Raw genomic sequence first — 101,095 nt, 5'->3', positions numbered from 1 at the left:
CTCTCTCTCTGTAACTCTGCCTTTCAAATAAATAAATAGGCCTTTAAAAAAAGCTCATGGGAAATGTAATTAAAACGTAAGTTTACACAATGGCATAATACTCAACCATAAAGAAGAATGAAACTGACATTTGCAACAACATGGATGCAATTAGAGATCCTTATGTAATAAACCAGACCCAAAAAGACAAATATCATGTTTTCTCTTATTTGTGTTAGTTAATATATATAATTACAGTTATAAATATTGTTTAACTGAATCAGACCATGTAAATGACAATATACTCTCTTAAGATTGACTTAAATAGTATTAGAGGCAGAGGGAGAGAGAGTCTTCCATCTGCTGGTTCACTCCTTAGATGGCAGAAATGGCCAGAGCTGCGCCAATCTGAAACAAGAGCCAGAAGCCTCTTCAAGATCTTCCACACGGGTGCAGGGGCCCAAGACTTGAGCCATCTTCTGCTTTCCCAGGCCATAGCAGAGAGCTGGATTAGAAGTGGAGCAGCTGGGACTCGAACTGGCGCCCATATGGGATGCCGGCACTGCAGGCGGCGGCTTTACCCACTATGCCACTGTGCTAGCCCTGACAATATACTCATTTTTTTCCCCCACACTAAAAAGTAATGGAAGGGGGCCAGCGCTGTGGCTGGCATTGTGGTACAGTGGATTAAAGCCCTGGTCTGCAGTGCTGGCATCCCATGAGGGCACCAGTTCAAATCCTGGATGCTCCACTTCTGATCCAGCTCTCTGCTATGGCCTGGGAAGGCAGTAGAAGATAGCCCAAGCCCCACCCACGTGGGAGACTGGGAAGAAGCTCCTGGCTCCTGGTTTCAAATCAGCGCAGCTCCAGCCGTTGCTGCCAGTTGGGAAGTGAACCAGTGGATGGAAGACCTCTCTCTCCACCTCTCCTTCTCTCTTTCTGCATAACTCTGACTTTCAAGTAAATAAATAAATCTTTTAAAAAAAAAAAAGTAATGGAGGGGGAATAGTGAGGACTGTTGGGATATTAGTATTATTTTTTCTTTTTTTCTTTTCTTTTTTTTTTTTTTTTTTTGACAGGGAGAGTCAGACAGTGAGAGAGAGACAGAGAGACAGAGAGAAAAGTCTTCCTTCTGTTGGTTCACTCCCCAAATGGCCGCCACAGCCAGTGCGCTGCGCTGATCCGAAGCCAGGAGCCAGGTGCTTCCTCTTGGTCTCCCATGCGGGTGCAGGGCCCAAACACTTGGGCCATCCTCCACTGCCCTCTGGGCCACAGCAGAGAGCTGGACTGGAAGAGGAACAACTGGGACTAGAACTGGGACTAGAACCCGGCACCCATATGGGATGCTGGCGCTGCAGGCGGAGGATTAACCAAGTGAGCCACAGTGCCAGCCCCACATTTATGTGCATTTTTGGTATGCCTACTGCATTTCAGTAAAATGTTTTAAAAACATACATTTGTTTTGGTGCAAAAAGTTTTGAAATCCATGCATCCTCATATATACACATATTACAAGGGTACTTCAAATTGAATTAAAAGATTAGTTTATTTTGGTGCAAAAAATCTTGAAACCCTTGTATGGTTTTTGCATAATATGCACTTCCATGAACATTTTGCAAACCTATGTGTGCATAAAATGTGAATGTATTCTAGTTTTTTTTCAGTATACCATTTTTTTTCCCCTGAAGATCAAGGAAAAGCAGAGTCCTGAGATGGCTTAGAAGCTGAGGTGGGAGATTGCCTGAAAAGACCAGTCTCCCAAAGGCACAGTGCCGACAGGAAAGGTTGCTCAATGGAACTCTTGAGAAATGGCTGTGCTCCAGTGAGTGCTTTAAAAAACACCATCTGAGCCGGTCCCTGCCCTAAAACTTTCACTGAGTTTCCATTAGCCTGAAGGTAAGACCCCAATTATTTTTAAATGTTTTATTTATTTTATTTGAAAAGCAGACAGAGAAAAATCTTGCATCTGCTGGTTCACTCACCCCTATGCCCACAACAGCCAGGGCTAGTCTTCAGCTGAAGCCAGGAGTCCAGATCGCAACCCAGGTCTCCCCACATGGGTGGCAAGGACCCAACTGCTTGAGCCATCTACTCGCTGCTTCCCAGTGTGGGCATTAGTAGAAATCTGGAATGAGAAGCGAAGCAGGGACTTTTCCAGGCACTCTGACATGCGATGCAGTCATTAACCTTGGCACCAATGCACACCTCCTCATTGCTTCAGTCCCGACGCACTTAACCCATTTTATACCTTGTCCCCATATCTTCTCTCTTGTCCCAGTTCGAGCCTTTGAATTCCAGTCAACCTGATCTAACCAACAACACCCAGAACACCACACGCATGATCACACTTCAGAGCCTCCAGCCACCACCTATGGCTGCACAGTCTGTGTCGCCCCAAGGCAGCCCGCGGAGGGGAGGGACAAGAGGCGATCAAACCTAGGACAGGTTCTGCTAGGCAGTCAGCCTGGAGCTGCGTCCTGGGAGGAAAACGGGGCTGTCCGTGATTCCTCGGCTCAGGAGGGTGCCCTTTTGCCAACATGCACAAAACAACCCCCAGCGCTTGCTTCTCTGTGCCCTTCCCAGCCTCTAACGACCTCCTTACAAGTCCAAACCCCTACCAAACTTGGAGCTTCTGCATAAAAGCTTCCCAAGCCACGACAATTCCTTCCACACAGTTTCCTTCCCATCTCAAATCCAGACGGGTCACTGGCCACGTAAGCAAAAGTTCCTGATTTTGTGCTGTATGAGATTGTTTTTGATTGCTGTTTAATTTGTATTATTTAACTTTATGTGAGTACTCCCCATGCTTCAACTGGTTTGAAAGCTCATTGAAGACAGGACGAACAAAGTGTTTCTGGGGGTCCTTCCTAAATTCTCTAGATAACAGCATATCTACAGCAGGTGGTCAGTAGATATTCATAGAACAAATGATACAAAAATGGAACATTCTACGGAAGAACCAAGATATAGCAAGCAAGAGAAAGCAGGAAGGAAAGGCCATTTCAAGACCTAGCATGAAAGTTAATGTAGGGGCCGGCACTGGCACAGCGGGTTAACACCCTGGCCTTGAAGCGCCGGCATCCCATATGGGCACTGGTTTGAGACCTGGCTGCTCCACTTCCAATCTAGCTCTCTGCTATGGGCTGGGAAAGCAGTGGAAGATGGCCCAAGTCCTTGGGCCCTGCACCCGCATGGGAGACCCGGAAGAAGCTCCTGGCTCCTGGCTTCGGATCGGCGCTGCTCCAGCCATTGTGGCCAACTGGGGAGTGAACCAGCAGATGGAAGACCTCTCTCTCTCTCTCTCTGCCTCTCCTCTCTCTGTGTAACTCTTTCAAATACATAAATAAATCTTTTTTTTTTTTAAAGAAAGTTAATGTAAATTAGGGTCTTAAGAGACCACCAAGACCACATGAGTTTTAGCATCTTTCCTCATCTAGCACTTAAATATGTTGTTAAAGGTAGGCCTGTGTCAGAACGGGTGGCTAACTGGCTCGGTTATCAGATTGGCTCAGATTTCCCTTTGTCATCCACAGGACACTTGGCTGCATTATCGACAGATGCAGTGCCAGGGTAAGATATCTATCATGAGGTTATTTGGGGGAAGATCCAGCCAAGAGGTTGTTTCACCCTCCCCCCCCCCAACACCCCTGACCTTAAGGACTGTCAAGGGCAGTTCTCGGTGTTCTCTGGTCAGCCTGCTTTTCCCCTCCATGGCCGCCAGGCTGACCGCCTCCCCCTTCTTGAGGTCGCATCTTTGCAGGATTCGCCGACCCCGCGATTACGCTGGGCCATCCACTGCTGCTTCAGCAACAAAAAGCCTGCAGCCTTGATTTTGCTTCTTTCCAGGACACACTCCCCCACCCCCTTAAAGGGATTATGATCCTTTCAAATATTTTGACCAGATGTAAGGAGAAGGCTTTGAATTTGGCAATCCAGCCCAGGAGAAACAAACAATAACAAAATGAAATATCGATAAACTAAATGTCTGGTTTCAAATACACTATCTGCTGAGGAGCCCTTTTAGGCTGAGTAGAATTCAGTTATATATTTCTAAATGCCCCCATTAATCTCACACGCACCCCCACCCCAGTAGTCGCGGGCAGTATGCTGTCTGCCGGCTGTCCTTTCTCCATCAGCTCAGCTTTTCTTGTCCCCTCTCTAAAATGCATCTTTTCGGAGGAAAAGGCCGCCTCAGACCCGGCGTGGACCCCTGCTCAGGACAGTAACGAGGTAAGAATACGAAGCAGGTTCCGCCGCTGCACTGCGGTGTGACCGGAATGAGTAATGGTGGTCCACGCTGCAGAGCATCCCTCCGCCTCATCAGACGGCGAGCCCGGGCCGTGCCCGCGTCGTGCTAGGGGGTGCACCTTGCAGAACGCGCCCACGCCGCCCGCCGCCCCGCGGTGTCCACCCCGCAGCTGCAGCGTCAGACAAAAGACCCCGCTCTGGAATGCACGGGGGAAAATGGTTCCAGCTAACACAGGCACCAAGAGACCCCCCCATCGCCCAAACATCGCATACGCCAGCCCTAAAAAACAAGTCACCGATGGCGCCGCGAGCGATCACCCGGCAGCAACCCGCCGGCTCCGGAGGCAGCGGGGGGCGGGGCTTGGTGCCCGGCCACGCCCTCTGCGTCTAGTCCCAAGGGGCTGCTCCCCACCTCGCGCGCGCGCCCGCCGCGGCGCGAGACAGGTTGCGCCCCCTCCTTGGCCGCGGGAGCGCGGAGGGACAGCTCTCGCGCCTGCGCGCTGCGCCGCTGCGCGCCTCCGCTCGGCCGCCGCCCGCCCCCGCCACCCGCCGGCGGGGCCTGTGTGCGCAGGCGCGCTCGCGCTCCCGCCCTCTGGCTGCGCTCGGTTGAGTCAGTCAGTCTGTCGGAGTCCGTCGTCGGAGCAGGCGTGTGGCAGAGACTTCGCAGAGCCGAGCGCCCGATTCTCCGGTTTCCCCTCCCTGTCTCCCGCCCCGCGTCTCTCGTCGCCCCTCTCCGGCCCTTGCTCTCGCAGCCATGGCAGAGTCGTCGGCGGCCACTCAGTCCCCGTCCGTCTCCTCGTCGTCCTCCGGGGCCGAGCCGTCCGCGCCCGGCGGTGGCGGGAGCCCGGGAGCCTGCCCCGCCCTGGGGGCGAAGAGCTGCGGCTCCTCCTGTGCGGGTGAGGCGCGCGGGGGGCCCCGCCGCAGGGAGGGCGGGCGAGCGGGGCCGGGGCCGGGGGAGGCTGCCGCCCGCCCCCCGGGGACGAGCGTTGGGAAAACGGGCGCAGGGGGAGGGGAGCGCAAGGTCGTGCGGGCGGTGAGGAAATAACGGGGTGTGAGGAAAACAGGTTGGGGGCGGGGAGCGAGTGGGCGTTCACGCCGCGGCCCGGCAGGTGGGGGTGCGCGGCGCGGGGGCGGACGGCGTTCGGGGAGGCCGAGAGCCCCCCGCGGCCCCGGGGTGCCTGCGGGGCGGACGGTTAGCGGGGTCGAGAGGAGCGGGGCGCGGGGAGCAGGGGTCGGTTGGGGTTTTTTGCGGGCGCGGAGGCAAGACGGTTCGCACGGCACGCCCGCAGACAGGTGTTGACAGAAGCGGGCACGCAGGAGGGTCCTCCACATACAGATATTTTCGTTTGCCCGTGGGGAGGATGGGGAAGTGGAACGGGAGCCTTGGAGCCCGCGCCCCGGCGGTCCTCGGCGAGGCCGGGCCTGCGCGGCGTTGTCCGGGGCTGCGGGCTGAGGAGAATGGAGCCGGGAGCGAGCCGCCGAGGGTCCAAGATGGATGCGGGGCCGCCTCTGCATCGCCGCCCGCCCGTCGCTGGCGCGGCGTGGGGGTGGGGACGCGCGGGCGGTCGCTGATATTCCAGAGGATAATAGAGTCGTGCCAAGCCTTGGACGCGTTTTGGTTTGGTGTTTTCTGTGGGCTATTGTTGATGGCCGTATAACAAAGGGGGGCTTACTACAGAAACGGGGAGGGGGAGGACCTGCAGACAAAGCAGGGGCTGGGTGAAGCCCCTTCTCCCGTCCCTGTGAAACACCGGCAGGGAGGCTGCCGGCGGCTCGGTTCCCATTGTACGCGCGCCTGCCTGGCCAGCTCCCCCCGTGCAGGGATCCGCACTGCAGATGCCTTCCTGAGGAACAGTGTGCACCGTGGAGAGGTGCTGGTTCTTAAAGGAACGGAGCCGGCCGGGGGCGGGGGTGGGGTGAGGGTGGGAGGAGGAGGGGATGTGTGTCGTCCAAGGAAGGGCCGTAGGCTTGGGGAGCACGGATAATTTTGCTGTCTTATTTAGTTACGTTACAGGGTTTCGAGAGGTTTTAACATGCTTCATCATCTCCCTCCGTAGATTCTTAGATTGATCATTCTAAAAGCTATATTTCTGATCTTAGCGTTACATCCGTTGTCTGCGTGTTTTTCTAGTGTATTTCCATCTGTCTGAGAGCTTCTGTGCCCTGCTGGGTTTGCCAGCGTGATAGTGGTCATTTCGACAGAGACCCTGTCAGAGGAAGCTTCTGAAGATAAAGGAATGAGGCAGCAAATTTGGAACCCTTGTTGCCTTGAAACCACCAGCGTTTCGCCTCCAAATTTTTGTGTTCTGGGCTAAGGTCCAGAGGAACGGTGTCCTTATAACTTAGAACTCGTTCTTTTAGCTTTAATCACTTGTCGCTGCTTACTGTTTGCTTGTCCTTTTTATGTATACCTTTGCTTTTTTTTTGTTCTTCAGCTATTGATTCAGATCTAAGTTTTAGGAATTGGCCATTTGTGCTCAAGTGTTGGCTAGTGATTCTAGGTGGCAGGCAGTAAAATTTCATTCTAACGTTTATAGCCAAATGGTAGCATGATTTGAGAAGCAGCCTTTCTATTCCTTTAATGTGCTCTTACGAAAGAATTGGCTCCCTGGGTAGGCCAATGAAATCAGACTATTCTGGTCATAGCTATGCCTAACATACCACCAACACCAAGCAGACCCTAAACTGGCAACACAAATTTGATGATATAACATGTACTTCTGTTTGCACGTATTCTGTTATTATTTACTCTTGTTGCAATTTTTATTTCTTATTGACTTTGCCTTTGTTTCTGTTTTTCTCAGAGGAATGCTTTATTTACTTATGACAAGTGAAAGTGGGAAGGCATAGTTCCCTTAAAAAACTGCCTCCCTCCCTTATTTATTTTTTATATTCTTTTTTTAAATTTTTTTTTACTTTTATTTTTGACAGAGTGGACAGTGAGAGAGAGACAGAGAGAAAGGTCTTCCTTTTTGCCGTTGGTTCACCCTCCAATGGCTGCCGCGGCCAACGCGCTGCGGCCAGCGCACCGCGTTGATCCGAAGCCTAGAGCCAGGTGCTTATCCTGGTCTCCCATGGGGTGCAGGACCCAAACACTTGGGCCATCCTCCACTGCACTCCAGGGCCATAGCAGAGAGCTGGCCTGGAAGAGGGGCAACTGGGACAGAATCCGGCGCCCCGAATGGGACTAGAACCTGGTGTGCCGGCGCCACAGGCGGAGGATTAGCCTGTTGAGCCACGGCGTCGGCCTATTTTTTATATTCTTTATGATAGTGGAAAAGATGCTGAAATTGAATGTTTTGCCAAAAGTACTGGAATTTGTATTCTGATGTAGTGTTCCAAGTACATGGGTTGGCATTAGGTTTTCCTAATACTGTTAAATTCCTCAGTATTCATCTATTCATTATTTCTTAGCAAAATTTTTGTCAGAATTTTTTTTTTTAAGATTTACTGGGCCGGCGCCGTGGCTCAACAGGCTAATCCTCCGCCTTACGGCGCCGGCACACCGGGTTCTAGTCCCGGTCGGGGCACCGATCCTGTCCCGGTTGCCCCTTTTCCAGGCCAGCTCTCTGCTGTGGCCAGGGAGTGCAGTGGAGGATGGCCCAAGTGTTTGGGCTCTGCACCCCAGGGGAGACCAGGATAAGCACCTGGCTCCTGCCATCGGAACAGCGCGGTGCGCCGGCCGCAGCGCGCTACCGCGGCGGCCATTGGAGGGTGAACCAACGGCAAAAGGAAGACCTTTCTCTCTGTCTCTCTCTCACTGTCCACTCTGCCTGTCAAAAAAAAAAAAAAATTAAAAAAAAAAAAAAGATTTACTTATTTATTTGAAAGGCAGAGTTATAGGCAAAGGCAGAGAGAGAAGTCTTCCATCCACTGGTTCACTCCCCAAATGGCCACAGCTGCCAGAACTGGGCTGATCCGAAGCCAGGAGCCAGGAGATTCTTCTGGGTCTCCCACATGGGTGCAGGAACCTAAGGACTTGGGCCATCTTCTACTGCTTTCCCAGGCCATAACAGAGAGCTGGATTAGAAGTGGAGCAGCCAGGACTAGAACCAGTGCCCATATGGGATGCCGGTGCTGCAGTCAGCAGCTTTACCTGCTATGCCACAGCACCGGCCCCTAGATTTTGTTTTAAAGACTTATTTATTTATTTTTAAAGATTTATTTATTTATTTGAAAGTCAGAGTTACACACACACATACACACACACACAGAGGTATCCATCTGCTGGTTCACTCCCCAGTTGGCTGCAACAGCCCGAGCTGTGCTGATCCAAAGCCAGGAGCCAGGAGCTTCTTCCTGGTCTCCCTCACAGGTGCAGGGGCCCAAAGCACTTGGGCCATCTTCTACTGCTTCCCCAGGCCACAGCAGAGAGCTAGATTGGAAGTGGAGCAGCCGGGTCTCGAACCAGCGCCCACATGGGATGCTGCCACTTCAGGCCAGGGCGTTAACCCGCTGCGCCACAGCGCCGGCCCTAAGCCCTAGAATTTTTATTTCTTAGATCAGCTGTGGACACTGTCACTATTTGCTCTTAGAACAGCGTTGATATATAGTGATACTTGATAAGTTCTTGTTGAATGAAGCATCAAATTTATGAGCTAGAAAGAAATACCTGGACACTTAAATATTCTGTCTTAAACTGTCCACTGCAAATATGTATTAATATTGTCTAGAAAGCATGCATACAGTTTGGTGGGCCCAGTGCAAGCCTTCGTTGTAAGGTCACTACTTGACTGAACAAGTTCACCTTAAGGCAATGTTTACTATAAGACATTTCATTGCAGAAGCCTTTCCTTCTGACAGAATGGTTTCTCTGTCTCACAAAGGAAGTGTCTCAAGTTTCTGCACCATGCAAACAAGGTGAAGTTTATTCCAAAATTTATCTCAATCTTAAACAGATGCTAGAAAAAGCTACTGTGATCATTTTTGAAAATCCACGAGTGTTGCCATCAGCTTGCAGCTTTGTGTTCTTTCACCAAGCTTTTTTTTCCCCTCCTGGCTTTGGTTAGAGTGACTGATCACTAGGTGTCCCGTGGACAGCAGTTGTATCCTGACCGGCCTTCCCGGGTACTAGTTCCTAAAGACAGGCAGTCAGGAGGGGTGACACATGGTGGGCCAGTGCCTTAGGTACCAGTGCTGCCAGCGGTGTAGTGTGCTGGGAGAAGGTGGTCAGGGCCCACGGTGGCTTCTCAGATCTGTGCCTTTGAAGAAAACCAAAGACTTTTTTAACCTTTAAAGGGTTGAGGTAAAAGAGACCGATATATTTAGTGTTCTTTTCAGAACAAGGATTGCCTGGACTAGACATCAAGTATAGGGACTTGTCTATGGGTATTGTCTGAATTCTTAATTTTAAAAAAATTTTTAAATTTTTATTTATTTGAGGCCGGCGCCGCGGCTCACTAGGCTAATCCTCCACCTTGCGGCGCCGGCACACCGGGTTCTAGTCCCGGTCGGGGCACCGATCCCGTCCCGGTTGCCCCTCTTGCAGGCCAGCTCTCTGCTGTGGCCCGGGAGTGCAGTGGAGGATGGCCCAAGTCCTTGGGCTCTGCACCCCATGGGAGACCAGGATAAGCACCTGGCTCCTGCCATCGGATCAGCGCAGTGCACCGGCCACAGCGCGCCTACCGCGGCGGCCATTGGAGGGTGAACCAACGGCAAAAGGAAGACCTTTCTCTGTCTCTCTCTCACTGTCCACTCTGCCTGTAAAAAATATATATATATATATATATATATATTTATTTATTTATTTATTTATTTGAAAGAGAGAGACAAAGAGGTCTTCATCTGCTGGTTCATTCCCCAAATGGCTGCAACAGCTGGAGCTGAGCTGATCTGAAGCCAGGTGCCAGGAGCTTCTTCCAAGTCTCCTGCATGGATGCAGGGGCCCAAGGACTTGGGCCATCTTCTACTGCTTTCCCAGGCCATAACAGAGAGCTGAATCAGAAGCAGAGCATCTAGGACTTGAACTGGTGCCCTCGTGGGATGCTGGCACTGCAGGCCAGGGCTTTAACCCACTGTGCCAAAACGCCAGCCACTATTGTCTGAATTTTAAAAGTGCTTCAATTTACTGTTTAAATGGCATTGAAATGCTATAAATTGCTAGAGTCTGTTCTTTATTATTGTTTGTTATGAGAATCATAATGCCAAGATAAAGCTACAGTTCATATATCTGCTCGTGGAAACTAGCTTGCATGGTCCCAAGTATGGAGTTTCCCAGGTTGAGTTCCAGGCTTTTAGCTTTTCCCTGGTCCAGTCCTGGCTGTTGCAGCTTGGAAAGTGAAACAGCAATTGAAAGATCTCTTTTGATTGCTCTCTCCCCCACCCCCAGTCACTGTGCCTTTCAAGTAGATAAATCTTTTTTACAAATGGAGTTAGGATACATTGTGAAATGTTTTGTCAACATGGAAACAGGATTGATCATGTCAGTATGGCCTGTGAGTACCTGCTGATTTGGATTGTTTCTAGTCCCCAGAAGAGAAGTAGGAAGTATTTTTCAATACTGTTTTCTTTTGGAGACAAATGCGCAAGTAATTTAACCACTCTGGTCAGATTAAACAGCCAGGCTACATGTATTTAATAAGTGCACCTTAACCCTGAATTGACATCTTTAGGGAGTTGTTTATGAAGTTGCTGGAAGAGCATCAGTGTTTTCAGTATTAGAGATGTTCTGAAAACAGAATAACACTGGTATTACTGTGTTTATTGAATTCTTCCCTGAGGAAATTATATTAGTCTGAATAGGAGTCACCTATATAATCCTGTGCATGTTGCAAGCAGTTTTGTGATGAAGGAACTGGTGACGTGTCTTTAAAGGGAAAAAGAAAGGTTAAGCTTGCTAGGTTTGTTTGAGCCAACAGTTTGTTCTGTAGAAAGTCACTTCACTTTAGCTGTAATCTAGAGTTTACTGTTTTCTTAATTCCGAGCATGATTGCCAAAGCTCTAAGTAATAGCTTTTGTAATATAAGTGCTTGTGCATATTTATTGTGTATTCTTAGCTTATAGTTTGTATTCAGCTATATTGTTAGTGATTAATTTAGCCTCCTAAGATATACAGACTTGAGGGAAAAAATACCAATTTCATTGGAAAACTTTTTAGATGAAAATTATCAACTTGATATTTTGCCCATGTAATTCACTCAGAAGTTGCAAAAAAAGAAAACCGGACTTTCTTTTTATTATGTACATTTCTAGCAGCTGTTAATTCTAGAGTTATTTGTATCATAGGGTATATTATATATGTTTTAAAAGAAATGTGTATGCTAAATACATTTAGTTACAATCTGGATTGCTTGTGATTGCATCATTTTAGTCCTTTACTCCCAAATGTGACTTTTCTAAGGCGTGTTACTCTGTGATAGTGCAACTTAAGAGAGAATCTTTTTGAATACTGTATATGGTTTGCATTTCCATTTTACACCATAGGAGGATTAGTTATCAATAGATGGCCTGTTCTTGTGATGCTTTTTTTTTTTTTTTTTTTTTTAATTTCAAAGAACTGTTTTCTGCAATCAGCTGATTGGTTACTTCCTTTAAGCATATCATGGTAACCTAACCAGGAGAGGACATGTGAGCTTTTTGACATCTTCCTGATTGTCAGCTTGTCCGTCAGGATATGTGGAAGGGTGTTCTGAGCAACTTTTTTCCCATAAAATTAATATAGAGCTCCTTTTGTCCTATTACTTGAAAGCATTTCAACAGTGAGCATTGAATTCATTTACATATGAGATAAAAATATTTGACATTTATGATACCTTAACATTTGTGTATTCCTTTATGGTTTAAGTTGTTTGCCATATGTTGATGTAATTTAACAACTGTTCAAGCAGATGTTCAAGCTCATTGCTAGGTACTGTGGAAGGTAGGTAAATAAAACATAGATCATCCTTCTTGCAGCTGTACGAGTATCCGGTAGGAAAAAGATTTGTATTATGTTTGTCTCTGAGGCAGTCAAGTAGCAATAAAGACATTTTACTGATGGTTACCCAGGCTCAGAGAGATTGCAAGATGCTCCCAAAGGTTTGTGGCTGTCAATTTGAGGGTGGGAATTGAACCAAGGGAATGAAGGTAAAAGTCATTTCTCTTTCAAATGTGTATACCACCTCTCTTTAAAATTTAAAACAACATGTGGTAAAAGTGCTTCAGTCACCCTCTTGATTTTAGTGATCAGTTTAATGTAAAAACCGTGATTCCAGGTTCAGTGGTTCCTAAGCCAGAGGTCTTTTTGCACCACAGAAACTCCTCTGGTCAAGTTCACAAGTTATTTTCCACATTTTTAAATCCAGGGTCACTTTTCAGTCCTCCTCTTGTACGCCTGCCCTGTCAACAGCTGTGGGCATAATCGCCCCCTTTGAAATACCTCTGCGTTTGTTCTGCATCCTCTCATTGGATGCTCCTCCTCTGTTAGTTTTTTGTTTGGTAATTGTGATATAAATCATGTAAAATGAATTGACCATATCTCTCTCTCTCTCTCTCTCTCTTTTTTTTTTTTTAAGTTTTATTTGAAAGAGTTAGAGAGAGGGAGAGACAACACATCTTCCGCTCACTAGTTCACTCCCCAAATGGCCACAACAGTCAGAGCTGGGCCGATCTGAAGCCAGGAGCCAGGAGCTTCTTCCGGGTCTCCCATGTGGGTACAGGGGTCCAAGCACTTGGGCCATCTTCTGCTGTTTTCCCAGGCGCATTAGCGGGGAGCTGGATCAGAAGTGGTGCAGTCGGGACTCAAAACAGCACCCATATGAGATGCCAGCACTGCAGGCAGAAGCTATGCCACAACACCAACCCCTGATCTTTTTAAATCAGTTGTCACAGCCTTCTACATCTCAGTAAATGACCATCTGTCCTTTAGCCCAAATCAAAGAAGCATGGCATTGGGGCTGGCACTGTGGTGTAGTGGGTAAAGCCGCTGCCTGCATGTATGGCATCCCATATGCGCCAGCATCCAATATGGGTGTTGGTTCGAGTCCTGGCTGCTCCACTTCCAGTCCAGCTCTCTGCTATGGTCTGGGAAAGCAATGGAAGGTGGCCCAAGTGCTTGGGCCCCAGCACCTGCGTGGGAGACCCAGAAGAAGCTCCAGACTAGATCGACCCAGCTCCGGCCATTGCGGCCATTTAGGGAATGAACCAGTGGATAGAAGACTCTCTCTTTCTCTGCTGCTTCTCTGTAACTCTGCCTTTCAAATAAATAAATAATTTTTTTTTTTTTTTAAAGCATGGAATCATCCTTGACTCCTTTCTATCTCATACAGCCATCAGCAAATGCTGTTGAATCTGCCTTAAGGATATATCCAGTCTGGCCAAGTCTCTCAACCTCCATTGCTACCACCTTGGTCCAGGCTACAGTCAGAACACTCGTGCCTTCTCTCTTCCCTCTCCTTGGTTTCCACACAGTAGCTGGGGTAGGCCTGTACATAGAAGGTGGATTGCAGCTCATGGACAAAATGCTCCTGTGGCTTCCTATCACACTCGAAATAAGTGCTGAAATCCAGAAAATGCTTATTAAACCCTGTAATATCTGGCCCCAACCTCCCCCTTACTCACCCAGCTTTAGCCACACTGGCCTTCTTGTTTGTCACACCAGAAACACTCCCCACCTCCGAGTTACGTTTGCTGTTCGCTCTGCCTAGAGTGCTCTTCATTGCCATCGACTGCTTGTTTATGTGCTTCCAGAATCTCTTGAAACCTAACTCCCAAGGAACTGGTATTAGGAGATGGGGCTGGTGAGAGGCAAGTGGGTTATGAGGATGGAGCCCTCATGGTTGGGATTAGTGTATCTCCTACCATGGGAGAGCATAGCTAGAAGGCACTACCTGTGAACCAGGAAGAGTGCCCTCGCCAGGCCCTAAATCTTTTTGAGCAGTTCCTTGATCTTTGGCTTTCCAGACTCTAGGACCATGAGAAATAAATTTCTGTTGTATATAAACAACTCAGTTTATGGTATCTTGTTACAGCAGCTGGAATGTACCAAGATACCATATACATATAGCCACGTAATTTGCCCCCTCATCCCCTTTAGGACTTTGGCCTCCCTATCTAAATTGCATAAAGAAAAACAAAAGGCAGTTTATAAGTCTCCCTTTCTTGAATGCTTGCAGTTATGAGGCTAAAATTAGGATCCAGGAAGTCAACTCGGGTTTTTTATGTGGGTGGCAGTTGTTGGAGCTATCACTGCTGCCTCCCAGGTCTGCATTAGCGGGAATCTGGAGTCAGGAACCAGCATCAAACCCATGCAGTCTGATAAAGGATGCCTGTATCTTAACCACTAGACCACACACTCACCCCACAATCTTAGATTTTGACATGATGCATATTGAAATATTTAGAGAAGGGTAAGACATTCTTTGAAATAAATGTAGTTATAATTTTTTTTTTAACATTTGCTAATTTACTTGAAACGTAGCGTGACAGAGAGAGAGGGAGAGACAGAGATCATCTATCTGTTGGTTCACTCCCTAAATGCCCATAACAGCCAGGGCTGGGCCAGGCCAAAGCTAAGAGCCAGAAACTCCATCCAGGCTTCCCTCATGGGTGACAGGAACCTAAGTACTTGAACCATCACCTGCTGCCTCCCAGAGTATTCGTTAGTAGAAAGCTGGATTGGAAGCAGGCTATCTGGGACTTGAACTGACACACTGGCACTCTGCTGTGTGGTGCTGGTGTCCCAGGTGGTGGCTTAATCTGCTGTGCCACAATGCCTGACCCAACAAGAAAAATTTTAATTCTCATAATCCCTCTACTGAGAGAGTATCGTTGTCCCTTTTTCTGTATACATGAATGTATATATTTACCAAAATGAGATCACATTATTTAAATCACTTTTGTAATGCTTTTATTCTGTGTATTATGGACATGTATAAATACATTGTCATCTACAACACAATTTTTAATGAATGGTGTCCCACTGTATAGATACAACAAAACTTAGAGTTACTAGACCAGTTTCTTTTCTTTTCTTTTTTTTTTTAATTTATTTGACAGATAGAGTTAGACAGTGAGAGACAGAAAAGATCCCTCCGTTGGTTCACCCCCAAAATGACCGCTACAGCCAGCGCTGCGCCGATCCAAAGCTAGGAGCCAGGTACTTCTTCCTGGTCTCCGACACGGGTGCAGGTGCCCAAGCACTTGGGCCATCCTTCACTGCCTTCCCGGGCCACAGCAGAGAGCTGGACTGGAAGAGGAGCAACCGGGACTAGAACCTGGTGCCATATGGGATGCCGGCGCTGCAGGCGGAGGATTAGCCAAGTGAGCCACGGTGCCGGCCCCTAGACCAGTTTCGTTTTTAGAAAACAACACTTTTAAAGAAAATTGTGATAAGCAATCTTTTAACCATATTCTTGCTCAGATGACTGTTTTTTTTTTTTAAGAAGTTGATTTCAGCTATTTTTTTTTTTTAAAGATTTATTTGATTTATTTATTTACTTGAGAGGCAGAATTAAGACAGAGAGAGAGAGGTCTTCCATCCACTGGCTCACTCCAAATGGCTGCAACGGCCAGGGCCAATCGAAAGCCAGGAGCCAGCAGCTTCTTCCGGGTCTTCCCACAAGGGTGCAGGAACCCAAGCCCTTGGGCCATCCTTACTGCTTTCCTAGGCCGTCAGCAGGGAGCTGATTGGAAGTGGAGCAGCCATGACTCAAACCTGAGCCCATATGGGATGCCAGTGTCCCAGGCAGATGCTTAACCTTCTATGCCACAGCACCAGCCCCTCAGCTTTTTTAGTAAATATAAATTTCCAAAGTACAGTTTATGGATTACAGTGGCTCCCCCCCCCATAATTTCCCTCCCACTCGCACCCCCCCATCTCCCGCTCCCTCTCCCATTCCATTCACATCAAGATTCATTTTCAATTATCTTTATATACAGAAGATCGATTTAGTATATATTAAGTAAAGATTTCATCAGTTTGCACCCACATAGAAACACAAAGTGTAAAATACTGTTTCAGTACTAGTTACAGCATTACTTCACATTGGACAACACAATAAGGACAGATCCCACATGAGAAGTTAAGTAAGTACACAGTGACTCCTGTTTTTTGTTTGTTTGTTTTTTAAGATTTATTTATTTGAGAGATGGTTATAGACAGAGGGAGAGACAGAAAGGTCTTCCTGCTGATTCACTCCCCAAATGGCCACAATGACTGGAGCTGGGCTGATCTAAAGCCAGAAGCCAGGAGCTTCTTGGTCTCCAATATGAGTGTAGAGGCCCAAGAACTTGGGCCATCTTCCACTGTTTTCCCAGATCATCAGCAGGGAGCTGGATCAGAAGTGGAACAGGACTGCAACCAGCACCCGTATGGGATGATGTCGCCTCAGGTGAAGGCTTAACCTGGGCCGCAGCACCGGCTTGGACTGGCTCTTTATTGGAACTAGATTTTCAGTAGGGCCATTTGTGCTTTTATCCCCTAACTTTGAGCAGCTTCCTGGGCTTTGTTCCAGGGAAGATTGGTTGGTTTTGCCACCTCTGACTATTTCCTTCCAGTGACTCCTTCTTTTCTCTTTGTAAATATGCTTAAGTCACTTTTGCTTTTGAACTTGTCCTTTGCTTGGCATCCATCTCCATCTCCTACCCAGTTTTCAGTCCTTCCCTTTGCCACCCATGCGTCCCACTCAGTCTTCAGTGTTTGTCTCTTGCTTTACTGTTACCATAGAGCAGTCAGTGCCAGGTTGCCTGGTGGAGCCTGATTCCTTTTCCATAGCATTAACATGACAATTCAATGGCGTGGCTCTGTTAACCACTCTCTAAAGTATTCTCCAAGTGGCACCGTTTTTCCTTATCCTAACTCCTCTCAGTCTCCTTCACTGGTTTTTCTTTCTTCCTCCCCTATAAATATTATATCTCAAGACTCTTGTAAAGCTTCATTGGTTCTCCCTGGGTGAATTCATTTACTCCATTGTTACTGATTCTCACATATAACAATCTATAGTCTTTACTTTTAACTAGGCTGTCCAGATTGTTGAACTGCCTGTTTCCACTTATCTGTGCTTTAGAAAACTCATTTTCATTGAAATTTTCACTGAAAATTAATAATATACGGAATTCTTTCTCCTGGGTTCCCCAGTTGGCATTTCATTCTGTCCTCTCAGTAATCTTTGCCTTTTACTTCTCCAGTCTCCACCATCCAGCCAAATGAGTCAAAGGCCAGTCCATTCTGCCTTGTCAAACCTGTCCTTGCCAGGCCGGACTGCACCCCGTATCAGAGTGCCTGGGTCTGAGTCCCAGCTCTGCACCTGACTGCAGCTTCCTGTCACGTGCACCTGGGAGGCAGTGGTGATGCCGCCCTCCGAGGGGACTTGGATTGAGTTCCCAGCTCCCACCTTTGGCCTTGGCCAGACCCAGCCATTAAAAGCATTTGGGGAGTGAATCAGTGGATGGGAACTCTGTCTCTTTGTCTGTCTCTCACATTAAAAAAACAAGCCGGGGAGCATGGGGGCCAGCACTGGGGTGCAGTGGGTTAAAGCCCTAGTCTGCTGGCATCCCATATGATTGCTGGTTTGAGTCCCGGCTGCTCCACTTCTGATCCAGCTCTCTGCTATGGCCTGGGAAAGCAGTAGAAGATGACCCAAGTCCTTGGGCCCCTGCGCCTGTGTGGGAGACCTGGAGGAAGTTTCTGGCCCCTGGCTTTGGATCAGCTCAGCTCTGGGCGTTGCTCACATTTGGGGAGTGAAACAGTGGATGGAAGACCTCTCTCTGTAATTCTCTTTCAAATAAATGAAATAGATCTTTAAAAAAAAAAAAAAAAAAGACAATGGCTGGCCCTGTGGTGTAGCAAGTGAAGCCACTGCCTACGGCACTGGCCTCCTGTATGGGTGCTGGTTCAAGTTCCAGCTGTTCCACTTCCCCTCTAGCTCCCTGCTAGTGTGCCTGGGAAGGCAGTGGAAGATGGACCCAAATACTGGAGCCAGCACCCATGTAAGAGACCCAGAAGAAGCTCTTGAGTTTGGATCAACCCAGCTTCAGCCATTGGGGGGCCATCTGGGGAGTCAACCAGTAGTGGAAGATTTCTCTCTCTGTTTCTGCCTCTCTCTCTCTCTCTCTTTTTCTCTGTAGCTCTGCCTTTTACATAAATAAGTAAATAAAAAAAATAAAACTATCCCCTGATGCCCTTCTTCAATGCCTTAGTTCAAACCATCTTAGCAAGATTATGCTGTACTTTTTAAAAAAAAAAAATTATATATTTGAAAGATAGCCGTAACAGCCAAGGCCAGAAGCCAGGCCAAGGCCTGGAGTCAGGGTTTCTTCTGGGTGTCCCACATGGGTGCAAGGCCTCAAGCACTTGGGCCATCTTCCGCTGCTTTCCCAGATACATTAGCAGGGAGCTGGATTGGAAGTGGAGTCAGTTGGGGCTTGATCCAGCGCATATGTGGGATGCTGGCGCTGTAGGGTAGGGCTTTAACCCGCTGTGCCACAGCGCTGGCATTAGATAACATTCAAAGTCCTTTAGAATCTGGTCGTTCCTTCACTCCAGAACACCTTCTACTGTCTTGTTCACCTGACTGAACATCCTTTAAGACCGAGTTTACCATCTCTTTCAAGGCATTCTCAGTTTACCCTAGGGGCTGCCTCTGCTACACTGTCATAACTCATGGTTTTACTGGTTTGTATTTCTTTTTCAGCTACTTGTGGACACTGAATTTCTAGTGCTAACACAGTGTGACCTAGCTATGTAAAGAACATTATGAGTAGCCTTTGTGGATTCAGACCACCATTCTGGGATTCTACTCTCTGTAGCATAAATAGGGAATGTGCATACAATATGGTGTGGGTTTGTTTTTTTTTTTTTAAGATTTTATTTTTTTAAAAGGTTTGTATTTATTTATTTGAAAGTCAGAGTTACACAAAGAGAAGGAGAGGTAGAGGTAGAGAAAGGAGAGAGAGGTCTTCCATCCGCTGGTTCACTTCCCAATTGGCCGCAACAGCTGGAGCCGCACCGGTCCGAAGCCAGGAGCTTCTTCTGGGTCTCCCGTGTTGGTACAGGGGCCCAAGGACTTGGGTCATTTTCCACTGCTTTCCCAGGCCATAGCAGAGAGCTGGATCAGAAGTGGAGCAGCCAGGACTCAAACCAGCGCCCATATGGGATGCTGGCACTGTAGGTGGCGGCTTTACCCACTACATCACAGCGCTAGCCCCGAAGATTTTATTTTGTTTATTTGAGAGGTAGAGTTATAGACAGAGAGAGGGAGAGACAGAGAGAAGTCTTCCATCCGCTGGTTCACTCCCCATATGGCCGCAATGGATGGAGCTGAGCCATTCTGAAGCCGGGAGCCGGGAGCTTCTTCCAGGTCTCCCACGCTGGTGCAGGGGCCCTACCACTTGGGTCACTTTCCACTGCTTTCCCAGGCCATAGCAGAGAGCTGGATCAGAAGTGAAACAGCAGGAACTTGAACTGGCACCCATATGAGAAGCTGGCAGCAGCTTTACCCACTGGCAACAGTACCAGGTCCCTGCAGTATGGTTTTGTAAGTTAGAAACCTCATGCAATTTTGTTGCAAACTATTAGCATTTTATCTGTGTTCTGTATCAGAACAGATGCTATTCAAATTGCATGTTGAAATTTTCCAGTGGGAGCGGATGTTAGGTGGAGGTAGAACAGCAGACAGCTGGCAAGGTCATGTGATCTTTTTTGGCGTTGAATTAAGTATTTGGCTTTTCAGGTTAGCTGAGACTTAAACTCATCATTTGGCAGAGGTTTAATGTTGATGGTAAATGCATATAGAAATAAACTCATCTGAAAACTTTTAAAGAGATAGGTAAACCTGCTTCCTTTTAAGAAGGAAAGAACTTTTTTATTTTGTAGAAGTAAATGTGATGCTTTGTTTTAAAATAATTTTTAAAAACATTTTTAGAGTTCTTGTTTTGAGTTAGTTAGTGCCTGCTACCCACCAAATCCTGCCTTTGTGTTAATATGCTATTGGTTACTGCAGAACTTTCTCGAATTAGTGCTCACAAATACAGTGTCGCTCAGCGCTTTAGACCATTCTTCTACTTTTAAGGGTGTTCCTGTTATTTATGAAAACATTTGTTGCAAGACAAAAAAGCTAATCTGTAAAGTTTGTTATATTTAAGGGCATTTTTGGAAATTTAGGTTTTTTGCATGCCCATTTTCACTCATTTTTTTACCATTTTTATTGAAAAAACCATTCATATTCAGGTTGTTTTCTAAAGGTCAAAGCTTATAGTGAAAAGCAAATCTCCCTCCCACCCCAGACCTCACAGTCCCCTCTCCTAAGCCCTTCTGTTGCCATTTGACAAATGGGGTCACTGAAAGCACTTGTGCACTTTGCTTTTTAAATTTAACATGTGGGGCACAGCAACACATTGGAACTGCATTTTTTTTTCTCATGGCAGCAAGAACACATATATCATTGCTTGGATGTAACTTTTTAACTAGTCTTCTGCTGGTGGTTATTTAGATGATTCCTAGTTCATTCAGCCAGTGTGCTTTTGACTATTCTCTTATACATGTCTTTCTCCTTCTCTGTCTGTCTTTTAAAGATTTATTTATTTGAAAGTCAGAGTCACAGAGAGAAAGAGAGAAATCTTCCATCCACCTATTCTCTCCCTGGATGGCCCCAATGGCCAGGGCTGAGCCAGGAGCTTCTTCCAGACCTCTCAATGTGGGTGCTGAGGCCTAAACACTTGAGCCATCTTCTGCTGCTTTCTCAGGCTTATTAGCAGGGAGCCAGATTGGAAATGGAACAGCTGGGACTTGAACCAGCACCTTATGAAATGCTGCTGTCGTAGGCAGTGACTTTACCCACTGCACCACAACACTGGTCCCCAAACACATTTTTGTACATGAATGCAAATTTGTATGTAGGATAAATTCCTAGAAATATAACTTCTGAGGAAAAGAGCATGTGCGTAGGGCCAAAGGGGGAGATTTTCTGCATTTCAAATGTTAATATATGTTGCCAAATTAGAGGAGGGTAATTTTAGAAGATGAAAGCATTTTCATGTGGTCTTACAAGGGGGCTTTTTTTTTTTTTTTTTTTTAATTCAGGCTCAACTTTGCATTTTTGCCAATTAGATATTTCTAAATGCTGGTGTTAGTGACTAACTCCCCAGGGATACAGTTGGAAATGGTGCACAGCAGATACCAATTTGTACACAGACTAGCAGAGGAGCACCATCAATTCTTGAGATTTATGGTGGTTATAAAAGACTGAAATTTCCTCTTTTTTTACTTTTAAGGTGAGAATATTTGACTAAAAAAATTGATTTTAAATTTTAGAAATGGATTTTGAAAATGAAATAAGGTTTTGCTGCCCAAAAGTGAAGTTTTGAAAATGAAATAAGGTGAGTGAAAATAATTGAAAACAAAGATTTGGGTTTTCCCACTTGCTAAACCCAATGAAATTATGATACTTGGCTCCACCCCCCCGAAAGTTAAATTTAGAATTCTTGTGAGGTTGTCACATTCTCATGCTGTATATTTTCTTTCAGATTCCTTTGTTTCTTCCTCTTCCTCTCAGCCTGTATCTCTATTTTCGACCTCACAAGGCAAGTCTGTAACTTTTTTTTTGCACATTAATAAAAGAAAAATGTTGAGAAAGAGGCTGTAACTGGGGATAGGAGGCACAAGTCTTCTATTGCCCGCTCCCTCAAGTCCCTTAAAATAAAAACTGGTTGCAAGCCAGTCGTTTCTGTTTAGCAGTTTCCAATGAATTTCCTGTAAAGGGTAATGAAATAGAATGAGGCTAAGTGGACTGTTTAAGATAGCATAAGCATTAGGTATAGTTTTAAGTATTTCTTTAAAATTTAAAATGCCCACAGAATTTGGGGCAGATAAATTTTGTCACTCAGAAAACTCCCCACACCCAGAATACATTTATTGATTTGCACTTATGTAACTGGTTTAGTGTGACTTTGGAAAAAAACAATTAAAAAGTGTGCTTCCACTGAACTGCAAAAATACTAACCTACCCTAAAGCATTTTAATGTGAACTTATCTGAGGTATTTCCAAAGAGCCAGGCTAGTTCCACATTGCCTAGGAACACTGAACAAGTCAGTTGACTTTTGGACAAGTAAGGCTTCTTGTCCTAGAGATTAGGTTGTGGCTTTATGTTCTTTGTGTGTCAACCAGTGGGGAAAGAAATCAGAGTTTGTCGGGGTAGCACTGCCAAGAATCTAAGAAAGCACTATATGCTTCCTTGATTTATGCTACTAATAAAGTGCTACTTAATTTGTGCTATTGTACTAAGCCTCAAATATAGGTCAGTGGAAAACTCTTATTTAAAAAAAGAAAAGTAGTTTAAATCACTAGCTATAGATCAGAGAGTTCCTGTGCAGACAGCTTTCGTTCTCAGATGGGATTCTCTGGCTACAAAGTTTGGATGCTAGTTTCTTAGACTTCGACCTTATAAGAATTAAAAACCTAACATAAAGCCTTATAAGAATAAAAACCTAAAATAAATGTAGTAACAATTCAATAATTTTAATTTAGACTAGTGACATTAGAGCCCTCAACTCCTTCATCATATACCTTGTATGAATTTAGATATCCTGCATTCTAATCATGACCTTTGAAATCAATGTGTTTATGTTAAAAGAAATTTTTGAATGTTACAGGGTCACTCAAATATATAAAATATTTCTATTCTTGACATATGGAATCTTACCAGATTTATATTTTTAAGTGTCCCCTTTTTTCATCATGAGAAATTTAATAATAATAGGCAAATAGGTATTATCCTGCTCTGGAAGAAAAATATCATAACTTAAATAACGAATCATTATATTTCCTCTATTGTAAATATTTCAGATTTTTAAAAATACATTTGGGCTTCAACTTACTTCCTGCAGAAAAGAGAGTGTCACTATCCTAAATAGCAACCATACTCAGCATACCTAATGTATGAAATGTTGGATGCTTTCAAGATTATTTTAATCCCTAGTAGCAAAAATTACACACCAGAAGAGTGGAGGTGAATAGAAAGGATTTTTCTTATTAAAGACTAATGTTTTAATAGGCTACTAGCATTTGTAAAAAAGCACACATTTGCCATTCTTCCTTTTTGCTTGCAAAAATTTTGACCAGTGCAGATTCAGGATACTGTTACTCTAAGAGGCTGTTTCAAAAAGCCATATCCCGGAAAGTATTCCAACGCAGCCTCTGTTAGTAGCATTTTCTGCTACCCAAAGACATATGGAAAGGTGCCAAGAGGGGCTGTAGTTCAGTGGCGGATCTAGAAGTTATTCTGTCGAGTTGTTAGAATGCCTTGGCAGATGCTTGGGTATATTCTAGGGTAGTCAAGACTGTAGCTTCTAATCTGCCTTAATAAAAAATAGGGGAAGAAGAAGTTGGTGGTGTACTTGGTTAACTGTGTTAAAACCCCAGGGAGAGGGTTGAGGTACTAGGAACAGAGTTCAGTCCCATGCAGGCCTTTAAGAGAGACCGCTGCCGTGAGCATACCCCTTGAGTCTATCAGTGGCATGAACCCAAATGATCTCTCTGGCTTCCATACCTCTTTGCCGTCTAGCTTTGAGGGAACTATGCCTTTTTTAAAAATATATTCAAACCATATTAACTGATATGTATTAATAATTAAATAGGATGTTTTTAAATTTAAGAATGACTTGTATTTTTAATTTATATATGTATAAATTAATTTTATATATATATATAGTTTTAGGGAGATGCAGATACCAAAAATGTCATGAATTTAGACTCAGTAAAGGGCAGTTATATTTTCAAAAATAAATTGTACTAAACTGTACTACTCTAACACAGCTATATAACAGTAGAAAGTTAATCTTTGTGATATGAATTGATTTGTAGCTAGAATGTCAATGGAATAATCAGTTCCTTCTTGAATAAATTGTACTCCTAAGTAGGAGCTGGAAGTCTTTTGCTTATGGATTTTTTTTTTCCATCAAGCAGAATTAAATTTCAGCCTACTCTTGGAGAGTTTCAAAATAGGGAAATAAATTATAATGCTATTTTCCTATACTTTTTAATAAAGACATAAAGGTACAGAAGAGGTATAGATGTAATATGTGGCTAATTTTTATTGAGCTTTTACTGTGCTCAGTACTTTATGTGATCATCTCATGAAAACCTCAGCCAGTTCTGTGGAGGAAAAGTGCTAATCTTTTACTAGTTGAAGAAACTGAGGTTTAAATGGTGAAATAACTCGCTCAGTGTCATATATTGAGTGAAAGACAGACTAAAAACTCCAGATTCTGCTTATAACTGCTGTATTTATAATAAAGATCAAGTAAACTAACTGTGTGAGGGTTTAGAGACATTTTTAGAGATGTCCTTTTGAAGTTGTTAAAAACATGAGAGCAGATGTTTTAACTCTATCATTGCTATTAGTGATAGAAATTAGTATCATCTGGGGATGTGCTCCCTCCATCAAATACAAAATCAAACTGAAATTTGGTTTCTATTTTGAAACCTTTGGTAAGAGTAGAGGCTGGAAGACTTTTTCTTTAGAAAACATATTAAGAAAAGTAGGTGAAAATAAGATTGGAAAGAGAAGCCATCCACCATGCAGAATTGGAAGCACATTGCATTAATGAGTGCTGGCATTCAATTGGCTGCTTAGGCATCTGGAATAGGAAGTTAGAACACAGAACTTTGGGACAAGCATTGAGGAAAATAATTTGCCAGTTACAGCCTTTTTTTAAAAAAGACAAAACCAAAACATTTTTCTTTGTACAAAAGAGACTTTTTGTTGAGAATCCAGCTTGGCTGCTAGTGTTTGCTGGCTAACTTCCTATTTTGAGGCTGTGGCTGAAAGTTGCTGATACTGTTTTGCACTGTAGTTTGTCTTTCCTTCTTGTTTTGTGAACCTAAGAAAATTCAAGTGTAGGAGAACCTATGCCTGAATGTTTCAAGTTTCCCTCATGTGAATATGCATAGTGTATGTATGTGGCAGAGTAACGGCTTCTACAAATTGGCACCTTTTCTTCACTGACGTGTATAGTTTTTCCTTGTTACCAAGTTTTTTTTTTTTAATTTTAATTAAAATTAATATGCCACTTGACACCCCTATCCCATATCCAAGTGCCTGGGTCTCAGTTTCAGCTCTGTTTCCTGTTCCTACTAATGTACACACTGGGAGGCAACAGGTGATGGCTCAAGTGGTTGAGTCCCTGACACCCACAAGGGAGACGTAGATTGAGTTTCTGGCTCCTGGCTTTGGCCTGGCCCAGCCCCGGATATTGTGGGCATTTGGGAAGTGAACCAGCTGATGGGAAGTCTCTGTCCATCTATCTGTCTGTCCCCCCGGCCCTCCTGTCTTCCTTCCCTGTGTTTCTGTCACTCTGCCTTTCAAATAAGTAAATATTCTTTAAAAAAGAAAATACCTACATTATAGGTTTCAATATTTTTTTCTGCCAAAATAAACCATCTTTTAATTCCATTTTCTTTTAACTTTTTCAAGTCCCCTTGTGTATGAAGGGTTTTTTTCAATTCAAATGTATACTTGATGTGTGCTTAGAATTTACTTCAAAATTTTTTTCATTTTTAACTCCCCTTCTTGCTCTGCAAGATAAAATACTCTGGGTATAGAGGAGAGAAAATTCTTCCTCAATTCCCATATCAGATTTTCTGTTCAAATGGAGCTTTTGCCTTGTCCCAATCAAAATTTAGAGTTGCTGTATTTTAAAATTAGAATATAGAAATATTTAAAGTACATAGCAGGACCACTCCTGTTCCTTCACTGCTGCCTGCACGTTGTGCTCCCGAGCGTTTGTGGTGAAGAATGACTGAGTGGCTGTCTTCTGTGAGAGTTATTTGAAAGAGTTGCAGACAGAGATCTTCCATCTGCTGATTCATTCCCCAGTTGGCCATGATGGCCAACACTGGGCCAGGCCAAAGCCATGAGGTTCATCTGGGTCTCTCAAATGGGTGGCATAGGTGGGTGACATAGGCCCAAACACTTGGACCATCTTCCGCTGCTTTTCCTAGGTCATCAACAGGAAGCTGGATCAGAAGTGGAACAGCTGGGACATGAACCAGTGTCCATGTAGGATGCCAGTGTCACAGGCAGCAGCTTTACCCTCTATGCCACAGCACTGGCCCCAGGAGTGAGGATTTTTAAAAGACATTTTGTGGGGCCAGTGCCATGGCTCACTTGGTTAATCCTCCGCCTGCAGTGCCGGCATCCCATATAGGCACCAGTTCTAGTCCTGGTTGCTCCTCTTCCAGTCCAGCTTTCTGCTGTGGCCTGGGAGGGCATTGGAGGATGGCCCAAGTGCTTGGGCGCCTGCACCCGCGTGGGAGACCAGGAAGAAGCACCTGGCTCTTGGCTTCGGATCAGCGTAGCTCCGGCTGTAGCAACCATTTGGGGGGTGAACCAACGGAAGGAAGATCTTTTTCTCTCTCTCACTGTCTAATTCTGTCAAATAAATAAAAATAAAATAAAAATTTTAAAAAGACATTTTGTTCGAGGAGCACAGAGAGAGAGCTTACACATGCTTTCATCCATCGGTTCATCCCCAGATGCCAAAATGGCTGGGGCTGGGCCAGGGTCAGAGCCAGGAGAGCTAGAAACTTGACTGGTCTCCCTTGCTGGTGGCAGAAACCCAATCACTTGAACCATTGCTACTACCTTCCAAGGGCTCCATTAGCAGGAAGTGAGTCAGGAGTGGAGCTGTAGGTTGAAGCCAGGCATCCAGCTATGGGAAATGAGCATCCTAACCAGGGTCATAATTGCTAGGCCAAACAGCTGGACCCATAATGAGGTCTTTTGATGAGAATTTGTTTTGAATAATGTTGGAAGTCAAGTGGTGTACAGGTAAAGGAGAAATGAATCGTTTGAAAAAGGAGAGGTAGTAGATGTTTTCCGAGATACGAAATAATCCAGATTAACTTTAAACCCTCAGTTTCCCTGGAGGCTTCTGCCATTTTCCAGGTACTGACTTGGACAAGTGGCCATTAAGTGCCATCCTGACAACTGGAAGAGTCTGTGCTTGTGGAGACTATTCTAAAAGGCTTACTAGATTCTGGTCTTTGTTCTGTTTAATGTTTTCATGCCTTTTTGATTTTTTTATTTCCAGCCCAACTTTTCCCATTGTTTTGGCACAAGTTCGCTCTGTTTAAGTTTGTTTAGATTTCAGCTAGTCATCTTTTCATATGCTGAAATTCTGAACATTTAAAATTAAAGTACAGAAGAAGATGCTGCCTTGTCCAAATACATGTGGGGAAAGCTTGACTGACAGTCATGAGAGCTTTTACTTGCATCTCAGCAGTCACTAAGGAAGCACGCAGCATCAGGCTGTCCACCCTCCAAGCTTGCCCCCAGAAATGACCCACCCCAATCAGTAACTCAACAAAGGTGGAATTCAGGAGCATGATTACAGTTATTTTTGCATATATAATAGTTACATCTTTTTTTAAAGAATCTTTAATAGAATGTTTGAAGTCTGTCAGAGAATCTTGATGCTCAGTAGAGGACCTGTTGCTGTTCTGATAATAGAACTCCTAGTTGTTTTGTTTTTTTTTTTTTATTTAAGATTTATTTATTTATTTGGGGCTGACACTGTGGCATAGCAGGTAAAAGCTGCCACCTGCAGTGCCAGCATCCCATGAGGGCACCAGTTCTAGTCTCGGCTGCTCCACTTCCGATCCAGCTCTCTGCTATGGCATAGGAAAGCACTAAAGGATGGCCCAAGTCCTTCCATCTGCTGGTTCACTCCCCAGATGGCCACAGTGGCCAGAGCTGTGCCAATCTGAAGCCAGGAGCTTCTTCTAGGTCTCCCACGTGGGTGCAAGGGCCCAAGCACTTGGGCATCTTCACTGCTTTCCCAGGCCATAGCAGAGAGCTGGATGGAAGTGGAGCAGCCAGGACTTGAACCAGCACCCATATAGGATGCTGGCACTGCAGGCAGCGGCTTTATCTGCTACGTCACAGTGCTGTCCCCCCAGTCTAGTTTTACTTTAGATTATTCTACACCTCATTCAAAGCTTTTGGTACTAGGAGTTCAAGGAAGTTAGGAGGGAAGCAAGATAGATTGACAGGTTTATATCCTGTCAAAGCATAGCGCATTTTTACCATGACTTTTCTCCTTCCCCAACCAGTAATGTTTGCATTCTTTGATTAGCATTCAATTTAGGTTGCTTTCTTTTTTATTTCATCGAACACCACCACATCTTCATCACTTGTGTGTTGTCTGTCTCCCGCTCTACAATAAGTTCTCCAAAGGCAAGACTTTTTCAATTGTTCACTGTTTTGTTTTGTTTTATTTTAAGATTTATTTATTTGCTTGAGAGGCAGAGTTAGAGAGAGAGGTCGAGACAGAGAGAAAGAGGTCTTTCATCTGCTGGCTCACTCCCCAAATGGCTGCAACAGCCGGAGCCAGGCCAATCTGAAACCAGAAGCCAGGAACTTCCGCCAGGTCTCCCACATGGGTACAGGGGGCCAAGGGCCCGGGCCATCCTGCACTGCTCTCCCAAGCCACCAACAGGGAGCTGGATAGGAAGTGGAGCAACCAGGACCCACTGTGCCACAACGCTGGCCCCTGTTCACTGTTTTAAACACAGTTTCTGGCACATTGTGATATTCAATAAATATTTGTTGACTTATTACTAATTCATTTTGTTGACTTTAGTAAAAAAGTTTTATTTTTACTTATCTGAAAGGCAGAGAGAGAGAGACAAACAGCTCTTCCACCTACCGGTTCACTCCTCAAATGCCTACAACAGTAGGGGCTGGGCCAGGCAAAGGCCAAAAGCCAGGAACTGCACCTGCATCTTCCACGTGGATGGCAGGGAGTCAAGTACTTGAGCCGTCGTCTGCTGTTTCCTGCAGTGTGCATTTGCAGGAAGCTGGATCAGAAACAGAGCCAGGACTCCAACCCAGGCATTCTGATAGGGCATGCAGCTATCCCAAGAGGCATCTTAAATGTGGTGCCAATACCCACTCTGTAAAATTTACAAGCTGAGCCTTCCCTATGGGGTGGAGTCCATTTTGTTCACCTCAGAGTTCCATTCCTGTTTGAAGGGAGGTATTCTGCCCAAACAGATTGTCCTTAATGCCGGTTTATAGGCCATTGGATGTTGTCTGGTAGAAACAGTGACTAGTAAGTTGATTAACAATGCAGAGCTCATATTGTAGACTATTTCTTTTTTAAATGTAGTCAATAGTACTTTTTAAAAATTATTATTTGTTTGTTTACAAGGCAGAGAGAGAAGCAGACCTCCCATCTAGTGGTTCATTTCCCAGATGCCCACAATAGCTGGAGCTGAACCAAAGCTGGCATCTGGAAATTTTGTTCAGGTCTCCCACATGGATGACAGGGACACAGCTACTTTGAGCAGTCACCTGCCACATCCCAAGGCCTGCATTAGCAGGAAGCTGGAATTGGAAGCAGTGCTGGGTCTCCAAACCAGGCATTTCCATGTAGGATACTAACATCCCAAACAGCATCTTAATCACTATGCCAGGTGTCTCCCCCCAGTTTTTTTTCCTCTAACACCAAGATTGTAATTATACTATTTTATTTATTTTTAAAAGATTTATTTATTATTTTATTTGAAAGTCAGAGCTACACAGAGAGAGGAGAGGCAGAGAGAGAGAGAAGTCTTCCATCCAGTGGTTCACTCCCCAATTGGCTGCGATGGCCAGAGCTGTGCCATGCCAAAGCCAGGAGCCAGGAGCTTCTTCTGGGTCCCCCACGTGGGTACAGGGGCCCAAGGACTTGGGCCATCTTCTACTGCTTTCCCAGGCCGTAGCAGAGAGCTGGATCGGAAGTAGAGCAGCCAGGTCTCGAACCTGCGCCTATATGGGATGCCGGCACTTCAGGCCAGGGCATTAACCTGCTGCGCCACAGCGCCGGCCCTGCAGTTATACTATTTTAAAGACACTAGTAGAAGAGGATATAAGCTGAATAAAGGTAATCTCAGGGGAATTTATTTCTCTTTCGTATCCTCCCAGTCATTCATTCATTCTCAAGATGCTGCTAGCCTGAGTTTATTTAGATCTCACCTGATCATGCTAAATCTCTATGATTAATTTATGTGGAACTATTTATTTAAGACCTGCTTTGTTCTAGCTCTAGAATTAAATAACCACATTTTTCCCATTAAAAACTTGCTAGATTGGAAAGCTAGGGAACAGTATGGTGAATTAGTGGCTATTGTGATATTAATAACAGAAAATCTAATTAATGCATTACTCTTAGAAGGATTATTTTCTGTTTTAAGATGAATTCTGGGACTGACTTGGTCTTAACCAAAATATAATTTGCATGATTTAATTTTGATTAAAATGACAAGTTGGTACAAGAGATTTTGGAGTGAGCCAACATTTTTGCTACCTTTTAGTTTAGAACATTGAGACCATTTGTACATGGGACAGATCTCTTGTGAATAGGATAGAATAATTCTAGACTCATTTTCTGGCTCCTGAAGATCACAGAGAACTCTGGCTACTTTTTGCCTCCTCAGATTGTGAGACTATAGAACAGTGGGTTATAGAGGCAGTATGTTCTGCATTGTTCAGCTTGCAGATAACAGTTTATCAGTGCTTCATAGAATCAGGTTGTTTGTTTTATATGGATTATGTTGCTCCTGTTAACCAAAAGAAAAAGATTTTAAGAACTTCCCCAAGTGTCCCAATGCCAATGCCCTTCTTTGTGCTTTACATTTGCAGTGGAAAAAGCAAACTGATTAAAATTATTTGTCATGAAAATTTTTGTCATTTGCAGTTGGTAGCATGATACAGCTTTTCTGTTTCACCAATAGCAATTTTACGCATGTCTTGTTGATTACTGTTCTGTTACATATTTGTGTGTGTATACATCCTGTGTGTGTGTGTGTGTATATATATATATATATATATAATATAATGTAAAAGTCAAAAGCATGCTGCTTGGCCTAACTAGCTAATGTGTAACTCTACCTGGTAAACAAATGTTTTTCTTTCAAATTCTGACCAGAGGGATTGCGCTCTCTTTGCTCTGATGAGCCACCTTCAGAAATTATGAATTCCTCATTTATTTCATCTTCTGAAATATGTAACACTGATCTCACAGCATTACATGGAGAAAAAGGCAAAGTGTTAGGCAGCCATCCTGTTTTAGCCCAAGAAGGAAAGGATCACTTGGCTCTTCTCGATCTGAAAGCGGTGGAAAAGCCTCAGGGGACCAGCAGTGACAGAGCAGACTCCACTGCTGCTCCTTGTGACAGTCCTTCCAGTCCAGTCAGTTTCCCAGAACGTCCTGCTCCTCTCTCAAAGAAAACCGGCCAAGTGGAAGAGCAAGTAAATAGAGATCAAGAGTCTGAGGACGCAAAGGAGGCACCGACTGGGAAGAAGCAAACTGAATCCGGTGCTGGTGGCAGGTTTACTTTGCTAACAGCGCAGAAACCACCCACTGAGCAGTGTAAGGCAGAAGGCATTTGTACGTACTCCTTGTCCCCATCTGAGGTTTCAGGAGGTAGCAATACAGAAAAGGATTCCCCTGAATCACCATTTGAAGTAATTATTGACAAAGCAGCATTCGACAAAAAATTTAAAGACTCCTACAAGGAGAGCATGAAGGAGTTCGGTAGGTGGGCGGTGCACACTGATGGAGAATCATCTGCAGACAGCTTGGAGAGCAATGACAAAGTATTTCCACTGAGAAATAAAGAGGCGGGGCGTTACCCGGCCTCTGCATTGCTCACTAGACAGTTTTCACATACAACTGCAGCACTGGAAGAGGTTTCTCGATGTGTAAATGATATGCATAACTTTACTAATGAAGTATTGACTTGGGATTTGGTTACCCAAGTCAGACAGCAGGCTGATAAATCTTCCGACAACATCACAAAAACTACAGGACCAGACGTGAACGAATATCATCCAGAAATTCCAGTTGTAAATCTTAAAACTAACGTTCACCAGAAAATTCCCGTGTGTTCTATCAATGGGAACACATCCATCACGAAACCAATAGGTGATTGGGCAGAAGCATCATTCCCACAAAAAAATACCATTGTTGAAAAACCTATACCAGATCACCTCAGTTCCACAGAGGAAGTCAGTATGAAAGATGTGCAAGGCAGTGTGCAGAAACAAGGTGGCACACCTTCAGAGTTGCCTCGATCTCCATTTGAGAAATGTGTCTCCCTGGGTTCTGGAGTGGCCACGATGAAAGTGGCTTTGCCTGATGACCACCTGAAAGATGAAGTGGGCTGGCAGAGCTCTGTGTTGGGAGAAATCGCAGAGGCAGACAGCTCTGGTGAGTCTGATGACACGGTAATAGAGGATATCACAGCAGATACACCGTTGGAAAATAACAAAATTCAGGCTGAAAATCCTGTTTCCATGCCAAGTGCTGTTGTGAAAACAAGTCAAAGAGAAATCAAAGCAGTTCCCAGTTGTAAGAGGGAAAAGAAAATACCCGAGAACTTTGAAGAGTGGGTCAGTGACTCTGAGCCACATCAAGGTCAGCCTGGTATTCTTGGCAGAAATCCTGTTGGTGAGGTGGTGTGTTCACAAGTACCTGATGTGAATACCCTGCCAGAAGGTGGGGTGCGTTCAGAAAGCATCAGCAAAGGTGCTCCTAAAAAACCTGTTACCTCTGAGAACCCAAAACTTCCTTCCGCAGCATCTCCAAGTATTCTTAAAGAAACAGAGGTGACAAATCCTGCTTCTTTGGAATCATTATTCGGAAAAGATGTTAAAGACATAGATGATTCCTCCCCAGAGGATCTGATCACAGCCTTTACAGAAACCAGAGAGAAAGGAACAGTAGATAAAGGAGAAAGAAATGCCTTTGAAGCAGCATCACAGAAGATAATAGACTTTAAAACAGCTCTTCCCACAGAAGCCTTACATGAAAGTGAGTGTGGTAGTTCTGAAATTAAAGACATTGAAAGCAAATACAGTGAGCCAAGCAAAGGAACAAATGAGAGTGAGCTTCTGAATGTTTTCCCTACCCAAACTATTCCAGTGGCATCTCTTGACTTAGAACAGGAGCAGCTCACAATCAGAGCCCTTAAAGAATTAGGTGAAAGACAGGTTGAGAAGTCAGATTCTGCACAGAATGGAGTAGAATCTCCTTCCGAAGAGACACTCAAGCAAGCTTTTGCTCCAGAATCTTGGCCACAGAGATCCCGTGACATCGCAGCACACACGGACATCAAAACTGAATCTGATCTTGGGATTTCTAAAAAGCCTACTATTAACAAAGAAGCTAGTAGGGTAGATAATATTTCCAGCCTTAGCAAGACTGAAGTGGTAAACACGCATGCCCTAGCAAGACTTCTGACAAACTTCTCAGGTAACAATCTACATTAGAAATCATGCATGTGGTTCAATCTGTGATTGGTTAGTAGCCATGGTGCTATTTTTTTCAGTCTCTTATTTAAATCAACAGAATTATAGCCAGAGTACAACCTCTGTAAGGTAGAGGAAGGCAAAATCTTATTTTTTAATGATTACTTGATTTGGTTTTTCTATACCAATATTTCCCAAAGCAGTAGGCCACTTCATAAAATTAATCTTCCCCTGAAAAAAATTTTTGTACTTTTCAGCTGTGTTTCATTGTTCCCCTCTCCTTGAAAGTTGGCCCTAGAGAGATTGCTACTTTTAAAAATGTCATTATATTTGTATTTATTTACAGAATTCATTATAATCTCTGTAATAGTCACACTGCTTCTTAGCACTTGGGTTTTTGATAAAGGTCTTGTGAAATCTACTTCGCAATCACAGGTAAAGGGATTCCTACTGGGAAAGATGGTAAATGAAACTTTTAATTAATTTGATCGTATACTACAGAGATTTTAGTGCTCTGAAAGTGGGTAACCTGTATAACAGTACTGCTTTGGAAAGGATACTTAAAGGAACCCATGCATTCTTCTACTTTGGACCTTATTTAGTAAACTTCAAGCCAAAACTCACTGGATAGGACAAGTCCTTCTCTTGTCCACCATTTACTTAAAATAACCATTTCCTGGCAGTTGGCTTTCAAACTACTTAAATGTTGGGCATTCTGGGATCTTGGGAAGTACAAGGGGGAAAAAAAGGATATTTTGGGCTGCCATTGTGGTACAACAATGCCAACATCCTTATGGGAATGCCTGTTCAAGCCCCAGGTGGTCTGCCTCCAATCCAGCTACTTGCTATTGTGCACAGGAAAGCATCAGAAGATGGCCCAAGTAGTTGGGCTCCTAGCTTTGGCCTGGACCAGCCTTGGCTGTTTTGAGCATTTGGGGAATGAACCAACAGATGGAAAATCGATCTCTCTCTCTCTGTGTCTCTCTTTCTTAATTTCTCTTTGTCAGTCTGCCTTTCAAATAAATAAATATTTTTAATAGGATATTTAAAGCCTTCCACAAGGGGCATCCAGCATCTAATCTCATGCCAAGTTCTGTATTTACTGTATGATCAGTGTTGGGTGCTATATGGGGATTAAACCTTTTTTTTTTTTTTTTTTTTTTTCTGATTTGAAAAACAGAGCAAAAAAGAGATTTTCCATCACTGGTTCAAATGCCTACAACAGCTGGGGCTGGCCCAGGCCAAAGCCACAAGCCCAGAACTCAATCCAGGTCTCCCATGTGAGTGGCAGAGACTCAAGTACTTGAGTCATCCTTTACTGCCTCCCAGGGTGTGCATTAAAATCAGGAAGCTGAAATGGAAGCCAAAGAGCTGGGACTTAAACCAGACATACTGTATGGGATGCAAGTATCCCAAGTAGCAACTTAACCCACTGTACCACAATCTCTGTCCCAGCACCAGACTTTTTTGACTTTAGATCTTTTTCAAATAAAACTATACATGGAGTTGTAATACATATAATGATAAAATGATTTTATGTTTATTTATGCCATTTACTTTTTTATTTTTAAGATTTATTTTATTTGAAAGCCAGAGTTACAGAGAGGCAGAGGCAGATTTTTCCATCTGCTGATTCACCCCCCAAAAGGCCGCAAAAGCCAGAGCTGAGCCAATCTGAAGCCAGCAGCTTCCTCTGTTTTGCATGTGGGTGCAGGGGCCCTAACACTTGGGCCATCCTCCACTGCTTTCCCAGGCACATTAACAGGGAGCTGGATCGGAAATAGAGCAACCAGGACTCAAACTGGCTCCCATTTGGGATGCTGATGCTGCAGGCCAGGACTTTAACCCACTGTACCACAGCGCCGGCCCCGCCATTTACTTTTGTGTGTGTGTGTGTGTGACAGGCAGAGTGGACAGTGAGAGAGAGACAGAGAGAAAGGTCTTCCTTTAGCCGTTGGTTCACCCTCCAATGGCTGCCTCGGCCGGCGCGCTGCACTGATCCGAAGGCAGGAGCCAGGTGCTTCTCCTGGTCTCCCATGGGGTGCAGGGCCCAAGCACTTGGGCCATCCTCCACTGCACTCCCGGGCCACAGCAAAGAGCTGGCCTGGAAGAGGGGCAACCGGGACAGAATCCAGTGCCCTACCGGGACTAGAATCCGCTGTGCCGGCGCAGGGTGGAGGATTAGCCTGTTGAGCCACGGTACCAGCTTAAACCCGCCATTTACTTTTTATAATTGTATATCCTTACTGAAGAACCTGCACAGATTACCTAATTTGACTAAATTTTAATCTTCAAAATAGAAATAATTATACTTAGCCTTATATTATTATTGTAATGATTAAGTATGAAAATGCAGTTGATGTAGTGCTTAGTACATAGTAAATATCCAATCAGATTTAGCATCAAGTATAGGGCCTGGCACATAGTAGTACTGAATAATTTGTTGAATGCATGATATGTTGGTAATTGTCAGTGAAAACATAAAGGCTTTTTGATGAACCCAGAGTTTTGCAGTATCAACCAAGGATAACTGTTAATACTCTACTATCGAAGCTCATTGAACTTGGAATGAGGAGTGCTGACTTCTAATTCTTGCTTCTCTGTGCCTAGAAGTATGACTTTAAACAATTCCATAATCTCTGGTGGCTTCAGTTTCCTTATCTGTAAAATAAGGATGTTGCAGTAAATGATCTTCAATAACACGTTTCTTTGGCTTGAGTACATTCTAGATTTCTTCCTGAGTTGTCATAATTCTTACAGGTAGTTACTTTTGAGTGGTGAGGCATACAGGAATTAAGCTACAAAAACTCCAGGGTCTAATTATGGCAAATTCCTGCTGTACTGTGACCTTAAACAAGTAGCCTAACTGGTTCAGCTACTTGTTCATATGGTGATGATAATTATTTTGTCTTCTTTTACAGTGTTGTAGTAAAGCAAAGTACTGAGTAAATACTAATTAACAGTAATTGTTAACTGAGTTATTTAATCTAGTAAGAGCTCTGGAAGTTCAGGATATTTGCCACTGACGAAATTCTGTGATCAGTAGGTATTTTTAGATTATAATTAAAGAAGACTCGTATAATTAGACCATGAAGTTGAAAGGCCTTCCTTTGCATTTTCCAAAATTGAAAACTTTAAAAAATTCTCTTACTTTATGAATAAATCTCTTAAAATGTGAACCATTTCAGTAAAATATGTCCATTTTAAATACATTTGATCTTAGCCCCGAGAAGCGATCACTTTTAAGTAAGTATATCTGAGTCATCTTCCATTCTTAAAATTAATAGCAGTTCTGTAAATATGTTCTCCCTGAAGTAGTTGTGGGAGATACGCAAAAGAGAGACAATGGAGGGAAATGACATTTTATCTTTTGTTGTTTTATGTTATATACCAGTTTGTGGTGAAACCTGTGTGATATTAGGTAATTAGTTGCTCAGTAATTATACGAAATTCTCGAATAGTTTAGGGGAAAAATAAGATTGCATCTCACACTAATTTGGTGAATATAGTTTTTGAGTTTTAGTATTTATGTGGGCAAGAATAGAAGGAAATAGGAATATAGCTTGGTGACAGGTATGCAGATTGTTAAAACTTTTCTGGGGCTGGTGCTGTGGCACAGTGGGTTAAAGCTGTGGTCTGCAGCGCTGGCATCTCATATGGGCACCAGTTCAAGTCCCAGCTGCTTCACTTCCAACCCAGCTCCTTGCTAATGCACCTGGGAAAGCAGCAGAGGATGGCCCAAGTCCTTGGGCTCCTGCACCCACTTGGGAGACCCAGAAGAGACTCCTGGCTCCTAGCTTCGGATCAGCTCAGCTCCAGCCTTCCTGGCCACCTGGGGAGTGAACCAGCATGTAGAAGACCCCTCTCTCCATAATTCTCTCAAATAAATAAAATAAATATTTTTTAAAGATTTATTTATTTATGTATTTGAAAGAGTTACGCAGAGGAGAGGCAGAGAGAGAAAGAGGTCTTCCATCTACTGACTCACTCTCCAGATGGCCACAACAGACAGAGCTGTACCGATCCAAGGCCAGGGCCCCCAGGACTTGGGCCGTCCTCCACTGCCTTCCCAGGCCACAGCAGAGAGCCAGATGGGAAGTAGAGCAGCCAGGATTCAAACCAGTACCCATATGGGGTGCCGGCACTGCAGGCAATAGCCTAACCCACTACACCACAGCGCCAGCCCCAATAAAATAAATCTTTAAAAAAAAAAAAATTCTGAGCTAGTTAGGCAAAATATAATAAAGATTTCAAATTTCCCTTCCAATTTTGTTTCTAGGAATTTATTTTAAGAAAAGAAATTTAATTTTTTAAAAAGATTTTCTATTTGAGAAGTAGAGTTACAGACAGGGGTCTTCCATCCACTAATGGTTCACTCCCCAAATGGCCAAAACAGCCAGAAATGGGCTGATCTAAAGTCAGGAGCCAGGAGCTTCTTCTAGGTTCTCCCACACAAGTGCAGGGGCCCAAGCATTTGGGCCATTATCCACTGCTTTCCCAAGCCATTAGTAGAGAGCTGGATCAGAAGAGGAACAGCCGGGACATGAACTGGCACCTATATGGGATGCTAGTGCCAGAGGTGCAGGCAGAGGCTTAACTTACTATACCACAGCGCCGGCCCCTATGAAAATAAATTTATATCCACCAATAACAACAAAAATGTTCATGTGGTACTGTTTATGATAGTGGCTGATATCTCAGTGTTAGAACAGTTAGGGATTGATTGAGTATGTTATGGCATAACATTACAATAGAATATTACGCAATGAAATTTTGTAGTTAGAGGGTTTTGTGAAGAATGGAAAAACTAGAGAGAAAAGTACAGGGACTTTTTTCTACTTGTATGTACAGAATCAGCATAACAGCTGACAGTATTGGTGGTCATATTTATTTACAGACTAAAGAACCTTTAGATTGGCACCTGATCCACTCCCTTCCCCCCTCCCCAAAGGTAACCACCATCACAGATCTGGTACAGATCCCTCCTTTCCTTCCTCCCGTCTGGGGCTGGGCTGTAACATAGTGGGCTAAGCCTCTGCCTGCGACACCAGCTTGTTCAAGTCTCTGCTGCTCCACTTCCATTCCAGCTCCCTGCTAATGGCCTGGGAAAGGAGTGGAAGATGGCCCAAGTGCTTGGGCCCCTGCACCCACGTGGGAGACCTGAAAGAAGCTCCTGGCTCCTGGCTTCAGATAGGCACAGCTCCAGCCATTGCGGCCATTTGGGAAGTGAACCAACAGATGGAAGACCTCTCTCTCTCTGTCTCTCTCTCTCTTTCTGTGACTTTGCTCTTCAAATAAATAAACAAATCTTTTTTTAAAAAAATTATGCAATAAAGTAAAAGGAAATATGAGTACATTGACTTTAAAAAAAAGGGAAAAATGACCTAGAAATAAAGAGCCTAGTGGAAATTCTAGAACTGTAAAATACAGTAGTTAAAAATTAAAAATCACCAGGTGACCATAACAGCAAAATGGAGATGACAGAGGAAGAAGTTAGTGAATTTGATGATAGATAAAGAAAAAGATAAATCATTTTTAATTAAAAAAAAAAATGTATTAGACACAGAGAGGTGCTCACATCAGCTGGGACCAAAACTGAGCCAGGAGCTCAGTCCAGGTTCCCACATTTGTGACCGGAACCCGATTACGTGCACCATCACTGCTGCTTCCCATGGTCTGCACTATCAGGAAGCAAAGCCAGGGAGGAAGCTCGGGCATTCCAGTGTGGGATGCAGGCATTGTGACTAATCAGCTAAATGCCCACCCCAGGGGACTGGCGCTGTGACTTAGCAGGTAAAGTCACTGCCGGCATCACTGGCATCCTATATGGGTGCTGGCTGGAGTCCCAGTTGCCCCTCTTCCGATCCAGCTCTTTGCTGTGACCTGGGAAAGCAGGAGAAGATGGCCCAAATTCTTTGGCCCCTGCACCCACGTGGGAGACCTGGAAGAAACTCCTGGGTCTTGACTAAGGATCCACTCAGCTCCTGCCATTGTAGCCAGTTGGGGAGTGTACCAGTGGATGGAAGATCTCTCTCTCTCTCTCTGCCTCTCTGTAGCTCTGCCTTTCAGATAAGTAAATCTTGGGCCGACGCTGTGGTTCACATGGTTAATCCTCCGCCCGCAGCGCCGGCATCCCATATGGGCGCCGGGTTCTAGTCCTGGTTGCTCCTCTTCCAGGCCAACTCTCTTCTGTGGCCCGGGAAGGCAGTAGAGGATGGCCCAGGTGCTTGGGCCCCTGCACCCGCATGGGAGACCAGGAGGAAGCACCTGGCTCCTGACTTCGGATGGGGGCAGCGCGCCGGCCGTAGCAGCCATTTGGGGAGTGAACCAACGGAAGGAAGACCTTTCTCTCTGTCTCTCTCTCTCACTGTCTAACTCTGCCTGTCAAATAAAAAAATATATAAAAAAATAAGTAAATCGGCCGGCGCCGTGGCTCAACAGGCTAATCCTCCGCCTTGTGGCGCCGGCACACCGGGTTCTAGTCCCGGTCGGGGCACCGATCCTGTCCCGGTTGCCCCTCTTCCAGGCCAGCTCTCTGCTGTGGCCAGGGAGTGCAGTGGAGGATGGCCCAAGTGTTTGGGCCCTGCACCCCATGGGAGACCAGGATAAGCACCTGGCTCCTGCCATCGGAACAGCGCGGTGCGCCGGCCGCAGCGCGCTACCGCGGCGGCCATTAGAGGGTGAACCAACGGCAAAGGAAGACCTTTCTCTCTGTCTCTCTCTCTCACTGTCCACTCTGCCTGTCAAAAATTAAAAAAAAAAAAAATAAGTAAATCTTTAAAAATAAAATAAATACCTATCCCAGAAAACATATTTCTTTTTTTTTTTAAAGATTTATGTATTTATTTGAAAGTCAGCGTTATGCAGAGAGAGGAGGGGCAGAGAGAAAGAGAGGTCTTCCATCCTCTGGTTCACTCCCCAGTTGGCTGCAGTGGCTGAAGCTGTGCCGATCCAAAGCCAGGAGCCAGGAGCTTCCTCCAGGTCTTCCCACACGGGTACAGGGGCCCAAAGACTTGGGCCATCTTCTATTGCTTTCCCAGGCCATAGCAGAGAGCTGGATTGGAAGTGGCGCAGCCGGGACTAGAACCAGCACTCATTGGAGTGCTGGCACTGCAGGCAGCAGCCTTACTCGCTACACCACAGCACCAGCCCCAGAAAACATATTTCTTAAGAATATCACCAGAGCTTCAGGAACCTGTGGGGCAAAATAAAAACATCCAGTTCTGTAATTTGAATCCCAGAAGATTACTGGAGAGCATATTTGAAGATAAAATGTCCCAAATTTTCAAACTTTATGAAAAGCACATTTACTGATCAAAGAAGACTGGCAAACTCCTGGGATACTTACAAAAAAAAACAAAAAAATTCCATGGGTCAAGTGTCAGAGGACCATAAGACTACCATTAAGCTCAGTGATTTACAGTAGGACTTCAGGATTCAAAAACGATTATACTCACAGTTTACAGCCGAAAGACACAGGTTAGAATTGACAAAGGTCAATTGGAGTCGCCCAAGGATGTACTTAATTCTTGTGCAGAGATGTGTGATAGTGTGTGCTGTGTTGCCAACCAGGGAGCTTCATCCAATCCTTGGTGCCCACGTGACCGTGATAATACTGCATGACTGCTCAGACCCCAGCTCCACAGGCCAAAACAGGTGTTCCCCATAAATGATATTGTTAGGATAAACTGAGTCACAATGGTACAGCATGGCCGAATGCCTCAAGAATACCAAAAAGACTTATCAGGCAGAGTATTCCAAGAGCTCAGAGCCCATCTGCCAGGAGCCAACCAAGGACCAGTCTGAAAAGAGACATTTCCTGTACAAGTACAGTGCTCGCTGAAAACTTGACAATAAGGAGAAAATCTTCAAAGTAACTAGAAAAAAATGACCCATCCAGGGGAATGACAATTGTAGAACTTACTTTTTTTTTTTTTGATAGGCAGAGTGGACAGTGAGAGAGAGAGAGAGACAGAGAGAAAGGTCTTCCTTTTTGCCATTGGTTCACCCTCCAATGGCCGCTGCAGCCGGCACACAGGGCTGATCCGAAGCCAGGAGCCAGGTGCTTCCTCCTGGTCTCCCATGCAGGTGCAGGGCCCAAGCACTTGGGCCATCCTCCACTGCACTCCCGGGCCACAGCAGAGAGCTGGACCTCAAGAGAAGCAACGGGGACAGAATCCAGTGCCCCGACCGGGACTAGAACCCGGGGTGCTGGCGCCGCAGGTGGAGGATTAGCCTATTGAGTCGCAGCGCCGGCCGAACTTACTTCTTTTTTAATATTTATTTGAAAGGCGGAGTTACAGAGAGAGAAAAGATAAAGAGATCTTCCATCTACTAATTCACTCCCCAGATGGCCACAACTGCCAGGGCTGGGCCTGGTCAGAGCCAGGAGCCAGGAGCTTCATCCAGGTCTCCCACATGACTAGCAGGGGCCCAATCACTTGGGTCATCTTCTGCTACTTTCCTAGGCACATTAGCAAGGAGCTATATCAGAATCAGAGCAGCCAGGACTCAAACCAGTGCCCATGTGGGACGCCAGTGTTAGAGGCAACAACTTAACCCACTGCACCACAGCACTAGCCCCATAGAGCCTATTTCTTAACAGAAACCACAGATGACAGAAGACAGTGACAATCAGGGGAAAACTGTCAATCCAGACTTCTATATTCACAAAAGTTCTCTTTGAGAATAAAAGCAGAATAAAGATATTTTTATGTATTTTTAAAATTTATGTTATTTATTTTGATTTATTTGAAGAGTGACAGATCTTCCATCCCCTTATTTATTCCCCAGTTGGCCACAACAGCCAAAGTTGGGCAAGGCTTAAAACCGAGAGCCAGGAACTCCATCCAGGTCTCCCACATGGGTGACAGGGACTCAAGTACTTGAGGCATCTCCTACTGCTTCCCAGGCACATTAGCAGGAAGCTGGATTGGAAGCAGAGTAGCTGGGACTTGAACCATGCTCTCCAGTATGGGATGTGGGTGGGCACCCTAAGCAGCAGCTTAATCCACTGTGCCACAACATCCACCCAAAAATAAGGATATTTTTGTATAAAACTGAATTTGTCATTGGAAGCCCCCATTACAAGAAATGTTAAAGGAAAATGATACTAGATAGAAACTAGAACTTTCAGGAAGAAATGGAGAGCACTGGAAGTGGTAAATACCTGAGTAAATATAGTAGACTTGTTTTTCTCATGATATGTGTGGAGATTATAATGTTTATTTCAGATGATAAGCGTTAACAGAAAAGACAAGATTGTATGAACCCATCATAGGCACCTTTTTTTATGTAGTGATACAGTATTAATTTTAAGTAGGCCGGTGCTGTGGCTTAACAAGCTAATCCTCCGCCTTGCGGCGCCAGCACACCGGGTTCTAGTCCCGGTTGGGGCGCCAGATTCTATCCCGGTTGCCCCTCTTCCAGGCCAGCTCTCTGCTGTGGCCCGGGAGTGCAGTGGAGGATGGCCCAAGTGCTTGGGCCCTGCACCCACATGGGAAACCGGGAAAGGCTCCTGGCTTCGGATCAGTGAGATGCGCCGGCCGCAGCGGCCATTGGAGGGTGAACCAACGGCAAAAAGGAAGACCTTTCTCTCTGTCTCTCTCTCTCTCACTGTCCACCCTGCCTGTCAAAAAAAAGAAAAACAAAATTTTAAGTAAACTACAAAATCAAGGATGTGTGTTGCAGTTAATAGAATGACCACTAAAATAATACACCTAAAAAGGCAATAAATGACACTGGCGCCGTGGCTCAACAGGCTAATCCTCCGCCTAGCGGCGCCGGCACACCCAGTTCTAGTCCCGGTTGGGGCGCCGGATTATGTCCCAGTTGCCCTTCTTCCAGGCCAGCTCTCTGCTATGGCCCAGGAGTGCAGTGGAGGATGGCCCAAGTGCTTGGGCCCTGCACCCCATGGGAGACCAGAAGAAGCACCTGGCTCCTGGCTTCAGATCAGCGCGGTGCGCCGGCCGTAGAGCACTGGCCGCGGCAGCCATTGGAGGGTGAACCAACGGCAAAGGAAGACCTTTCTCTCTGTCTCTCTCTCACTGTCCACTCTGCCTGTCCCAAAAAAAAAAAAAAAAAAAAAAAAAAGTAATAAATGAATCTAAATATTCAAATAATCCAAAAGAGCAGAAAAGGGAAATAAAAAAAATGAAGAAGAAACTGGGAGATTTAATGCAGCTATGTGATAAATGAACTAAACACAACAATCAGTAGATTAAGGTTGGGTCAGGTTTTTGCTACAGCAGTCAGGAAAAATCACATTGTCTCCGTCTCTGAGAGAGCCTAGGTCCAAGTGTGGCTCGGCTCATGATTTCCAGATTCCTACCTGTGGTGCACCCTGGTGGTGGCAGGTGATAGTCCAAGCTTGGGTTCCTGCCACCGTGTGGGAGACCAGGATAGAGTTCCTGACTCCTGGCTCAGCCCAGCCTAGCCCTGGCTGTTGTAAATGTTTGGGGAGTAAGCAAGGCAGTAGGAGACGCTGCTCTATCTCTCTATCTCTGCCTTTCAAATAAATAGACAAATAGAACTTTTAATGAAGATTAGCAGACTGCATAAAAAAATGAAGACCCAACCATTTGCTAATTGTAAAAGATGTACTTTAAAAATACAGGACAATAGGGCTGAGGTTGGGGCATAGCAGGTAAAGCCACCGCTTGCGGTGCTGGCATCCCATATGGGCTGCTCCATTTCCAATACAGCTCTCTGCTATGGCCTGGGAAAGCAGTAGAAGATGGCCCAAGTCCTTGGGTCCCTGCACACACATGGGAGACTTGGAAGAAGCTCCTGGCTCCTGGCTTCAGATCAGCCTAGCTCCGGCTGTTGGGGCCATGTTGGGAGTGAACCAGCAGATGGAAGACCTCTCTCTCTGTCTCTGCCTCTGCCTCTCTATCTCTATAACTCTTTCAAATAAATAAATACATCTTTTTTTAAAAAGTACAGGGACAAGTGTAATGACACAGTGGGTTAAGCCCCTGCTTGGGATACCCACATCCCATATAAGAGTGCCTGGTTTGACTCCTGGCTACTCTATGCTTCCTATCCAGCTTCCTGCTAATGCACCTGGGAGGCAGTGAATGGGAGCCTGGATGGAATTCCAGCCTAGCCCAGTCTTGGATGTTGCTGATTTGTGGGGAGTAAACCCTTGGATGAGAGATCTTTCTGTGTCACTCTGCTTTTCAAACAACTATATTTTCCAAAGCTAACATTTTTAATATATATTTATAATATATAACATTTAAGATATATATATATATATGACAGATAAGTTTGGAAGTAAATAAGTGGGAAAAGATATGCTAAAGATTCATAAACATATGCTATGAATACAGAAAACACTAAAACAAAAGGTTTTACCCAAAATAACAGCATGTTATTAGATAGCCTTGATGGTCAGTAATGTGTATGTACTTAAAAATACACGAAGCAAAAGTTGACAGAATTAAATAGAGAGATAAACAATTCTGTAATCATACTTTGAGGTTTTAGTGCTTCTTTCTCAGCAATTGATAACCAACAAGACACAAATGCAAGCAATATGATCAATCACTTTGACCTAGATGAAATTTATGGAAGGAACACTGTACCCACCAACAGCAGAACACATTCTTTCCCAGGTATATAAGGTATGTATTCACTGATATAGACAATATGTTAGGACATAAAACAACTTTCTAAAGTTCAAAGGATTTAAATAATATAAAATGTGTTCTGGGTCATAATGAGATGTTAAAACTATGAAAATAAGATAGCTAGGAAAATCCCCAAATATTTAGAAATTAAACAAGACATGTGTCTACTCTATAGATCCAAGAAGAAATTGAAAGAAAAATTTTAAATGCTTTAAACTGAATGACAGTGAACATAAGACATTAAACTTGGGGAATACAGTGCTGAGGGAAATTTATAGCTCTAGATGCTTATATTAGATAGGAAAATCTAAAAATCAGTAAACTAAGATTTCAACTTAAATCTAGAAAGAGAGCAAAAACCCAGAGTTAAGTAGAAGGAAAGAAATAACGATAAAAGCAGAAATCAGTGGGATGAAGAAACAAATAGAGAAGATTAGCAAAGCTAAAATTTGGTTCCTGGAAAGATCAACAAAATTATTTCTTGACTGACCCAAGAAAAACAGAACACAAATTACCAATATCAAGCATAAAAAAGAGACTGTCACTTTGGATCCTACTAAAAGAATAATAATGTGAAAAACAGGCCAGGGGCTGGCATTTCATAGTAGGTTAAGCTGCTATTTCCAACACCAACATCCCATATTAGAGTGCTGATTTGAATTCTAGCTGCTTCACTTCTGATCCAGCTTCCTGCTAATACACCTGGGAAGACAGCATACGATGGCTCAAGTGCTTGGTTTCTTGCTACCTGCATGGGAGACCTAGATGGAGTTCCTAGCTCCTGGCTTTAGCCTGGCCTAGACCCAATTGTTGTGGACATCTGCAAAGTGAACCAGAAGATAGAAGATCTCTCTCTATCTGCCCTTCTCTCTCTTGTTCTGCCTTTCAAATAAATAAAAACTAAAACATTAGGCTAACAAATTCATCAACTTAAAGGAAATGGACAAATTCCTTGAAAATTATAATTTACCAAAGCTAATCTGTATTAAGGAAATTAAATTCATTATCAGAAATCTTCCCACAAAGAAAGCTCTAGGCCCAGAGGTTTCATTAGGGGTTTCCTTCAAGCATTTAAGAATTTAAGAAGAAGAAGATAGAGCAAATGTCTCAACTCAGACTAGAGTTAAACACACATGTCATGTATATCTTGTTAGACACACATGACAACACATATATATCCATTAATAAGAAAATGCAACAGAGACATCATGAAAGTGTAGCAAGTTATTTATCATGAAAGTATAGAAATTACTTTATCCTTCACGAATATAGATGAAAAATCCTTCATAAGATATTAAATCAAATTACCAGTTTAAAAGATTAATGCATCGTGACTAAAGGTTTGTTACAGGCATATAAAGTTGTTTTAAGATTGGATAATCAGTGTAATTTGTCACATTAGCATAATAAGGAAGCCTATGTCATTGTTTCAACTGATAGAAGAAAAGCATTTGAAAAAGTCCCAACATCTTCTATTTCTAAAAACTGGAAATAGGAGGGCATCTTTAATAAATGGCAGCAGTTGAAATCTGCAGCTGATAGCGTGCTTTGTGCTGAAATAGTGAATCCTCCTGAGACTGGGGACAAGGCACCATTTATACACCAGATCATACTGGAGGGCCCAGCCACTGATTTACAGCAAAAAATAGAAAAGAAGAAAAGAGAAGAGGCTACGCTGTCTTAATTTAGAGATATGATTATTCACATAGAAGATTCCAGGGAATTTACAAACCACTTACTAGGACTAATAAGCCATTTTAGCGAGATTACAGGAAAGATACTAGATGTAGACCTGTATACTGAAAACTATGGAAGCTAAAGAATTGCTTAAAAGGAGAGATGGTGTTGTCAAGATGTCAGTTCTACCCAGGACCATTTGAATTCAATACCGTTTAATAACCATGGCCCCAGAAGAATTTTTTTGCCAAAATTGAGAGTCAGTTCTGAAATTCCTATGGAATACCCAGAACCTAGCAAATCCAAAGCAGTCTTGGAAAAGAACAAAATTAAAGAACTTGGACTATTTATGTTAAAAGATTGTAAAACTCAGTAATAAAGACAGAGGTACTGGCAGAAGCATCAACAAATAGATCAAAGAAAATAGAAAACACTGAGGTAACAAATTACCACAAACCTGGCAACCTAAAGCAACACGTATATTATCTTACAGTTTCCCTGGGTCAGGACTCCAGCATGCATTAGCTGACTCCTCTGTTCCAGGTTTTGCTGGATCGAAATAGAGTGTAATTCAGAAATCACCAGATCTAAGTCAGGGTTTCAGTCTCGTGAGACCTCTTGCAGGCTCACTGGTTGTTGGTAGAATTCAGTTTCTGGAATTGTATATACTCATATTCATAGTCATTTCGTCCCTAGTAGCACAAAGCTCAGAATCCTGTTGTCCAACAGTTAGAGACTAGATAACCCATGCGAGCGCTATCTGCTAGTACCCCCATCAGGACGGGTGAATCTCAAAAATGATGCCTCGTAAAAGAAGCAGGACCAAATGAATAATTTTGCATGATTACATTTATGTGAAATGTAGAATATGCAGACTGCTTAATGGAGAGAGAAAAATCAACTGTGGTTGCCTCTGGCAAGGAACATGAGGGAGCTTTTTGGGGTAACAATAACACCCTGTGGCCTGATAGACTTGCATAGATGTGTGCATGTGTTCAAACTTAATGTATTATGTGTTTCACTCCATGCCAATTTTGCATCAAAAGAAAAACACTAAACCAGTCGAACTTTAGTGTAATGATTTGGAAGCTGAAGTAGGTTTCCTGATACCTGCAGTGCACTTTGAAGTGCGTGAAGATAGATTGAGGAGTGGATACATACTTAAGCGGTTGTATATCAAAAGTTCCATGGATAGTGGTGATAATATCCATATGATATTATCATTAATTATATCATTAATATCCATATGATATTATAATATGATAGCCTGCATAACAATCTGAATGTAACGAATGCCACTGAACTGGATACATTGTACCACAATAAAAAGTAGAAACAAGGCTTTCATGCTATAATCTAGGTGTGGTTCCTATACATATATATGTAAGCCCATTGTGTCCATGAGAAAAACCCTGTAGAGTTGCTAAGGAAAAAGATTAAGATTTCCAAAACCAAGGATATGTGCATTATCAAACACTTTCTTTGCTTTTCATGTTTTTCTTGCCAATTACTGATAAGGATTTTAGAGACTGTTGGCTTTTTTGGAAGAACATAATCAGTGTGGCAATATATGCTGTTATGATCCTACCTTTGTAGCATAGAATGCTGAATTAGAAATAAGGATGCGCAAAGGGTATTAAATTATTTTTTAAATTTAGTTGAACTTCCATTATCATTAGCAACTAATGTTTTGTTTAAGTTTAGATTGGATCTGATGTCTTCTGGAGGCTTAAATAAGCACTGTTCCTTAATTGATAAAGTTCGTAGTGATCCAGAGCATACAAAAACCCAGCTGGGTCTAGTAGGAAAGAAAAGGATAAAAGAAAAATGAAAGCCAGAGTGTTGTGTGTCTATCCATTTCAGAGTGATTCAGCATTGCATTTGTTGTCTTAATTATATTCTTTAGATAACTAAGGTCAAAAGTTCACACTTTCACAGCCACCCAACTATTCATTTGGGGAATGGTAATCAATGCCATTTTGTTTTCTGTGCTTTATAAAACTGAAATTGAGGGCAAAGGAGATGTTAGATTATTTTAATGAACAAGAAACTATTTTTTCTGAGAGTCTGGGAGGAATGTTAGTTTGAAAGGGGTTCCCACAAATTCCTTTGGCCTGCTGCCAGACTCATTTGTGGCGAAAAGCATGTGTGTCTGTGTTTCCCAGTGACTGCACATGTTCTGCCAGTGACCTCTGTGGGCCATTTTGAGGGGAATTTCTTTGGTTAAGGGTAAATCTGTAGTAAGCAGACTATTAACCCATTTCAAATTTGAATTTACAGGCACATCATCTGATACCTTTTGCAATTCAAAAAGCGGCTTCATTTATTATTGTAACTTTTAATGTAAAAGTAACACCCCCCAAAAAAGTCTGTATGAAAACCTCTTCATCTTTTTCTTTTACATGTATTAGTTGTTTATATTTTTAAAACCTGCCTGTTTTCCTGTTACTAATGAGCAGTTCCCATTTTGTAGTCACAAAGGTTGGTTCTTTTTCCTTGTAGTTAGTACAGACAAGTTTAGATTCTCTTAAAAATTTTCTTCAAATTTTGTATATTGACTTCTCTTAATGGCTTATTTATTTGGGCCCAGTACTGAGGCATAGTGGGTAAAGCTGCTACCTGTGGTGCTGGCATGCTATCTGGGTGCTGGTTCAAGTCCCGGCTGCTACACTTTCTGTCCAGCTCCCTGTGAATGTGCCTGGGAAAGCAATGGAGGATGACCCAAGTGATTTGGCCCCTGCACTCATGTGGGAGACCTGGTTGAAGTTCCTGGTTCCTGGCTTCAGCCTGGCCCAGCTTTGGCCATTGTGGCCATTTGGGGAGTGAACCAGCGGATGAAAGATAACACTGTGTGCTCCCTCTGCCTTTTGGGTGAGTTTTCTTTTTCTTTTTCTTTTTCTTTTTTTTTTAATGAAGTTAAAGCTGAGTAAGTTGTGAAAGAATTTCACATTTATTTTTTAAGAATTAGCATTTGAACAGCCTTTCCTTTCTACCTTTGATATGTATACTTGGAAGGGTATATTAAATTCAATTAACCTTTGGAAGTGGCTGAAGTTGATCAAATGAAGAATTTTCCCGCAGAGTCAATAATAAAAGGGTAGGCAACCAGCACCATTTACTGCTGTTCTGCTTGAATTGGCACAGGATGTCTGAGTGCCCTCTGTTGGTATAATGTAGGTACTGTAATATGGGTGGGAGACAGCATTTAGGTTTTGGGTTTTGTTTTGTTTTGTTTTGTTTAAGATTTACTTTATTTGAAAGGCAGAGTTACAGAGAGAAAGAGAGGAGAAACTCAGAGTGAGAGAAATCTTCTATCCACTGGTTCACTCGCCAAATGACCACAACAGCTGAGGCTGGGCTGATCTGAAGCCAGGAGCCAGGAGCCTCTTCCGGATCTCCTATGTGGGTGCAGGAGCCCAAGCACTTGGGCCATCCTCTACTGCTTTCCCAGGCCATAGCAGAGAGCTGGATTGGAAATGGAGCAGCCGAGACTAGAACCAGCACCCATATGGGATGCCAGCACTGCAGGCAGCAGCATTACCCACTAAGCCACGGTGCAAGCCCCAGCGTTAGTTTTTAAAACAGAAATAATATGGCCTCATTACAGAGGCTTGGAAAATAAAAAGGAGTCGATCTTAATTCTGTCAGCAACATAAACATTCTTGGTAAAATACAACACTTCATCTGCCTCCACCACAATAATTAAGGTAGCAGAAATTACTGATTTTACTTAAAAATCATAAAAGGCAGCTGGATCAGGTATTGAAATGGTAATAAAAAGGCATAATAGGCAAACTAATTTATCTCACAATTTTAAACATTTTGTCATGGATCTTTGAAATGAAAATAAGTGTTAGGTAATAAAGTCTGAATGTAAGGTTGTGTTGGGTTTGCTCTTCTGAGAACTTTTAGCTTTCATTTTCTCAGAACGCATTGAACCAGCTTGGATCAGTTCCCTTTAGGCTTTGAGGAAGAAATTAGCCAAGGTTTTGTCCTATCTCAGAAGTAGAATTAAAAAATGAGTTTACTTTGGTACATTTTGACTCCTTCATACAAGTGTGAGATCATTCACTTGTGTGGCGGTTGGTTAGCCCACTGGCTGTCAGTGGTGTTCTGCTCCAGCACACCCACAGCAGAGGGTGCTCCCAATCTGAAGCGGTAGCTCTTCTGGGCTGCGATTCTGCACTTGAGGCATATCAGAATCTCGAGGGAAGCAACAGTTTGTTCATGGTGTGGAACTGTCCCATCCAGCTGAGAGCCACTACTTTGGACAGTCTTCTCTAAATAACCTGCTCATATTAAGTACCTTCTGGACCCAAAAAGGTTTAGGAATCTTCATTGAAAATGAACCAACATTAAGATCTTATTTTCCTGTGATAGATTCAAGAAGGTAGACTTTTCTCGGCCACAGTCTTTGATTTTCAGAGATGAGGTAGAAGGAAGAGTGAGCCCTGTTTCCATATTTCTGTCTTAGGTTACCAAGTAAATGGTAGAACGGTTTTCTTTTTTTCTTTTCTTTTCTTTTCTTTCTTTTTTTTTTTTTGACAGGCAGAGTTAGTGAGAGAGAGACAGAGACAGAGAAAGGTCTTCCTTCCATTGGTTCACTCCCAAATGGCTGCTGCGGCAGGCGCGCTGTGCCGATCCGAAGCCAGGAGCCAGGTGCTTCCTCCCGGTCTCCTGTGCGGGTGCAGGGCCCAAGCACTTGGGCCATCCTCCACTGCCTTCCCCGGGCCATAGCAGAGAGCTGGATTGGAAGAGGAGCAACTGGGACAGAATCCAGCACCCCAACCGGGACTAGAAACCAGGGTACCGGCGCCTCAGGCTGAAGATTAGCCTAGTGAGCTGTGGCGCCAGCCCCTTTTTTTATTTTTAAGATTTATTTATTTGAAAGTCAGAGTTACACAGAGAGGAGAGAGGTCCTCCATCTGATGGTTCACTCCTCAGTTGGCCGCAACGGCTGGAGCTGTGTTGCACTTTAACCTTTACCCTCCATTCTGTCAAATCATAGTGCTAACAGAGTAACACACACACACACACACACAACTTTTTTTTTTGCTCACACCCTCTTGATAATGGCAGCTTTATAGAAATCATGAAATTAGTCCTCTAATGTTCTTTTCTAAAGTTGTTTTGTCTCTTCCAGGTCCTTAGCATTTCCATAATAGTTTTAGAATCAGATTTTCCATTTCTACGAAAAATGTCTCCTAGAATTGTGATTGGAATTACAAAGAATTACCGGCCAGCCTGGGGACAGTTATCATCTTAGCAATTTTGAATCTTCCAGCTCATTGAAAACTGTAGTGCTATTAATTTATGTCTTTGTTAGTTTATCTCAGACATGTTTTGCAGATTTTAGTATATAAGCCTTTATATCTTTTATCAGGATTATACCTAGGTATTTCATATTTTATGCTATTCTAATTCAATTTTTGGTTAATACTAGTATGTGGAAATACAGTTGATTTTGTTATATTGGTCCTTATCTTGTTGAGCCTCCATATTGATTTCCTAGGGGTCTTCCGGCCTGCACTCTTGCCTCTTTCCAGTCCATTTGCTGTTTAGCAGTTAAGTGTTGAGTGTCCTGTTTAGATCATGTATGAAGCCGGCATTGTAGCATAGCAGATTAACCTACCACCTGCAACATTGGCTTCCCTGTAAGTGCCGGTTCGAGTCCTGGCTGCTCCACTTCCCATCTGGCTCCTAGTTATTGCGCCTGGGAAAGCAGTGGAAGATGGCCCGAGTACTTGAGCCCCTGCACCCATGTGGGAGACCCACTCTATGAATTAGTCCCTGCTGGCCTTCACAGCCTTGTCTCATGCCATTTAGCCCATCCTCGTGCCTGGCACTCCAGTTGGCCACAACGGCTGGAACTGCACCAATCCGAAGCCAGGAGCCAGGAGCTTCTTCCAGGTCTTCCACATGGGTGCAGGGGCCCAAATACTTGGGCCATCTTCTACTGCTTCCCCAGGCCATAGCAGAAAGCTGGATTAGAAGTGGAGCAGCAAGGACTCAAACCGGCACCCATATGGGATGCCGACACTTCAGGCCAGGGCATTAAACCACTGCACCACAGCGCTGCCTCCACCAGCTCCTTGAAATATTCTTTCCTGCCAGCTCCTCCGAGAGGCTTCTGTTGACCACCTGTGTAAAGTAGTGCGTGTGTCCACGTACCTCGTTCTCATCATGGGGACCTCTGTTACTAGTGGTTGATTTTGTTATTCATTGCCTTTCTTCCTCACTGGAATAGAAAGGTCTTGTTTGCCTTATTCACGTGTATGTTGTACTTCCAGTTCCCAACACTAACCTGACATGTAACAGGCATTTAGTAAAACTTGATGAAAGAAAACAGGCAGCATTATGGCACAACGGGTTAAGCCACTGCTTGCAACACCAGTATCCCATATCAGAGTGTTAGTGTAAGTCTTGGTTACCCCACTTCTATCCAGCTTCCTGCATTGTGCCTGGGAAGGCAGCGGAAGATAGCCCAAGTACTTGGGACCCTGCCACCCCATGGGAGACCAGGATGGAGTCCAGGCTCTTGACTTCAGCCTAGCCCCAACATGTCTGTTACAGCCATCTGGGAAGTAAAACAGCAGATGGAAAGTCTGTCTGTCTGTCTATCTATCTCTGTGTGTATGTATGTGTGTGTCTTCTCTTTGTGTCACTTTGCCTTTCAAATGAACAAATCTTAAAGAAGAGAAGGGTGGGGAAGGAAAAAGAACACATCAACAAATAAGGAACATGGAGTAGATATTTGGCCTAGTGATGAAGATCTCTGGGCTCCGGAACCAGCCAGCCTCTGCTGCCTGCAGACGGACATGATGGGTAGGAATGGGGGTGGCAGGGCCCCTATGCAGGCAGCAGCACAGACAGCTTGTAGTCCATGCTGACTTGCAACTCCAGAGGTTTGGTGTCTTGGTGATCTGCAAAAATGGTTTCCTACTCACTTGACCTAGAAAACCCCACAAAATCGTGCAAATCAAGAGGTTCACATCTTCATATTCACTTCAAGAATACCCAAGAAACTGCCCAGGCCATCAAGGATAGGCATATTTGAAAAGCCACCAAATACCTGAAAGATGTCACATTAAAGAAGCAATCTGAGCTATTCCTGCAGTACAGTGGTGGAGTTGGTGTGTCTAGGCCAAGCAGTGGGGTTGGACACAGGGTCAGTGGCACACAGAAAGTGCCGACTTTCTGTTGCATGTTTTTTTATTTATTTTTTAATGTGAACAAATTTCAAGTATTTTAAAAAGATTTATTTATTTGAAAGTCAGAGTTACACAGAGAGAGGAGAGGCAGAGAGAGAGAGCTTCCATCCGCTAATTCACCCCTCATTTGGCTGCAACAGCCGGAGTTGTGCCTATCCGAAGCCAGGAGCTTCCTCCGGGTCTTCCTATGCGGGTTCAAGGGCCCAAGGACTTGGGCCATCTTCCACTGCACTCCCAGGCCGTAGCAGAGAGCTGAATCAGAAGTGTAGCAGCTGGGACTTGAACTGGCACCCATATGGGATGCTGGCACTACAGGCAACAGCTTTACCCGCTATGCCACAGCACCAGCCCCTCAGGTATTTCATATATACAGATTTTCTTAAATGTTTGTTTATTGTTTAGAAAGGCAGAGAGACAGAGAGCGAAAAGTCTTCCATCCACTAGTTCACTCCCCAAATGGTCACAACAGCTAGAGATGTGCCAATCAAAAGCCAGAAGCTTTTTCCAGGTCTCCCGTGTGGGTGCATGGGCCCAAGCACTTGGGCCATCTTCTGCTTTCCCAGGCCATAGCAGAGGGCTGAATCAGAAATAGAACAGCCAGGACTTGAACCAGTGCCCATATGGGATGCCGGCACTGTAGGCAGTGGCTTTACCCGCTATGCCACAGCACCACTGTTGCACATGTTGAAAAATGCAGAAAGTAATGCTGAGCTGAAGAGTTTGGATGTAGATTCTCTGGTCATTGAACACATCCAAATGAACAGAGCTCCCAACATGCGCCACCACCCTGCGGAGCCCATGGTCGGATTAACCCATGCGTGAGCTCCCCGTGCCACACTGAGACGATCCTCACTGAAGAGGAACAGATTGATCCTAAACCAGAACAGGGGGTGTCACAGAAGAAAAAGATCCCAGAAGAAACTAAAGAAGCAAAAACTTATGGCTCAGGAATACATTCAGTATAAAATAAATGTCAGTTAAAAGGAGAAAAGAAGACATCTGCATCCCAGATCAGTACCTGCTCCTGACTCCATCGTCCTGCTCATCCAGACCCGGGGAGCAGCCGTGATGGCTCGACTGACTGGATTCCTGCAGTCCACATGGGAAACCTGGATTGCATTCTCCATTGTGGATATTGGGGGGATGAACCACAGTATAGCAGCTCTGGCCCTCTCTGTACCTCTGAAAAAAAGAAAAGCAGAACAGATGAATGGAAGTAGAAAACGGAAAATTCCATGGAAGCGAACAATTGCCATCTCTTGTTGGTTCCTGGTTGTGAAGTGAGCCGGAACTGAGTCTGGCGACTTCTCATTTTAAACTTTGGCAGCTGCCCCTTGCCTCCCTTCTTCCTCATATTTTTATCCTCCTCTTTCCCAGGGGATCGCAAAGGAAGTTTCCAAAGACCATGTCAGTTTCCTTCTTTGGCATTCTGAACTCAGAATCCTTTCAAGCTCAAAAGAGTTGTGTACATAGATTGGTTGAGGGGGATTACCTGGAGACAGCCAGAAGCCGTGGTTATGCTGCCTCTTGGTCATTAGTGTGGCCCATGTTTGAGCATTCACTAACAGATACATGAACCTGTAACAAATAAATAAACTGAAAGGTGTTCCTTTTTGATTATTTTATTTGAAAGGGAAAGGTACACAGAGAGAGAGAGAGATCTTCCACCCACTGGTTCACTCCCCAAATGGCCACAAGAGCCAGTGCTGGGCCCTGCTGAAGCTAGGAGCCTGGAACTCCATCCAGGTCTCCCACATAGGTGGCAAGGCCTCAGCTACTTGGCCATCTTGCACTGCCTTCCCAGGCGCATTGGACCAGTGCTCACGTGGGATGCCATTGTCACAGGTGGTGGCTTAACCCGCTGTCCCACAATGCCAGCCCCAGCTGATAGGTGCTCTGAAGAGACAGTTATGAGAATGCAGGGGTATTTGATAGGACAGTCAGTCTCTGAGCAAATAGCCCCTGACCAGGACTGGATAAAGTGAAGGAGCAAGCTGTGGAGTTGGATTTGTTGGACCATCTTTTCCAAGCTCTTCCTCAGTTTGCTTTCATTCCCTAAGTCCCCCTTCTCACCTAGACTATAATTCCACCATTTACTTTAAAACGCTGAGCCCAGAGCCTTCTATACTGTTACACTGCACACCTCTAAGGGATGTTACTCAACGTGTCATCCTAGTGGTTTGAGTATTTCTTTTTTTTTTTTTTTTTTTTTTTTTTGACAGGCAGAGTGGACAGTGAGAGAGAGAGAGAAAGGTCTTCCTTTTGCCGTTGGTTCACCCTCCAATGGCCGCCGCAGTAGCGCGCTGCGGCTGGCGCACCACGCTGGTCCGATGGCAGGAGCCAGGTGCTTCTTCTGGTCTCCCATGGGGTGCAGGGCCCAAACACTTGGGCCATCCTCCACTGCACTCCCGGGCCACAGCAGAGAGCTGGCCTGGAAGAGGGGCAACCGGGACAGGATCAGTGCCCCGACCGGGACTAGAACCTGGTGTGCCGGCGCCGCAAGGCGGAGGATTAGCCTAGTGAGCTGCGGCGCCGGCCTGAGTATTTCTTATAAAAATTTTCCAGCAGGTGGCAGTAAAGTTCATGGGACAGGGTGGCTTTTTCTAATTTGCACAAAAGTAGGAAATTCTAATTTGCATTTAGGCTGTGTCTTTATTCCTTTTTCCTTCTCTGAGACATCAAGGTCCTTTTGTTTCTGGGCTCCAGCCTTGTTCTGTAAGCTTTTTTCTTTCCTTTCTTTTCTCTTCTTTCTTTTCTGTCTTGAAATAATTGCAAAAGTCTTACAAGAATTGTAAACATTGTATTAAAAATAAAAGCCATACAACCTTGTTCTGTTTTACCACTTGTTAACTTTTGACCTTATCTGCTATATCCACCCCTCCCCTGCAGTATAGAAACATGCTTTTTCATGATTCATTTAACAGTTAGTTACAAATATCCAGCCTGTCTACCCCTGTAAATTTTTTGAGATTAATTATTTATTTTGAAAGATACAGAGATCTCCCATCTGCTTTTTCACTCCCCCAAAACCAGTAATAACCAGGAGACAGGAGCTGGGAATGCAGTCCATGTCTCCTATGTGGCTAGCTGGGACCCAACTACTTTGAGCCGTCACCTGCCGCCCTCCCAGGTGCACAAAAGCTAGAATTGGGGGCAGAGCTGGACTGGAACTCAAGTACTCAGATACAGAATGCAGGCGTCCCAAATCGCATCTTGACCCCCACGACAACCACCCATGTCCTCAACCCCCGCCTCATTCAGATGTTCTCAGTTGTCCCAGGGGTGTCTTTTTAGGTATTTTTAACCCCTTTATCCAGGATCCAGTCTGGGATCACACTTTGCATTTACATGTTACCATTTCTCCTTACTTTCTTTAATCTAAAAAAGGCCTTCAGCCTTTGTGTTTTACACCATTGACATTTCCAAAGAGAACAGGTCAGCTGTGTTTTAGACTGTTTGCCTGGCTGAATTGCTTAGGTATTTTCTCGTGAGATTCAGGTTCTAAGGTTCAGGTAGAAATACTGTCGAAGTGATACTGGTGCTCATTGTTTTGTACTCCAAGACACAGGGTATCCATGATACCCCAGGGTATCATGACAGTGATCTCAGCAATCTATATTGAAACGGTTCTTGTAGCCCTGGGAACTCTGACATGGTACTGGGACTCAAAGACACACAGTGAACCTGCTGGTTCTGAAACCAGGAGCCATGGGGCGGGGGTTATAGTGCTTGGGGTTAAGCTGCTGCTTGGGTCACCTGCATCCCATATCAGAGTACCTTGTTCAAGTCCCAGCTGTTCTGCTTTCAATCCAGCTTCCTGCTAATGCATCCTAGGAGGCAGCAGATTATGGCCAAAGTGCTTGGGCCCCACACACTGGAGACCAGGATGGAGTTCTAGGCTCCTGGTTTCAGCCCGGCTCAGCCCTGGCTGGTGTGGCCATTTGGTGGGGGGTGAACCAATGATCGGAAGATCACTCTCTGCTCCAGCCCTCACCCCCCAGTCACTCACACTTTCAAGTAGGTGAAAATAAGCAGATATTTAAGGGGCCAGCTGTGGCAAGATGAGTAAAGCTGCCGCCTGCAGTGCTGACATTCCATGTAGGGCACCTGTTCAATTCCCGGCTGCTCCACTTGCAATCCAGCTCCCTGCTAATGCGCCTGGAAGCAGAAGATGGCCCAAGTGCTTGGGCACCTGCACCCATGTGGGAGACCTGGAAGAAGGCCCTGACTCGTAGTGTTGGCCTGGCCCAGCCCTGGGCTGTTGGAGCCATTTGGGAGTGAACTAGCAGTTGGAAGGCTTTCTCTCTGTCTTTCCCTCTCTCTGTCTGTAACTCTACCTCTCAAATAAATCTTTTTTAAAAATTAGCCAAGAATTTCATCCAGGTCTCCCACATGGGTGGTAGAGACCCCAGCACTTGAGACATCATCTGCTGCCTCCCAGGGTGCACATTAGCAGGAAGCTGGATCAGAAGCAGAGGTGGAGCCGGCGCCGCAGCTCATTTGGCTAATCCTCTGCATGCGGCGCCAGCACCCCGGGTTCTAGTCCCAATTGGGGTGCCAGATTCTGTCCCGGTTGCTCCTCTTCCACGCCAGCTCTCTGCTGTGGCCCGGGAAGGCAGTGGAGGATGGCCCAAGTGCTTGGGCCCTGCACCCACGTGGGAGACCAGGAGGAAGCACCTGGCTCCTGGTTTCGGATTGGTAGCCACAGCGCACCTGCCATAGCAGCCATTTGGGGAGTGAACCAACGGAAAAGGAAGACCTTTCTCTCTGTCACTCTCTAACTCTGCCTGTCAAAAAAAAAAAAAAAAAAGAAAAGAAAAAGAAGCAGAGGTGAGACTTGGCACTCAGTATGGGATTTGGGCATCCAAGCAGCAGCTTAGCCCACTGCACCACAGCACCTTCCCCTGCCTCCCAGTTTTCTCTCGCCTTTGCAACATCACTAGCTGGGTCCCGGTTTCCTTTCAGGACCATAATACCTCTTCCTTCTCTTAGTAAGTCATGTTCCCTGACCAGAGTCTCCAACCAGAATTGGTTGCTCTGATACAGTTGGTGTCTTCTTAGTGTTTTCTTGATCTCAAGTTAACTTCCTTTGGCTCCACCAAGGCTAGGTTTCAGATAATGGTCTTAGAGGGTTTTCTTTTTTTAAGATTTTATTTTTATTTATTTGAGAGGTAGAGTTACAGATAGTGAGAGGGAGAGACAGAGAGAGGTTCTCCATCCATTGGTTCACTCCCCAAATGGATTGGAAGAGGAGCAGCCTGGACTAGAACCGGCGCCTATATGGAATGCTGGCACCACAGGCGGAGGATTAACCTACTGCTGCCAGCCCCAGAGGATTTTATTCATGTTAAAAATAAGAATGTGGTTAGGCCGGCACCGTGGCTCAACAGGCTAATCCTCCACCTTGCGGCGCCGGCACACCAGGTTCTAGTCCCGGTCGGGGCGCTGGATTCTGTCCCGGTTGCCCCTCTTCCAGGCCAGCTCTCTGCTGTGGCCAGGGAGTGCTGTGGAGGATGGCCCAAGTGCTTGGGCCCTGCACCCCATGGGAGACCAGGAGAAGCACCTGGCTCCTGCCATCGGATCAGCGCGGTGCGCCGGTCGCAGCGCGCCAACCGCGGTGGCCATTGGAGGGTGAACCAACGGCAAAGGAAGACCTTTCTCTCTGTCTCTCTCTCTCTCACTGTCCACTCTGCCTGTCCAAAAAAAAAAAAAAAAGAAGAAGAAGAAGAATGTGGAGGCTTGGGAAGGTCAAAGTCATGTAGTTAGAAATACCACAACTCAAACTCCTGTGTCTCCAGCTACAAAGCCCTTCTTTGGCCGAGTAAGGGAGCTCGCAGCAGGGCTGTTAGTGTCGACATGTCCTTTTAATGGACTGAAATGCAAATGGTAGTGTCATTGGTGCAGTGCCAGCAGCTGTCATCCAGGTTCTGAGGTGTCTTTAAGTAGAAGAGCTTAGATTTTTCCAGTTTGTACGAAAGACCCCGTTACCTGGGATTGGTCCTGGTTTATGCAACTTCCTGACGTAATTATTAATAGCGCCCCTCTCACTTTCAGAAGCATTATGGTTTAGATAATTGTATGATTTCCTACCCATCATCCTTGCTGGCTTCTTCTCAGACTAACACGGAAACATGTTTTGCTGTAACTGATGCTGATAGAGCCTGATCTATTTTCCTTCACTTCCCAGTTGCCTGCAACAGCCAGGGCTAGGCCAGACTGAGGCCAGGAGCTGGGAACTCCAGCTGGGTAGCCCACATCCCAGTTTGCGCATTTTAAGTTAGCTTTGATAAGTGAGGTGTGCCTGGATCTGTGTGCTTGTGGGGTGCTCCCCGAGCTGGGGAGCAGTCCTGGCCTGGTGGCTGGCAGCTGTTCTTATAACCTCCTTTCCTTTTTCCTTTGGCAGTGCACGATCTGATTTTCTGGCGAGACGTGAAGAAGACTGGCTTTGTCTTTGGCACCACGCTGATCATGCTGCTCTCCCTGGCAGCCTTCAGCGTTATCAGTGTGGTTTCTTACCTCATCCTGGCTCTTCTGTCTGTCACCATCAGCTTCAGGGTCTACAAGTCTGTCATCCAAGCTGTGCAGAAGTCAGAAGAAGGCCATCCGTTCAAGTGAGTTGGAGTATCTCGAGTGACACTGCATGTTGTAGCGAGGGGTTTGCTGAGGCTAATTAGGTCCAAAACTTGACCTGGCTGCACATGAAGAATTACTGGGTCCAGTACAGCTGAGCAGTGGTGTGAACCCCCAGTTAGAGACCTTGAGGTCTTTCTTAGAAGCAGCTGAATTAGGAGGTAAGAACTTTTTGACAAACTAGAGACTCACATGTTGAGTCCAAAAAGGACTCTACATTTCTGGGCAGGGTAGGGAAAGCAGAGCGCCAGGGACAGCACTCAGATGGCGTCCCAGGCACGTGGGGATGCCCCAGATAGGTAAGTCTTGAAGCAACTTTGAAATCTTGCTGTTGAGGCCTTGCTCTTAGTGGTACCAGAACCCAGGCTGGTTACTCCTGGTCTTCCTCTTCATTTTCTTCTTAGCTCTTTACTTTGCTTGATACCACAGGCAAGTCGGCAGGTCCCGCACGTCTAAGATGTGATTCTAGCTTCTCTGGGTGTGCTCTCACTTTCACATTACGTGTTCTTCATGCTTTTCCTCTGCAGAATGTTGGGCCACAGAAAATGTTTACATTATAGTAGCAGCTGATGGAGTTTTTCTTAACGTTTTTATTTTAATTTTTAATTGTTTTTTAACACACAATATGATTTGTAGATAACAACTCTAAGAACATAATTATATTTCCTTCCTCTCTCCTTCTTACCCTTTTTCTTTTTAGTTTTTGAGATAACATATTTTAAATTTACGTTACAGTGAAAAGGTTTAATTCTTCACCAAATAAGAATTTAACAAGTAAAAAACAAAAAGACCTTAGTTTAGTGGGAACATAGACAATGGCTATAAGTAATAATTGAATGGAAAAATGACCAAGTCACCCATATACAGTAAATTTTAAAGTAATCACAGATCATTAAAACTATAGTAGTATAACATTCTTAACCATTGGTTTGACAAAGGTATAAAACAGAGTTTTACAAAACTATATTTGCAGCAATACTGGATCACACAGACATTTCTTTTGTTTGTTTTGGTTTTTTGTTGTTGTTGTTGTTGTTGTTTTGTTTTTAAGTTTTAGCTCCCACATATAGGGGAGAACATGCAGTATTTGTCTTTCTGGGTCCAGCTTACATCACTCAACATAATGTTCTCCAGTTGCATCCATTTTGCTGCAAATGGTAGAATTTCATTCTTTTTATGGCTGAATAATATTCCATTGTGTATGTAAACCACACTTTCCTTATCCATCCATCAGATGGTGGATGTCTTGTTAGTTCCAAATCTCAGCTATTGGGAACAGTGCTGCTATAAACACTGTAGTTCAGGTATCTTTGATACATTGTGTTCAAGTCTTCTGGGTATATACACAAGAGTGGGATTCCTGGGTCATATGGCAAGTCTGTTTCTAGTTTTTCAAGAAATCTCCACACTGTTTTCCACAGTGGCTGTACTAATTTACATTCCCACCAACGGTGAATCAATAAGTTTCCCTTTGTCTACATCCTTGCCAGCATTTGTTACTCTCTGGATTTTAGCCATTCTGACCTGGGTGAGGTGATGCCTCATTGTGGTTTTGATTTGCATTTGTCTGATGGCTACTGATTTTGATCATTTTTTCATATATTTGTTGGTCATTTATTTGTGAACTACCTATCCAACAAAGGATTAATATCCTGCGTACATCAACAACTTAAAAACTCAACAACAAAAGCAACAGTCCAGTTTACGGTTTTTTAAAAGTCTTTTACACAGAGAAGGGACCATTCCTATGGCCTCTGAGGACTACAGCCGAACAGGTTTCTGGCTGCTACTCTGGCCCTTGTATTTTCTCTTGGTGAAAATAAACGTAAACCATATATGTGACATTGCAAATTAGAGCACCTAAAAGGTAATCTGTAGAAGTGAAATTGACACTGCAAGATGGGATGACTTTGAACAGCCCTTGCCTCGACTGTTCAGGAACAAGGTTTTATTTTTTCATATACTTTGTTGAACTCTTTACTTAGTGTATAGTTGATCTTATGTGTATAAAGTTAATTGAAAATGGATCTTAGTAAAAATAAGAATAGGAACAGGAGAGGGAGGAGGGAGAAGGGTGGGAGTTAGGTACGGTGGGAAGAATCACTGGGTTCCTAAAGTTGTATTTATGAAATGTGTGAAGTTTGGAAACCTTAAATCAAAGGTTTCTGGGAGGAAAGAAAGAACATGTATTGCAAATTAGTTTTAACAAATCAATAGTTATCAAATGAATGAGCAAATAAATTACAGTGTTTTTCAGCAAGCACAGGTATCTTGATGGGTTCCCCCCGCTTTTTCATGACACTGGAGGCTTAACCACGTTTGTCGTACTCAGTTGTAGTAACTACAACCTCTAGTTTGTTTTTTGGTTTTTTTTGACAGGCAGAGTGGATAGTGGGAGAGAGAGAGACAGAGAGAAAGGTCTTCCTTTTTGCCATTGGTTCACCCTCCAAAGGCCGCTGCGGCCAGTGCATCTCACTGATCCGAAGCCAGGAGCCAGGTGCTTCTCCTGGTCTCCCATGGGGTGCAGGGCCCAAGCACTTGGGCCATCCTCCACTGCCTTCCCGGGCCATAGCAGAGAGCTGGCCTGGAAGAGGGGCAACCGGGATAGAATCCAGCGCCCCAACCGGGACTAGAATCCGGTGTGCCGGCGCTGCAAGGCAGAGGGTTAGCCTGTTGAGCCACGGCGCCGGCCACAACCTCTAGTTTTTAAAACTCTTTCGTTGGTAGTAAATATTTTCTGGATTGGAAGGGAAGTGTGTCTGTCACTGTTCTGTTTCCCCACAAGACTGTGAGCCTCTTAAGGCAAAAACAGTCTTCACCTTTTTGACATCCCAGCACCGAGCAGTCTCTGCTAGGCAGTAGGCAGCCAGTAAATGCCGAGTGTATGGGCAAGTCAGGAGCACATCGACCTCTGGAACAAAACTGGGGTCTTGGAGTTTGGTGTGGTTTCCAAAACCCTATCAATCCCACATCTCCACCCTCCTTGTTTGTCAACAAATGTTATTCTGCCTCCTTATCATATAGAACTATATGAAATGAAATTAATATAGAAATTAAATTCATAAATAGTGTAATCTGTCTACAAACATTTAAAATAAATAGATCTATTATAACAGAAAGATGTGATAACATAGAAAGCATTTGTAATGTGTTTCAGTCAGTATTCAATTGCTTGGACATGACAATACCAAAAATATATAATGAATAAGTCATAAACTTGTACCTGCATGTATAATCACCAATAAGATGTAATTTTCCAAAACAGTAAAAACTTTATTTTAAAAAAATTTAATGAAGTTTTATCATAGAAATATTTTTAGAAAATCCAGGATGTGTTGTAAATGTGGAGAAAATGACTGTATGTGTTCTGGGTTCTGAGCTGTAAGGCAGTTCACCTCCCTGAGGCGGTAGCAGTGCCACAGACTGTATGTGTTCTGGGTTCTGAGCTGTAAGGCAGTTCACCTCCCTGAGGCGGTAGCAGTGCCACAGACTGTATGTGTTCTGGGTTCTGAGCTGTAAGTCAGTTCACCTCCCTGAGGCGGTAGCAGTGCCACAGACTGTATGTGTTCTGGGTTCTGAGCTGTAAGTCAGTTCACCTCCCTGAGGCGGTAGCAGTGCCACAGACTGTATGTGTTCTGGGTTCTGAGCTGTAAGGCAGTTCACCTCCCTGAGGCGGTAGCAGTGCCACAGAACGCAGGGCAGCTGGTTGCTGTTGTGCCTGTCCTGTTCCATGCAGACGTCTGCCGTCCTTTCTTCCTAACCGACAGTAGTGTTTCCTTCCCACGGCAACCAGAAATGTCCCTTCAGGTCTGGAAAGCACTGCCTAGGGCTGCTGTGCTGATAGAAAATCTTTTTCAGTGTCAAATGTGTGACTGTTGTTTCTTCTTTGGGAAGAGCCTACCTGGATGTGGACATCACCCTGTCCTCAGAAGCCTTCCACAATTACATGAATGCCGCCATGGTGCACATCAACAGGGCTCTGAAACTCATCATTCGTCTCTTCCTGGTGGAAGATCTGGTTGACTCCTTGAAGGTCAGTCACCTGTGTAGGTTCTGGTGGTATTGCTGAGAAAACTCTGTAGATTTCCTGCCCACCATGCAGGGTTATGGCCAACCCCTCTATAATAAAAGGTCAACAAGACTGAAGCATGACAAATGCATTTGGTCATAGTTTTACGTGACATGAGAACCTTCAGAATGAAGACTCAAAGACCCAGGATGGTTTCTCCATCCTTATGCTTGCGTTCACTGAAGCTGGGACAGCTACGTTGAGTAATGAGATTGGACCAAAAAAGGCCTATTAGACAAAGGTCAGAAGGTTTTTAAAAAATAACCAATTTATTTGAAAGTAAGAAAGAGTTCTTCCATCTTCCATCCACTGGTTTATTTCCCCAAATGCCCAGAGCTGGATTAAGCAGGCCAAATTCGGGAGCTGAAAACCCTGTCCTGGTCCTTGGGTGTAGCAGGGCCCGAAGTCCTTGAGCTATCACCTGCTGACTCCGAGAGTGTGTGTTAACAGGAAGTTGGAATCAGAAGCAGAGCTAGGGCTGGCATTGTGGCATAGTGGGTAAAGCAGCTGGTTCAAGTCCCAGCTGCTCCACTTCCCATCCAGACCCTTGGGCCCCTGTACCCACGTGGGAGACCAGGAAGAAGCGCCTGTCTCCTGGCTTTGGATATGCCCAGCTCCAGCTGTTGCAGCCATTTGAGGAGTGGACCAGTGGATGGAAGATCTCTCTGCCTCTGCCTCTGCCTCGGAGTGGGGGCGGGGAGGGCTCTCTGTAAACTCTGCCTTATAAATAAATAAATAAACCTTCTTAAAAAAAAAAAAAAAGAGAGAGAGAGCTGGGATTCAAACCCAGGCACTCTCCTTTTTTTTTTTTTTTTTTTTTTTTTTAATTTATTTGAGAGGTAGAGTTACAGACAGAGGGAAAGACAGAAAGGTCTTCCGTCCATTGGTTCACTCCCCAAATGGCCGCAACAGCCAGAGCTGCGCCGATCTGAAGCCAGGGGCCAGGAGCTTTTTCCCTGTCTCCCATGTGGGTGCAGGGGCCCAAGCACTTGGGCCATCTTCCACTGCCTTCCCAGACCACAGCAGAGAGCTGGATTGGAAGAGAAGCAGCCAGGACTAGAACCAGCGCCCACTGGGATGCCCGTGCCACAGGCAGAGGATTAACCCACTGCGCCATGGCGCTGGCCCCTCAAACCCAGGCACTCTCGACATGGGATGCAGTCATGCCCAGCAACATCTTCACCACTGCGCCAAATGCCCATCCCGATCAGAGAACTCTTTCATGGCCTGCTAGCTCCAAGAGAGAAAGGTGCAAAATAGAGTAACTGTCTTAAGTGTTATGGCTGGCATTGGGGAAGAGGGATTCTAGGGTCTGCCACACCTTTGGGAAAAAAATTCTAGTTCCCATGGCTTGCCTTGTCAGGGAGAAAGGGGACAACAAAGTGAAGGTCAAAGAGAAACTTGCTTCTGAGGCTTTCACTTTGGGATATCATTTTCTTAGTCCCAACACCAGAGACGAGGTTATAATTCAGAAGGAAAACAGTACATGCGGCTTTATCAGACAAAAACAAATGCACACTGTCTTAGCCTGTAAAAAATGAATAGAGGAAGGGCTGGTGCGGTGGCACAGTGGGTTAAAGCCATGGCCTGCAGCACTGGCATCCAGCGTGGGCACCAGTTGGAGTCCCAGCTGCTCCACCTCCAGACCAGCTCCCTGCTAATGCACCTGGGAAGGCAGTGGACGATGGTGTGGGAAACCTGGAAAAAGCTCCTGGCTCCTGGCTTTGTCCTGGCCCAGCCACATCGTTACAGCCATCTGGGGAGTGAAGCAGCAGACGGAAGATCTCCCTCCTCTCTGTGTCTCTCCTCGGTCTGTAACTCTGCCTTTCAAATAAGTAAATAAATCTTTAGGAAAAAATGAAGAGCATTAATAAAGGTACTCCCTCCTGGAGGGTGGGCATCGAACAGTGGTAACATGATGGGCAGCAGGGCAGTTGCCATCTGTCTTCAGACCTAAGAAAACCACAGAATTCTCTCGCCCACTCAGATGTGTACAAGTGGAGAAGGCTTCATTGTGGAGTTGCCTATGCCATATATCACTGTGTCTGTGCGACCTTAATGAACTAGAGGCGAGTGGAATGAGTTAACTTGAATTTTTCTTGTGGTTATTCCCATGTAACCCTCTGATGTTTGCCTTCACAGCTGGCTGTCTTCATGTGGCTGATGACCTATGTTGGTGCTGTTTTTAATGGAATCACCCTTCTGATTCTAGGTAAGATGGAAGGAAAGTGTCTTCATGCCCTTTAAAGTGATTTGTAAAAATAGGAATGAAAAGATGTCCACCTTGGCTCCACTCCTTCCTCTTTTTTTTTTTTTTTTTTTCTTTTTAATTTATTTGGAAAACTTACAGAGAAAGGTGTATCCATCTGCTGCTTCACTCCCCAGGTAGCCACTGCAACAGCCAGGGCTGGGCCAGGCTGCAGCCAGGAGCTCCTCTCAGGTCTCCCATGTGGGTGCAAGGCTCCAAGCACTGGGCCATCCTCTGCTGCTTTCTCAGGCCATTAGCAGGGAGCTGGGTCAGAAGTGGAGCAGCTGGACTCAGGCCATCCAAGTGGGATGCTGAAGTCTCAGGCGGCTGCTTTACCCACTAGGCCGTAACACCAGCCCCAGCCCAGCCTTTAAAATGCAGAGATTCTGAACCAGATCCTGGAGGAACCTGTGTTTGTGGTCATGGATTTACTAAATTATAAGTAAATATCAAGACAGCTGAAAGCAAAGGAGAGTTATCCAGATTTTGGTTTAAATATGAGGATTTTATTTATAGTATCCTTTTTTTAACTTGGAAATTATTATTTATGGTACAAAGAAGGCAACCTGTGAACCTAGAGGGCTTTTAAGTAGCACCCTAAATTAGCTCTCTTTATCTACTTGCCCTAAATGGGAGCTCTAGCCAGGATTGCTTATTTGGAGAAAGATTTTTTTTCCTGCATCTCATGAGGAAAACCGTGTTGCTTTGCATCTGGAGCCTTTGCGATCACCTCAGACACTTACGTGGCCCATGATCATGTCTTACAGCGGAGCTGCTGGTGTTCAGTGTCCCAGTCGTCTATGAGAAGTACAAGGTAAGCCTTGGTGGTGGTCGCACATGCCTGCAGTAGAGGCAGCATGATGGGCTTTGCCTGTGGGAGGCTGGTAATAGTGATTTCCTCCAGTGAGAGAAGCTGGGACGCAGGAGAGGTACGGACAGGAAGGAGACTCTCTGTGCACTGCGTTTTTATCACCTGGATACATTATCTGTTCGAAAAAAATAAATTGGAAAAAATGCTTCACTAAAAAAAAGTTGGATGTCTAAAAAGACCCTTAAATTCACTTATGTAAGGGAATCCATCAGTGTTACTAGCTGTATAAATTGTAGGATGATGTGTACAGAGTACACTAGATGTATGGGGTTGGGTTTGGCTTTTCTTATTTAAAGATTTATTTATTTGAAAGGCAGAGCTACACAGAGAGAGGTCTTCCCTCCGCTGGTTCACTCCCCAGATGCTACGACAGGCAGGTTTGGGTCATCTTCCACTGCCTTCTCAGGGGTTCCAGCAGGAAGCTGGATCAACAGCAGAGCAGCTGGGGCTCCTGGCGCTCTGTGGGGTGCAGACATCACAAGCAGCAGCCTGACCTATGTCACACTACAACTTTGGCCCTTATTTTTGGCTTTTTGATGTTAAAATGAATTTGCCTTACCCATGGGGTAGTAAAACATGTATGATTACAGAATGTAGATTAGATTTACAGTTTCTGGTATTTAGAAAATGGTCTACACCAGCGTCTTACCTCTGCATGAGATAAGTGACTTTTACTTCAGCAAAATGTGGCATAAGTTCAAGTCTGAAACCAAAAAGGTTTTTTCTTTGTTGTTTGCTTATTTATTTGAGAAAGTGCTTCCATCTGATGACCCATCCTATCCCCTATATTACCCCAGTGGCCAGGGTTGGGCCAGGGCTGAAACCAGGAGCAGGGAACTCAATCCAGGTAGCCCACATTGGTGGCAGGATCCACTCCACCTGAGCCATCACCACTGCCTCACAGACTGCGTTCACAGGAACGCCAGAGGCCAGACCCAGAGCCAGACATCAAACCCAGGCACTCTGTGTTTTAAAAACTTATTTATTTATTAGTTCATTCATTCATTCCTTCATTCATTTATTTGAAAGAGTTACAGAGAGCGGGAGAGACAAGAGACCCTCCACCCGCTGGTTCACTCTCTAAATGGCTGCAGTGGCCTGGCTCAGCCACGTGGGTACAGGAGCTCCAGTACTTGGCCCATCTTCTACTGCTTTCCTAAGCTGGATCAGAAACGGAGCAGCTGGGATTCATGCCAGCATCGCAGTTGTTGGCTTTACCCAAAAAACCCAGGCCCTCTGATATGGGACACAGACAACTTCAGCCCCTGAAACAAGAAATTTTTAAATTTCTGGGCATCGTTCTCACCTTCCAGAATATTCAATAGTATTTAAAGAGTGGTTAAACTAGAGAGAACAACAATGCCTTCAGGAAAATTGCTCACCTCTGTGTTGCCACAACTGACTCTCTTCTTTCTTACAGACCCAAATCGATCACTATGTTGGCATCGCCCGGGACCAGACCAAGTCGATTGTTGACAAGTGAGTACATTTAGGGATCACATGTCATCACCATTGTGCTTTGTTCTTCAGTTATGTATAGTCCTCTGTATAAAATGCTGCTTACAAAGAAAGTTACCTTCACCCTGAAGAAAACCTTGGTTAATAGCTTGATTTAGTAAGAAATTATTTTCACCACTTCTTTAAAAAACATGCTGTATCTCAGATTACAAAGGAGCAGTGGAATCAAGACCACGCTGCCTTTTTGAACAGCTTTTAAATGTTCCTGGTTGTTTCCCCACCTCCATGACTGCTTATATCAAGGAGTATCCTTTTTTGTCTTAAATTATTCACAACAAATAAATGTGAACCCAACACTTCAAACTAAAATGCTAACATTTTTCTGTTTTCTTCAGATATTAAGAAACAGAGTCACAAAGAGTTAAAACCTCGTTGTGCCCTAAGTTACTTTCACACCCAGATTTTTGTGCATCTTTCAGGTTTTTCAGGAGGAAACTGTGTATCCAGAGAAGTCTGACTTGATGCCAGACTGCACTGGTGCTAACGCCAGGCTGGCTGCAGCACCAGTCCCCATCTGGTTGTTTGGTTCGTAAGAGATGGTTGGCGCGCAGCTTTAGACCTGATGGTTTGGTCGCCAGGGTTAGCTGCCTTGGGTCCTCTGCCGTGGGTATGATACTTGTGACCTTAGCAGCAGGTGACCGGAGTGACACCTTCGCCAGAGCAATGGGCAGCTTTGGTACCCTGCCAGGGGCGGGGGGCAACTCTGCAGTTGTGAGCACCCAAAACCAGGACCCATGGCCTCCTCACCTGTCTCCTTGACCCTGACTTCTGGTTCCTCACCAGCACCAGAGGGTGACCTGTGGATGTGGAACACTGTGTTCAGGTCCCCACATTTTTCTGCGGACCCCTGGTGTGAAGGGGACAGGGCTGGGGGTGGATCTTTCCAGACCTCCCTCCCATCCCAGGCTCGCCCCACGCCAGACTCGGCCGCCACTCGCACCCTGCTCCCTGTGAAGACAGGAGACTTCCCCACGGAGCCCGCACCTCTTCTAGCGCCTCTGATGAAACTGAAACTTGGGACAAATTTTTCACTTCCATTGTACTTTTCTTTTCTCAATAGGATCCAAGCAAAGCTCCCCGGAATTGCCAAGAAAAAGGCAGAATAAGCACGTGGAAGCCAGAAATGCAACAGTTACTAAACCCCACTTCCTAGTTATAACGTCCTGACTTGTGAAGGCGCGTGCTCAGTGTCAGCGTGAGCCTGCATTCCAAGCTTTGTTTTGTAATTTGATGTTTTCTCCCTTCCCTTCCCTTTGCCCTTAGTATCAAGCACAAGAAATGTTGGACTAGAAGAACTGACATCTTAGACGAATAAGGAAAGAATGAGATTAGTGGGATGAATCAGTACCTTAGTGGGGGAGGAGCTTTGCCTGCAGCTCGGCAGGGGAAAGTGGGCAGTGAAGGTGGGGCGAAGGACGGAGCCGACCTCTGCAGCTTCCCGTTGTCGCTCTGCCCTTGTTGTTAAGAAGCAATGATTAACGCGTGAAGAAGCTCTCTGAGGACAGGAGTGGGATGCCTTCCCTGGGGTCCCCAGAGCCCTGCGATCCCATCCTCCCGCCCTCCAGAGTGAGCAGCTATTGCTAATAGTCCTCTTCTTCACTTCATGATACAGCTTCCGACTCTGGATAACCTAACGGGGGCTCGTGAGAATTCCTGATTCCCAGAGTGGAAGTGGAAAGTAGACCTTGTCCTAGGGGCAGGAAGGGCTCCACCGTCTGGGAGGGGGTGTCTGCGTGTCGCCAGTTCTGAGCAGTAATGTGAGAACTCATTCCTGGGTGTGCTTCCCCTCTTCCCTGCCCACCTCCCCTCTTTAATAAATATGGTTGTACTTTTCTTATTATGAAATAAATGTCTGTAACTGCTGTACACTGCTGTAAACTTGTTAGAGAAAAAATACTCTGCATGTGGGCTCCCCAGTTACCGAGTTATTGTGGCCCTGTCTCAGTCCGTGGAGGGAACGGCCTCACAAGGTGACCTACAGAAACACAAACGGCCTTGCTTCTTTGTTTTTCCCTTGTGACTTGCTTCATCACCTGCTGCATCTTTAACCTGTGTTCATCAGTTTCACCTGAGGACCAAAGCCAAGCCGTGCCACGTGTCTGTGGCTCAGGGACCACAGATCGGTGTAGGGAAGTGCAGTTCGTGGTCTTAGGGAGTTGCAAGTGCTTTGCGCTGGCTTTATGGGTCTGTGTTGTTTTGAGGGTTCTTTTCCTTTGCAGGCACAAAGTGCCTCAGCTCTGCCCTGGCCCAGGGTATCCCTGCAAGCTCTCCAGGAAGTTCTAGGTGAAGGTGACCAGGCAGGGGGCAGCGCGTGTAGGCGCGTGTTGAGGGTCTGTGCGCATGGATGGAACATCAGGTGCAGGGCAACTAGGAAGGTTTGGCTCCGCTTTGAAACTAAGTTTCTTCCTCCCCTTCCCCACGAGACATCTGTGAACTTGAAAGAAAAGTCACCTGCCAGTCCCTTCAGTCGTGGCCACGCAGGGGGACTGAGAACTTCCAAGTAAGGGCTGCCATGTGCAATGGTGGCAAGAAGCTGTCTTGTCTACATTTTTGGGGGAAATTTGCTTAGGAATTTAGATGGGTGAGAGGTACCCTTGCCTTACTCCATTTTCTTTTCTCAGTCCCCTCTCCTTGTGAATTTTTTCTCACTGATTTCACATCGCAGTGGGAGATGCACTCCGTCCTCCTCTGCCTCCCAGGAAGTTGATGCACTGGTTGTCTTTTGGGCTCCCCCCAAAGGACCTCTGCACTGGAAGCCTCCAGACCCAGCTTGTCTTCTGTTGCTGCTGTCTTTAGATAATTGGAGAGATCTTTGTGCCACACAGGATTTTTTTTTTTTTAAAGAAAAACTTATAGATGAAAACATTACTAATGAAACTGTGCGTGTCTGTGCGTGCAACATACAAATACAGTAGCACCTACGGAGCTTGACTCTTGGTTCCTGTAAAACTGCAAATTGATGTGATATTAATAAAAAAAAACAGTGATCATGGTGTCATTCTGCTAGCTTTATTCTTTATACACAGTTTGGATAAAGAAAGAACCAAACATGGCTTCCACTCCCTCCATCCTTACTCCACTTGGGGGGCTTTAAAACACAACTTAGAAGGATTCCCAAGATTGCAGAATTCCCACGGTAGAGCTGTGCATTTGGTTTCTGAAAGAAAATAACCCTTCTAAGAGGTGACCACAGGAGAGATGAGGAGGAGTGGAAGGGACTGAGGGGCCGGGGTCCCCCAGGGCACCATGGAGCAGCGTCTGCATCAGTCGCCAAGCACTGCAGTCGAAGGTGTGATCACCACAGCAGATGGGAACGAAACACTCCGGTCTTTGCTGAGACATCTTGTCTGCCCCAGACTAAGGCCTCTGTGACCCTCAGGCTGGGCTTTAAGAATGTATGCAACATACCTCTTAGAAAACTCAGGCGGAAATCTTTTTTTAAATGACTGATGCAAACAGCTTCACAAATACGTATACAAATGCTGGAATAATGTCACTAAGTAACATGGAGTATAAATATGTATTGAGTAACATTTACATATGGGTCGTAATAGCAGGCATACCATTAGCAACAACAACAAAAAAAAGGATGAAGAAACTTCACCTGTTCTGTCAGAATCCCAAGGCAAGAAGGAGGCACACCTAGGGATGAGGACCACCTAACCCCCAGCCCGTGAGGCCATAGCTTCAGTCCAAGCAGAAAACTGGCCCGACACCTGCCCTGCCACGGGCGTTGAAGACTTGAGCTGCAGCAGGCTCGCCGGAGGAGGCCGGTCCCCACCCCAGTTCTCTAAGCCTGGCGTGAGGAGCAGGGGTTTGTGTTTCCAGTAAGTTCCCAAAATGCTGCTGAGGACCTGGGGGCCACTCTGCAAGCCGCTGGCGTGCTCTGGGCCGCGCTCCTGTCCGAAGGCCCCTCCCTGGTGGGGAACCATCCCTAACCTGTTCTCTGCCCTGGCTTACCTGAACTTCGGCAGTGGGCTCGGTGAGTACAATCAGTTGCCCCAGTTTGCCTACTGTTTTTGAGCGGAGAGAGCAGGAAAAGGTAAAACACTTGTTCTGAGTCTGAAAACAACGTGCGATGAAGGAAAGGAAAAAAATGGTAGTGCCGTAATCTCTGTTCTGACACTTTAATACTGTCTCAGAAACCCAGAGGCCCGCGCTCACTGGCAGCTCGGTCCACTGTAAGTCCACTCGGTGTCTTCCCGAATCCCTGGTGGTCTCATCACAACACAGCCTCACCTTACCGGGGACAGCCTCGCCTGGCGTCCAGCAGGGCAGGCAGCAGCCCACACCTTTCCCGCGAGGCCTGCGTGGGGCTCTGCCACCCCGAGGAGCCCCGGCTGCACTGTGACAGGCCCACAGTGCGCAGCAGGCACTCTCTCTGCAAGCTAAACCAGGAGAATGGCGTGGTGCGGCCCACACCCAGCTGGGAGTCGAGCGGTCTCCTAGCTCTGATCCTACCTGGCCGTGAGACCACGTCACCCTCTGGGCTCCGACCCGCCTCTGCACGGCCGGAGTGCGGGTGGGGTGGAACTAATGTTCTCCAGGGTCCCTTCCGACTCTGACAATCTTGAATTATATAAAAACGCTATAAAATCCGTGTATAAAATCCAACTTCCAATCAGGAAGCGTCTAGGGGACTGGGCCTGAGGCACTTGAACCTAGGGCTCTGGCCTGGGAGGGTACGGGAGGCAGGGGGCTTCCTCCTGGCCGTCTGCGCTCCCACCCGCCCAGGTAGCCGCCACGCCAGGGGCCCGCGCCCTGGCCTCCAAAGCCAGCCTCATGTCCCATCTACTGTCCCTGCACTTGCCTTGCTCCGCAAAGGGCGCAGGCTGGGGTCCAGGGACAGCAGGCGGAGGGGGCTGCTTTAGCCAGGGCCGGGCCGGGCTCCTGCGTCCCTTCCCGCCTCGGTTCTTCCTCCATCACCTCACAGCTTATCTCTGATACACGCATAATAAATAAGACATTTGCACATAAGGGTGATCGGGTCAGCTCGCCTGCCCCTCCCCCTTTCATATAAAAGCATTAAATACAGTTTCAAAATAAAATACAAAGAGCAAAAAAAGGGCCTAATGGCGGGGCCACCTGTTCTCCACGGGAGAATCAATCTACACACCCCTCTCGGACCTGCCTGGGAGATCGCCGGCCCTTCCCCGCCCCACAGGGCCTGGCGCTGCCGCGGGGAAGGGCCACGCAGGCCGAGGCCCGGCCCCAGGCCTGGGGACTGAGGGCGGATGGCGCGTCCACGGCAGACAAAGGGGAGCGGGGAGGGACCGGGCTGGGCGGAGAAGCCGGCGGCAGCCGCATCAGGGGCGCCGGGCTCTGAGCTTAGGGATGAGCTGGGGGCCCTCGGGGCAGGAGAGGAGCAAAGGAAAAAAGTGCTAATCCCTTCCCGCGACCTCGGCCCTGGGGACGTGGGTGGAGCCTGGGGCGCGCGGTCAGCACTGCGCCCGCCCGGGGCTGGCCCAGGCCCGCTCCGCTCCGGCACGGCGTCCGCGCGCCCGCCGCGCCCCGCCCGCGGTCCGAAGCGCTTTCCCCGCCCCCGCGGCTCCGCCTCCCGCCCGAAGCCCCCGTCCGCAGCAGCCGGGGCCTCCGGGAGGCCGAGAATACCAATTAGGGCTGGGAGCCGCGCCTGCAGGCGTGCAAGGCTGCAGGGATCTGGGCCCCCGGCCAGGGCGAGGGGCCGGGGAGTCCTGCCCGCCCTCCGGCCCTAACACTGACAGCTGGCGCCCGCACCCCGGCCCCGCGGGAGCCACCGGGCGCGGCCTGGGGGCTGGAAGCGCTCTCGACGCGAACACTGCGAGGCCGCTTTGGCTTCTCGGAAAACGTGGGAGGCCCCGCGCCCAGCAGGGCCAGGGCTCCGGGCCCCGTCCTGCGCCCGGCCCGGCCAGCGGGGGGCGCGGCGGCGGTCCAGGCCGCGGGAAGTGCTTGCTTCCGGCGCGAGGGTCTCTTGGCCCGAGGGCCTGGCAGCCCGGCGCCGGCCCCCAGTGGCCTACGCCCGGCAGACGGCGCCCGGCTTGAGGTCCGCGCCGCTGTCGCGCGGCGCCGGGGCCGGCGGCCCGAAGCCCTCGTGGCCGTAGCAGCGCAGCGCCGCCTCCTCGTAGGCCTCCAGGATGGTCTGGCGCTCCTCGGGCGTGAAGTCCATGGAGAAGGGGTGCACCTGCAGGATGTGCCGCTTGATGGTGCTCACCTTGAGCGTGGCCAGCGCGCCCCCGCACACCATGCACACCAGGCCGCGCCGGCTGCCGTCGTAGTCCATCAGGTACTCGCCCCGCCAGCGCGGCTGGTAGTTCCGCCGCTGCTCCCGGCTGCGGGGCGGGGGCGGCGGCGGCGGCGGCGGGGGAGGCGGCGGGGGTGGCAGCGGCGGGAAAGCCAGCCCCCCGGGCTCCTGGCCGTCCTCTTCATCCTCCTCTTCCTCGGCAGACCGCTCCAGCGGAGCCCCCGGGGAGAGCGAGCTGTCGCCTGGGGAGGGACAAAGGGCCGCGTTGCAGCGGGTGGGGGAGGTGGGGTGCCGCGGCTCGCGCCCAGCCGCCGCCCCCGCCCCCGCCCCCCAGCCTGCCCGCGGCCTCCCACGCCAGGCCCGGCCCTCGGGCGCGGCCACCTGCTCTGGCTCCCCGGCTCACCCCACCACTCCTCCTCTGGCTGCTTCTCCTCTTCCCCTCCCCCCTCCGCGGAGGCTGCGGCTGTGCGGGGGGCGGCAGGGCCCCGAGGGGACTCGGGGCAGCGCAGCCCCGAGGCCAGCAGGCGGGCGGCCTTCTCGCTGCACTCCTGGGCGACCAGGGCCTGCGCGGGCCCGCCGAGGCGCGAGGAGCCCGGGTGGCGCCGGCGGATGTGGCGCTGGACCGTGCTCATCTTGAGCGAGGCCAGCGCGCCCCCGCACGCCAGGCACACGAGGCCGCGCCGGCCGCCGTCCAGCTCCAGGAGGTACTCCAGCCGCCAGCGCTCCTGCCGGCGGCGGCCCCCCACCCCCTCGCCCGCCTCCTCTGCGGGCCCGGGCCTCTCAGGGGCCCAGCCAGCCTCTTCCTTTACGTCGGGGGGGCTGAGGTCCTGAGAGGAGGGGGCAGCAGCAGCAGAGGCCGAGTGCCGGCTCTTTCTGGTCAGGTCCCGGGGAGCGAGGTCATCGCCTGTTGGGGAAGGGGTGAGGGAGAGGGGCTCAGCCTGCAGGCCGGGTTCTCCTAGCCCAGTGGAAGGGGGTCTGTCCTTGTTCCTCACCCCAGCCCCAAGTCAGCGCCCCTGCCAGGATGTGTGTGCGAGTGAGCCCAGGGGCCGGTGCCTGCCTCCCAGCTTTGGCCACAGACTCTAACAGGAGTGGGAGGGGGGTTCCTCCGCCCTGGGGCGGCCGCGCACCTGCTGGGGGCTGGGTGAGCTCAGACAGCGCCTCGGGCCGGCCCCGCCAGGCCTGCAGCAGGGCGCTGCGCTGGGCGCCGCTGAGCCCCAGCGAGCTGGGGTGGGCCTCCAGCACGTGGGCCCGGATGTCCTGTAGGTGCAGGCTGGGCAGTGCGCGGCCACAGGCCATGCACACCAGCCGGTTCCCCCGCGGGTCGTAGTCCATGAGACACTCGGCCCGGAACCAGTTCTGCAGGGACTCCTTCAGCGTCCGCTCCAGGCGCCGGGCCCCCAGCCCCCTGCTGCCCCCCGGCCTCCGGGAGGCCGAGAGGCGCCCACGCCGCTGGCGCCCGCAGCCCCCACCGGCTGGGGCTTTGCCTGAAAGGGTTGGAGGGAGGGAAGGAACTGAGACTGCGGGCCTGGCTGAACCCCTCCCCCACAGCCGGGTCCTCCGCTCCCCTTCCCTGTCCCCAGTCCTGCACACAGACCCAGGTTCTAACCCCTGGCCTGGACTTTGCTGTCGTGCCCCCCTCCCATGCCCATACCCGCACCAGCCTTTCTCCCTACATGTCCCCCCTCACCTCTACCCTGCTGACCGCCCCCCACACTGCTCTACAATAAGGCCACTCCCAGAGCCCTGTCCAGGCCCCTGCCTCTCCCTATGGCGCATTACCTGGGCCCTTGGGTGGGCAAGCTTGGAGGCTGGCCCCCTCCTCCTCCTCTTCCTCCTCCTCCTCCTCCTCCTCCTCCGGCCCCGGGGCCCCCAGGCCCTCGGCCTCGCCGCAAGCCCCCAGCCCCAGGTGGGCGTCCCAGCTGTTACTGATGACCTCCTTCTCCCGGGGGCTCCAGTGCAGGGAGTAGGGGTGCTTCTGCCGAATGTGCCGCTTGATGGTGCTGAGCTTGAGGGTGGCCAGGGAGCTGCCGCACACCATGCACACCATGCCATGCCGCGCGGGGTTGAAGTCCATCAGGTACTCCAGCCGCCAGTGGTCGTGGTAGTAGCGCCGGTGGTCGCGGCCGGGGATGCGGCTCTTGCCAGGCCTCGAGGCCCGGGCCTCGCAGTGGTCTGAGTATTTCCTGCCTGAGGATGTGGGTGCCCTAGCCCTAGACGAGGGCGGGGGGGCGCTCCCCCAGGACCCCAAGGCACCCCCTTCCAGCTGAAGATCTGGCCCTGAAGAAGGGGAAAGGGAGACAGTTTCTCAATCTCCAATTTCCAGGGAGAAAACCCAGGGCTTTGATTTTGAAGCCTGAGAGAAGGGGGGGGGGGGGCGTTCAGGGGGCAGGCAAGGGGTGGCAGCCGCCAAGGCAAGGGTGCAGGAGAGCAGGGCCCTTCACAAAGGGTGAGGACCCTTTAAGGGCGGAGCCAGAACAAAAGGATGCCAGGGCCAGCTTGGACTTTTTCAAAAAACCGAAGGTGAGGGCCAAGGAGGCAGCCGGCTCCACGAGGTGCCCTGCTTGGACGGCAGCCGTAGGGAGGCAGCCAGGAGAGCAGCAGGCAGGGGCGGTTACAGCCGGAGCCGAGAGGAACAAAGGGGGCAACCAGGGCTGTGTGTGCACGGGACCCACCCACCCGGGGCCCCAGCCAGCAGGGCCCCACCCAGACTCCTCTCCCGTTTTCCAAGGATGCTGCAGCCGCCAGCTTCCCGAGGGTCTCCCTCCAGAGCTGAGCCAAGCACTGCCCCTTTCCCCAGCCCCACCCCCCAGGGGAACAAAGCTGTCCACACCTCCGGGGACCTGGACTTGCCCGAGGCAGGATGGCAGGAGAGCCACCGGGGTGGCCACTGACGGTACTGCGGCAGGGAGTGTCCACCGGCGCCCATTAAGACTCAGGATCTATTTTTTGCTCTGGCAGGGCGCCGGCCACTGCCCAGCAATCAGAAGGGCGGGCAGCCGGGAGGCCCCACTAACCAGAGGCGTTCTCTTTGCCAGACAGACAGCCGGAGCAGCCCCTACCGGCCCTCTTCTGGCTAGAAAACGGGCTGCCGGCCACACGGGCTGAAGGGCCGGCTCTGGGCTTTAGCGCAGCAGAGATCCCAGAGTGGAGACAAAAGGCAGGATCAGAGAGGGAGGGCTCCCACCGCTGCTGGGGGCCGGGGGGTTCCTTTCAGCTTGTGCACTGGCCTCGGCCAGAGAGCTGGGTTCGAATGCTGCCTTCACTGTGACCTGCTAGGTGACCTCGGGTAGGCGGTGTCGCCCTCTGGCACTGAGCCTCTTTGTCCGCACAGGCGCTGGGTGGCTATCTGGCGTCTAAGCATCCTTCCAGCCCGGGATCCGTGCCCCACTGAAGTGGACTGGCCCTTTAAGAGCCGAAAAAGAAGGAGGAGCTGAGATTCTTTTAAAAACAAAAGGGGCTGGGGAGTTCCTGGGAGGGGAGCGCAGAGGTGGGAGCGGCGGAGTCTCCCGGGCCGGGCAGGCCGGGGGTCCCAGGTGTGGACCCGGCGGCGGAGGGAGAACTGGCTCCGTGGAGGAGCGAACGAGGAGCTGGGGCTGACGAACCGGGGCCCCGGGCAGCAATTCCGGAGAGGAGGAGAGCGAGGACGCGCGGGCGGGAGGGGGCGTCCGCCTTTGTGGGCGAAGCCCCCTCGGCCAGCCCCGCGCGTCCGGGGAGAAGGTGCGCGCTCAGGGCGAGGCCCCGAGACGCCGGGGGCAGCCCGGTTTCCAACAGCGGGGTCCCGAGCTCAGCCCTCGGGGGGGCCCTCCAAGGGGACACGGGGTCTGGGCTGACTTTTAAGAGGCAGCGGGCTAAGAAAAAGACCACCTGGGAGTCAAAGAGAAAGGGGCGGGGGCCGCAAGGCCACCAGCCTCGCGCCTCCCCCCCCGCGGCGCGCCGGGCCCTGTGGGGCCCCTCGGGCCTGGCGCCCCAACAGAGGGGCGCCGGCGGCGGCCGCGGGGCCCTTTTACGCACGAGGGGACCCACCCAGCGCCGCCGGCCGACCCCGGGAGCTGGGCGGGGGGCGCCCCCGCGAGCCCTGCAGCCGCGATCCGCGCCCGCCAGGTGGCGCCCCCGGCCGCCCTGCCCGCGTCCCCCCCTTTGTTCGGCGGCGGAGAGAGGGGCCCGGAGCCCGGAGCCGCAGCCCTCCCCTCCCCCCGCGCCGGGGCCCCCGCCCGGGCCGCCGGCCCCAGCGCTTACCGCCATCGTCCTCCTCCGGGTCCGCGCCGCCGCTCGACCCGGCGGGCGGCAGCCGTCGGCCCCGTGCCGAGGCCACTGCTGGCCCGGGGCCGCCCCTGCCGCCGCCGCTCCGGCTCCGGTGGTCCCCGCCGGGCTCCATGCGCTGCGCTGCGGAGCGGGGCCCCGGGGCGGCGGGGCCGCGCGGCCGGCGGGGCCCGCGCGGGGCGCTCGGTGCGCGGGGCCCCGGGACGCGGGGCGCACGCACGGCGCGGCCGGCCGCACGGACGGCTGGCTGCTGGCTCGGCGGCGCGGGCTGGACCGGGGTGGGGATTCCTGTCTGGGGCCCCTGGGGCTCCTTTAAGGGCTCCTGGGTAAATTTAAAGGGGCCGCGCGCTATTTCCTCCTGCCAGCTCGCGGGGGGCTGGGGGCGAGAGGCGCGAGGCGAGGAGCCCGGCCGAGACTCCGCAGCCGGCGCCCGCTCCGGACGCCGGGAGCACGGACCTCGCGGGCCCGCGCCGCCGCCGCCGCCGCCCCTGGGGCTCCGGTCCCGGCTCCCCAAGGGTCGCCGAGGTGCCGAGGGGCGCCCGCGCCCGCTGCGAAGCGCTCGCGCCCGGACTCGGCTGGCAGCCACCGCCCCCTCGGGACATCTCAGCGCGGGGCTCTCCGCATCCTCGCAGCGGGGGCCGCCTGCTGGCGTGGCCGGGGTCCCCGCCCGGGGCTGTCTCCTCCGGCGCGAGCGGGGCGCGAGCTCGGAGCGGGCCCCGGGGCGGACGCGACTGGCAGGGGCCCCAGATGGCTGCGGCCCCGCCGAGAGGGTGGAGCCGCGGGGGCGGCCGCGCCCCCTCCCGCGGGAGCCGCCCGGAGCGCCGCGAGCTCCGGCTGCTCCATGGGAGGGGCGGGCGAGGCTCCCCGGGAGCCGGCCAGGGGGCGAGGGCGGCGGCTCGGGCGCGGGAGAGGGGCGCACGCGGACCCGCAGAGAGCCGGCTGCGCGGGGCCGGCCTGCGCGCCGAGGTGGCCCCGGGCTGGAAGCCGGGAGCTGGAGCGCGCGGCCGTGACTCAGGCTCCTGCCGCCGCGCCGGCCGGGGGGCGCCTGGCGCGGCCCTGGACGCAGCCCCGGTCCCCCACCCGGCCCGCGGAAGCGAGGAACGGGGCTGCCGGGCACCTGGGGACCGGGGAGGGGGGACCACGGCGGGGAGGCGCTGGGCGGATCCCGGCTGCGGACCGTGGGGCGCCTCTGGGCCCCCCCCCCGGACCCCGGCGCGGGGAGCAGGGACCCCGAGCTCGGCGGGGGCCGCGGCAGCCCGGGGGTCCTCCTCCGAGGACCGGCTGGAGGAGCAGGTGCCGGCCGCGCCTGTGGTTGCCCGCCCACAACAAAGGCGATTCCTGGAGAGCCAAATTACAGGGTGCGGAGGCCGTGCAGGGTCGTTATCCAGGGGTGGGTTTTCTCCTCGCTGGGAGCTGCCCAGCGGTCCGTTAGAGACGCGGCCGCGGGCAGAGCCTTCGCCCCCTCCACACCTACTGTGCGCCCGCTTGCAGGCGCCGGGCAGCCTTAACGGGCACCTAGGGCTCGGCGAGCGAAGGAGACGGTGACAGCTCTGGGAGCCACGGGTAGTCAGTCCTGCAGAACGGCCCCCCGAAGTGATGGTGCCCGGGGGACAGGAGCCGAGATTCTGTCGCTGTGGGAGATGTCCCATCTCTACAGCAGTCCCCATGGGGACTCTGGGGAAACTGAGTCTGTGTGCCCACTTGGGGGGCACGGGCCCTGGTGGGGTGCCAGAGGGGGTGGAGAGATGGGTTCAGGGGACACAAAGAGAGAATAAGACTCAGACCTGGCCGTCACACGTTTCTGTGTGTGGCTGGAAAAAAAAAAAAAAATCTATCCAATGGCCCAAGATGAAAGAAGCCGTTGGCTCCAGGGCGAAGGGCCTTGGACCGCAGTTTGGTTCAAGCGTGCCACGCTCTGGGCCAGCTCTGTGAGACGCTGGGCGGCCCTGCTGCTCTTCCTCTGCCTATACCGAGGGTAACTCTGTTTGCTCCCCAAAGAATCAAAGCTACCTGGAGCCATTTTTAACCACCTCCTCCTCCGCCTACTGGCCCCCATCCTGCACAGCCTGGTCACCGCTCCAAGCTGCAGGTCCGCTCCCCAGCCTGGTCCTCGCGGCCGGATGAAGAAATGGACGCTCACGGCGGCGGGAGCCTCGCCCAGGACCCTGCCACTATGTAGTTCCGCTTGCACTGGGCTAGGGGCGCAGAGGCTGACCACAAACTCCAGGGGAGCCATGGCCCCCCTTCCAAGGAGCTACGGCCCCACCGTGGGAAAGGGGAACCAGTTGCAACCAGGGCTGCCCCTAACTGCCAGGGGTCATGGGTACTTGTGCCTTCCCCAGGCTTCTTCCTCTATTTAAAACAAATAATAATAATTTAATAGATTTTTATTTTTATTTTTTTGACAGGCAGGGTGGACAGTGAGAGAGACAGAGAGAAAGGTCTTCCTTTACCGTTGGTTCACCCCCCCAAGTGGCCGATACAGCAGGTGCACTGGTGCGCAAAGCCAGGAGCCAGGTGCTTCTCCTGGTCTCCCATGCGGGTGCAGGGCCCAAGCACTTGGGCCATCCTCCACTGCACTCCCGGGCCACAGCAGAGAGCTGGACTGGAAGAAGAGCAACCAGGACAGAATCCGGCGCCCCGACCGGGACTAGAACCTGATGTGCCGGTGCCACAGGCGGAGGATTAGCCAAGTGAGCCGCGGCGCCGGCTGAGATTTTTATTTCTGACATAAGAAAAAAACATATTCCTTGACACTGAAAGTTCAGTTTCTCCTCACCCCCCACTTTGAAAATAAATAAGGGGGCCAGTGCTGTGGCGCAGCAGGTTAATGCCCTGGCCTTCAGCGCCGGCATCCCATATGGGTGTCGGTTCGAGACCCAGCTGCTCCACTTCCCATCCAGCTCTCTGCTATGGCCTGAGAAAGCAGTAGAAGATGGCCCAAGTCCTTGGGCCCCTGCACCCATGTTAGAAACCCGGAGGAAGCTCCTGGCTCCTGGCTTTGGATCGGCGCAGATCCGGCATTCCGGCCAATTGGGAGTGAACCCTCAGATGGAAGACCTCTCCCTCTCTCTCTCTCTCCCTCCCTCTCTCTCTCTCTGCCTCAGGGGCCGGGGGAAGGACCACCCAGCCAGAGGGGACTTCCTGGGGAAGGCAGGGCTTGAACAAGTCCTGACCCACCCCGAGGTGTCACCAGCTCCGGGTGCAGGAGAGTTCCCGGGAGGAGAGACAGAAGCGGACGCGGCAATGAGCAGGGACCAAGCCTTCGGGGCCGCGCCAAGGGCTGAGTGTGAGCTGAAGGCTCTGGGGGTGCCTGGCATTGTGAACCCCAGGAGGCAGGGAGGACGGGAAAGACTGTAGCAAGGACCCACGGGAGGCACCAGCAGCAGGGCCAGGAGATGGGAGCAAGCACCAGGAGCCCAGCCACACACAGCGCGCACGGGGGCGGGGACGGGGCAGTCGGAGGATGACACCCCCACCGGGGCCACCCTCCCAGCTGTGCACCCTAGCATCCTCCGTCCTCTGCCAGAAGGGACAGCCCGCCATGCCCGGGAGCTACTTCTCAGCCCAGGGCCGCGTGCACCTGAGAGCTGGTCCAGCCGGGGGGGGGGGGGGGGGTGGTGGTGGTGGTGCTTCTGACCTGTTTCTAACACACAGGCCCCAGGATCCCTTAGAGTGGTCCTGGCCTGAGCCCAGGTGAGAAGGGTGACACTGCGGGCCCTGGGGCTGACAGACCGAGCCAGGCTGCTCACTTCGTTCTGTCTGCCGAAGGCCTTCTGGGGGCAGAGTGCAGGGTGCGGTGGGGCATGGAGTGGTGTGTGCCAGGCTGGCAGGGAGTGCACGCGGCTCTGTGTGCCTCTGAGCAAGCCCCAGGACTCAGACTGGGGACTCCACCCTAAGGCCCTAATCTAGTCTGAGCGCTCTCCAAAGGCCCTGGTCTGGGAACCCGGCCCAGGGGGACTCAGAACGCCTGGCCTCCTCCCTCCTGGTCCCTGACTCGGGTTCTTAGTCCTCTGTCTGGTGTCTGCAGGGGCAGAACTGCAGGCTTCCTAGGGTCACTGATCCCCCCCCGGGGGGGGGGCAGCTTCCGTAGTGCTTCAGGGGCTTCTGGGGCAGTCCTAGCAAAGGCATGGCCTCTGGGCGGGCATCTTCTGCAGCAAGTCCCTGGCTGCTCCACTTCCCATCCAGCTCTCTGCTATGGTCTGGGGAAGCACCAGAAGACGGCACTTGGGCCCCTGCACCTGCGTGGGAGACCTGGAAGAAGCTCCTGGCTCCTGGCTTCAGTCTGGCCCGGCTCCACCCATTGTGGCCATCTGGGGAGTGAACCAGCAGATGGAAGACCTCTCTCTCTCTGCCCCACCCCCCAAACTCTGCCTCTCAAATAAATAAATAAATCTTTTTTTAAAAAAATTGTTTATTCGGGGCCGGCACCATGGTTCACTTGGTTAATCCTCCGCCTGTGGCGCTGGCATCCCATATGGGCACCAGGTTCTAGTCCCAGTTGCTCCTCTTCCAGTCCAGCTCTCTGCTGTGGCCCGGGAGGGCAGTGGAGGATGGCCCAAGTGCTTGGGCTTCTGCACCCGCATGGGAGACCAGGAGGAAGCACCTGGCTCCTGGCTTCAGATCGGTGCAGCGCGCCGGCTGTAGCAGCCATTTGGGGGGTGAACCAACAGAAGGAAGACCTTTCTCTCTGTCTCTGTCTCTCACTGTCTATTTCTCTACCTGTCAAATAAATAAATAAATAGTTTATTCAAAAGGTAGAGAGAACAAAAGAGATTGAGAAAGACAGAGAGATACAGAGATCTCCCATCTGCTGGTTCAATCCCCAAACGCCCACCAGAGCTGGGGCCGGGCCAGACTCAAGCCAGGAGCCTGGGGCTCCATCCTGTTCTCCCACATGGGTGGCAGGGGCCCAAGTTCTGGAACCATCGTTTGCTGCCTCCCAGGGTGTTCTCAGGGTGTGCACTAGCAGGAAGCTGGAGCAGAGAAGTGAACCCAGGAACTGATACGGAATGTGGGCCTCTTCAGTTTACAAGGGCTGAACCCTGTTTTGCTTCATTTATTTATTGGAGAGAAACACCTGCTCCTTCACTCCCAAAATGCCCATTCCGGCCAGGCCTGAGGGGGCTGAAGCAGGGAGCCGGGCACTCAATCCAGGCCTCCTGCAGCGGGGGCAGGAGCTCCACGAGCAGTACTGCTACCTCTCAGGCCGCACTGGCGGGCAGCTGGAGTGCGGAGCCAGAGCTGGGACTGGAACACAGGTGGGGCACAGGCATCCTTACGGCCAGACGCCACTCTCCCCCACTCTGCTCAGGCTCTGTGAAGCATACTGGTTGTGAGCGCAGCCTTCCAACGTTCTGCAGAGCGGAACCGAACCCTGCCGGAGACGGGAGACAGCCATCAGAACCACAGCCTGTGAGTGGCAAGGGGACTTTCCGTGTAGACTGTCAATCCAGTTGTCCTCGTAAACTTCCGTTCCAAACCTCAAGATCGTCTCCAGCTGTCGGCCAAGGCTTCCAACTTTGTATACGTGTGTCGGGGAAGAGGGAATGGGATTTCAACCCAGACACACACACTGGAAAATAAAGCAGCCAATAAACGTTGTAGGCTTTTTTCTTAAACCATTTGTTTGTTTATTTGAGAGGTGGAGAGACAGACAGAAAGAGCCTCCACCTGCCGGTTCACTCCCCAATGCCTCCACGGGCCTGCAGCAGCGGAGCCGGACGGAGCTAACACAGAGCCTGGAGCTCACTCCCTCGAGCCATCACTGCCTCCTAGCGTCTGAATGGTTGGGAGCTAAGCCAGATGTCAAAGGCAGGTGCTCTGATGTGGGTGTGGACATCTTAACACTAGGCTAAATACCCACGCCCCAGATTTGCATTTTTAATTTTTTTTTAATTTTTGACAGACAGAGTGGACAGTGAGAGACAGAGAGAAAGGTCTTCCTTTGCCGTTGGTTCACCCTCCAATGGCCACCACGGCCGGCACGCTGTGGCCAGCGCACTGCGCTGATCCGAAGGCAGGAGCCAGGTGCTTCTCCTGGTCTCCCATGTGGGTGCAGGGCCCAAGCACTTGGGCCATCCTCCAGTGCACTCCCAGGCCACAGCAGAGAGCTGGCCTGGAAGAGGGACAACCGGGACAGAATCCGGCACCCTGACCGGGAATAGAACCTGGTGTGCCGGCGCCGCTAGGCGGAGGATTAGCCTAGTGAGCCGCGGCACCGGCCAAAATTTTTTTAATGTTTGTTAATTTATTTTCTGTGCTGGCCTTGTGGCGGAGGGGGCTAAGCCACCGCCTGCAATGCCAACATTCTTTATGAGTGGCCGGCGCCACAGCTCAATAGGCTAATCCTCCACCTGCAGCGCTGGCACCCCGGGTTCTAGTCCCAGTTGGGGTGCCAGATTCCAGTCCAGCTCTCTGTTGTGGCCCGGGAGGGCAGTGGAGGATGGCCCAAGTGCTTGGGCCCTGCACCTGCATGGGAGACCATGAGAGGCACCTGGCTCCTGGCTTCGGATCAGCGCGGTGCGCCGGCCGCAGCGGCCATTGGGGGATGCACCAACGGAAAAGGAAGACCTTTCTGTCTCTCTCTCACTGTCCACTCAGCCTGTCAAAAAACAAACAAACAAAAAAAAAAACATTCTTTATGAGCACTGATTCAAGTCCCAGCTGCTTCACTTCCAATTCAGCTCCCTGCTAATGCCCCAGGGAAAGCACAGAAGATGGCCCCAGCGTTTGGGCCCCTGCCCCCCTCCAGGGAGACCCTGATGGAGTACCTGGCTCCTGGCTTCGGCCTGTAACCCAGCCTGGTGGTTGTGGACATTTGGGGCATGAATCAGCAGATGGAAGATCTCCCTCTCTCTGTCTCTCCCTCTTTCTCTGTAACTCTGCCTTTCAAATAAATGAATAAACCTTAAATATACATAGTAATTTATTTACATTTTCTTTGAAAGGCAAAGAGAGATACCAAGAGAAGTTTTCCATCCACTGGTTCACTTTCCAAATGCGCACAACAGCTAGGGCTGGGCCAGCCTGGAGCCAGGAGCCAGGAACCCAGTCCAGGTCTCTGACGTGGTGCTGGTGGTGGTACTTGAGCGATCACCTGCTGCCTCCTGGGCGTCCATCGGCAGGAGGCTGGATCAGAGGCAGAGCAGCCGGGACTCAAACCAGGACCGCCAATGTGGGATGCAGACATTCCACGCCATAACTTAACCATCGTGCCAAACCCCGGCTCCCACCTTTTGCTTTTAGAGAACAAAAAACTGGTAAGCTGGTGTCCAGCGTGAACCTGATCGAGTGTCAGTGCAGGTGAGCAGGAAGTGACGTACCAGGAGGGCCACAGAGGAGAAAGAAGCCACTTGTCCAAAACACAGCCAGCATCTGGTGAAGACGAGACTCAACCCCCACCCCCACCCCCTCGTCTTTCTCCAAATCCCAGACACTTAAAAACTTTTTTTTTTTAATTGTGAACTATTCAAACGCAGGGAACAAAGCTACCACTATGAGTGTATGTACACCGAGAACTCTCTGCCTCACAAAGCGAAACATTGTGACACCTGTGCTGCGAGCACTTTCTAGAAAGGCACCTGCACCGCCTTCCTCCCCCTCCCCAGGTCACCCCTCCCTCCGCAGGTTCTGACACCCACGGCCCACACAGCCAGGAGCAGCGTGCATCAGTTATATTTGATGGTTTTTTAAAAGATATTTATTTGAGAGGCAGAAAGAGCTCTCCTCTGGTGCTCGCTCCTCAAATGCTGAGAAAGAAAATGACGCGAGGAGCTGGGAACCCAATCTGGGTCTCCCATGTGGGCGATGGGAACCCAGTCACTCGGGCCTTTTCGGCTCCTCCTGAGGGCCCGCATCAGCAGCATGCTGGGGCCAGGAGCTGGGCCAGGCGCTCTGATCCCGGATGTGGCGTCAGCCACTGGGATGAACAACCCCCCAGGAAACCTCCTGTTTTCAAGCTCGAGATAAATGGCCTCGTGGGACTTTATCATCTCTTGCTTCAAGTCTTTGCTCTTTTTTGTTTGTTTGTTAAAGATTTATTTATTTAGGCCGGCGCCGCGGCTTAACAGGCTAATCCTCCGCTTTGCGGCGCCGGCACACCAGGTTCTAGTCCCGGTCGGGGTGCCGGATTCTATCCCGGTTGCCCCCCTTCCAGGCCAGCTCTCTGCTGTGGCCAGGGAGTGCAGTGGAGGATGGCCCAAGTGCTTGGGCCCTGCACCCGCATGGGAGACCAGGAGAAGCACCTGGCTCCTGGCTTCGGATCGGCGCGATGTGCCGGCCGCAGCGGCCATTGGAGGGTGAACCAGCGGCAAAAAGGAGGACCTTTCTCTCTCTCTTTCTCTCTCACTATCCACTCTGCCTGTCAAAAAAAAAAAAAAGATTTATTTATTTATCTGAAAGGCAAAGTTACAGAGAGAAAAGACAGAGAGAGAGGTCTTCCACCCGCTGGTTCACTCCCCAAATGGCCACAATGGTCAGGGCTGGGCCAATCTGAAGCCAGGAGCCTGGAGCCTCCTCCGGGTCTCCCACGTGGATGCAGGGGCCCAAGCACTTGGCTCATCCGCTGCTGCTTTCCCAGGCCACAGCACAGAGCTGGATGGGAAGTGGAGCAGCCGGGACTAGAACCGGCTCAGTACCAGCTTAACCTGCTACACCACAGCGCGGGCCCCCAGGATAAATCCTACTGCCCCGGGGCACAGGGGGCCTGAGCGCCCCGCAGTGAAGAGACACAGGTGTGTCCAAGTGCTCCCGGGACTGGACTGGGCGGCCGGCGGCCAGCTCCTGGTCCTGGGGACAACTGCAGGACCGTCTCAGCATCTCACCATCTGCCCCCTGATGGCCTCACCCCTTGCTCCAGCTTCGCCCCGCGCCCCCCTTCGGCCCGGCCTTTCTGCACGGCAGCTCCCCTCCTCCACGCTCCCAAAGCCCTCGGGACGCACGCAGAGCCGGCTCCTCCAGCCGCGGGAACTAAATCCCAAGTCCAGCTCTCACCGGAGCCGGGTCAGACGCCCCCTCCTGGAGGGGTCAGCGCCCCCGGCCCCGCGAGCTGAGCCGAGTGGTTGCAATAAGAGAGGAATGCGGACCGGAAATGGCAGCTGCCAAGTCCGCGAGCCAGACGCCAGGAGCCGGGCGGGGGCACTGGGGGAGGGGGCGGGGGTCGGCCACCTCCTGGGGCTGGGTCCTCCGGTCTGAGACTCTGGCTCTCCTCTGGCTCCCCGTCCAGCTCTTAAGGACTTCCCTGAGACGGCCCCCTCCCCACCAAGCGAGCGCCCCAACCCCCCGCATTCCGGCACGGGAGCCCGCACTGCCCTTGGCTGCCCAGTGTGCCTGGCCGGAGCCTCCGGGGGCGGGTACCCTACACAGCCCGCTGACCCCTGCCCGCCGCTCGTCCTGCGTCCTACTCCTGAGTGCCCCGGGACAACCCTCTCCTTCCAACACACCCCGCTTTCCACGCCCTCGAATTAATACAACAAAGCACCTACTATGCGCCAGCACTGACCGTGAGACAAAGCAGACAGAAACCGATCCAAGGCCCAGAACAAGCGGTTCCCATCGTCCAGGAAAACAATCGGTGGCCAGCGAGGAGCCGAGGAGCCGCTCGGCTCTGCCTGCAGTCACAGAGGGCAGTCCCAGGTGACCTGGTCGGGAAAGACTGGGAAGTTCGACCACCTCGGGGTGGGGGTGGGAGTGGAAGGGGAAGGGGGCCACACACCTGCGGATGAACCAATTAATGGATCCATACAGAAGGCAGTTCGGCCAACTCTATTCAAATCTTAAAATGTGCTATTCCTGGGGCCAGTGTTGTGGTGGTCCAGTGCAACCGCCCCCCGGGGGAGCATATTTGACCTAAAGTTTGTTTTTTAGACTTATTTGTGTGAGAGAAACAAAGAGAAAGAGATCTTCCATCAGCTGGCTCACTCCCCAAATGAAGCCAGGAGCTTCTTCCAGGTCTCCCACACAGATGCAGGGGCCCAAGCACTTGGGCCATCTTCTACTGTTTTCCCAGGCCATCAGCAGAGAGCCGGATTGGAAGTGGAGCAGCTGGGACTCGAACCAACACCCATATTGGATGCTGGCACTGTAGGCGGAGGTTTTACCCGCTACACCACAGCGCCAGTGCCAAAAATATTTTTAAAATGACGAGAAAGTTGGGGAGCAAGGATGATCTTCAAAACACAGGGCTAGGGGCTGATGCTGTGACGTAGTGGGCTAAGCCTCCACCTGTGGTGCTGGCATCCCATATGGGCATTGGTTCGAGTCCCGGCTGCTCCTCTTCCAATCCAGCTCCCTGCTATGGCCTGGGAAAGCAGTAGAAGATGGCCCAGGTCCTTGGGCTCCTGCACCTGTGTGGGAGACCCGGAAGAAGCTCCTGGCTCCTGGCTTCATTTGGGGAGTGCCTCTCAAATAAATATATCTTTACACTTGATCTTAGCCAAAAGGCCGAGAAGCGATCAAATAAATATATCTTTTAAAAAGGGATTGATTGATTGATTGATTTGGAAAGTCAGTTATAGAGACAGAGAGAGATCTTCCATCCACTGGTTTACTCCCCAAATGGCTGCAATTGTCAGAGCGGGGCCAGTCTGAAGCCAGGACCCAGGAGCCTCCTCCAGGTCCCCCACATGGGTGTAGGAGCCCAAGCACTTGGGCCATCCCCTACTGAATTTCCAGACACATTAGCAGGGAGCTGGATTGGAGGTGGAGCAGCTGATGAAAGATATCTCTCTCAGGGCCAGCGCCGTGGCTCACTTGGTTAATCCTCTGCCTGTGACGCCGGCATCCCATATGGGCACCGGGTTCTAGTCCCAGTTGCTCCTCTTCCAGTCTAGCTCTCTGCTGTGGCCCGGGAAGGCAGTGGAGGATGGCCCACGTGCTTGGGCTCTGCACCCCATGGGAGACCAGGAGGAAGCACCTGGCTCCTGGCTTCGGATAGGCGCAGGCCATTTGGGGGGTGAACCAATGGAAGGAAGACCTTTCTCTCTTTCACTGTCTATAACTACCTGTCAAGTAAATATATATATATATATATATATATATATATATATATATCTCCCTTTCTCGCTCTGTCTCTGTCTCTCACTCTCTCTCTGTAACTCTGCATTTCAAATAGAAAAATAAAACTTTATTTTAAAAAAATTCGAAATCAGTGGAATCCGTAAGAGCAGTGAAATCACAGGGCAAACCTCTGAGTTCTAAACTGCAGAGACAGGAAGCCCCCAGGAAAGCCCCCAGGGAAAGGGTGCAGGAGCCACATGGTCCCAGGCAGGCCCCTCACCCTGGGGAGCTTTCCCAGGAACTACCCCCACCCCCACCCCACCCCAGCGTTCCCTGCAGGCAGCCGGCAGCCAATCCACAGAAGTCTGTTCTCACCACCTCTGCCTTCAGGAGAAACCGTTCAACCAAGGCCCCAAATTCCTGGGGTTTTATCAGAGCCTCACTTGATCTGGGGGGTGGGGGAGGGCAGCTCACCCCATCCTCCTGGGATCCTCCACGAGGGAGAAGGGTACACCGCTGTCCAGGCCTCTCCAGCGTCCAGTCCACATAAGGGGAGTCCGGGGGAGGCAGAGGAGCTCTTGTGAGGTTTGGAGCCCAGGACACAAGCTCACCAAATCCCTGTAGCCCTCCGTGCCCTACGCCACAGGACAACGCCCGGGTACAAGAGCGCCCCGGTACCTTAGGGCCTGCTGCCAAGCAAGGATCGCAAACATGCGGAGAGAGGCGCTAAAAAACAAAAGGACGGAGCAAGCACCCAGCCCGCTCCGATGGCGAGGACTTTGGGCTTAAAAGACAGAGGATCTATGATCACCATGCCAAGGGCCGTACTGGGCAAAGCGGAGCAACAGATGGGCACTGCGGCCAGAGACGTGGAAGCGCTAAGAACTGAAAAGAAATAGGGGAGATCAAACGCCCGCAGCAGGAGGGAGGGGGCTTTGCTGGGCTCTGTAGCCGGGCATAGCCGTGGACCACGCAGGGCACAGCCGTGGACCACGCAGGGTGCAGCCATGGACCATGCAGGGTGCAGCCGTGGACCACGCAGGGCACAGCCATGGACCACGCAGGGCACAGCCGTTGACCACGCAGGGTGCAGCCATGGACCGCACAGGGCACAGCCGTGGACCACGCAGGGTGCAGCCATGGACCGCACAGGGCATCACCCCGGGAGACGCAGGGCACAGCCGTGGACCACGCAGGGCACAGCCGTGGACCACGCAGGGTGCAGCCATGGACCGCACAGGGCATCACCCCGGGAGACGCAGGGCACAGCCGTGGACCACGCAGGGCACAGCTGTGGACCACGCAGGGCACAGCCGTGGACCTCGCAGGGTGCAGCCATGGACCGCACAGGGCATCACCCCGGGAGACGCAGGGCACAGCCATGGACCACGCAGGGCACAGCCGTGGACCACGCAGGGTGTACCTGTGGACCACACAGGGAGCAGCTGTGGACCACGCAGGGTGCAGCCATGGAACACACTGGGCGCTGCCGCGAGAGACGCCGGCGGGGCCCTCAGGAGACACCTGTTAAACAGAAAAGCAAAGGGAACAACACTGGGGGACAAAGAAGAGCGGAACCAAGAGCTGTAGGACCATGGTCATAACCGTGACACGAAAGGAAGAAGAAACGGGAATAGTTGAAACAGCAATGAGAGGATTCCCAAAACTAACGTCAGACAGCGAGGCGCAGACCCAGGGTGCTCGGAGAACACAGAGGAGAAAGGCCTGAGAACGACGCTGAGCCACGTCACACTCAGGCTGCAGAAAACCTAAGATAAAGATGCTTCGCCTGGCTGTGGCGTAGCCGGTGAAGCCACAGCCTGCAGTGTTGGCATCCCATATGGGCACCGGATCGAGTCCCGGCTGCTCCACTTCCGATCCAGCTCTCTGCTATGGCCTGGGAAAGCAGTAGAAGATGGCCCAAGTGCTTGGGTCCCTGCACCCACATGGGAGACCTGGAAGGAGCTCCTGGCTCCTGGCTTCTGGCTGGCCTATCCTTGGCTGTTTCAGCTGTCTGGGGAGTGAACCAACAGATGGAAAATCTCTCTCACTCTGCCTCTCCCCTCCTCTCTGTCACTGTGCCTTTCAAATAAATAATAAAATAAACCTTTGCCCCCCCCCCAAAAAAAACTACATCAGACCCCTCAGGAACTATGCAAATAAGACAGTGAAGTAACATAAAATATGGAGAGAATAAGAAACTTAGCTGCCTAGGAATCTGCACCTTATGGACGCGTCCGTCAAAAGCAAAGGAGCAATAAAAGTTTCTTGGAAAACAGAGGGGACTGGCGTTAGCAGGCCCACGGGTCAAAAGAAGTTCTTTAACGAGATGGAAAAAAAAAAAAAAAAAAAAAACCAACACTGAAGAAGGGATAAGTAAAGGCGAAATAAAAGCTTGTATTTTGCCTCGTGTTTTTTGACCAAGGGAGGGGGCAAATGCAGGCCCCACTACCACAAATTACGCAGCCGAGTTTCCCACGTTTGGGGACCTTGCAGCGGTCAGCACATCTGGAACGCAGTGGGGGAGCCTCCCCCCGGGGACACCACCATCCTGATCCTGGTGCCTCCCCTACCGGGTGAGCGATGGTTTTCTTTTTCTTAACTGAGCTAACAGACGGTTTTGCTCAAAATAATAATAGCAACAGTCTATTTGATTACGTTTGCCTTGCTGTGTACATAAACACAAGAGTCAAACACATATTGGTGTAGATGCTTACACAGGAGCATACATGAGGCGAACGGACCATGATAGAAGGGATGAAAGAGTAGATTGGGATTATTTTGTTATTGTAAAGTATAAGCACTGCTTGTGAGGCAGTATGGTATTATTTGAAAGTGAACTTGAATTCATTATAAATGTATATATTTTTTAAAGATGTATTTATTCATTTGAAAGGCAGAGTTACAGAGAGACAGAGGCAGAGAGAGAGAGAGAGAGAGAGAAAGAGAGAGAGGTGTCTTCCATCCACTGGTTCATTCCCCAGATGGCTGAAACAGCTGGAATTGCACCAATCTGAAGCCAGGAGCCAGGAGCTTCTTCTGGGTCTCCCACGTGGGTGCAGGGGCCCCAGGCTTTGGGCCATCTTCTACTGTTTTCCCAGGCCACAGCAGAGAGCTGGATCAGAAGAGGAGCAGCCAGGACTCCAACCGGTGCCCATGTGGGATGCTGGCACTGCAGGCAGCAACTTTACCCACTACGCCACAGTGCTGGCCCCCACTGTAAATGTATATTGCAAACTTTAGGACAACCACTAGAGAATATTTTTTTTTAAAAAAGCTGCATAATGGGTATTAAAAGAAAGAGGACAAGGGGCTGTGGCTGTGGCGTAGTAGGTTAATCCTCTGCCTGCAGTAGGCATCCTGTATGGACGCTGGTTCGAGTCCCGGCTGCTCCACTTCCGATCCAGCTCTCTGCTATGGTCTGGAAAGCAGTGGAAGGTGGCCCAAGTCCTGGGTCCCTGCAACCTCATAGGAGTCCCAGAAGAAGCTGCTGGCTCCTGGCTTTGGATCCACCCAGCTCCGGCCATTGTGGCCAATAGGGAAGTGAATGATCAGACAGAAGACCTCTCTCTGTCTCTCCTCTCTCTTTGTGTAACTCTGACTTCCAAATTAATAAATAAATCTTTAAAAAAAAAATAGAAACAAAGAACAAGGGCAATGAATGGCACACAGCAGCCAACGTGGGAGACATTCACCCAGCCATGTCAGTGAGCACCTTGAACACGAGTGTGCTCTCTGAACCAGCTGAGTGGGCATTTGGCCGGCAGCCCAGGTCAGAGTGCCAGGAATGAGTCCCAGGTCCATTTCAGTTCCAGCTTCCAAACAGTGCACATCCCGGGAGGCAGCTAGTGATGGTGCAGTGAGCTGGGTACCTGCAGCCCACATACCACACCCAGATTGAGTTCCTGGCTCCTGGCTTCAGCCTGGCCCAGCCACAGCAGTTACAAGCATTTGGGGAGTGAACCAGTGGATGGAAGATACCTCTCTCTCTCTCTGCCTGTCTCTGATTGTCTCTCTGCCTTTCAAATAATAATAATGATAACAATAGCAATAATAACAATCATGTAAATGGTACAGAAAGATATACCATGCTAGCACAAATCTAAAAAGCAGGAGCTGGCTATATTAATTTCAGACTGAGGAGACTTCAGAGCAAGAGAGTTATCGGGAATAAAGTGGGGCACTACCCAGTGTCAAGGGTCAGTTCCCTAAGAAGGCACAATAATTACTACTAGGCATGTGCCTTACAGAGAAGCAGAGGCGGACACCCCTAGAACTTCCAGGTGCGCTACCTGAATCCACGGTCACGCTTAGAAGCTTCAGGATCCAGCAGGCAGATCGGCCGCCCCCTACCGGTGAGCACACAGCTGGACCCAACAGCGTGGGAGTTAGCAGGTAGCAGGTGAAACCACTGTGCACCACTTCAGCAAAAGCAGGGCATCCGTCCTGCTGAGGTTCACCGGGGGCACGAACCAGTGCAGACCGCATCCCAGGCCGCACAGCACATCACAGCACATGCAGAAGACTAGAAATGAGTGCTTTTAAGGAAGCTCACATACCACAGTGGAAGATAAGCAACTGGCAGAGGTGGAAAAGTCCTTGGGAGATTAAACAATGCACTTCCTTTTTTTTTTTCTTTTTAAAGATTTATTTATTTATTTGAAGGTGAGAGTTACACAGAGAGAGGAGAGGCAGAGAGAGAGAGAGATCTTCCATCCGCTGGTTCACTCCCCAATTGGCCGCAACGGCCCGAGCTGCACCGATCTGAATCCAGGAGCCAGGAGCTTCTTCCCTGTCTCCCATGCAGGTGCAGGGGCCCAAGGTCTTGGGCCATCTTCTGCTGCTTTCCCAGGCCATAGCGGAGAACTGGATGGGAAGAGGAGCAGCTGGGACTCGAACTGGCGCCCATATGGGATGCCGGCGCTTCAGGCCAGGGTGTTAACCCGCTGCGCCACAGCACCAACCCCAAACAATGCACTTCTAAAACCATGTGGATCACAAAAAATTTCCCAAGAAATTTTATTTTGAACTAAATGAAAATTAAAACACAACCTATCGACATTTGTGGTATGCAAGAAGAGCAATGCTTAAAGAAAATTGAAAACACAACGTTTGAATATTGGAAAAGAAGAAAAACCTAACATCATTAATACTGGCTTCCATGTAGGAAGCTAGAAAAAAAAAGAGCAAATTAAAAACAAAATTAGTGAGGCTGCGGCTGCCTGTGTCGTAGTAGGCTAAGCCTCCACCTGCAGTGCTGGCATCTCATATAGACACCGGTTCAAGTCCCAGCTGCTTCTCTTCCAATCCAGCTCCCTGCGAATGGCCTGAGAAAGCAGTGGAAGACAACCCAAGTGCTTGGACCCCTGCACCCACGTGGGAGACCCAGAAGAAGCTCCTGGCTCCTGGCTTCAGATCGGCCCAGCTCCGGCTTTGCGGTCATTCGGGGAGTGAACCAAGCTAACCACAAAAATGGCAGTGGCCACAAATTATTAACATCAGAAACAAAAGAAGACCTGTCAGTGTAGATCCCACAGGCATTAAAAGGCAGACGTGGGTCGGGGCAGGCCTGTGGCACAGCACAGTGCCTCCCATCTCAGAACATCTGTGTTCAATCCTGCTGTGCCCTGACGCCAGCTTCCTGCCAACGCAGAACCTGAGAGGCCGCAGATGATGGTTCAGGTGCCTGGATTTCTGCCACCCACGTGGGAGACAGGGTTAAGTTCCGGGCTCCTGGCTTTGGACTGGCCTAGTCCTAGCTATTATGGGCATTTGGTGAGCCAGCAGATGGAAGAGCTAGCTCGCTCTCTGTCTCCCTCTACCTTTCAAATAAATAAAAAATAAAATAAATTTTAAAATGTTAACGCTATGAAAATAACTTCATACTTAATGGAGAGAAACTCGAAGCTATCCCTTTAAGATCAGGAAAATGTCAAGGGCGGCCCTTCTTACCACGCCTTTTCAACATCATCCTGAAAGTCTTACTAAGGCAATATGACAAGACAAGGAAGAGTATATGAAGGGGCTGGCACTGTGGCGTAGCAGGTTAAGCCTCCGTCTTCAACACCGGCTTCCTATATGGGCACCTGTTTGAGTTCCAGCTGCTCCACTTGCAATCCAGCTCCCTGCTAATGTGCTTGGGAAAGCGGTGTGGAGGGTGGCCTAAGTACTCGGGCCCCTGCACCCACATGGGAGACCCAGAAAAGGCAATGGCTCCTGGCTTCAGATCCAGCCAGCTCCAGCTGTTTGGGGAGTAAACCAGTGGATGGAAGATTCTCTCTCTCTCTCTCTCTCTCTAAAAGATTTATTTATTTATTTATTTATTTGAAAGGCAGAGTTACAGGGAGGCAGAGGCAGAGAGAGAGAGAGGTCATCCATCCACTGGTTAACTCCCCAGATGGCTGCAATGGCCGGAACTGGACTGATCCAAAACCAGGAGCCAGAAGCTTCTTCCAGGTCTCTCATGTGGGTGCAGGGGCCCAAGGACTTGGGCCATCTTCCACTGCTTTCCCAAGCCATAGCAGAGAGCTGGATCGGAAGCGGAGAAGCTAGGACTCAAACCAGAGTCCATATGGGATGCTGGCCCTGCAGGCTATGCTTTACTGGCTATGCCACAGCACCAGCCCCCACCCCCCTCTCTCTCTATATATATATCTTAAAAAATGTCTAACACCGGGCCAGTGTTATGGTGTAGAGGGTAAAGCCACCGCCTGCAGTGCTAGCATCCCATATGGGCACTGGTTCGAGTCCCAGCTCTCTGCTCCAGCCTGGGAAAGCAGTAGAAGATGACCCAAGTTCTTGGGCCCCTGCGCCCGTGTGGGAGACCCAGAGGAAGCTCCTGGCTCCTGGCTCCTGGCTCCTGGCTCCTGGCTTTGGATCGGCACAGCTCTAGCTGTTGCAACTATCTGGGGTGTGAACCAGCGGATGGAAGAACTCTCTCTCTGTCTCTCTCTCTGTAACTCTCTTTCAAATAAATAAAATAAATCTTTAAAAAAAAAATGGGGGCTGGTACTGTGGCGCAGCGGGTTAATGCCCTGGCCTGAAGCGCTGGCATCCCATATGGGTGCTGGTTCGAGACCCAGCTGCTCCACTTCCAATCCAGCTCTCTTCTATAGCCTGGCAAATCAGGAAAAGATGGCCCAAGTCCTTGGGCCCCTGCACCTGCTTGGGAGACCAGGAAGAAGCACCTGGCTCCTGACTTCGGATCGGTGCAACTCCGGCCATGTGGCCATGTGGGGAGTGAACCAGCAGATGGAAAACCTCTCTCTCTCTCTGCCTCTCCATTCTCTGTGTAACTCTGACTTCCAAATAAATAAATCTTTAAAAAAAATAAAAACAATAGAAAAGCCGGCGCCGTGGCTCAATAGGCTAATCCTCCGCCTGCGGCATAGGCACCCCGGGTTCTAGTCCCAGTCGGGGCACCGGATTCTGTCCCCGTTGCCCCTCTTCCAGTCCAGCTCTCTGCTGTGGCCAGGGAGTGCAGTGGAGGATGGCCCAGATGCTTGGGCCCTGCACCCATGGGAGACCAGGAGAAGCACCTGGCTCCTGGCTTCAGATCAGCGCGATGCGCCGGCCGTAGCGCACCGGCCGTGGCGCCCATTGGAGGGTGAACCAACGGCAAAGGAAGACCTTTCTCTCTGTTTCTCTCTCTCACTGTCCACTCTGCCTGTCAAAAAAAAATTTTTTTAAAAACCAAAACAATAGAGAACCTCAAAACTGCTAAGAGATAACGGAAAAATTTGGATAACCTCAAGTGAATGCTTCCTTGTTGGACATGGCACTAAAGACAAGAAAGAAGGATTGATAAACTGGATCGCATTAGAATTAGAATCTCTTGCTTTGTAAGATGCACTGTCAAGAGAACCAAAAGCTCAGCCACAGACCAGAAGAGAATACTCACAGGGAGCGCTCGCAACACCAGCATCCAATATGGGCATGGGTTCAAGTCCCGGCTGCTCCACTTCCAATCGAGCTCTCTGCTATGGCCTGGGAAAGCAGTGGAAGATGGCCCAAGTGCTTGGGGCCCTGAACCCGTGCTGGAGCCCTGGAAGAAGCTCCTGGCTCCTGGCTTTGGATTGGCCCAGCTCTGGCTGTTGCAGCCATTTGGGGAGTGAACCAGTGGACAGAGGACTTCTCTCTGTCTCTCCTCTCTGTCTGTAACTCTACCTCTCAAATAAATAAATAAAATATTAAAAAAAGAAAATACTTGCAGAATATACATCTGATAAAAAGCTATTATCCAAAGTAAATGAAGACACCCCCCCCCATAAAACTTAATAATAAGAAAGCCAACCAATTAAACAGCATAACAGACACTTCACCAAAGACAGAGAGAGGGCGAATGAGAATGCAAAGGATGCTGCCTGTTACACATTATCAGGAAAATGATGACAAATTCAAACAGCAATGAGATAAGACTACATCCTATCAATGGACAAAACACAGACACGGGTGTGGAGCAACAGGAAGTCGCTGGTGGGAACGCAAAGCGGCACAGCCGTTTTGGAAGACAGCTTAGGCAGTTTCTTATACAACTGGACATATTTTTACTGTTGCGATCCGGGAGTCACTCTCCATCGTATTTACCCACAGGAGCCGAGTAGGCGACCAAGGGGTCCTTCGGGAAAAGACAGAGTAAATAAAGTGCGGTACATTCGGCGGTGGAACCTTGGCAGGACTAAAACGACACGAGGTACCAAGCGTGAAAAGTGGGGACACTTAGTGCGCACAAGTGTTACCAAGCGGAGGGAGTTAATCCACACAGGCTACATATGGAGCCAGATTGTGTTGCTGCAGGTTAAGCTCCACCTGTGATGCTGCCACCCTGTATGGGCGCCGGTTCGAGTCCCCGCTGCTCCACTTCTGATCCAGGGCCCTGCTGATGTGCCTGGGAAACAGCAGAAGATGGTCCAAGTCCTTGGGCTCCTGCCACCCACGTGGGAGGCTCAGATGAAGCTCCTGGCTCCTGGTTTTGACCTGGCCCAGCCCAGGCCCCTGCAGCCTTTTGGGGAATAAACCAGCAGGTGGGAGATCTCTCTCTGTCTCTGCGGGTGTCACTCTGCCTTTCAAATAAACAAATACATTTTTAAATAATAAGGCTACATACTATATGATGCCAACTATATGATATTTTTTGGAAAAGCTAAACTATGCAGACAGTGAAAAGACAAGTAGTTGCCAGGGTTGGGGGGAAGGAAGGATGAGTGGGTGGGACACAGAGAACTTTTTTTTTTTTTTTTTTGACAGGCAGAGTGGATAGTGAGAGAGAGAGACAGAGAGAAAGGTCTTCCTTTGCCGTTGGTTCACCTTCCAATGGCCACCGCGGCCGGCGTGCTGCGGCCAGCACACCGCGCTGATCCGAAGGCAGGAGCCAGGTGCTTCTCCTGGTCTCCCAGGGGGTGCAGGGCCCAAGCACTTGGGCCATCCTCCACTGCACTCCTGGGCCACAGCAGAGAGCTGGCCTGGAAGAGGGGCAACCGGGACAGAATCCGGCACCCTGTCCGGGACTAGAACCCGGTGTGCCGGCGCCGCTAGGCGGAGGATTAGCCTGTTGAGCCATGGCGCCGGCTCCAGAGGACTTTTTTTTAAAGGAGGAGAGAGGAGTTTCTTTTTCTGTCTCATTTTTATTTATTTCAAAAACAGAACTAGAGAGAGAGAGAGATCTTCCATCTGCTGGTTCACTCCCCAAGTGGCCACAATGGGTAGGGCTGGGCCAGGCTGCAGCCAAGTGCTCCTTTCAAGTCTCCTATGTGTGTAGGGACCCACGCACTTGGTTCATCTTCTGCTGCTTTCCCAGGTGCATTAGCAAGGAACTGGATCAGAAGTGGAGCAGCCGGAACTCAAGCCAGCACCCATGTGGGATGCCCGCTTTGCAGACAGCAGCTTAACCTGCTATGCCACAGCGCCAGCCTCCCAGAAGACACTGAGGGCTGGGAAGTTACTCTATGTAACAGTGTAAGTGTGGAAACATGTCAGTATACATTTGCTCAAGCCCACACAATGCATAACACCAAGAGTGAACCGTGAGGTGAGCTATGATCTTTGGGTGACAATGAGGTATCAGTGTAGCTTCAGTGGCTGTGGCCAGGGGCGCACTCTGATGCAGGGTGCTGTGACAGAGGAGGCTATGCACGTACAGGGACGAGCTTGGCTGAAAATTATCTTCAGCCAGCGTCATGGCTCACTAGGCTAATCCTCCACCTGTGGCAGCGGCACCCCAGGTTCCAGTCCCAATTGAGGTGCCAGATTCTGTCCCGGTTGCTCCTCTTCCAGTCCAGCTCTCTGCTGTGGCCCGGGAGGTCAGTGGAGGAAGGCCCAAGTGCTTG

General features: G+C 49.0%; 2 protein-coding genes, 1 non-coding gene and 1 pseudogene across 3 annotated transcripts; 2 read left to right on the top strand and 2 right to left on the bottom strand.

The window, feature by feature from the left end:
• Positions 1 to 4,843: 4,843 nt before the first annotated feature.
• RTN3 (reticulon 3) lies at positions 4,844 to 72,129 on the top strand. Its single transcript, XM_062195951.1, has 7 exons — positions 4,844 to 5,123; positions 60,360 to 60,567; positions 64,481 to 64,619; positions 66,798 to 66,867; positions 67,671 to 67,717; positions 69,195 to 69,253; positions 70,353 to 72,129. Exons 1-7 carry the CDS (start codon positions 4,982 to 4,984, stop codon positions 70,396 to 70,398), a joined length of 711 nt encoding a protein of 236 aa, XP_062051935.1. The 5' UTR covers positions 4,844 to 4,981; the 3' UTR covers positions 70,399 to 72,129.
• On the top strand, positions 53,677 to 54,921 carry LOC133764831 (large ribosomal subunit protein uL22-like; annotated as a pseudogene).
• A 3,155-nt stretch (positions 72,130 to 75,284) lies between the features above and the next one.
• On the bottom strand, positions 75,285 to 79,887 carry ZFTA (zinc finger translocation associated). The gene is made up of 5 exons (XM_062197807.1): positions 79,749 to 79,887; positions 77,292 to 77,789; positions 76,640 to 76,996; positions 75,916 to 76,416; positions 75,285 to 75,754 (listed from the first exon to the last, which is right to left on the bottom strand). Exons 1-5 carry the CDS (start codon positions 79,885 to 79,887, stop codon positions 75,285 to 75,287), a joined length of 1,965 nt encoding a protein of 654 aa, XP_062053791.1.
• A 13,306-nt stretch (positions 79,888 to 93,193) lies between these two features.
• LOC133764999 (U1 spliceosomal RNA) lies at positions 93,194 to 93,354 on the bottom strand. The gene has a single exon (XR_009866556.1). It is a non-coding gene; the product is annotated as a U1 spliceosomal RNA (small nuclear RNA).
• Between the last annotated feature and the right edge of the window lie 7,741 nt (positions 93,355 to 101,095).

The sequence above is a fragment of the Lepus europaeus genome, chromosome 7 (genome assembly GCF_033115175.1).
Source record: "Lepus europaeus isolate LE1 chromosome 7, mLepTim1.pri, whole genome shotgun sequence".
NCBI classification, from domain to species: domain Eukaryota; kingdom Metazoa; phylum Chordata; class Mammalia; order Lagomorpha; family Leporidae; genus Lepus; species Lepus europaeus.
This window is presented reverse-complemented; position numbering and strand designations above follow the sequence as displayed.

Excerpts from the sequence above, each read along its gene's own strand:
- RTN3 (XM_062195951.1), top strand. The coding sequence starts at position 4,982 with ATGGCAGAGTCGTCGGCGGCCACTCAGTCCCCGTCCGTCTCCTCGTCG. Across the intron at positions 5,124-60,359 it reads CTGCGGCTCCTCCTGTGCGG|TGCACGATCTGATTTTCTGG; the intron begins GTGAGGCGCGCG and ends TTCCTTTGGCAG. Across the intron at positions 69,254-70,352 it reads ACCAAGTCGATTGTTGACAA|GATCCAAGCAAAGCTCCCCG; the intron begins GTGAGTACATTT and ends TTTTCTCAATAG.
- ZFTA (XM_062197807.1), bottom strand. The coding sequence starts at position 79,887 with ATGGAGCCCGGCGGGGACCACCGGAGCCGGAGCGGCGGCGGCAGGGGC. Across the intron at positions 76,417-76,639 it reads GCTCACCCAGCCCCCAGCAG|GCGATGACCTCGCTCCCCGG; the intron begins GTGCGCGGCCGC and ends CTTCCCCAACAG. Across the intron at positions 75,755-75,915 it reads GCCAGAGGAGGAGTGGTGGG|GCGACAGCTCGCTCTCCCCG; the intron begins GTGAGCCGGGGA and ends GTCCCTCCCCAG.